At 42.7% G+C, this 143,115-nt stretch overlaps 3 protein-coding genes and 1 non-coding gene across 8 annotated transcripts; 2 read left to right on the forward strand and 2 right to left on the reverse strand.

Moving 5' to 3' along the window:
* The first annotated feature begins 9,902 nt into the window (after positions 1-9,902).
* Positions 9,903-24,855, forward strand: MIOS (meiosis regulator for oocyte development). Of its 5 annotated transcripts, XM_009903761.2 has the most exons (11): positions 9,903-9,936; positions 10,953-12,319; positions 12,530-12,628; positions 14,338-14,595; positions 15,959-16,128; positions 17,350-17,415; positions 18,033-18,191; positions 19,436-19,588; positions 21,229-21,433; positions 22,958-23,087; positions 23,550-24,855. In XM_009903761.2, the coding sequence occupies exons 2-11, from the start codon at positions 11,023-11,025 to the stop codon at positions 23,644-23,646; spliced, it is 2,634 nt and encodes an 877-aa protein (XP_009902063.1). In that variant the 5' UTR covers positions 9,903-9,936; positions 10,953-11,022; the 3' UTR covers positions 23,647-24,855. The 5 variants fall into 5 exon arrangements, with proteins under 5 accessions (XP_009902063.1, XP_054017090.1, XP_054017088.1 ...); XM_054161115.1 differs by lacking the exons at positions 22,958-23,087; positions 23,550-24,855 and having other exon boundaries at positions 9,903-9,940; positions 21,229-21,979; XM_054161113.1 differs by lacking the exons at positions 22,958-23,087; positions 23,550-24,855 and having other exon boundaries at positions 21,229-21,979.
* A 2,523-nt stretch (positions 24,856-27,378) lies between these two features.
* Positions 27,379-30,877, reverse strand: RPA3 (replication protein A3). Its single transcript, XM_009903760.2, has 4 exons — positions 30,672-30,877; positions 30,071-30,145; positions 28,246-28,354; positions 27,379-27,767 (listed from the first exon to the last, which is right to left on the reverse strand). Exons 1-4 carry the CDS (start codon positions 30,768-30,770, stop codon positions 27,685-27,687), a joined length of 366 nt encoding a protein of 121 aa, XP_009902062.1. The 5' UTR covers positions 30,771-30,877; the 3' UTR covers positions 27,379-27,684.
* An 8,518-nt stretch (positions 30,878-39,395) lies between these two features.
* Positions 39,396-115,946, forward strand: UMAD1 (UBAP1-MVB12-associated (UMA) domain containing 1). Its single transcript, XM_054161388.1, has 3 exons — positions 39,396-39,506; positions 96,601-96,686; positions 114,500-115,946. Exons 1-3 carry the CDS (start codon positions 39,425-39,427, stop codon positions 114,755-114,757), a joined length of 426 nt encoding a protein of 141 aa, XP_054017363.1. The 5' UTR covers positions 39,396-39,424; the 3' UTR covers positions 114,758-115,946.
* An 8,461-nt stretch (positions 115,947-124,407) lies between these two features.
* TRNAK-CUU (transfer RNA lysine (anticodon CUU)) lies at positions 124,408-124,480 on the reverse strand. Its single transcript has one exon. It is a non-coding gene; the product is annotated as a tRNA-Lys (tRNA).
* Positions 124,481-143,115: the final 18,635 nt, after the last annotated feature.

Consider the following 143,115-nt stretch of genomic DNA (forward strand, 5'->3'; position numbering starts at 1 on the left):
ATGCATATATATATGAAGAATAATACTTGGAGTGACATTGATAGTTCAAAGACAGGAGTACAGTTTTAGCTTACAGCTTTAAGTTATAGCTTTAAGCTGCTGAAGAGTGGCCAAAAAGAATGAAGCTTGACGTGGCTGTGAGGTGGTAGAAGTAGCAGATAAAAACTCAACAAGCAGCAGTGTATGGAGCAAACAGGTACTACAGGAGCAAGACAGTTGCCAAAGTTGCTCAGAAAGGAGTTGTTCCTAAGAATTGTATAAAACATACTCACCATTTGAAAAAAGCAGTTGTTAAGGTAAGAAAATGTAAATGGCAAGACTGTACCACCTCGTGGAATGCAGTAGAAACAGCACCAGCTGAGTCTGAACCACCACATCATTCGAGTTTGGATTCCAGATCCAAAGACAAAGACCTTCCACAGCCAGATGTTATATTCCTGTATCCCTAAATTCCACATCCTTAGATTACAGACAGGCCTTTGTGCAGCAGTGTGTGTCAGTCATGTTCTGCCACTATGAAACTTCTATGATACCTTAGTTCTCTGTACTTCTAAAATGTGCTACAGATGTTTATCATAGCAGTGCCAACATAGCATCCAAAACTCTAGGTACCTGTATAGGGATTGATCATAGAATTATAGAATCATTGAAGTTGGAAAAGACCTTTAAGGTCATTGAGCCCAACTGTAACCCAACTAACAGGACCACTAAACCGTATCCTGAAGCACCACATCTACAGCTTCTTGAGCACCTTCAGAGGTGCTCCACCGCCTCCCTGGGCAGCCTGTTCCAATGCCTGACCACTCTTTCAGTAAAGATTTTTTTCCTAATGTTGACCCTAAACCTCCCCTGGCACTACTTAAGCCCATTTCCTCTTGTCCTATTGGTAGTTACTTGGGAGAAGTAACCGGCCTCACTCCAACCTCCTTTCTGGGAGTTGTAGAGAGCAATAAAACCTCCCCTCAGCCTTCTCTGCTGCAGACTAAACAATGCCAGCTCCCTCAGCTGCTCCTCCTATGATGCTCTTCAAATCCTTCACCAGCCTTGTTGCTCTTCTCTGGACACACTCCAGGACCACTGGCAGCTCATATTGTTTGTCATCAACTGACACCCCCAAGTTCATCTCCTGCAGACTGCTCTCAAGCCACTCCTTGCCCAACCTATGTTGATCTCTTAAGGAAATGAGGCTTAAGTGATGCTCCCATCTGTTTTTCTGCTTTTCTACATTCCTTTTCTTCATTCCCCAGTATATTTTAAACTCATCAGTTGATTCAACCAGATTAATCAGAAAGACCTTGAGCATATTAATTTTTGACAGTTTTGGTGGTAATTGGAGGCTGTGTGAAGGAGATGATAGATTCAATTTATGCTTTTAGTGGAGAAACAAAACCAGAAGGTATCATCCATTAACCAGCAGGCAGAAGAAAGCAGCTGGGTGGCCGAGTGGAATGCACGTAATGCTGAGCCCAGTGCTGCAGGAAAGCCCAGTGAAGGACGTGGGGGTCAGGGGACATTACTGGTAAGGGGAAGGCATGGGGACATAAGAGTCAGTTTTGTTTTCCTCAGTCTGTAATTGTACAAATGATGGAGCAGTTTCAAAGCAAACCAAAAAGAAATATGTAAGTGATAAGTTAGAGATGCAGAAAATTCTGAGTCAGGTTCACCACGTCCCTACACCTGTGTCTGTGCAGGCAAGTACGGAAGAAATCTTCTGATAAGAACATAATTGGACTAGATGATATTCAGGGGTTCCTTCCAACCCCTCCCATTTCATGACTGATCACCCAATCTATTAATAGCAGAGCCAACTGTGACATAGCAAAGCTGTGCCTGCAGAGGGAGCATTCTAACTAGGAGAGAGGTGTGGGTGTGACACACAAATCACAGAATTGTCAGGGCTGGAAGGGACCTCAAGGATCATCTAGTTCCAATCGCCCTGCCATGGGCAGGGACACTTTCCACTTGATCAGGTTGCCCAGAGCCACATCTAGTCTGGCCTTAAAAACCTTCAGGGATGGGGCTTCTACCACCAATTTGGGCAACCCATTCCAGTGTCTCACCACCCTCATGGTGAAGAACTTCTTCCTAATGTTGAATCTAAATTTCCCCTCCTCTAGCTTGGATCCATTCCCCCTAATCCCATCACTACCTGACACACTAAAAAGTCCCTCCCCAGCTTTCTTGTAGACCCACTTCAGATACTGGAAGGCCACAATTAGGTCTTCTTGGAGCCTTCTCTTCTCCAGACTGAACAACCCCAACTCTCTCAGTCTGTCTCCATAGGAGAGATGCTCCAGCCCTCTGATCATCCTTGTGGCCCTTCTCTGGACACATTCCAGCACGTCCATATCTTTCTTGTAATAAAGACTCCACAGCTGAACACAGTACACCAGGTGGGGTCTCACAAGAATGGCGTGGAATTGACATTTGAGTTGTGAAAGGGGTGAAAAGAAACGGCACAGCAAACTCATTCAAAAGGAAGGAGACCAAAGTACTGAATTTTGTACTGCCTTCCTTTACTTTCCAGGAGGAATGTGTGCAGTCATTCCAATGACTCTTGTCAGGTGAAAGGCAACCTGGTCTAGTGGGAGGTGTCCCTGCCCATGGCAGGGGGATTGGAACTGGATGATCATTCAGGTCCCTTCCAACCCAAACCATTCTGTAATAACACAACCTTCATCTATTTGTAGAACTTTTCATGAGCAGAAGTTGTGCAGAGCAGTCAAAACTTTCCCTGCCCAAACCTCCCTTTGAACCCTGCCAGAGGTGCCAGGGTGGATACACAGGTAAGGCTTTGCATTATAAGTTTATTTTAGGACCCCCTGGGCAGCTGTGGCCTGTGGAACAGCCTGTAAGCCACTGTGATGAAAGCTAATGGGAGGTAACCAAACAAGTAAATGATTCCTTATGGTCCAGTATCCACATACCTACAACCTGCTCTTAGAGCAGCCCTGACCAAAAAGAGGGTAAGGTTGACTTGAAGTCATCTGCCTCTTCCTCCCATGGGTCACACATTCTTACACGGGGTCGTTGCAGGTGAAGGATTGAATTTTAGCCCCACATGCTTAGTTAATACCAGATGTCTCCCTGAAAAACTCTTTTGTAGAGCTCTCTACTAATCCTCAAAGTTTCTGTATTTCTTGGCTTAGAGAAAAAGGCTTTTTTGTTTTATTTGGTGAGTTGGGAAGTGAAGCAATTTTTTTTCCCCCAAGATGTGACACTAAACTGTCCTCCAGGGGATTCATTTCAAGAAGGATTAGTAGTGTTCTTTGATGAGGTCTAATTTATTTCCTGTTATTGTGCTTGTAGACAAGCTTGTCACCGTCAGCAAAACAGTGAACTAGAAAAACTCCACTGAAGCAAAAACTAGAGTTGAGTCAAGACATGGTAATGTATGAGATTCCAGTGTCTAGTCATAGAATCCTACAATTGTTTTGCCTGGAAAAGACCTCTAAGATCATCAAGTCCAACTGTCAACCTAAGACCACCATGGCCATTGAGCCGTGTCCTGAAGTGCCATGTCCATACATTTTTGAAGACATCCAGGGATGGTGACTCCACCACCTCCCAGGGCAGCCTGTTCCAATGCCTGACCACTCCTGCAGCAAAGAATTTTTTCCTGATACCCAAGCTGGACCTACTCTGGCACAATTTCAGGCCATTTCTTCTCATTCTATCACCTGAGACCAACTCCTACCTCACTCCAGCCTCCTTTCAGGGAGTTGTAGAGAGCCAGAAGTTCTCCCCTCAGCCTCCTTTTCTCCAGACTAAACAACCCCAGTTCCCTCAACTGCTCCTCACCAGCCCTGTTCTCCAGACCCTTCACCAGCTTTGTGGACCTTCTCTGGACCTGCTCCAGCACCTCAATGCCTTTTTTGTAGTGGGGGGCCCAAAACTGAACACAGTATTCGAGGTGCAGCCTCACCAGTGCTGAGTACAGGGGCACAATCACTTCTGTCCTCCTGCTAGTCACACTATTGCTGATCCAGGCCAGGATACTCTTGGACTTCTTGGCCACCTGAGCACATCGCTGGCTCATGTCCAGCCAATTGTCAAACAGCACCCCTAGGTTCTTTTCTTCTGGACAGCTTTCCAGTTACTCTCCCCCAGGCTGGTGGCATTGCTTGGGGTTGTTGTGACTCAAGTGCAGGACCCAGCCTTTGGTTTTGTTAAATCTCATACAACTGACCTCAGCCTCGAGGGTCCTAGTGGATAGAAGGATGACCATGAGCCAGCATGTCCTCTTGTGACCAAGAAGTTCAATGCCATTCTGGGATGGATTAGAAGGGCTGTGGTTAGTAGATGGAGAGAGGTTCTCCTCCCCCTCTATTCTGCCCTGGTGAGGCCACATCTGGTCCAGTTCTGGACCCCTCAGTTCAAGAAGGACCTCAGGAAACTGCTTGAAAGGGTCTAGTGCAGAGCCACAAAAATGATTGAGGGAGTAGAACATCTTCCTTACGAGAAGGGACTGAGGGAGCTGGGGGGTTTCCCTGTGAGGGTGACAGAACACTGGAACAGGCTGCCCAGGGGGGTTGTGGAGTCTCCCTCTCTGGAGATATTCAAAACCTGCCTGGATGTGTTCCTGTGTGATCTGGTATAGGTGATCCTGCTCTGGCAAGGGGGTTGGACTAGATCTCTCAAGGTCTCTTCCAACCCCTAACATTCTGTGATCTATGCAGCACGTCAGATCCCTTTGCAGAGCATTGCAACCCTCAAACAGATCAACAGTGCCCCCCAATTTAGTGTCATTCCATAGCATTTGTTCAAGAAGTCATTAAATGACCAGAAGGCTATGTGCAAAATGAATCTTGGCTTCCAAGTACAAGCATGTTTATTTGATACTGAAACACACAGCAGACACTGCCAGGATTCTCTACTGAGAGCTAGTGGATATGAGGATCTTTGTAAGAAGGATATATTAGAAAGAAGACATTGCATCTCTGCTTTCCACATTTTAGCTCAAACAGGCAGGCCCCAGGCTGCAGAGGTTATTTATATTGCAACTGGATCCAGCCCAAATGCACATGCACAAGGGACTGTGCTGGGGTTTTAATAAGCCTTCTGCTATCCAGTTACTGGGAATGGAGCTTGCTTACTTTCTAGTGCTGGGCTCTGGCTGTCTGTAAATCTACCTCCTAGTTAGCCACAGCGCTTGTAAATTTCTACTTTTGTAAAGAATTCTATTCTGACATGATGTGCTTCTGTTTTAATGCTACAGAAAACAGGGTGCTGCCAGGACTGAATGCATCCCACATGTTCCAGGTTTTGTTTTCACGTGAGTTTGACCTCTGGTACATAAAATTCCTGTCTAGCAGTGTGCACATATGTGAGCCATTTCTGAAAGTGCTGAAAGTGAACAGAGCTCTGATTCAGCTGAGTGGAACATTCCTCTGTAATGATACTCAAAGGAATTTCAAATTAACCACTGTGTATATTTATGAGTCTCTTTTATCATATAAATGTTCTCTTATATATATATATGCAAAGACTGTTGCTGCTGTTCTTACATTACTGTATCTTTTTTTCACATGAAAAGGATGAGAAGTAGCCATTGCACTTCATTTTATTAAAAAACAAACCAAAACCCAAACCCAACCAAACAAAAAAACCCCAAACACCAAAACACAAAACGAAACAGAAGATTGTCCATTTCACTAAATATGTTTTGGGGTGTTCCTGCAATTCAAATGAATTCTTTTTGCTTGTGACACCTTTGTGTCCAGAAAGTTATCATAGTATCACAGTATCAGTCAGGGTTGGAAGGGACCACAAGGATCATCTAGTTCCAACCCCCCTGCCATGGGCAGGGACACCCCACGCTAGATCAGGCTGGACAGAGACTCATCCAACCTGGGCTTAAACACCTCCAGGGATGGCACCCCAACCACCTCCCTGGACAACCCATTCCAGGGCTTCACCACTCTCATGGTCATTGTGCCCTTGTACTCTGCATTGGTTAGGCCACACCTTGAGTACTGTGTCCAGTTCTGGGCCCCTCAGTTTAAGAAGGACATCGAGACACTTGAGCGTGTCCAGAGAAGGGCAACAAGGCTGGGGAGAGGCCTTGAGCACAAGCCCTATGAGGAGAGGCTGAGGGAGCTGGGATTGTTTAGCCTGGAGAAGAGAAGGACCAGAGGTGACCTCATTGCCCTCTACAACTACCTGAAAGGTGGTTGTAGACAGGAGGGGGTTGGTCTCTTCTCCCAGGCAACCAGCACCAGAACAAGAGGACACAGTCTCAAGCTGTGCCAGGGGAGGTTTAGACTCGAGGTGAGGAAAAAGTTCTTCACTGAGCGAGTCATTCGTCATTGGAATGGGCTGCCCAGGGAGGTGGTGGAGTCACCGTCCCTGGAGGTGTTCAAGGGGAGATTGGACGTGGCACTTGGTGCCATGGTCTAGTTGTGAGGTCTGTTAGAACAGGTTGGACTTGATGATCCTTGGGGTCTCTTCCAACCTTAGTTATACTGTGATACTGTGATGGTGAAGAACTTCCTCCTCACCTCCAGCCTGAATCTCCCCACCTCCAACTTCATTCCATTCCCCCTAGTCCTATCACTACCTGAGATCCTGAGAAGTCCCTCCCCAGCCTTCTGGTAGGTCCCCTTCAGATACTGGAAGGCCACAATTATGAAGTGTCAAATATTCTAAACTCTGTGTAAGCAGAAAGGTGCAAAAAAAAAAAAAAATCAGGGCAGGAGAGGAGATGTATCTGATTGATTTCTCTTTTTGTGCCAGTGTGCTCTGCACCATGCCTAGTGTGGATGCACAGAACCAAATCAAAGATGTGACTCGACTCAGATAATGCTCAGCTCCAGCTGAGCTACACCATTTAGAGAAGCAATGAACATTATTCCCCCCACAGGATTAATGCACCGATCGAGGTGCATCATAACAAACAACAACAAAAGGAACTAACCAACTGTAAAGTGAACAAAAAAAATACAAACCACATCTTTATCAGATCATTTTGATTTTTAATTTGCTGACAGAGACTGTTAGGTAAGCACTGTGAGCAGCCACATTTGATGGGCAACATCCACACTGCCATACAATCAAACCTGTGGACCCATGCAAACTGTTGGATACAGCCTTTGATGTGAGCATGATTTGCCCTGATTTTGTCGTGTTAATTGCAAAGACAGCTGCTCTGCAGGGTTCTTTGTAATACAGCTCCTGAAAGGAGATGCCTCTTCTCAGTAAGCCATCGACATGGTGCATTCTGAATTACCCCACCACTGGGCTAGCTCTGCTTGATGGGCAGCTTCTAACTCCATGTAGCCATTAACAAACAGTGCCACAGGCTCACTAGCAGTGAATATGCCATGTGAGGAGACCTGCTGGGTCTTCTCCTGTGGACTGACCGCTTGCTGAGGGCAGAAATACATTTAAGAGCCCTTCCACATTAGATAATATAGTTCAGCTTCATCTGAAGGACATCAGTTTCTTGAGTTTGGGACCACTCCACCCTCTTTCTCATCCAGAAGACCTGCTGGGTCTTCTCCTGCAGGCTGACCACTTGCTGAGGGCAGAAATACATTAAGAGCAGTTCCACATTAGATGATTTAGTTCAGTTTCACCTGAAGAAAATCAATTTATTGAGTTTGAGATTGCTGCAACCTCTCTCTGGTCCAGAACCCAAAGCACAGTAAATGAGTCCACTGAGAGACTCACTTCAACAGCACATTTCAAATCCAGCCTAAACCACCCATGCACATCACCCAAGAAGACTGAGTTTGTCCGTGTGGCTGCCTGAACTAGACTGCACATGCTGAGGTCTTGCTCCTCAGACTGTATCACACCCAGCTCCCAAGACCAGGGCAGGCTTTGCTTTATTAACCTGACAACACAGCTTCCTTTGCATCTGTTTTTCAACAATTTGGTTGATCAAAGTCAAGCTGCCTAATTTTGGCAATTTTTGTGACAATGGAGATGGCTCGATGGAAATGGGGAAGGCACTTCTAGCTTACATGACAGCCCTGACTGTTGACAGTGCCAAAGTCGTCATCAAAAGTGTGACATTTAAATGTTCCCAGGCCATCTCTCAGGCTTTGTGTCTGAAGAAGAAATTAGTACTTAGAATTTCTTATATTTCAGACAACTTTAAAGAGAGTTAATAATGGAGAAAAAAGTGCACATCTCCAGGGCTTGCAGAAAAGCAGATTCTGAAATTCGAATCAGAAAGGGCCAAGAATTTTTTTTCCTCCTAGGTAAATCATAGACTCATGGAGTGGCTTAGGTTGGAAGATACCATCTACTCCAGCCTCCCCGCCATGAGAAGGGTCACTTCTCAACTTGACTCAGCTGCTCAAGGCCTCATCCAACCTGGTCTTGAACACCTTCAGGGAGCAGGCATCCACAACCTCCCTGGGCAACCCATTCCAGAGTCTCACCATCCTCATACTGAAGAACTTCTTCCTAAGATCCAGTCTAAAGCTATTCTTCAGCTTCAAACCATTCCCCCTTGTCCTGTATCTAGATGCCCTTATGAAAATCCCCCTCTGCAGCCTTCCTGTAAGATCCCTTCGGGTATTGGAAGGCAGCTTTAAAGCCCACCCCCCCCCCCGAGTCTTCTCTTCTTCTGGCTGAACAACCCCAGCTCCCTCAGCCTGTCCTCATAGCAGAGGTGTTCCAGCCCTTGGATCATCTTTGTGGCTCTCCTCTGGACTTGCTCCAGCAGCCCTGTGTCCTTCCTATGCTGGGGACACCAGAACTGGATGCAGTATTTGAGGTGGGGTCTAACAAGACCAGAATGTAAAGGGGCAGAATCATCTCTCTTGCCCTGCTGGCCATGCTTCTCATGATGCAGCCCAAAATATGATTTGCCTTCTGGGCTGCATGAGCACAGTGCAGGCTCATGGTGACCTCCTCAATCAATGCACCAAGTCTCTTTCTTCAGGGCCACTGTCAACCCACTCTGCTCCCAGCCTGTTACTTCGAGAGTGATCAAATTCTGGAGCAGGTTTGCCCAGAGGATGTGGAGTCTCCATTTCTGGAGACAGTGAAAAAACCCAGGTGGGCAAGATCTTGAGCAACCTGCTCTAGCTTGGCCCTGCCAGGGGGGTGATCTCCAGAGGAACCTTCCAACCTCAGACGTTCTGTGATTCTATTGACACCAGGGATACTATGATCTCTGCGCCTACTGCAGAAATTTCACTCCAAAAAAAGAAGGTACATTTGCAAGTGTACCTTCCTCTCACTGCAGGTCCTCAGCAACTCTGTGTGTTGGGTACCAGACTTACTAATGCATTCGTCTGACCTCTCAAAGATGGTGGAAAATTCGTTTCTTACCCTTCCAGCCAATGAGACAGCAGGTCTGACAACCAACCACACGAAAACACAGCACTACACTTGGAGCACTGGAAGTCACGAGTTTAATAATGAAAAAAGCAAAGCAAACTTCACTTTGACAAAACCGATGACCCATAGAGGTTTGGAAAGAAATCCACCCAATAAAGCCACCCAAACCCAACCCGAGGGTTTGTTACACTTCCCAGCCTGCGGGCACTCCGCATCCCGCGAAGCCGGCGGAGGAATCGCGGCTGAAGGGCCGCAGGCTGCGGGGCGCTCTCCGCACAGCTCCCGCCAGCGGCGCCCATGGGACGGCGGCTGAAGAGCGGCAAGCTGCGAGCACGGCTGCCCCGCGGAGCACCGACAGACGCCCTGCCCGAGACCGGAAGTGAGCGCGGACTCTACCCGGCGGAGGTCGCCCCGCGCGCGCTGATGCTGCGCAACGACGCGCCGGAAGTGCGCCTGCTCTTTGGGCCCAGCGCGCCGGAAGCGTCACCGGTTTTCCTTCCCCCCCCGCAACCGGAAGCCGTCCTGTGCTTCCCGTTCTTCCTCTTTGGGCGGCGCGGGTACCAGGTGGCGGGTCGCCGTCCCTTCCCCTTCTGACAGCGGCTGCGGCGGTGGTCGTCATCCTGTCGGAGGGTCCGCGGGGTGGGTGAGCAGCTGCCGCGCCCGGGAAGGTAGCAGTTGTCCGTGCTCCTGATTGTCCTCGCCGTTGTGGTGTCCCCTCGGGCCTCAGCGGCCTCCTCTTTCTGCAGTTCCTGCATCGCGTTACCCCTGAGTGTGGGGCGGCGAGGCGGGCCGGGATACGGCCAAGGGCCTCGGGTCCCGCAGAGCACGTAGGAGCCGGGCTGGGGGTAACCATCAGAGACACGAAGGAGGCTCGGGAGATGTAAATAACGCAGCCTTTTCTTGTAACCTAGCCTAGCGTGGTGCTTTCTCCAATTACAGAAAAGATTTGTAGAATCTGTGATGCCTTTTATATTTCAGCACATGTAATGATTACAGACATGCAGCTACTGAAAAGGTAAATGTAATTCAGGAGTAGTGGTTTTTCATGAGTGCTGCTAAGCCGAATATGAGCAAAGAAAAGGTAACACTGGGGCAGAAGGCAGGATTAGGAGCAGTAGAATAAGAGTAGAGAGTTGTGTTTTTGTAGAAATCCACAAAGAGAGAAAACCTTTCTAGGTATGGTACAGACTTCAGACAAAACAGAGTCTAATTTTGGTCAATTAGTGTGCTTCAATTAGAGAAATTCTCTTCTACGTGTTTTAGGGAGTGGCTCTGTACCAGCAGCACACCCACATGTCATGTCACATCACATCATGGTTAATCCCTTCCATATTACTGCCCTTAATACTCCTTAAAACTGTGGAGCTTGTAAACACAGTAAATGCTGTTGACAGTTTGTAGGTGGTTGTCTCAGTAGGTTGGTTCTGTCTCAGCAGGTTGGTTCTGCCTCGGTAGGTATGCACCAGCAAAACCAAAGTGTGCTGCAGGGAAAGTGAGGTAATGCAGAGAATGTTTTAAGTTTTTGACCTGAAATGTCTGTGTGTTAAACCCTAAGTTTAACATGTGGGATAAAAGTTATTTTTGTTTGAACATGATGTCAGACTACAAAGGAATTTGGATTTTGACAACATGCCTACCAATTATTTTCTCAACAGTTTCCATATGCATGGATATCACCTGAACCTTCTTACAAGAGCTTAAATTGTGTCTCAATTTACCCCAAACATGAGTGGCTCCAAACCTGACATTCTGTGGGCCCCACACCACGTCGACAGGTTTGTTGTGTGCGATTCGGAATTGAGCCTGTACCACATTGACTCTGCTGTGAGCTCAGAGCTGAAGGCGGGGTCCTTGCGCTTGTCGGAGGAAACGACAGCAACCCTCCTGTCGATCAATTCAGACACGCCCTATATGAAATGCGTGGCTTGGTATCCCAAGTACGACCCCGAGTGCCTCCTTGCTGTTGGACAGGCCAATGGTCGAGTGGTTCTTACCAGCCTGGGTCAGGATCACAACTCAAAATGTAAAGATTTGATAGGCAAAGAGTTCGTTCCCAAACACGCGCGGCAATGCAACACCCTGGCGTGGAACCCACTCGACAGCAACTGGCTGGCTGCTGGCTTAGACAAGCATCGAGCTGACTTTTCGGTGTTGATCTGGGATATCAGCAGCAAATACGCTCCAGAGACTGCAGTTGCTGCAGAGAAAGTAAGACTTTCATCGGGAGATCCGGAAGCAGGCCTGGTGGTAACGAAGCCACTCTATGAACTGGGGCAGAACGACGCTTGCCTCTCTCTGTGTTGGCTGCCACGTGACCAGAAGCTGCTGTTAGCTGGAATGCATCGGAATTTGGCTATTTTTGATCTGAGGAACACAAGCCAAAAGATCTTTGTCAACACCAAGGCTGTCCAAGGGGTGACTGTCGATCCCTATTTCCACGATCGCGTAGCTTCCTTCTATGAAGGGCAGGTTGCCATCTGGGATTTAAGGAAGTTTGAGAAGCCTGTTTTGACCTTGACAGAGCAACCAAAACCCTTAACTAAAGTCGCGTGGTGCCCAACGAGAACTGGGCTGTTGGCTACTTTGACGAGGGACAGCAATATCATTAGGCTGTATGACATGCAGCACACTCCCACCCCTATTGGAGATGAAACTGAGCCAACAATAATCGAGAGGAGCGTCCAGCCCTGTGAGAATTACATTGCTTCGTTTGCCTGGCATCCCACAAGTCAAAACCGAATGGTAGTGGTGACTCCCAACAGAACTATGTCTGACTTCACCGTTTTTGAAAGGATTTCCCTTGCATGGAGCCCAGTCACCTCCTTAATGTGGGCTTGTGGAAGACATTTATATGAGTGTACAGAAGAAGGGAAGGCTAATTCCTTGGAAAAAGACATAGCAACCAAAATGCGGCTCAGAGCTCTGTCGAGGTATGGTCTTGATACTGAACAAGTCTGGAGAAATCACCTCCTGGCTGGAAATGAAGATCCTCAGCTGAAATCACTTTGGTACACCCTGCATTATATCCTTTGTTTTACTGCAATTTATATCCTAAAGTAGTAATACCCCTTTATATGTAAACCAGTTCTGTGAGATGCATGAAAGTCTGTACCTATAATGCAATGTCCTGTAAATTATTTGCAGATACAGGATGTGACAGTAAACTTAAAAAAAACCAACAGTTCTTTTCAAACACTTGGGGTAAACTCAAGCTTCCTATACGTGAAAATACTTATGAAGCAGTATACTGAAGACATGGATCAAAAACTAACAGGAAACAAAGGTCCCTTAGTTTATGCTGGCATTAAATCAATCGTGAAGTCATCTCTGGGTAAGAATATTCCAACTTTGCTAAGTTCTCTTGTAGTCTGTTTACAGAATGATGCACTCAGGGGTCTGTCTTTTAAAAATGTTGACTATTTAAATGGAAATACATATCACAGGATGTTAGGGTTTTGAAGGGACTTCTGGAGATCATTGAGTCCAACCCCCCTTCCAGAACAGGACCATATAATCTAGTGTAGGTTGCACAGGAATGCATCCAGATAGGTCTTGAAAGCCTCCAGAGAAGGAAACTCCACAACCTCTCTGGGGAGCCTGTTCCAGTGCTCTGTGACCCTCATGTTGAGGAGGAACTTCCTGCACTGTAGTTTACATCTGTTGTCCCTTGTCTTATCACAGGGCACAGGTGGGAAGAGGTTTGGTAAACTAAACAGAAACACTTTAAAAGTTTATCTTGCAGTAATTTCCAGAATTGTCAGTGTTCCTGGAAAGTTGGTAATCAGAAAAACAAAGAGCTTCAGCTGAACTATTTCAAACATTTGAGTTGTGACTGTGGTGCTGAAAATTCTTACTCCCCACCCACCTGAAAGAAGGTTGTAGTGAGGTGGGTGTGGGTCTCTTCTTCCTAGTAGCAAGTGATAGGATGAGAGGAAATGGCCTTAAGTTGTATTAGAGGAGGTTTAGTTTAGACATTAAAACAAACTTCTTGACTGCAAGGGTTCTCAAACCCTGGAATAGCCTCCCTAAGGAGGTGGTTGAATTTCCATCCCTGGAGGTGTTTCAAAGAGGCAGAGATGTGGTGCCGAGTGACATGGTTTAGCACCAGACTAGGTAGAGTTAGAGAATGGTTGGATTTGGTGATCTTAAAGGTCTTTTCCAACCAAACCAATTCTGAGATTCTGTGGTTCCATAACTTACAGTTTTTGAAGCTCCACTCAGGGGTGTGGTTCTTTACTGTAGTCACTGCTAGTGTACTAACCACACTAACTTTTGGATGTTAGGAAAAAATGCTTTCCTACAAGAGCAGTCAGGCGTTGGAACAGGCTGACCAGGGAGGTGGTGCAGTCACCAACCCTGGAGGTCATCAAAACTGTGTAGACATGGCACTTCAGGAGATGGTTTAATGGCCATGGTGTTGTTGGGTTGATGGTCTTGATCTTGGAGGTCTTTTCCAACTGAAACCATTCTATGACTCTGTGTTCGTGTAACTATAAATAAGATGACTTGTCCTTAAGTGGCAATCACCCCCGGTGTATCACATTGTGCCTTTTATGCTCAGTGTGATTTTTATTAGTAGAGTCTATTATTTGAGTATTTCTGTCTCTGTTCATTTTTTTGGTCTTATTATTTATGCTCCTTGGTGCAACAAAATCTCCCATCTTCAGTGCTGGGAAAGATGGTAGCACCTCAGTGCTTGCTGAGAAGAAGAGAGCTGGTAGAGCAAAGGCTTGGCTCTGTGTTATGTATTTTCAAGTTGCACATACTGATAACTCTTGTCAACTGTACCCAGAACCTCCAAGATCTTAGGAGGTAGAGGAAAGAAGCAAGACTTGGTTGGGAATTTGTGTCAAGTTTAGATGGATCATTTGTATCAGATCTAAATAATTTTGTGTGTGCTGCTCCTTACCGTGGAGTTTTTAAGTACTAAAATGCGATACTCAGCTTTTGTGTTCTGCTTTCTGGTGGAAATCAAAGCATTGGGGTAGCAAGGTAACTTGTGCAAATTTGAGCATGATTTAACTTACTTCCCATTTCTAGGAACAACAGAGAACCTCAGGCACAGCAGGAGCGGATCTGATAGACAGGCAGACATTATTCAGTATCTGAGTGAGGAGAGATCCTTGGCTTTGCAGCTCTGCGGGTGGATCAAGAAGGGAACAGACTTGGATGTGGAACCCTTTTTAAGTTCCCTGGAGCAGGAAGGAGACTGGGAGCGAGCTGCTGCTGTAGCCCTTTTCAACTTGGACATCCGGCGAGCGATACAAATCCTGAATAAAGGAGCTTCCTCGGGAAAAGGTGCGGGCTGTGTTTAGTGGCTTTGCTTTTGGCTCTGCAGCACCCTGCTAGATTTCTTTCTGTGAAGAGCATTGTGGAAGCTAGTGTGGAAAAAATGCCTGCTGTCTATAAAATAGTCACTGGAAATGGTTCTGTTGGAGCTTGAGACTCTTGACAGATCTGATCTTTCACCCCTCAGGCTATCAGATGTCTTAGCATCTATCACAGTATCACAGTATAACCAAGGTTGGAAGAGACCCCAAGGATCATCAAGTCCAACCTGTCCCAGCAGACCCCACAACTAGACCATGGCACCAAGTGCCATGTCCAGTCTCCCCTTGAACACCTCCAGGGATGGTGACTCCACCACCTCCCTGGGCAGCCCATTCCAGTGATGAATGACTCGCTCGGTGAAGAACTTTTTCCTCACCTCGAGTCTAAACCTCCCCTGGCACAGCTTGAGACTGTGTCCCCTTGTTCTGGTGCTGGTTGCCTAGTTAAAATAGATGGTGGAGTCCAGAATGCCCTCTTGATGTGCACTCAGAACTAGATTCTTTTGTTTTAATGGTTGCATGTCATGTGAATCTGCTTCTGTTGGGCTGTCTGCAGCTTCCCACCAGTGCAAGGGCTGTGGAATAACTGAAATGTAATGTTCAGTGTCTGCAGAAGGCATTTGTTCTACAGTAATATTTGTAGGAGTTGCCATGTGTGAGGGGACACATGACAGTGGAGCCAGGAGATGGAGGTATTTTTGTTCTGTGTTCTTGCCAGTATTCCTCCTACAACTCCAATTTGCATCTGTGCTCTGTTATTAACTTTAAAAGACCTTGCCACTGAAGTGGGTAGGTAAGACACAAAGGGAGCTGTTTGGAATCTTTTACTTTTCATATTGCCCCTTTTTGGAGTCATTCTGGCAGGAATAACATTAGAATAACATGTAGATGGGATAGATTGAATGGGTTAAATGAAGCTGATAGATGCAGTTGTCATCCTCTAGGCTTGCTTAGTGATGGCTATATTTGCAACAGTCTTTATCCTTCTTGTAGATGTGAATTATGGTAAGGACAATCTTTTATCATAGTGCTTTGAAGACATTTTGCAGTTCAAAACCATTTCAAAATCACAGAACCAGTGTAATGTTGCTTAAAGTATAAGTCAGGCTGTCATGGGTGTTGACTTGGGACTTTTAGAGCTGTTACCAGAGGCATTTAAAGCAGAAACTAATAAATGCTGGTGTGTGCACATTTCATTTACCTAGTGTTAATTCTGCCGCATTTTGCCCTGCATCCTGACAAAATGTCCTGTTTCAAGCTGGTGCTTTCCAGCACAGTTAAACTCAGATTATTTTTAAGTGCTTAACTTGATATTGTTTTTAATAAATCAGGTGATCTGAACCTTAATGTAGTAGCAATGGCTCTGTCAGGCTACACAGATGAGAAGAACTCACTTTGGAGAGAAATGTGCAGTACTCTAAGACTGCAGTTGAACAACCCCTACTTGTGTGCTATGTTTGCTTTCCTGACGAGCGAGTCTGGTTCATATGATGGTGTTTTGGTGAGTAAATTCCTGTTAAAATTCTTTTAAGTAATAAGTCCATATATGTATGTATACACATGTAGGTAGGGGAAGTGCTGTATACTGCAGGAATTAATCACAGAACCATAGAATGGCTTAGGTTGGAAGGGACTTTACAGATCATCTACTCCAACCTCCCCACCATGGGCAGGGATGTTTCTCAACTAGATTTAGCTACTCAAGGCCTCATCCAACCTGGCCTTGAACACCTGCAGGGTGGAAGCATCCACAAGCTCCCTGGGCAACCTATTCCAGAGTCTCCCCACCCTTATGCTGGAGAACTTTTTCCTAAGATCCAGTCTTAACCCTGGTCTCCCTCAGCTTCAAACCATTCCCCCTTGTCCTGTCTCTAGGCACCCTTATGAAAAGTCCCTCTCCAGCCTTCCTGTAGGATCCCTTCAGGTATTTGAAGGCAGCTCTAAGGTCCCCCCAGAGTCTTCTCCAGGGTGAACAATCCCAGCTCCCTCAGCCTATCCTCATAGCAGAGGTGTTCCAGTGCTTGGATCATCTTTGTGATCCTCCTCTGGACTCACTCCAACCATTCTGTGTTGTTATTATGATTAGTAGTTGTACAAATGACTAACAAGACACAAATGCTGCTTTTGTAGTGATGGATTTAAAGCAGTGTCACATCTAGTAAAAGGATTAAAAAGCAAAGAGTAAATATTACTGCATTGCTGCACCTGGAGTGCCAATATATTTGTGAGAAGTCCCTGTTCTGGGTTTTTAGTGTTGGGTTTTGTTTGGTTGGTTTGTTTATTAACTTTGAGTTGTGATTTTAGGGAGGAATTGAGTCATCAGGCCAGTTGTTTTGTAAACATGCTGGATGAAGGTTTCTTTGGTTTTCTTCCTGCCTGTGACCTGGTGACTCTTTGCTATCTGTATGTGCTAGAAGCACTAAGCCCAGATCTACAATGGCTTGCAAAATTTCTTCTAGAGTTCCCCAGAGGATGTCTTGTACCAGGCTGTGCTGCCATAGGAGTGTTCCAGTAGCCACAGTGTTGCTCTGATGCCCCTATCTGAGTGTAAACAATCTGATGTTTAGTGTTGGCTTTGTTCAGATGTGATATTTTCTTGGTACATGATCAATTTCACAGTATTAGTTACACAATAGTGCAAATGTTCTGACTGTGCCAAACAACCTGTTGAGAAAGTGGAAGCTTGCTTGTGGTGCTAATATTGCCATTTTTCTCTCCCAAGTATGAAAACAATGTAGCAGTACGAGACAGAGTGGCATTTGCTTGCAAGTTCCTCAACGATGCTCAGGTGAGTTTGGGGTTGCACATCTAAGCAAACTGTTAATCTGGGCTTTATTTAGAGGCAGAAGAAACTCGGGGGTAGGGGGGTGAACAGTAGAAGCAAGGAGTGACTTGCCTTTTCTCATCAGAGTAGGATAAAAGGTCTGGTCCCAATATAATCTGATCTTCAGTTTGTACCTTCAGCTTCATTTGTGTTTGTTTCCACCTTACTTGTTTGTGACTTCTATTAGTATTCATGAGATGGGAGTCGGTTGAATGCATCACCTGTATGCCTGTTTTATTGGAGATTATTGGTATTCATTATTTACTTCCAGATATTTGCATTCCCTTGAATGAAGGCTTGGGTTTACAGCAGGAAGGTTTTCCTTTTAAATTCACTGAAGTATTTAAAGAATACACAACCTCCCTCTTTGCACTTCCTAACAGGAGGTGGAGAGTTTGTTGATTAAATCCTTGAATTCTTGCACTACAGTAACAACCAGCAAGAAACATATCCTGTCAGCAGCAGAGACTTAATGAAAGCTGTTCAGATGGTGAAAAGTTTTGTCATGCTAACAGAAATGAGTCAGGAAAGGGATTAACAGCCACTAAAAATTAAATAATGTCTTGTTTTGTTTTTAATAGTTGAACAGATTCATTGAGAAGCTGACAAATGAAATGAAAGATGCTGGGAATTTGGAGGGAATACTATTAACAGGGCTGACAAAAGATGGAGTTGACTTGATGGAAAGTTATGTTGACAGAACTGGAGATGTCCAGACAGCAAGCTATTGCATGCTACAGGTTAGTGTTCCACTGGAGAAGAAATGCTTACAGAGGAGAACTAACCATGGCTGCTTTAGCAGTGTGATACTTAAACTTACAGATTCATAGAATGGTTTGGGTCTGAAGGGTCCTTAAAGATCACCCAGTTCCAACCCCCCTGCCATGGCTAGGGACACCTCCTACTGGACCAGCTTGCTCAAGGCCCCCTCCAACCTGACTTTCAACACTTGGAGGCCTGGCACCTCCACCACCTCTCTGGGCAACCAATTCCAGTGCCTCACCACCTTCATGGGGAAGAATTGCTTCATGATGCCTAATCTCAACTGAGTTGCTTCCAGTTTGAAGCCCTTGTCCTATCACCGTATGTCTTTGTAAAAGGTCTCTCTCCAGCTCTTCTGTAGCCCCCTTGAAAATCCTGGAAGGCTGCTAGATGGTCTCCCCTCAGCTTTCTCTTCTCCAGGATGAACAATCCCAAATCCCTCAGCCTGCCCCCATAGGAGAGATGCTTCAGCCCTTGAACCATCTTTGTGGCCTCCTCTGGACCCACCTCAACAATCCCTTGCCCTTCTTGTGTTGAGGGCTTCAGAGGTGGAGCCAGCACTGCAGGTGTGGCAGAGACAATGTATATCATGCCTGTTTTGTGGAATCTTCTCAAACACTCAGTGATAACTGTGAAGATGTATCTTCACTCTCTCTGCCTGAAGACAGCTTGAGGAGGAAGAGGGGAAAGAGACCAAAAGAAGACATAGTCCTTTGCACTAAATGTAGTGGGAGTAACTACTCCCCTGCTTATTGCTGCTTTGTTTCCTGACAGATTTATTTTCCTTTCTTTCTTCAAGGATTTTGGTAGAGAACCCATGGGAAGATTTTTGTTTGTCTATAGGCATTTGTTTTGTTTTGTTTTATGAGGGACCTGTCTTGGCCCTCACACAGTGCTAACTATAGCTGCAACTGTGTTTAACTGCGTGTGCAATGCTGACAATGGTACAGACCATATGGGAGAATATTAGAATCCTTCATCTGACAGGCAGCAATTTTAGGAGGATATGGCAGCACAAGTGTTTTCAACAAGGGGGAAGAGACCAAGGAAGACTTTTATCAAACTCCCATTATAGTTGAAGAAAAGATTATTCTTTTTTTCTGGACAAATTGTACTGTATTATTTGTCCTGTCTTGTAGAACACTTTGTAAAGCCTTTTGAAACAGTGAATAATATGCATTGTGTTTCTTCAGTGTGTCTGACCTTTTTTCCTGCCTCTAAGGGTTCTCCATCAGATGTACTTAAGGATGAGAGGGTTCAATACTGGATTGAGAACTACAGGAATCTTTTAGATGCTTGGAGATTTTGGCATAAACGTGCAGAATTTGATATCCACAGGAGTAAGCTGGATCCCAGTTCAAAACCTTTAGCCCAGGTAAATGTTAATTCTTCTCTGAAGTATGACCAGTCCAGAAAGGAAGGTGGCGTGGTGCTTCTGCAGACAAAAAGTTGCTGACTGTACCTTTGCTTTCATGAGGACTTGTGTGCAAAAAAAGATTTCAGCTAAGGCTGCCCTAAAAATGTAGCTGTGTTTTTTTCTAAATGCTGGTTGTAGAAAGGACTTGATAACTGCTGTGATAGAAAGTACAGAAATGTGGTAAACAAACCTGCAGTTCTGGCCTCTCCTGTTTTATTTGTGTTCTTTAAGCTGTTTCTTTCAAACAACAGATTGTCTTGCAGGAACTGTAACTTTTCAACTTTCCCCCATGTTGAAAAACAAAATCAAGAGATGTGTCATCCAGCTGAATTCAGCATCAGGGTGAGGATGATGTTAAAACTAGGGAACTGATTCAAGAACTAGATCAAATTAGCTCTGTTTTATTTGAAGCAAACCTCAAGGCTATTTTGAAGCCCTTGAACCTTCAACTGGAAGTTGAAGCAGCAGAAGCTTGCATTATCAGTTCTGAACATATGCTGGATGGAAAAGTAACACCCTGTCCAAATATTATCTACTTAACATCTGGTGGCATTTTTAGCCAACATGGTTTTACCACAGCACTTTCCACTCTCTCCTGTCTGCTAAGTATGTGTGTTACAAGCCCTAGGCCCCCAGGGATTCTAAGGAAGGCTATTTCTGAATTCATGTAGCCATCACAGCTGTTTCAGGATAACTGCATCCATGCTGCTCCAGCTAGGAGAAAGTTGAGTTTACTGCTCCTTCCTGATGTGAGCCACATAAACAGCCCTTAAAGAGTTTAAACTGTGTGCTCCTTGGTATCAAGCCACAACTTGTTGCATAAGGTGTCCAGATAAAGATTATCAGGAAAATCCTCATGTTGAGGACTCTGAAGTGAGTCACCTGGCAGTAAGTTGGGAGAGATCAGATTTAATTATACAGCAAGATGTGTAAAGTTGATTTCTTCTGTACTATAGATACAGCTTTTTATTATTTTCATAGAATGGTTTGGGTTGGAAGGGACCTTATAGATCATTTAGTTCCAACCCCCTGCCATGGGCAGGAAGACCTCCTACTAGACCAAGTTGCTCAAGGCCCTGTCCAATCTGGCTTTGAACTGCCAGGCTTGCAGTCTCCACAGCTGCTCTGGGCAACCTGTTCCAGTGCCTCACTGCCCTCAAGGGGAAGAAATTTTTCCTAATGCTTAATCTCAGTCGAGCATCTTCCAGTTTGAAACCATTACCCCTTGTCCTGTTACTTCATGCCATTGTTTAAAGCCCCTCTCCAGCTCTCCTGTAGCCCCCTTCAAATCCTGGAAGTCTTCTCTAAGGTCTCCCCAGAACTTTCCCTTCTCCACCCTGATCTGAAATATTACAAGCTTTAGTTACTGTGCATATTTTGGAGGTAAGTGAGCATTATTAAAGCTTGCTTCTCAGGACTGTGTGCCACATTTATAAGCCAAGGTGTTAGGAACTCCTTCATAAGTAGCCTTGGCTTTCCAAGGCACTCTCTGGAACATCTGCTAAAGAAGCGTTTGCTAGCTTGTAAATGAATTCATTCAGGTGTAGCAAAAGTGGAACCAGACCAGAAAAAAATTAACAGGCTTTTATTCTCTCTAGGTGTTTGTGAGTTGCAATTTCTGTGGAAAATCAATCTCTTACAGCTGTTCAGCTATTCCTCATCAGGGACGAGGTTTTAGCCAGTATGGAGTTAGCGGTTCACCAACCAAGTCGAAAGTCACAAGCTGCCCTGGGTGCCGTAAGCCCCTTCCTCGTTGTGCTCTCTGCTTGATCAACATGGGAACACCAGTTTCCAGCTGTCCAGGTATGACTCAGTGGGGATTAGTTACTCAGCTAGAGCTCTGGTTAAAGAAGGCCAATGGTATGTCTGTCGGATTGAGGGAGGTTCTCCTCCCCCTCTACTCTGCCCTGGTGAGGCCCCACCTGGAATATTGCATGCAGTTCTGGGCTTCCCAGTTCAGGAGGGACAGGGCTCTACTTGAGAGAGTCCAATGGAGGGCTACCAGGATGGTTAAGGGACTGGAGCACTGCCTTGTGAGGAAAGGCTGAGACACCTGGGGCTGTTCAGTCTGGAGAGGAGAAGACTGAGAGGGGATCTAATAAATATCTACAAATATCTGAGGGCTGGGTGTCAGGAAGGAAGGGACAGCCTCTGCTCACTTGTGTCTTGTGATAGGACAAGGGGCAGTGGATGTAAACTGCAGCAGAGGAAGTTGCTCCTCAACACGGGGATCACAGAGCACTGGAACAGGCTCCTCAGGGAGGTTGTGGAGTCTCTTTTTCTGGAGACTTTCAAGACCTGACTGGGTGCATTCCTGTGCAAGCTGTGCTAGATTCTATGGCCCTGCTCTGGCAGTGGGGTTGGACTCTAAGATCTCCAGAGGTTCCTTCCAACCTCTAACATCCTGCCTAGGTAGCAGTAGCTGTGGGAAGATCTTCCCTTGCACCTTTTCCTATTTGTATTCATGCTTGTCATTTGGAAGGAAGACCATAGCTGAAAGCTTGTCCATGTCCCATCTTATTTTATGGTGAAACCTCTGCCTCAGTTCTTTGGTATCATAGTTACATGGTTCTGACAGTTTTCCCAGTGAGATTGTCAGTGAAATTCCATGCTTAGACAGATGAAAAGATTCAAGTATTGTGGTGAATAGATTAAAGTATTGTGGTGGTCAGTACTGTGAGCTTTAAAAAATACAAAATGGGAAGTTTTCCTGAGATGCAGGGATGCTGCAAAAGTCTTGGAATGTAAATGAATTAATCTTCAGCTGGAAGAGGAAGAATAAATTCAGAGTGGTACACTTTGTGTCACTAAGTATGAAAAAATGTGTGGGTCATGCTGTCATAGCTAAGAAATAGCATGACTAGAATCTTTTGGTTCTAAATGTCTCAGTCTCAGAATTATACAATTTCCAAATGACTGATTTTTCTGTATTTTTAGGTGATTTCTCATTTTTTCCCTGATCTGTTATGACTTCTATGTTGTGATTGTTCCAGTTCATCACTTAGATTTTGTTGGTTTTTTTTCAAAAGCAGATTTTGTGTGCAGTGAAACAGGCCCCACTGAAACAGAAATGACTGTTCAAAGGGATTCTGTCTGTATCACTTAACAGGCAAGTTTAGCACGTCTGTAAGATGTGAAACAACAGCTCAGCAAGATTGTGCTTGTTTGGGCATTCCACCAGTTCTTAAAATTGCTTTGTAAGTGTTAAAATCAGGGCACTTCTTCATATGATGTTCTTACTTTCAGACTTTGCTAGTGTTACTGAAACACAAATGAAGCGTAACAACTTACAAACATCTTTGTGGGGGTGGGTTTGCCTCTGCACAGGAGGATCCAAGTCAGATGAAAAAGTGGACCTTAGCAAAGACAAGAAGTTAGCCCAGTTCAACAACTGGTTTACTTGGTGTCACAACTGTAGGCACGGTGGACATGCTGGACACATGCTTAGCTGGTTCAGGTAAGCTGGTGTTAAAATCTTTCTTACTTCCAACTGCAGTGAGTAGGACATCCTTCCTTTGCTTCATCTAGACTGGAGAGTAGAAAGAAATTCTTTATAGTGAGGAGGGTGAGACACTGGAACAGGTTGCACAGAGAGGCTGTGAGCATCCCCACCCTTGAGGTGTTCATGGCCAGGTTGGATGAGGCCTTGAGCAACTTGGTATAGTGGAAGATGTCCCTGCCTATGGTGGGGGGACTGGAACTAGATGATCTTCAAGGTCCCTTCCAACCCAAACCATTCTATATGATCTATCAGTAGAATGTTTTGCTAGTTTAGAACACCTGCAAAACTTACCTATTATGCCATGATTTTTCTGAGATACATTGTCCCTGCACATACTTTAAATGTGTAGATTACCAAGTTCTTGTTAACCTTTTGTTTTTAACGTGTTTTTCCTTTTTTCCTGCTGTTGCTGTCTAGGGACCATACAGAGTGCCCAGTTTCTGCCTGCTCTTGTAAGTGTATGCAGCTGGATACAACAGGGAATCTCATTCCAGCAGAGACTGTCCAGGCATAAATATTGGTTGAGAAGGAATGGATGTTCATCATAGTCCAAGCATGTATTTGAGATAAAGGTCATTTATGACTTACTGTGAAAAAATAAATTGCTGCCAGATTAGTAAAATGCTGTGTGTATGACTGTGCTTGGTAGGAACAAGCCTCTGGGTGTAGAATGTGGTCCTTGTCCAGAAGATGGAAGCAGTTGAGTTCAAAACCCCTGGAACTGTGGACTCTGGATTTGCCAAAATCCAAAGAACTTCGTTAAAAGTTTTCAAGGTGATGCTGATCAGCCCTTTGATTTGTTTCCTAAATGAAGCAGTGTTTACATGGTGTGAATGAAAGCAGACTCCTGAGAAGTGTTCTTCAGGAGATCACAAAGCTGTGCTGTGGATTCCTCTGTTCACTGTCTGATCACACTTTCATGTATGCAAACCATCATTTCCTTCTGAGTTCATTCAAAGTGCCACTGACAATTTGTATTCTGAAGACTTTTATTTTCAAGAAAAATCTTGTTTCCTTCTGTTCCCAAGTTTTGTTAGTAGTGAAACAGTATCTTTACAGTTCAAGGTTTTACTTAATTTACCTACAGACCTAGCTGATGGGAGTTGTAATGCTAAAGAACTTGGAGATTTTGTCTCCTAGGGATGCCTGCACCTTAGAGAAGAGTTCCCCGAGAAGTCCTGTGTCTGTTTCAGTGCGCAGTGCAGGTGAACTATAGCAGGTTTCATTTGACTGATTCATTTTCAAGGTAGTACTGTGAAGATCTGAAATCTCAAGGATTGGAGATCTGTAAATACTTCCAAGTTTTAAACTACATGCTGAGTTTTGATTGAAGGCTCTTGGATAATCTGCATTTCCCAGTACTCCTTAAATAGACTTGGAAGTGTGAAATCAACCTGTATCAATCCTGCTTCTGGTCACTAGCAGACACCAGTCTGCTCTCAAAAAGCTGCAGAATTGGAGGTCATTGACCAGAAGGAGTTCCAGATCCGTTATCAGCTGGAATTAAGATCATTTATTAACTTGAGAGAGAGTCAGTGATATTTTGCTAACACTGTGCTAGGAGCTAATTGGTGGTGTTGTCCTTGGTTTTGTAGGCAACAAAATTCACACAAATTAGGGGGAAAAAAACAACCAACCAACCAACAAACCAAACCTGTTTTAAGGTAATGTGATAATAACATCAGTTTATTTGGTGTGTGTTTATTTACTAGTAGAACCAGTATATGAGCTATGTGCTATGAAATACTAAGTGGAATGCTAGCAATAAACTGGTACCATACCACCAGGACTGTGAAAATCAGTGTTTTAAGGGAGAACACAGTTGTAATATACCACTGGTTCTAAGTGTTTGATTGGAATTGCAACAAGATAAAGCATGGAAACTTTTTTTTCTGTAGATGCATTCATCACATGATAATTATATTCAGGACTTTGGGGTTTATTTTGGTTTAGCATTAATATTGGTTTATATCTGCTGCATTTATTCTGATGGAAATTTTTTTGCCTAATGGTCTTTTTAAAGAAAAAAAAAAATCAAAGTGGTACTTTTTATTTGTAGGCATGGGAGAATAGTTAATTCTTCTCTTTTTTTTTTTCCCTCCTCTTGTTAGGGTATTTATTTCTCTTTCCAGTGTTTTTTGCACACTTCATGTTGCTGTTGAAGAGCTCTTCAAAATGCTCTCCATTTGTAAATGTAAACTGGGGTTTAATGTGTGATGCCCTATTTATATAAATACAGGCAATAAAATCTGCTTCATGGAAACAAAGATTTGGATGTGTCAAGGGTATGTTTTTCATGATGAATTCTACCTCCACATGAACACAACTACTAATTTGCAATGCCTCATTCTCTTCTGTAAAGAGAACTCGGTGATGATGTTTCTGACTTTACCTGTTTGTGTCAAATTCTGTCACTTAATGAGACGCTTGCTGTGATCCTCAGCATGTCTTTGACGTGTTGTGGATTACAGATGCATGCATAATTCTGGCACGGTACAACTCTCAGCTCTGGCTGTTGTATTTGGTGATCAGGCTTTCAGGCCAGTAATTACACTATTTGCAAAACTGACGAATTAAGACTGAGTGGCTGCTTTTGAATGATCAGATTTTCCCTTTGCTTTGATGTTAATTCATAAAGGTGTAATTTGGGGGGTGATTTGTTTGTCTTCTCACCAAAAAACGTATAGCATTTTGGTAGCTGCAGTTACTTTAACATTTAACGTTTTCAGGTACCTGCTCAACTCTGGTAGGGTTAACTAGATGAAGGGAGGCTTTGCACATTAAAGCATTGGGACCTTAAGGTTCATGCTGATCACATTTCTTTAATGTCATGTCATGATGTGCTTTGGCCTGGCCTACCTTCCCTGAGGAAGCACGAGCACTTTCTCACTGTATAGACAGGCTGCTTGCACAACATGATTGTTCCTGTGTCCACAGCCAAGCAATGACAGCAGAGCAAGTCTGGTGACCAGGATCAGTCAAGATTACAGTGACTGCCAGACAAGTTTGCATTGCTGTCTTGTCAGTGTAGACATTTAAGCCAGAGTAGCCCTTCATTCACAGATTCTGTCGGGAGAGGAGCAAATGAATGAATAGCACATAGTAGCCATTTCTAGTTGTACAATGCTCACCTAGCCACAGACCGCCACTGCAGGGCTGGATGGACAAGAGGAGTCTTGACTGACAGAGGTAATCCAGCATCTCCCATTCAGCTGTGTTCAAACCATCCAAGCCAGTCTCTGTAGAGGTTAAAGTGCTATGGCCATCTAGTGGCAGCCTGGATACTCTTGGTAACAAACGCTGCACAAAGTTTCTAGCCTAGAGTGTAGGTCCATGCACAAAACACCAATTTTCTGAAATAGAATAGTACAGAAGTCTTCTAAATGCTGGATTTCATGCATTGCAGTTATTGGCATTCTACTGAGCACTAAAATGTAGCAGTGAAAGAACTACAGGGCATCACATGCCACATCTACTGATGTGCTGGATGAGACCTGATTCCTACTTAAAGTCCCCTTCCTTCCCAGTGGCAGTAACTCTGTCACTGTCTTCAAACTGATCATTCACTCGGTTTGTAGTAACTCTGGTAACTCAGTTTTAAAACGATCAGTTCCTTCCCCAAAACCAGAGATGCCTCTAAAAATACACAGAGCTCACAAAGCTAAATCTAGCCTACACCTGAAATGTGTTTGTATGAAAAGTTGATGAACATGGGTAAGGTTTACTTAAAATGCTTTTGAAATATTTAATTTATTAATTCATAGAATGGTTTGAGTTGGAAGGAACCTTACAGACCATCTAGTTCCAACCCTGCTGTCAAGGGCAGGGACATCTTCCACTAGACCTGCTTGCTCAAGGCCTCATTTCACAGAGTGTATTTCCAAAATTGTATTTTACTTTCATTGTGTTACCTTAAGAGATGTAAGAGTTCTGCTCCCCGCTGTAAGTAGCCTGGATAGTAAAACTTGAAACTGGGTAGAAGTTTAGGTGGTTAAAATCACCATGACAACCTGACTGAATCTGGTAGTTCTGCTTTGACTCCCACCAAGAATAAAGGTTGTGATGGGAACTCAACAGTGCTGAAAATCCCCAAGCCTGACCAGACATCTTCTAAAGGTTTTAACATCAGTGTAAAGGGCAGCTTGTACTGCACTCTGTTAAAACTGTGTCAGCAAATGTGAACAAGGGTTAACGTACCTCTGCAAACAGCACTCTGGTGTGTAACACTGACATGAACAATTAAACGTAGCCAGATGGTTTTTATTTGAGACCATTGTCAAAATGCAAAATACCCCTCCATGTTCAGTAAGTTTTTATCAAGACAAACTGAAAAAGTTAAATATATACAGACAGTGAGATACCCACAGAAATGTTCTCCTCCTTGCTGACTACGTTTCCAAAGAGAACAACCTTCACTGGCAATCCACAGCACACCTAACAGCAGCTTCTCACTGTATTTGGTGGAAATAAACGCAACTGTTTTCATGTTGCCAGCCAAGAAAGTTACAGTGCTGTTGTCACCCCTGAAGCTCTAAATGCCTAATAAGAAAAATCAATTGTTCTTCTCAGTGCCAAATGGGAAATAGTCGTGGAATTCATGAATAATTTTTATTGCTTCATTGTAGAGTTCCAGATCTGAAACAGGGCAAAGAAAATGGTTATGATGCACAGGCTAAATTCTCCACAGGCAAATGTCAGTACTAAAACACTTCTTATTTTACAGCAGTATAGCTGAGCACTCCCAGTCCTGCTCATCCTCTCCAGTTTCCCACTCTCATTGCTGGCTTTCTGAAGGGTTATTTTTAGGCCTGCTAGGGGCAGAGTCACACAAGGTTCAGTGGAAGGTCCAAATGAAGTGGTCAGGAGTGGGAGAATCATCAAACCATGATCTAGACTGGCTCCAGCTGTGAGTCAGCCCCTTGACAGTACACCAGTATATTTTGTACAGAATGTTACCCCTGACACTCTCCTTTTCTACATTCTACTCCACACCTGGCAGCTTGAAGAAAGACCTTGTCTGTAAGAAAACATTCAGTCAGGCTCTCAATTATTACTTATTGAAGGGGAGTTCAGAACACAACATGAAAGTGTCATAATGTATATTCTTACTTACCAAATGGGCTCTTGTCTTCCCTGAACTGGACATACGACATGCACATGATGGTTGCCTGATTTGTTACTCTTCCTACTACTTCAATAACTCCTGAGATCTCTTCATCTAGCTAGAAAACATATCAAATATGAAATTAGTATCACTAAATTAGGAGCTGTCTCAACTGCACAGCACTTCAGCTAGAACTCTCCACAACTAGCAGTCTGTTCATGACAAGAGATTCTGTTCCATGTCAAAGACAACAGTGCTGCTGAACACCTCTATCTCTCCCCCCCCCAAAAAAAACCCCCAAACCACAAAAGCCTTGAGCCACTAAACATTTACAGGTTTTGTAACAACCAAATTAGTACCAACACAAGAAAAAAAACCAAAGCAGCAACAGCAGAGGGAAGGTAACAGTTTGTAAGTATATAAAACTCTGTCATGTAATCCCTGAGTAGAGACTAATCTTGGACACAGCCAGCAGTAGAATCCAGATTTTAATGCACTGCATTCAAACCTAAGTAAATTACAGAACTCTCTAAGAGCTGAGGAGGAGGAGCTGGCAGAGAGCAGCTCCAAGATTCCAGATCCAGGAGGTATGATTGGAAATGATTTCTTAAATAATCTTGTCAGTTAAGTGTTCAGAACAGAAAGACACTGCCAATAACAAGCTTTTAGTTGAATAAAAGAAAACAATGAAGGCTAAAAAAAATTATCTTACTCCAAAAGTATAAAGCTTGAATATGTTTGTTTTTTTTTTTCTTTTTTAAGATACTAATTTTAGGAGTACAGCACAATTTTAGCAACATTCTTTCAATATCTAACTCTTTCTAGCAAGTTTCCTGGAACACAGAAATAGATTCCCTCCCTGTTAAGTTTGGGGCTCTCTGTTGAAAGGAGGAACTACACCCATGCAAACAAAGAAGGTAAAAAGTTAGAGAGCATTTAAATTAGCAAATCAAAAAGTCCTTCGATTTATGTCAGGCAAACCAGTGAGATGAACCTGACATGGTGTTTTTTTCTGCACACACCTGTTTCTTCTCCCTTGCACACCAACACAGGCTGTAAAGTGCCTGGCACTGTAGCAATGCATTTATGAAATTCAGCCATTTACTCAGTTATGGGAAGTTGTGGAACCCTTGGTCAGATGCTGATGTTCTAAGATTTAACCAACCAAGACAGGAAACCTTATCAGCAGCTCAAGAAAGAAAGAGCTAAGGTACAGGCAGAACTTGTGGGAAAGACATTTTCTTGCAGTTTGCAGATGAAGTCAGCAAGCTCTACATTTACAGGTATGTAAACACTGTAAACAATGTAAAGAACAGAGTAAAGACAAAGCAGCCAAACAGGGGTGTGTCTGACAAGGAATGAGTTCTGTCTCTTAGCATCAGATGAAAACCAAGGCAGCCCATGAATATGAAGACTGCAAGTTAGCTGAAAGATACAAGAAGCAGAGGCAATGAAACATAGGTGGGAAAGGATGACTATTTTTTTCTTCCCTGACTAAAACCACAGCCTTCAGAAGGGGCAAAACAGATGCACATTTTCCCGCACAAACATAAGGAAAAAATTCTTCCCTTTGAGGGTAGCGGAGCACTGGCACCAGCTACCCAGAGAGGTTGTGGAGTCTCCATCACTGCAGGCATTCAAACCCACCTGGATGTGTTCCTGGGTGATTTACTCCGAGTGACGATGCTCTAGCAGGGTGATTGGACTGACTATCTCCAGACATCTTTTCTAATCCCCACCAAAACTCAATGCATGCAGAGCTTTCAGCAGGGATAAAACCTCTGGTACCCACAAGAGGCAACCTAAAATACTTCCAAAACATTCCTTAACTTACAGGTTCGCTCAGCTCCACAGTCGTATGTTTCCCTTCTCCATCCGAAAGCACGAAAAGCTTCCCACTCGGATGAATCTACAAAAGACACCAGGACGCCTGTGAGCTCAGAAGGCAGCTCTTAATGTTTACCCACCTCAACCAGAACCGCTCTTCAGGCCTTTCTCTGAAAGATCCAACCCTTACAGCCACCTCCCACCCTTACAGCCACCTCCCGACCTCCTGCCGGAGCCACCGGACTCTCCCAGGGCAGGGCAAGCTGCAGGTCCAACCCAACCCCTACAGCCACCTCAGAATCAGTCAATATCAATATGGTTGGAAAAGACCCCAAAGATCATCAAGTCCAACCTGTCACTCAAAACCTCATGACTACTAGACCACGGCACCAGGTTGGAATCAAGCAGGCTGGAAAAGACCTCAGAGCCACCGGGCTGTCCCAGGCCAGGGCAAGCTGCACGACCAACCCTTCCAGACGCCTCCCGCCGGACTCTCTCAGGCCCGGACAAACGGCAGCAGGCAACAGCACCCCGGGACAAGACCTTCCCCGCCCTGAAGCTCCGCGGCTCAGCCCCCAAAGGCAACCCAACCGAAGCCGCTCACGAACCTTCTCAACGCGGCCCACGAAGCAGACAGGCTGCCCGATGTTCTCTGCTAGGTGAGCGGTGGCGATACGTTTCCGCGGCCCCTCATGGACGTCTCCCATGGCGGCGAGACTTTTTTTCCCGCCTATTCGCTGAGGCGGCACCGGGAAAGGGGAGGGAGGGAAGCAAGCGAGCAAAGCGGGGAGGAATTGGGGTAGGACTTCCCCGTTCGCTCTGACGCGACCCGGAAGCGGAGGCGGCGGGCTGGTGAGTGGCGGCGGCGGCAGAGCTGGGCGGGCCGGCGGGTGATGGCGGGGCGGGTGGCGCAGCTTGCCGCGGCGGGGAGGCCGGCGAAGGGAGGCGAAGCCCTGGGAAGCTGGGTTGCCCTGCTTCCCGGGGCTTCGCCTCCCCTCGCCGGCCTCCCCGCCGCGGCCTGTGCCCAGGCGGACGAGAGCAGCCTGGCCCGTGTCAGAAACGCTGTGACCAACGGGACCAGGGAGGTGGTTGTCTCCCTCTGTACTCTGCACTGGTGAGGTTACACCTTGAGTAGTGTGGGGGCCCCTGACTGCCAAGGAGGACGTTGAGGTGCTGGGGCAGGTCCGGAGAAGGTCCGCGAAGCTAGTGGTGGGTCTAGAGAACAGGGCCGGTGAGGAGTGGCTGAAGGTTGTTTAGCTTGGAGAAAAGGAGGCTGAGGGGAGAGCTCGTTGCTCTCCACAGCTCCCTGAAAGGAGGTTGGAGTGAGGTGGGGGTTGGTCTCTTCTCCAGAGTAACTAGCACTAAGGCAAGAGAAAAAGGCCTGAAATTGCACCAGGGGAGATTTAGGTTGTATATTAGGAAAATTTTCTTTCCTGTGAGAGTGGTCAGGTGTTGGAACAGGCTACCCAGGGAGGTGGTGGAGTCACCATCCCTGGAGGTGTTGAAAAACCGTGTGGACGTGGCACTTCAGGACATGGTTTAGTGCGCATAGTGGTGCTGGGTTGATGGTTGGACTTGATGATCTTGGAGGTCTTTTCCAACCTTAATGATTCTGTAATACTGTAAAAGGGGAAATGAGATCCTGGGGTGCATCAAATACAGCATAAAGAGCTGCTGTCTTCAGGTGTGGCCTCAACCATGAGTACTATGCAGGTTTGTGTGCTGAAATTACATCCAGAGGAGGGCATCAATGTAGGAGAAGGATTGTTTTTTGATAGCTTTAGAAGGCTATAGGGAAGATGTGCCTTTGCTCAAATTAGAGAAAGCTGTGCTTTGTCTTTGAGAGTAATGTAAACACTTTGGAACTGAAGGAGAGAAACTAGGCAGAATTTGGTTGGATGTGTTAAAATATTGTTTTGTTATTTTGACCTATTGTATGCCTTAATTACATGTATGCCAGTAGAAAATGACCAATTGAGATATGACACATGTGCCTTCTGATAGACTATATAACTTAATAAAGGTCTTTGCCTGCTTACATCTGGTCCACAAAGCATTGCTCTAGGTGCATAAAACATCTATACAACAACAAATGGTGACCCCAACCATGCAGCTGGGTCATGGCATGTCAAGTGAGAAGTGGATAAGGACTCTGGGTTTGTCTGGTTTGGAGAAAAAAGAGTCTGAGGGTCAGTCTCATGGCTCTCTACAGCTTCCTGGGGAGAGGAAGTGGAGAATAAGGTGCTGAGCTCTTCTCCCTGCTATCAGTGCAAGGAAGTGGTCCACAGTTGTGCCAGGGGAGGTCCAGATTAGCAAGCATTTCTTTATAGAGAGTGGTCAAACACTGCAGCAGGCTTCCTTGAGAAGTGGTTGAAGCCTGTCAATGTTTAAAATCCTTTTGACAGTACCATTAATAACATGCTGTAACATTTGGTCAGCCCTGAAGTGGTCAGGAGGTTGGACTCGATGATCATTGTGGGTTTTTTCCAATGGAACTGTTCTGTTCTGTGAATTTAATACAAGTTCATTTCACCATTAGAGAGCTTATGCTTGATCCCCAGAGTCAGAGCCACTGATGGATGTGGCACTCTCATCACGCATCTTAAAAATCACAGAATTGTTTTGGTTGGAAAAGTCTTGTAAGATCATTGAATCCAACCATTCTCTAACTACCAAGTATGGTGCTAAACTCACTGACTGTCTCTTGTGTGGAGAGGTTCCTCCCAGTCGCTCTTGCAGCAAAGGTTGCTAATGGTATCCTGGGCTGCATTAGATTTAGTGTTGCCAGTAATCTTTCCCCTCTGGTCAGCTCTGGTGAGGCCAGAGAGAGGTGTGAACATGCTGGAGAGAGTCCAGCAAAAGGCCACAACAGTGATTAAGGGACTGGTGTATGTTACGTAGAGGAAAGGCTGACAGAGCTGGGACTGTTCAGCCTAGGGAGTAGAAAGCTCAGGGGGATCTTAATGCATATAAATGCTTGAAAGGAGGGTGCAAATGGGACACAACCAGGCTTCTTCCAGTGTTGTCCAGTGACAGGACCAGAGGCAATGGGCACAAACTGAAGTGCAGGAGGTTCCCTCTGAGGAAACATTTGTGAGCCTGAGCGAGCACTGGCAGTGGTTGCCCAGGGGGATTGTGGAGTCACGTTCCTTGGAGATGCTCAAAAGCCATCTGGAACTGGTCCTGGGCAACCAGCTGTAGTGGTCCCTGCTGAAGTAGGGGGTTGGACAAGGTGACTCCAGAGGTCATTTCCAACTGCAGGTGTTCTGTGGTTCTGTGATTTCCTGTTTCCAGAAGCTTTGTTTCAGGGTAAAATTGAGAAAATCTAATTCTGCTGTGGCTTAAAAGGCTGATCTTGATGCTGCCTGTGTGCTGGCTGGCTGTTCTGACCTGTTATGGGTTAGTTCATCTTCCTAATCAGCACAGAGTGTTCTCTGTTGGTTGGCTAGGTTAGCGTGGTGATAGCTCGACAAGCTGAACCAGCCTGCCAAGGAAGTAAGCTACTGCCAGAAGCTGTGCAGAATCGGCATGTGACTGCAAAGGGGAATGCTGGGGGGGTTGTATCTCTGATGGGGTGTAACTGGCTGTCATCTCCTTAGTGTCACTATGCCATTCATCTTTTCAGTAGCTTACTTGCAAGAGAATAAACCTATCTCCTTAGCATATCTTCAGAGACTTTAAAGGAGAGATCTTGTAACTGTAAAGGAGGAAGATGTAGCAGGCAGCTACAGAGTTGCTTTTACAGGGCTATTTGCCACATTTGAAGGGTAGACAACCAGGTAGAAATTGTTAGAAAGAAGAAGTTGTCAGAAAAGCAGGTAGAAGTTCTTACAAATGCTTGTCTGTATCACGCCTCGCAGCTGTTGAAGGTTGGTTGTGAGAAGAACTGTTTGCAGGCAAAGAAGTAAGGTTCAGTCTATTGGCTATTGCATCGTATCTAACTTGGTTTCTGTTTTAGCATTCTCTATCTTCTTGAGGGTTTTGAATAGCAGAATCATAGAATTGTTTTAGTTGGAAAAGACCTCTAAGATCATGAAGTCCAACCACTAAATGTTGACACTGGTTTGAGTACTGTTATTTCACTCCTATCTTTGCTTTTATCATCTCTGCATTTAGTAGCTGACTTGATTGTGGTTGAGTTCTCACGATTCAGCATCTTGGAGTGTTTTTTATGCTTGGTTAATTTGGGTTGCATAGTTCTTGGTATTTCTGCATCCCTTGAACTTTATGAAAACTTTAAATATTCACATTTTGTGTGAACAAGAATGTCTTTGTTAGTGTTTTGCATGTATCCACTTTTTGTATTCTTATTTCTCTTGACACTTACTTTCCTGACTCTTCTGTTTCCAAGAAGTGAAAACTAAAGGAATATGCCTAATGTTCATGCCAGATAAAAGAAACCTGGTCTGGTGGGAGGTGTCCCTGCCCATGACAGGGGTGTTGGAACTAGATGGTCTTTAAGGTCCCTTCCAACTCAAACCATTCGATAATTCTATGAAATATTTGTTTTGGTGTTGTTGGGGTTTGTTTGTTTGTTTTCTTGTTCTTCTTTGTTTAGTAACTTACCAAAAGCTTTTAAACTTCTGTTTTGGTGTCACAGATACCTTTTTGGCTCTTAAAGTGGTTGTTCTTATGTCATAAGCAGAGCTTTACAGGACTGTAGACATCTTGCTCCTTTTCTGAATGCTTCAGCAGATGCTGATCTGGAAGAGAGAATTGCTCTGATGCTCTGTTATCTCCTTCCATAGATAATATAGCTTAAAGAGCTAGGTGTAAAATTATTCTGGTGCATTCCTATAGTCAGTTTTGTTTCTTGTTCTGACCTCATGTCATCATTTATGTCATTTCCCGCAGTGCCACTGCAATTCTGTTTTGTTATATTCGTGGGCATCCTGTCTTCATCTAAGTCTGTATCATTGATGGGTTTAATATTAAATTGCCTTTCTCATCCTGTCACTTGTAAACATGCAGTGAAAAGCTGAAAAGTAAAGCTAAATATGCTGGGATCTTCATTGTATAGAAATTTTCTATTGGATTTAACATATTAGTTTGGCTCAAAGGTCACCCATACTTCTTGTCAAAGGAGACTGACAAAATGCAGGAGGATTAAATTAACTCCTTTGTGCAGCTCTGTAACCCATCTTTGTCCAATCCTACCTATGCTCTGTGAGCCTCGGGAAAGACAAACTATTTTTTGCAGCCGCTCAGAACTGCTGTAGTTCACAGTTGATTACTTGCTAATGACTGAAGCGCTGCCAAAAGCCTTATTCTTAACTATCAGCGACTGAGAGTGGAGAAAGAAAAAATTGTGCTCACTTTTTGGTGAGGAGGAAACATGAGGAGAAGGGAATTGTATATCCCTACCAAGGGAGATTTTTATCTTTAGGCAGTGAATTCAATTTCAGGTCTCCTATAGAAATAAAATCAATCCCATCTGGAAGGGGAAAGTGCTGTGCTATATAAGAGAAATTCCTGCAGGAACCTGGTGCTGTGTCTGAATGGAGGGTGTATTTTCAGTGATTTTGTGCTGACAGCTTTTGGGGAAGAAAAAAAACCAAACCCACAACTAAGTTGGTTTGTTGGTTTTTTTTTTTTCTTCCTTTATTTATTTTTTTTCCTCTAGTCTGTGTAGCCATGCATCAGGGTCCACAAACTTCAAATGTAATTTTTACTCTGAAATAAAACTTGTGTGGAAACTGGTTGTTCTCAGCTTTCATTTACTGAAACCTCATCTTATCTGCAAGTAGTAAAACTCCAGCCTGATTCTGCAAGTGCTTAAACTGTGTTGTTATCTTCAAGAGCACGAGTGTTTCCATTCAGCTCTGTGTTTCTTTGTTGGACAGGGGCTTTGTTCTGTTTTTAACATGTAACTCAAGAAATGTAGGGGTTGCATTTCCTGTTACTGGAGAGATTTATGATTACTTTTGAAGTAACACACTTGATAAAATTCTTCAGAGAGCAAATATCACAAATATCCCAGCGTTGCCTGTCTGCAGCTTTTCCTTTACCTGGCTGTACTGCATAGAGCTCTAATTTTTCTTTCTGTGCTCCTCTGTTTTCTTAGTCATTCTTTATCATTTAATGAAAATTTAATATTCCCTTCAGCAAAGGTACAGAAATACTCCATCCCCAATATGAGCTATGCAGACCTGAGATCTACAACCAGAAGTTTTGTTTCTAAGTGGTGAATACCCAGAGGAGGAAACAGCCTCATTGAGCACCTTAGTCTTTTCAATATGTGATTTCTTACCACTTCCCCCTAACATTCCCAGTCACAAAACACAACGTATGTTATTTTCTTACTGCTGGAGCAGTGATTTTAACTGCATAAGAACTTTCAGGTCTGAGCTTAGGGGATATTTTTATTAGTTTCTTTAAGCAAAGGATGTGTGGTTTTGTTTTGTTTTCTGTTTGAGAAATACTGCTAGCAGCTACAAGATAAAAATTAATGTACATGAATAGGATTAATAATGTGGGGTTTAGAAAAAAATTGGGATACCAGGCTGCCTTCTGTTAATTAAAGGGAAAAAAATCTAGTATGAGAAAGTGCTTGTAACATTAATTTGGCTAGTGATTCTTAATTTCCTCTGAATGGAAATGTCGGCAGTGAAGTTTAGGTGTGTTAAATATGCAGGATTTAAATGCATGGTTCCCTATACAACTCTACTGTGCCATGTATATACTGATTAAGATGCTTTTCTTTGTGCAAGAAAGAAGGGCAATGGAACACTATGTGGTAGAGCTGAAAATTGTACAGCAGTGCAGATCTCAAGGAGTAAAAAAGTGTAACTGGAGCAACTGCAGCTCTGGCACCTGAAGTGGCTGACTGGAACCTGAGCCTTTACCAAAGCTGTCTGTAAGATTTGACACATCACGTTGATTTTGCTTCTTGTTGTTGCACACTTAGGATGAAGGTAAAATTGCATTTTAAACTGTTCCACAACTGCCTCTCCTTCATACATCATTGGAGCAGAAACCTGACTCTTGAGCATTACAGCACAGGTTTTTACCACTTGAGCTATGGGACTGACAACTCTAATTGGTAGCAGGAGAAGACTTATTCCCTGAGGGCTGAAAAAGGAATATGCTGCTGGCGCCATGTGTTGAGCCTGGGTGTGGGGGAAGGTAAGGAATAAATGAGATAATTAGGAGTTTCTACTGTGTAATCTCCACGGAACTGGAAATACCAGTATTTCACATAGTAAAGTAGGAAAACAAGCAGAAAAAGGAATAAAGTGCAGACAAGTAACATTTATTTTTTAATTGCTGCATACCTGACATTGGATCACTAGTCATCCTCTTGTGAGCATTAGTGTAGTTTCTTTGGTTGCTGGAAATTGCACTGTGTCAGCGAAAGCAAGCAGTAGCTGGGCAGCCTGCTGGATATTCAGTCTTCAAGTCTCAGGTGTCAGACCAGAGTTTAAATCTTTGCTGCCTTTGCCATGTTCTATTTATGTTCTGTTCCTGAAAGCCAGTGCTTACACTTCACATGAAACTGTGATCTGGAGTAGGGAAGGGTTTGCAATCACTTGTAAGAGCAGAGTGTGAGGCACTTTATATCTGGTGAATAGTCAGTGCTGATTATGCAGTCAGTTGATACAGGTCCCTGTCTAGGGCAAAAAAAGTCTTGGTTATGGTATCATGAACACTTGGATGGGAAGTAAGAAGTTCTGGCAGACAATTAATCCAGGATTGTTATCTTTCCTTTCTTTATATATATATATGTATATATTCTTCTTTATTTATTTTGTAATCCAAACACTGCATGATAAGACTCTTCTCTTTTTCCCACCATCTAATGCTTCTTTGTTAAATTTGTTGCTCTTGGTTTGTCTGTCCCTTCTCCTTTAAATGTTGGTGCCTGCGAAGTAAACCAGGATTCTGCTTCTCAAACTCTACATTATTCCACTTTTCCCAGTTTTATATTGATAATTTAGCAGAGAAGATCATCACATACCTTTCTTTAAACCATCCTCTCTGCATTTGGCACACAGCCTGTTTCAGTCACAGACTACTCCATAAACTGGTGTCCATTGGTCCCAAGTTCAGCCCTCAAGGGCTGGAAGTGACGGCATCTTCAAAGGGTGACTGCTGCTGCGGTGTCTCTTTCCCTTTCTTACCATCCCATTGCTAGGGATGGAGCTGCTGTTGTGGGAAGAGGCTGAGGAGACCCTAAGTTACTGCATTCAGTAGTGGTGTTAGGTTGGTAGTCCTCTCAGTGAGCTGAGCCTGTGAAGATGTGCTTTGTATAGCTTTGTTGGCTGTTCTTCATAAGAGTGCCACTTCCTTATAGAGCTTTTCTTGGAATAAGAGAAACTTCCTTGAGTCTTAAAGTTCAGAAAAATTAGAGAATTTGCTTCAAAGAATGTTTCATGGTGTATCCATGTTTATGGAGTGGCTCCTAGGACTCAGTTTTGTAAAAGCTGGCCCAACTGCCTGTGTTCTGGCTTAATGAATGCTCATGGGGTTTTAAATATGAATTTGTCCCTTTAAAGCTATTCAGAATTGCTTCTGTGTAATCTGCCAGTCTTGAGATAGATACTGAGCATAGATTTTTGCAGCTGATGATTTTATCCCCCTGGTTTCCTTGTTTTATACTAGCTGTGGTAAACTGGTGAATTCTTAGTTACTTCGGAAGATTCTTTTAATGAATTACAGCTAGGGAAAAATGGCAGCATAGGATTTTCTTGCAGTTTCTTTTAAGGGAATCAGTGGCAACTGTTAATGAAATACACCCAAGTATCTCAGAAACTATGCTAAGATTGTTGGGGTGGGTGTGTTGCTCTTTTCAATTGACGCACAGACACTGAAGACTGAAAGTCTCTGATGAAATTTGCTTCATTGAAGTATTCATGTGTTACAGAGCTGCATTTTCTACAGGATCATGTTTTAGACTTCAAGATTTAGATGCTTTACAACTAACTGTGTTGAGAAAGTTTGTCTAACAACAATCTAAAGAAACAGAAAAATAAGGAAATGTGCTGGGTAAATGCTGAAGAGAGTTTCCTTTTTTCAATTCTATTTAGAAAGGTTGAAGTTTGGGGTGTTTTTTGGTTATTTGTTGTTGTGTTTTTTTTGTTTGTTTGTCTGTTTTTTTTTAATGGTTCCATTAATAATTTTTACAGAAGAGGCTTTTATACTTCACTTTCTTCTGTCCTGTTGATGTTGTTACTATTTCAACTTACTGGTGATCTATCTGACATCAAATGCTTGGTGTTTCAAACCTAGTAATAAAGAGTAAGATGCAATGTTATGGTTGTGGCTTTAGCATGGTGTTAAATTCTTACAGTAAATACAATTATTTAACATGTTTTGTCATTATTTTAGGTAACAGCTTAGAAGAAGCAGAAAAAAAGAGGCTATGTTCAGCTTCTTCCGAAAAAGTCAAGAGTCAAAGAAGGTTACAGTGCCGGAGAGAGAAGCAGATGGATTTGTTATTGTGGGTAAGTGGTGCTTCTGTATAAAATTATTCTTATCATCTTTGAAATGCAAAAAGTTCTTTGAGGTACTTACAAAATGAAAAGTTAAGAGAAGCCATGATAAAAACGGTTCAGAATTCTTACTTTTCCTGAAGGATATTCCTGCTCTCATAATTTGTTCTAAATGGCTGAAATTTTATTTAGGTAGGTATGAACGTTCAAGAGCATTGAAAAACTTAGATTTCTTGTTTTCCTCTCATATTCTGAGCAAGGAGAAGTTTCCTCCTTACAAAACAAGAAAGCTTAAAGCTGAGGCTTCTAGATTTATGACTAGAGTTGTGAGAAGAGAATATCTTACTGTAGCTGTTACAGGACTGGGGGTTGTTTCAGAATCCTTCCTTTTACTATTACCCTCAAAGTCATTTTTATATTAGAAGCCAAGAAGTATCTGTGTATTTCTAGTCATGCTTAGTTTCATGAAAATTATGGAGTGTAGGATGGTCAAAGTCTTTTTGCTACTCAAAAACTAATCCAAAGTTTACTCATCTCTGAACTGGTTAAATTTGCAACTCTACCCAAGCTCTTTCACAGTCTTGTCAGATGGCTCAAGTGTGCAGAAGATAAAAATTCATTGCTGTCATGCTGTAACTGATCCTTTCCTTTTTCCTCTTCTGGAAATTTGTGTTTTCCTCCTTGTAAATCTGTCATCATTAATACCAGCTTCTGCTGCTGTGATTTTTTTCACTTGGTTTTAGGAGGACTCTTACAGTGTTTGTCCATGTAAGTTTTATTTCTTGAGCAGTTTCAAGTCACAAAAGCCTCTAGACTATTAAGATCTAACAATATGAGACTAGTGACAATCTTTCTGAGGAGAATGTGTATTCTTTGTAATACTGCTTCATTAAAACAATTCTGATTTCACATCTGTGACTCTGGTGATGTTTAATGGTTGTTTTCCACTAGAGCTTGTTCATCTGCGCTGGTTTTGATGGCTACTTCAAATCGCTTCAGCTCTTGCATCATGAAAGGGTCAGAGGAGACATACTGTCATCCTAAAAGAGGCTGGAGACCATTTAGAGTTTCCAATTCTGTAACTGGCACAGAGTTCTGCACCCAAGTGTTGCTTGTATCCCACAATTGCTGTTTCTGGGTTTGGATTCAATTTGACTTTATTCTTTTTTCCTGAAGTTCTATCAAGGACTATTTAAACTTGCTTCATAAAAACTCATATCAAATTCATCTGTTAAATACAAACTTAACAACTATCAGGTTTACTTGAATCTTCCTTATTTCTTATTCATTTTTGCTCAGACCAGTTAATTTATCAAACTGTAATGAAATGGACTGTGATTTCATCTTCACCGACTTCTACTGGGCAGAAGAATTGCCATCAACCTTGGCTGTGAAGCATATCAGCTGTCTTGCTAGATGGATGTAGTTGCAGAATTGTAGGTCAGGATGTAGTTGCAGAATTTTAGGTCAGAACTGTAGTTTGAAGAATTGTAGGTCAGCACTTAAGGGCATACTTATCTAGAGGTTTTTTTATCAAGGAATGGAGGCAGTCCAACAAAGCATACAAACCCTAACACTTAGCTATTCTGCTAGTCGCCTTTGTATTACACAGATTGTGGGGGGGGTGTTTCTGAAACCTTTTTAAAATGTAGGTGTAAAATATTCTAGAATACCAGCACTAAATGACTTCAACAAATCTCTGTAGGATTATAGGACCATTAGTGTGAATACTGCTGTGGGCAATGAACAGTCTTGAAGAATTTAATTTCTCATGTTTTAAGTTGGTTCCTAAGCCCAGTGTTTCAGTCAAAGCATGAAAGAACAAAAAGCCTAGTTCACTCATAATCTGTGGATGTGGGCAGGAGTGATTTCCTTTTATTTCTTGGAGAAAGAAGAGGGAAAAATATGTCCTCAGGGGATTAGGCCTCCACAATTTCTCTAGGCAACACGCTTCAGTGTCTCACCACCCTCATAGTAAAGAACTTCCTCCTGACGTCCAGTCTAAATCCACCCTGCTCTAGTTGAAAACCATTGCTCCTTGCCCTATCACCACATGCCCCTTATAAATAGTCCCTCCAGCTTCCCTGTAGGCTCCCTTCAGGTACTGAAAGTACCTCAGGTACTCTTGCTCTGTAAACCCCCCTTTTCCCTCCTGTGCTTTCCTAGATTCTTGGAGGCCATCTAGAATTAGTAATCAAATTTTGTTATGCTTCTCACTGTTGGAGCAAGCCTGATTTTTGCCTGTTGGAGAACAGAAGTAGTCATATATGTAAGAAATTAAGTGCTTTGAAATCTCTTCCCAATAAGAACTTGTGGCATTTAAGTCAGTCTTGGATCTGTGAAGTTAACCAACATGTACCTTCTGTTTCAGTGGTGATACCTGAAGAGAAGGAGCTATACAGAGCAAATGTGGCCAGGCTTGCACCAGCATTAAAAACCACACAGAAAAGGAGGTGGAAACAATCATATTTCATCCTGTGAGGTGGAATACAGCATGAGGCTAATATTTCCTTCTTAATCAGAAAGTAGGAGAGAACTGGTGTTAGGTGGAAAGTTCAGGAATTTTTTGTTTGATAAGCAAGGTGTTGTAGAACATCACTACCACATGCTGTGACAAAGCCAGGAACATAACAGGATGCAAAAAGAGTACATCATTAATTTGTTAAGTTGTGGTGAATGATAGCAGAATTTTGATGGTCAAGTGTGATTTACTCTTTTAATCTCTGCAAGACATCCAAACTTTGTCTCCTAAATGAGGGACCTGAACCTTCTTCTGAGGTATTCAGTATTTATATAACTTGGTTAATTCACTATTGTAATTCCTTTATGCAGAATCATCCTCATCTGTAGGCTGGAGCATCCTCACTCAGGACTCAGGGACTGTGGAGAATATGATTTACAGCCAGATGGATGTTTCCCTTTATTAACTGTGGTTACATTGCAAAAGGGCATCCTTAAATCAGAAAGTATTCTGTATTGAAGTTGTAGAAAAGTAAATGAATCAACCTAAGTCAGTCTTTAGTTCTGGATATCTTGACTGTTCCTGCAGACCAATTTTATCTATATTGTGCCTCTCCAACTCCCCATTTCTGTTTTGCCATGAATTTATTCTGCATGCAGATTTATGGGGTACTTTTTGTTGTGGAAGGAAGAACGGGATAAATTGCATGCTACAATAAGGTAGTAGTATTTTCATACTGATCTTAGTAATGGAGATCTCTGCATAGCTATTAAAGAGCTTCTTAGGTGTTTGTTTCTGAGAGGAATGCGTATTTTGAAATCTTTAGGAGTGAGTCTATTATGAAAAGGAAATGTAATATAGTAATCCTCCCAAATTGTACTAGTTTATTACTACAACTCAAATATTTTTTTGGTTCCCCCCCCTTTGTGTACACACCTCAAAGTTGAAAGCATCCAAAGCTTTGTAAAATCTTAGAGTTCCTGCTGCTGTTTGTTTTCAAGGAGTCAGTAGTAATGTGTAGTAGATTCCTCTGAATCTCTACACTGTTTTGTCATTAATTTTTAAAGAGCTTTTAGCGGTGCTCGTAAGGAAGGCTGGGCTGCTGCAGTGTTTTAAAATATACTATTACTTTAAAGAAATGCAGAAGGCTTTGTGCCAGTTGGAAGCAGGCAGTGTCTCAATGTCCTTTACCTTTTTGCATCAATGGCTTTGTGTTACCTTTTTTTTTAATATAACACTCAGTGCCTGTGTAGCTATTTCTAGCCTTGCAGTTTTTGTAATAATCAAGCTATTATTTCATTATGTCATTTCAGATTAAAAGCATTTCATGCAAGCTGAGATTTGGAGAACTCTTTTCATATTTGTATTTAAAGAATAGTTTATACATGTCAGCCTGTAAGTGAGTACTTGTGATGCAAACCCAGAAGTTACTGTATGAAGTGTTTTGTTTTTCAAGGTGCTGCTTTATGGGATTTATGCGCAGTTAGGTGTTGAATTTTAGAGAGTTGACTGAAAAGGGAGGAGGAGGAATTCAGAAGAAACAGTCCTCTCCTGTTCCTGTTCTTTAGTTGCATAAGGAGGTAATGGCTACCCTTCATTCAGTAATGAAGTCAAACTAATCCTCTTGGGTACTAATTTTGCACAAAAACAAACTGTGTTTTTCAGTAGTACCACTAGATGGGGATTTTTCTTGTGTTCAAGAGTTGTGGGGCTTTTCTTTCTCTTTCATGCACATACACACAGAGTAGTAGTAATTATCAGTACACCATTTTATTAGACTGTAGGTTTTCACCAGATTTATAAAAAGCTTTTTAAAGCCTAATATCAAATCTAGAATGGCATTCCAACCTAATAAAAATAATGAAGCTTGAAATGTTGACAGCATGTATCAAGATGTTGGCTTGTAATTCCTTCCAAACAGATCTGTTGAGGCCCATGTGGGACCTAAATAACACAAAGAAGTAAATTTGCATATTTTACAGCAGGGGGAAAAAACAGAATGCAAAAACATGAATAATTAGGAGCACAAGCTTCATGCTATATTAATACTGTTGAAAAGCATGTGTTGATTGTATTCTGAAAGCCAGTAGTGATTTGGTTGAGTGAACTCAGCATCTCTTATGCAGATTAAAGGAACTGGGTTACAGAACAACTGAAATTCATTGTTTTCCTGTATAAGGAGGTATATTTCTTAAAGGATTTTTTTTTGCTTGGGTTCTGTATTGCACAGGGAATCTTTCTTTTTCATGCCTCGTCAAAGCCAGCTTCTGTTGACAAAGAACTGTGCAATCCTTCATTTTGGTTGTACACCTCTAGATTTTAAAAGCAGTTATCTCACTGCCACAAATCAGATGTTAGTATTTTCAGCACTTCAGTGTACATGACCTACTTTTCTTTTTGTAGCATTTATTTTTGGGTGGTTAGTTTTTTTTTGCTTTCTAAGATGTGAGCCCCTGAAACGCATTTGTGATGCTTCCACACTCCAAATTTGCTGACTTTTGAATTTACAGAAATGCCCTTCTTTGAGTGTTAGCAGATAAATAATATGAAACATTGTGTTGGCCTCTGATGGCAATTGCAGGATGTGTAACATACTTTTTAGGAAGAAAAAAACCCCACAACAACTTTAAAGTGGTAAATAGTATTAAAAGTTGTTTACTGATTACTTTATCTTACCCCCTTAACTCACAGCTATCTCAAAAATTACCTGGTTTTGAACACTGTCTCAAGGGAAGGAAAAAACCAGAATATGGAGGCTTCTTATTTAACTTGTACAGCAGTTTTAATTCTGGAGAGACAGAAGAATTATGTGCTGCTGTATTAGAGGGCTTTATTTTAGGGCTTTAGGACAGACAAAAATACACACAACCAAACAGTTTTAATCTGGCTTTTAAGCACATCTTCCTAATTTGCATCACCAAAGGAGGAAAATGGTAAGATGTCCCAGCCTTTTTAGAAGTTGATGTAATTGTAAGAGGTTAAAGAGGCATCTGGCAAAAGGTTGTTTTGAGGTCACACATGCATCTGACAGTTTGCTGCCAGCCCTCTAAGAAAATACTGGTTGGAGTTGTGTTCCTGTTTTTCCTATTAACTGTCTTCTAACTTGATGTAGAGTAATCGCTTTCTATGTGTCCAGGTCTCCAAACTGCTGCAAGCTTCAGTTCTACTGATTGTAACTCTTGCAAATAATGACGGAAATAGAATATACTGAAGTAAGAAAATAAGAAAATCCCTTCCTCTTTTTTTTTTTTCCCCCCAACCCCCAAGAAATTTATTCTCAGAAAAGATGAAGACATTTCTTGGATATTACTATTCTGCAATGATGTATTTACCTAGTTGACATAGTATTCTTTAACCTTTGCTTATAGTGAGGTGTTGGCTTTTGACACCTGGATTCTTAACAATTTCACTAGTCAACAGCCTTTGTCTGTTGCTCCATAGCATTCTTAAAGCAATTTACAGTTGGAATATAGGAAAGAAAAATACTGATTGCTTATTTTGAAACAGAGTGAAAAACAGCAAAATGGAGTGTAAAAGTAGGTATTTTCAGGTGCTAGTTGTGTTATTTCCCAGAATATAAGCTGATTGTTAAATGTGTTTTAGAATTAAAAGCTTCTTTGCTTTGTAATGCAAAGAAAATAGTCCTTGATGTGATAATATATTTTTGGCCCAAGTCTGAGTTTCCCACGTAAGGTGAACCTTACACCTAGGGCTAGCTGAAAAAGAGGAGGTCAAAAATGTGTTGCAGGAGTGCAAGTTGCTTACTCTGGCAAGTGATAAATTCAGGTTGAAGTCCCTCTTACAGCAATTTACAGCATGGCTAGGGCAAAGAGAGCCCAGGTCATTAGCCCATGCAATCACTGCCTGTCTGGCTGGAGTCATTCAGACTTCCACAGATGTTAATCAGTGTTGATTTTCTGTGAAGGAAATGTTACAGTGAGCTGATTTTACACACACACCTCTCTCTCTCTGGCAAATAAATGTTTTTCTATATCTTTTCAGTGGAAGAAGAAAAATTACTTTGCCAAAGGGGCATTGTTTGTTTATTTTAAATTAGTATAAAGGAACTCCAGAAGCTTCTGTTGTGTTTCACAAGTGTTTCAAGTCATGTCATAGTAACATACATATATATATATATATAAGGCTTTTCTTTATAAATTGAAAGATGGCTTGTCACCTTGTGCATGAAGGTGTTATTTTTAATTTAGCTGCCCTTTCTTGATCTGCTAGATTAAGTACCTTTCAGTAAGGGCCAAAGAAATTAAAGGATGTAGGTGATTAATCCAGTCAGTTGTTTTGCACTTTGGTGCTATCTCATCTGCTTCTGCCGTGACACATCTTTAGTGGCTGCCAAAAATATAATGTGCTTTCTGATCTCTGCTCACACAGCTAAATGATCTTCAGCTTTTTCCTGCTGCTTTTCTCCCACAAGTAAGGGCTGTGTGGAGTCAGTTCTGATATTGTTCTCTTTTCCTTCAGTCAAAAATAAGCTCACGGAATTGACCACAGCTTGCTGGGGAAATTATACAGTAATCAGTTTTTGGTGACCATGATCACTTCACTGATTTTATACCTTTTGATAAATTCTTCTTGTGCTATTTCTTTTGTTAAATTATTCTAGTGCTATTTCTGCTGTCATGGGGATGTCCTTCTATGTCATAGTGAAAAATAAAGAGGAATGCAGTGACCCCTTAGAAATAGTGGGCTGTTTTGCTTGTGCAGTTTGTCTCTTTAGCAGTGAGCACACACTTTGCTGTTACTTCATTTAACCATGTACAGCACAGGATGTAATCACATTCTTAATTCTGTATATTGAATCATCTGTGAATGTTTATTTGCTACAAAAACTCTATATGGGGCAGGAATTATAATGGACAGAAAATCATTGAAAAGCATAAGTGAGTTTAACTCAGGAATATTGATACAGTGTGAATGCTTCTCTCTTTTCCCTTTCCAGCAGCTGAGATAAATGTGGAACTTCAAATACACTCAGCAGATGTTTACAGTCTCTTCATCTCCCTCTTGTTTTTGTCAGGGTGTCTGAGGGAAGTTAGGGGAATATGGAGTAGGTGAATGTGGATTTTGTATTTTATCAACCAGAATACAAATACAAACTGTAGAGAGAGCTTTCACAATTGCTAGTTTTCAGTTGTGAGTGGTGAGGTTCATTTCTTTTTGAGATTGTGTTTGGTTTTTTCTCCACCCTCTTTTAATTACCTTCAGATTAATGATGAGGTCTTAGAGCATGTGACAGCCATTCAACATGTACAATATGCCCTTTTTTTCAGTTAAAATGCACATGTTTCCTTAAAATGATCCAAAGTCCCAGACCTCTCCTGGAACTAAGGAAAATAAAATATTTTTGCTGTTAGACCATATAATCCTAATATCTCTTTCCACTGAGATCTGTCTGCTCCAGCAATATTCTGCAGCTGGTCAGGAGTTTAAGCTCCTAGCTTTCCTGTTCTGGGTTGAATAAGAGAGAAACTATTTAAAAGCCACAAGATTTAACTTCTAGCCTTCTTTCAGTTTGCATGAAACTTCAGTTTGTTGGGAGGGAGGGAATGGGACTTTGTGGCTCTCTCTTTGCCATTTTGTTTTTTTCAGTGGGAACTTGTCTATATAATTTTTCCCGAATGATTTCATTCTTCCGTCTTGCACGAGGGGAAGGCTGCCACTAAGGAAGATTTGATTTACAAAAGCATTAACAAAGCTGTTACAGATGAAAGCAGCCAATATTATCTTTAAAACATGGGTATTAAACACACATAGCAATGCACCCTTTATTAGGAAGAGAATTAGGAGGGAGTTTTTATTTTGCTAGAACTGTTTTACTAACCCACAAGTTATGTCAACACTGTTATAGAGATGCACAAAGAGCTTTCCTTAGATGTAAACAAAATTTAATGTGCTGACTCCAGATGAATATAAGCTTCATTTGAATATACCAACTCTCAGGAGAATTTACTCCCACTTTACCACTGAGTGAACCAGAGGTGAGATCCAGGAAAGACCTAGTAGTAGTTTCCAACTTGTGCATTGAGATTTTAAAAAAGTAGGAAAGAAGCAGAATGAAATGATCTCTGAAGTTTGGGTTACAAAATGTGATTTGAGCTTGTTTACCTAAAATGACCCACTGGCAAATGCTTGCAGACAGGCAGGAGGCTTCAACTCTTGGTATTCTCTAGGCTGAAGTGTCTGAATCAAGGTGGTGTACATCAAGCATATCTGTCCACTTGATTCAAAACTAAAAGCTGAAGTTAGTGCAAGTTCTTCTTGAGATATGTTTGGTGTATAATATGCTTGTTCAAGCATTCATCCAAGAAGCAGGAGACCTCTAACCTATTTCCACCTGGGCATTGCACGTTTAGATGCACATCTTCTAGCACTGAAGTCTAAAATAGTCCAGTTGGGAGGACCTCCACTGTTTTTATTGGCTGCACATTGGTTCTACTTCAATAATGCAAGCTGTAGGAGCTTCTCTGATACTGCATTAATCATTGAACTTCAGTGACCTGGGAGTAAGGAGACTGGAATGCTGGTCTCTACTCCCTAGCCCATCTGTGTTAAGGGGTTGTGCTTTTTTTTCCTTAAACTGAAATGACTAAAGGTTAAAAAAACCTGGAAACACAAACCTCGAAACGACAGCGTGAAGAGACAAGAGTTTATTCCCAGCTCTTGGGCATTAGGTTGACTCTGATTTGTTTCACCCTTCTGTTCCAGGCAACCTTTCCCTTCTGGATCAGCCAGGTTTAGTTCAAAAGGAAGGGGAGAAAGGTGCCCCAAGCAAATTAAGTGTGGCTGACCTGGAGGGCTCCCTGTGGGAGGCAGGAGCTTGAATACCTTCAGGCTGCAGGGACCAGATCTGAGATCCATTGCTTCTTGAGTGAGCCAGTCAGGGGGTGAGGGGGGAAAAGCAGCATCATCTCTTGTTTGCCCCGTCTTAATTTCCAGGCAAAAGGTGCTTGTTATGCCTGGAACATGCTGTGGGGGAGGCAGGAGTTAAAGCTACTTCCCAATCAGATCCTGGCCGCTTGTGTTTATGTGCAGAAGTGACGGCTAATGAATTTCAATCCTGAATACATTTTGTGGCTTCTGAGACAGCTGCTTTTTTAGATTATTGTTTCAAGGGTACTTTTCCAGGCAGCATTCCCCTTCTGATCTTGTACATGGAGAACGACCCTTACTGTGGGAAGACGACGAGTCGTGGTTTGTTACAGTCTGCTTTTCATTTTAAGTAGCATTAAAAACCAGACAAATTCTATACTCGCAAGTCTTTGCTCTCAGACTAAATTACCTTTTCAGGAATATTAAGAAAGTATTAAAAGAAAGAAGGGGGAGAACTGTAAGAAAAATAATTGAGGATCATACTTTTGAGTGCTCTACAACTTGTCACAGCCACAAATGCATTCATTATTGCTTGAAAGTTGATGAAAAGAGGCTCCACATTGTTGCTGGGAGGTGCGTTGCTGGAGCAGCTGTTGAGTGGAAGAGGGTGCATGCATTTTGTTTGTGCCTTCAGCCCGCCTGGGGGGCAGGGGCTGACAATGCCAGCTGGTAAAAGAATGGCATCTTCTCCTCTTAAAAATAATAGTAAGAGCTAACCAGCACTTTCTCACTCCAGGTGTGAGCATAAGAAGTTTTTGAGGACTTCAGATTAGAAAATGTGCTGGAAATTTTAGTTGCCTGCATATTGCCTTTTTTTTTAAACCCAAAGCACGCAGTGCTGCTGTACAAGTTGGTTTAAAGCTGATTAGGGCCATAGATGTGGTGTTCAGATCCGTAGATGTGGTGCTAAGGGCCACAGTTTGGCACCAGACTTGGCAGAATTTGGTAGTGCTTGCACTCAATGATCTTAAAGGTCTTTTCCAGCTGAAACAAGTCTGTGATTCTGTAATGCAATAGTGTTGTTCCACTCTTTATGCTTATGCTTCTGAGCTAATTTATCTTGAATGTTTGGGGCATTTTTGTAGTCTTCTGTTTTAAAACAAAAGGGAAAGGCATCTTTATATTATTTTGGCTTTTTAAGACATCCCACCCCAATTTCTTGTGCTGTGTTGTGCTGGTTAAGCAATACGGGCTCATACCTGCTTCATGTCAGCAAGTATCTTTCAGTTGCACATCACACACCGAGCTCTAGCTACTCTTTTCTAACCTCCCTTCTCTAGCTTTATTTTCTAGCTTGTATTTGATGACTCAGATGTAAAGCCAAGGATGTCTGTGTTGCTCTTTTGTGTTCTTATTTTAGAAGGTGTGATATGTGTAGGTGATTTTTGTCTATTACTTCCCTTCTCCTCCTTCTTTTTCTGCCCTCTCTCTTGGGTTCAGAGAAATTTCTGAATCCTCTGGATTTATATTTCTTGAAATCTTCAGCACATTCCTGGCAGCATAAGCCATCTGTTTGCTTACATTCTGTAGCTAAAGTCAATGAACTTCTTGTGTAGAGAATGAATTATGAAGTTAAGACATTTCTGGTGAGAACATGTCTAGGCACTTTTGATCTTGACTCTGGAGATCAGGCTTAATGCAGGGTGCAAATGAACACACTCTCAGAGGCATTAAAACTTCTATTTCCATTCTGCTAGTGATGAATTCCCTTGTGTGTACCCTCTGTTACCTTTGCCAACTGTGGAGCAACCAACAGTTAATTTTTTGTCTGTCTGTGTGACTTAGGTAGCATAAGTGCTCTGATGTGTTACCTGGAACGTTAAGGACCAGTCTCTTGATGAAGTGTTCCAGGATTCCATTGTAGCCTGCCCCTTTTGAGAGGACTGAACCATGTGCCTTGCTGATCTGCTGCCTCCATCTGAAAGTCTGAACATGATGTAACATGCTTCTTGTCCTTCTTGCTATCCTCCAAAACACCAGCTTCTAACTGGGAACTCATATTTTCAGTTGTAAGTTGAATGATTTTTCTGAAACTGAGTTGTGGAGTGCAGTGTACAGGTAATAGGGTAAGAAATGTGACCATCACTGCTTTAGAAACACACTGAAATGCTAACCAAGCTGGGGCAGAAATATCCTGAAGTGCATTTACTCCTGCTTGTTGTAAAAATTCTATCTACTTTTAGATTTTCCTGGCATGTATATTAACAAAAAACAGAAGGCTCCTGGCTTGTACACTTGATGAACAAAAAGATAAGAGCTTTCTGTATTCTTACAGTTCCCACAATCTAGTGTGGCACTGATACAAAATAATTTTCCTTCTTGAGTGGAAACATCTTATCTGTACATATTATTATACACCCTGAAGTGGTGGACTTCATGATGGATTCCTTCTAGGAGATAGGGTGAGGAAGCTCAGGAATAGTTTGCAGATTCCCTTGAAACTTTAGAGATGTGGTTTTTTAGGCCTTCCTACTTACTCAAGATGGATTTCTGTACAGTTGTTATTTTTGTAGGTAAAACTGAGGTTTACTTGCCAGTGAACATCATTCATGCTGTAGTCATGGTGGAAGTATCTTTGTAGATAGTCAAATAAATACATTTTGAATAGACAGCACTGTGGATCAGGAGGGCTTTGTTCTAGTCAGTTCATTGTAAACTGGGTATCTGGTTACTTTTTTCCACCCCTCCCTTAAGTTCTGTCCCTATTTTCCCTTGCTTACATGGTGTAGTGGAAATATTAGGCTATGGAATTACTCCATATGGAACACTACTAAAACTTTACCTCATGTGCTCCCCCTGCTTCTGTACATGCTCTTAGCCAGCCACATGTCTGTGGTTTTCTATTGCCAGTGACTTATTTTCTGAATAGTGAATTGAAGGAATAGCCTCAATTAAAGAAGAGTGTGCACTGGAGATAAATTTGATAGAGTATTCAAAGCTAAATATGAAGCCAATCAAGTCCAGCAGAGCTCCACAGTTCTTGGATTTTTCCTGTGAGGTCTTCTAGCTACATCCTTCACACAGTGAAATAACAGGCAGAGTAGCAAAGGGCTGAAAAAATACTGATTGTGTCCAGTCTCATGACACCAGTTCATTCTTGCGTGCTAGTATTGTTCTTCAGTGGGAGTGATACAGTCAGGTGTGTTAGTGTTTTCCATGATCATGCCCTCTTCACAAAGGCAAGTTTCAGGGACATTAAGCATTGTGTATGATGGAACTACTGCAACTCAATCCTCTGTTAATGCCTTAGAACATGAGAAGAAATGGGAGAGGGAACAAATATGTCTTTAATTTACCTTTGCACTAACTGATTTCAGGTGGCCTGTCTAGTAGGTTCATTTGTCCATGTAAATTAGAGTGCCCTTTTGACCCCAAAGCTAACAGATTTTAAACCGGAGAGATAGAAAGAAAGAAGCAGAACTTCCCAGAGACATGATACAAACTATTAACTATCCCAGTTCAGAACTCAGCTCCTGCTGTTCAGAAGACTTATACCTTACAGAAACCTCTAGCTTTTGGCCAGTTTCCAGACACTTGGGGGAAAAGTTTAGGTTATAATTATGCTTTACAGCTTCTTTTATTTAACCGTCTTCATATTGCCCACAACTTACCCATGCCTGAATTAATTGATTAAAATAAGCACTATGCCAATATGAAAATTATAATTCTTTAAAAAGTGAACCTAATCTTTAGGTGATTGTGAGAGAGATATGATTATCTATATAAATTATTTGGTTCAAGATCTGACCACAGTAAAGTTTTCTTTCCCTCTGCGAACTGAAAGCAATTTTAGACTCCTAAGAAGTATATTTACCTGTTACTTATTCCACTGGATGTAAGTTGAAAGCTGGTGACATCTATTTTGTATGCAGCTGTCTGTGCATTTTCAATATAGGAGGAAATACAATCAGTTCAGCATGACTGGATTACTATAAATAGTTCTAGAAAATACCTTCATTTCCTTTCCACATTTATTTTTGTCATCTGCCTTACTGACTCTTTACAGGATCTGTATGATGTAATCAATGTTGAGTTTTAGATTCCTGTTCTGAAAATTCAAAGCTGTGACACAGAGTGGTACCTGTACTTGAGGGGGGAAAAAAAAAAAAAGCAATAAAATAGAGCTCATCTCATCCAAAACTTTTGAGCATGTTTTGCTCATTGTTTTGTAGGGAGGGAAAGAATTTAATTACTGTAGGTAACAGTTCCATGCATTTAGCAGAAAAATGTATTGCATTCCTGCTTTCATCACTAACTGCTACTTTGCTGCATTAGGAGAAAATGCAGATTTCAGTCCCTTTTCTTTCCTCCTTCTAGCAGAAACTCATTAGAGAGAAATTGTTCTGCAGTTTTTCTGACTTAATTTATGGATCAAAAAGTTTCAATTTTAAATAGTATAGTGGTGCTTTTTAAATGTATCATCACTGCCAAACTAGTGTGACTTGCCTGCTTCTTGCTAGGTCTGGAGCATGGAAATCATGCATTTTGTGGTTTGGGTCAGAGGGGATCTGACAAATCATCTCATTCCAAGCCCCTTGCCATGGGCAGGATGCCTCCTGCTAGCCCAGCTTGCTCAAGGTTCCATCCAACCTGCCTTGAATGCTTCAAGGCTTGAAGCTTCTACAACTTCTCTGAGCAATCTGTTCCAGTGCTTCACCACCCTCTTGGGGAAGAATTTCTTCCTAATGTCTAATCTCAGTTGAGCTGCTTCCAGTTCGCAGCTATTGCCCTCATCCTGTCACTCCATGCTTTGTCAAAAGTCCCTTTCCAGCTCTCTTGGAGGCTCCCTTAAAATCCTCTTCAGGCTGAACAATCCTAGCCCTCTCAGCCTATCTTCACAGCAGAGGAGTTCCAGCCCTCTGATATCTTTGTGGCCCTCCTCTGGTCTTCCTCTAAGATTTCCATGTCCTTCTTGTGTTGGGGTGCTCCAGGTGAGGTCCCATGACTGTGCAGTAGAGGGGGAGAATCCACTCCTTCAACCTGCTGCCCATGCTTCTTTGGACGGGCTGGCTTTCTAGGCTTCGAGTACATGTTGCTGGCCCATGTTGAGTTTCTCATCACCCAGCACCCCAAGTCCTTCTCCTCAGCTCTGCTCTCTATTCATTTCCACCCAGCCTGTATTTTTGCTTGGGATCGCTTCAACTCAGGTGCAGGGCCTTGCACTTTGACCTTCATTAGGCTGGCATTGGCCTGCCTCTTCAGCCTTTCAAGCCTTAGATCTTCATGCTGACATGCTGTTATTTTTGCTTTCAGAAGGGAGTAGTTCAGCAGTGTGCTGTTTTATTGGTCTAGTAGCATGGTTTATATGTACAAGGCTTGATAGATGAGCTTGACATTTACAAAAACTCAAGTAGCTGTAGCTTTGTTCCACAAACACAACTGAAGTGTTGTGATAGGGGATTGATACTAATTCTTTTGGTTTGCTTTTTGAATGTATACTATTTTTATCCTTTGTTTGGAATTATTTTATTTAGCTGCCTAAACTCTGGTGTGTTTTACTGCAAGCTTTAGTTTGTTGGGGTTTTGTTTGTGGGTTGTTTTTTTTTTTAGAAAAAGAATAAAAGGTAGTCAAGTCTACACTTGACTTTACCTTACTGAGAAAGTAGCTTTCAGGAGAGTTGCAAGAAGGTCATATGTTTGAGTTGATAAAAACATTAGCACTGATTGTTCCCTGGGACTTGTTTCTCACTGTTCTACATGGCAAGTAAATTTTCCATTAATTGTGCCCATGCCAGGGGAAGATGACAAGCCATCTAGTCATACAAAAGCTGGATGTTAAGGGGTGTGCCTTCCTGTTACGAAACTTGCTGCAATCCCCAAATTCAAAGGAGATGAGAATGTGTGCAAGACATGAAGAGCAGTGGAACAAGGGAGTGTGCAATGAAATCAATTTGCTGGAATGTAGATTGATCAGGCTTCCAATGCAGAAATAAAGCTGTGATCTTCAGCTGTTCCTAAAGGCATCATAGTTTTATAGATTCATAGAATGGGTTAGGTTGGAGGGATGTTGAAGACTATCTAGTTCCAACCCCCCTGCCATGGGCAGGGATACCTTCCACTAGCACAGGTTGCTCAAGCCCTCATCCAGCCTGGCCTTGAACACCTCCAGGGAGGGAGCATCCATGGCCTCCTGGTGCAACCTGTTCCAGTGTCTCACCATCCTCACTGTAAAGAATTTCTTCTTAATATAAAGTCTAAATCTCTCCTCCTAAAGGTTCAATCCATTCCCTCATATTCTATTGCTACAAGCCCACCATATTAGGTGAGTTCAAAGCCTGTCAGTGGGGGGGTTCAAAGCCTGTTACTGGTGAGCTTGTTGGAGTAGAAGCAACTATAGGCAACCTGAGAGCAGTCATATGCCAGAAGCTGACTTTTAAGAGTACAATGAGCCAATGATGTTCTACAAATGCATCTTTCCATGAAAGAAAGTTGCTGGCTTCTGCAAATCTCTACGCTGACTCGATGCCTGGATGACTTCATATTTCAATTTGAGGCCTTTAAAAGGGAGGAAAGGCATGGATACAAGAGAAGCATTTTTTAAAAAGCATGAATTTTTAGGAATCTCATGAACTGAGAGCAGATTGCCCTTGCTTTGTCCCTGGGAGCACAAGCTGCCACCTGGAACTGTGATGTTTACTTGTTCTATGGACACATGCATGGTTTCCAGAGCAAGTGTTAATCATTTTTGCCTGGAAAATGATTGGTTTAAAAGAGTATTGAGATAAGGTGGTTCTTTAGGTTCAACAGCTCAATAGAACTTAACTCCTCCCCTTATTTTGTGACTGGTGGCTGCTACAGAGTTTGTACTGTAACTTCACAGTATCAGTTTAGTCCAGTGTAACAGGGAGGCTATATTTGAACTAAAAGTCAGATGTCTCACGATCTTTTGGGCATGTTCAAGGAAAGGAAGTCTACTAAATGCCTTTTTTTGGGCATCAGTCCTGTTCCAAACCTGTGAGTTCACTTAAATCTCTTGTTAAGTGGTATCATTTTCCCAGAAGTGATTATTTTCAGCCAAGCATTTTAACTGAAATTAGGAGTCTTTCCTTAAAGTTTTAGTAGGTACCTTAAACAATGATAACAGTTAGTCATATGTTACAGTAAACTTTATTCTTTCAGCTGTGACACCCATCTTCAGAAACTGAAAGCAGAGTTGTGCTTTTTTAAGGTTATTTTTGGATTGTGTTGCATCTTATCATTGACTGAGTGATCAGAGTCAGATAATTTGATTTTTAGCACGTACCATTTCTTTTCCTAAGCATTAACAAACAAGAGGGAATGGAGAACAATGTTTACATGTAGATTATACTCCATTTTAGATGTCTGGTTCTATTGACATATCCAACACATTATTCAGGCACACTGTTGTGTCTTCCATGGCAGTCTCTATGTATTTTCCTCTTCTTCGTATTTGCTTACCTGAAATCTCCTGGTTTTATAGTAAAAATCTCAACAGTTCTAGCCCACCCCTGCTCTTCAGAAACATGGGTTTTCTGGAATGGAATGGAAATGAACATCTGAGGACTTTCAGACTTTACCAGTAAAATGAATTGTTGACTTCTCAAGGATATGGTTAGCACTTAAAAGAAAAAAAAGTCACAGAATGCCAGGTTGAAAGGGACCCCAAAGATCATCTGGTCTAACCTTTCTAGGTAATAGCATAATTGAAATGAGATGGTCCAGCAGGTTTTATAGCTGCATATGCTGGATATCAGAGAAGTGGAAAGAACTGGGCTTCTTCTGCTGGTGTGATTCTGATACCAGGGGCACAGCTGTGCTCTGACTTGTCTATGGTCTTCAAAATACACTCTGATTGGGGATACCTAGGTATGTTTAGCCATAGGTGCTGTCTTGTTCTTTAAAGATTCACTTTTAACACTGTTAACATTTAGGACTACAGTAATTTCTGCTTTCCCTTGGTCTAAAAGTGTTTTATATTAGTTGCTAACAAATAAAATTGTTGGAGGGAGGACAGTGCTTTCTCCACCCATGGTGTTTAACAGAACACAGCAAAATTAGCCAGCGTGGCAGGGCTTGATGTAGAAGTCTTACGAGAAGTTTTCCATTCACTGGAAAGTCCTGTAGGTGTCAACTTTAAAGGTAAAATAGCTCGAGCTGTATACAGCATCTCATGACTAGTTGTCAGATATATTTACATTTGATTTTTACCATAGGATATCTGGACAGCTGCTGATTTTAGAGAGCCACTAAAACTGCAGATGTGGAATATTTTGAAAGACTCTGGTTTGGTTTTGGTTTTGGTGTTTTTTTGGGGGTCTTTGTTTGCTCAGGAGATTTTTCTTTGACAAATAGCACAGGTTGGACTGGATGATCTTGGCGGTCTCTTCCAGCCAGACACGTTCTGTCATTCTATGAATGGTCCAACAGTTAATCTGTAATAGTTCAGTCTGTGTTTGCTAAAGATCTTGTCTGATGCTTTACTGCTTGCTTGCTATTAAGAGCTGCATTCATCAGCTTGGAAGGTTTGGGGGAACCCAGGTCCTTACCATTTGTTCCCTCTTAGACTTTTATCTTGATTAGTAAGTTTTATGTTTTGGCTTTTTTATTGTAATTTTATATGGTTAACCATCTTAGTTTTCCACTACCTCCTGTGATAAGCGTGTTCAGCTAGCAAAGCGCCTCATCCTTGATCTTTTATTTCACTTTTGTGCTCAGCTGAATAACATACTAAAAATAAACTAACTTTTGCTGAGATCTCTTGTTGACATTTGTGCTGGGTGAGTCATTGTAGTGTGTTGCTATATGATTAAGAGCTATTTTGGCTTTTAATCATACATCCATGTGGTGTACTCTTGAAAACAAGTAATTGAATGTGGAAAAATCTGATTTTTGCCTTACCAATTAATTGAAGTCTAAATCTCTGTATAATATTAGACTCAGTAGTTGTCTGTTTTCTGAATGCATTAGAACTCTGCTACAGTGCTCTTTTTTTTTTGGCAGTAAATGCTCAAAACTTACATCAGCAATGACTTGGATAGTTTCAGTCACCCAGTACAGGAATGTTTATTGAAATGTACCAACTGGGGACACTGCTGGTGCTTTGCGAGAAGAGGACCTGTAGAATCTAGACTCCAGATCATTAATGTCAGGCTGAGAAAATGAGGGACCCGTAGGCTTTTAAAAATAAGAATTTTGTGCCTGCAGTGTTCTGCTTTCTGCGAAAGGATTGTAGATAAAGAGAGAGGTTGATACAGAGCATATGTAAAGAAACTCAGGTTCCACCTATGACAACTGATATAAATTTATATATAGCATTTACTGTCATCCGTGGCATTTGCTATCTTGCATACTGTCAGCATAAACTGGCAGATAGTTTTTGTTAGTCCATGGTTCCATGTGTTTTTCTTCTCAAGCCTGTGTATGTATCCCCTGAAAGGTGGCAGCCATGTACATTCTGTGTGCCAACACTGCCGGAGTGCCTGGATCAGAGAACTGATCAACTGATCATCAAGTACTTCTTGAGAATCTGGCCTGAGGGTGGTGATGCTGGGATAGGGATGCAGGTGGGGAGAGAGGAGATGACAGCACAGCTGATTTCAGCTACAGCTTGCACTTAACTGGTTGTGAAACCAGCCTTCAAGGTAAACCTATAGAGCATATGTGTACTTGCTACGTTTTTGTACATAAACATGCAATGAGGAGAGTCTAGATCTTCTTATAAAATGATTATTACAGTTGTCTGGATTTTTATAGTAAATGCTGCTCTTTTTTTTCACAAGTATGAATCAGAAAATGTGTGTGGGCAGTGCAGGGGAGGCTTGTTTTTAGTAGCAGTTCTTTCTCTGAAAACTGGTCATTTCTGAAACTCGAGACAGGAAAAAGTAATTAGAAGTGTATCTCAGAATGAAGTGAACAATCTCTTTAACATAAATGAAAAATCTGTTTAAGTTAGGGTGTCATGATTGTATTGATGCCACTAAGATAGTTACTCAGTAGTTAGCTCTCTTAATGCTTGCTGCTGTTACTGAGTGTCCTTGGTTTTTAATTACCCAGCTTGATTCATAGAATGGTTTGGGTTGGAAGAGATTTTTAAGATCACCTAATTCCAACCCCTGCCCCCCGTCAGGGGCAGGAACACCTTCCACTAACCCATCTTGCTCAAGGCTTCATCCAGTCTGGCCTTCAACACCTCCAGGGAGGGGGCATCCATGACCTCCCTGTGCAACCTATTCCAGCATCTCACCACCCTCTCTGTAAAGAATTTCTGCCGAATTTCCAGTCTAAATCTCCCCTCCATCAGTTGGATCCATCAGGTTAACTCAGTGAGAAGGTAGAGACCATGATACCTCTGTATGCACATCTCCAAGGGGTTTAAGTCTGTTAGAGGCTTCATCAGTATTTTCTGTTAGGTACAAAATTATGTCCTGGCACAGTTTAAAGCAAATCTGAATCTTGCTTTCTTAGTAGGGAATATGTTTTGAGCAGCTGCAAAATTCTTGGTATGGAAATAATTTTTTTTTCCCTCATAAAAAAATCATATCAGCTGAAAAGTCCAGAGTCATTGTGGAGCCTTCAAGCCTGGAAGTGTTGAAAGGCAGCTTGGATGGACCCTTGAGCAAGCTAGTCTAGTAGGAGGTGTCCCTGCCCATAACAGCAGGTTGGAACCAGATGATCTTTAAGGTGCCTTCCAACCCAAACCATTCTGTGATTATTTTATGATTCAGATTGCCAACTTACGTATGACTAAGTAACTGTGGATTTTGTGACTATCTTCTCATGGCTTTTTCTTCTTGTTTTATTCTTGCAGTTGACTATCACCAAATGGGGTGAAGTACTTTTAGAACTAACTAGTACCTTCAGAACCCTTTTTTCCTAAGCTGGTTTACTGTCAAGGTTTCCAGAGGCTACACTTAACACTTTAGAACCAGAATGCACTGCTTCATAGAACGCCTTGCAAAATTAGGGAGCTCTTTGTAGGAAAGCACTAGTAAAATACCTGCTTCTTTATGCTGTGCTTCAGTGCTGTGCAGTTTCAAGGTAACTATAGTGCAGATGTAAGATTTGTGTGTGTATGTGGAGGGTCCTCCTCCTCTCAACTATAGAAGAGCTGCTGCTCTCTTGTAGTAGTGGAGTTATTCGTCATTTTATATTTATATATATATATTTTAATACTATTAAATATTATATATTATTATATATTATTAAATATCTATTTTTTATTATATGTATTTATAACATTATCATTTATCATCATTTGCCATGGGTTAGTTGTTTGGGTGGTGTTGGATTGGTTGATGGGTTGGACGCGATGATCTTGAAGGTCTCTTCCAACCTGGTCTATTCTATGTATTCTATGTATTTTAATTTTCTGCATATAAAACTCCGTGCACAGAATCAGCTTTGTGCATGGCTCCTCAGAACAGTTTTTAATGGTGTATTTGTATTTTGCAGTTTTGCTTTATATCACAGAAATGAAGCAGGTAGCTAAATGTCAGCAAGGGTCTGTGTAGCCCTACATATACCATAAGCATGGCATTATGTCTCTGCTTGCAGTGACAATAGAGATGCTTCAAAGCATAAAAAAAAAAAATCAATGTTTTGGGATGTTTTAAACAGAAAAAGATTGCTGATTTTTCTAGTTTGTTGATTGCAAGTTCCTGTTAAATGACAGCTTGCTTCAAAGTCTTTTTTTTTTTTTTTTGCACCAGAAAATACTCTTAAACACAGAGCACAAATGATTTATTCCTTGCAACTGAAAAAGTAGATTTAATTTTTGGTTTTCAATATCTACTTGAGGCATATGGAACGTGCAGTTTTAATTGACTTTGTTCTAGTCTTATGTATTAATTTCCAGCACTCACAAAGCTCTGGGCACAGAGCATGGGACTAGGTGCATGGTAGATAGAATTTTTCTTCTGTTGTCACTGCTCACTAACAAAAGAAACCGTGCAGATACTGACACCACAGTTTTCGTCATGATCACACATGCTTTAATAGACTGGTTTAATCAAGACTGAAATCTCACTTTGAGAAACACATGTACACTATAAACCTGTAACCAGATTGACTTTTCAACCAGTGTGCAAATAGCACACGAAGAAAACTAGAGAATGAAAGAAAAATCACCTCCACTTTGCAGTATAAACAGTGTTCTCAGAGAGCATTGCTCAAGTCATCAATCTTCATATTTACCAAACTTGCATGGAATAGAAGTAGATGTCCAGCTGATAAAGAGTTTGTTTTTTATAGCTTCATTTATGACCCTGTTACTGTCCACAGAACTCAGAATGTTATAAATGACTCCCAGAAGTAGATCAACTAAATTCTAGTTTAGTGCAACAATGCTGGGTGTAGTAGGGGAGTGATTACACTGTGCCTGAACATTCCTGCTGGCTAGTCATTAGAGGAAGGGGCGTTGGATCATTTCTGAGCATCTAGCCCTTGCTTAAGCAAAACACTGTTGTGTATGTGTGAAGATTTTATTGTGTTAGTACAGGGACTGTAGCTTTGAAAGAAACAGTCCATTAGAGGGAAGAACAAGGTAATAAACTAGCTAAATTTCTCCTTTGGACATGAATATATTTAAGGCCAAAGGAAGACATTTTTCACTTGAGGGATGGAATAAAAAACGCTGCCCGTAGCTTTCAGAACATGGCAGCTGCAGTTACTGATTCTCTTTTTCATCCCATGCCTTTAGTCTCTATAATAAAAGCTCTATTTCTGCTCTGATATAAACAAAAACATTGCAGAGCAGCAATTCCTGTTGGGTAATAACTTTGTCTTGTCTTGTAGCCAACTTTATGATGCAGTGTTAAGAGTCCCTGTCCTCAAGAATTTGCCATCTGAAAGGTAGATGAGAGTTGCACAAATCAAGGGAAAACTGTGGAGGTTTTTTTATCCCTTTAAAAAATAAAGTTAGGGTGGTTGTGGCTAAATGGTGACCTGGTGAACATGATCTAGGGAACAAAATTTTGGGAGTTGTCTGGAAAACTTAAAAATTTTGTTGTGTAATTTTTCCCACACATGGTTGATGGCATCTGGGAATTCATCAGAGAACACAGCTGATGTCTTCATGAGTACACTGGAAAAGAAAAATAGCAGCAGTACAAGTGGTGAAGGCTTGTTCTGAGTAAGGAGCTAATGTGGCAGTGAGGTGAAGCCAGAAAAAGTGCTCAGAATGATTTTGGCATCAGCAGTAATTGGGGAATTGAATTATCTGGCACAAATCTTCATCAAATTTTCATGCTTGAGCTAAAATGGTGCTCATAACATGCATAAGGACAACCTGTAGAGACTGGTGGAGACTAGAGTTTTGTGCATTATGTAGAGATTTTTACTGACAGAGTTACTTTATTAATGGATGTGGCAAGTTGCTAGCTGTCACTGATTTAAAACAAATTTTGTCAACCTGACTGTCATCTCTGCAGAAGGTTTGAGACCTGTCTGGTGCATGAGCTTTAGTTTATCATGCCCCACACTAGCTTGTGCTTGAGCTTTCACAGAATCACAGAATGGTGGGGGTTGGAAGGGACCTCTGGGTATCATCAAGTCCAACCCCCCTGCCACAGCAGGATCACCTAAAGCACATCACATAGGAACACGTCTAGGTGGGCTTTGAAAGTCTCCAGAGAAGGAGACTCCACCACCTCTCTGGGCAGCCTGTTCCAGTGCTCTGCCCCCCTCAAAGTGAGTAAGTTCCTCCTTGTGTTTAGATAGAACTTCCTATGTTCAAGTTTATGCCCATTACCTCTTGCCCTGTTTGAATGAAACCTGTGAATGTTTTTTCTAATCAGCCATTTTATTGAGGCCATTACTACCTTTTAAGTAGGGGAAACTCAGTTAGTTACACTAATTGTTATAAGTTTTTCTCCAAGTCCTAGTCAAAGTATTTTCCAGGGTGAATAGGCCTAGTGTTTTGCTTTGAAAAGAGATGAAGAACCATGAGAATTGTCTGTTCTGCTGAACAGCAGAACAGGATTGGTGACCAGCAGCTGTGGGGATGGGAACTGCTTGAGCTGCTCCAACTGGTGTCACATATCCCCTGTGTGAAGCTGTATTTGAGGGTTTGGCCAGATGGTGTCAGTTATGGAACTGAGAACCAAACTCAGGAAATGCAGAAGTTAAGGCTTGATTGCACAGTGTTAACTGTTTGTCCACACACATCATCTTAACGGCCCTGATTAATGACAACAGGCTATTTGAAAAGCAAAATGTTGAAGATGTGACTGTGCTTTGCTTTCTGTGCTTCAGAATGATCTTTGCCTTCTGCTATGGATTCTTTGCTTTAGTAGCTTTGAACTTAAAAATGGCAGAAATTTAATTGAATTTGCCTTGTGCTTCAAAAGCAGATTGGGCTTTGAATTTGTAGTTCAGATTTTTCTCTCCCTGAATCACAGTATATGAGGATATAATTACAAGTTCTATTGAAAGCTTCTGTATTTCTCCCCTTCTCAAAGGAAATGCTGCACAGCTTCACTGAGGTAACCTGAGCTCAGTCACTGGTAGAGAGTTTGTCTTTCAGAATTATCGTTTGATTCATTTAAGTTTTCTTTTACATACTTTGTATGTTTGGTTGGTAAAATGCCTCTGGGCAGGACAGATTTTCTAGGCAGAGTCAATCTCTCTCCTGTTTGTCTACCAACACTCGTAGTTAACTAGACTAGCTTTATGGAGGCACCAGCCCTTCTTTAGCTGTGAAAATGAAAACTGCTGCTGCTCCTCAGCCAGATAGCATCTGAGACAGGCACTCAGAATGTAGGTAAATTAAACCATCCTGGAAAGAAAAGAGAGTTGGTGCTTTTGAATGAGGAGGAAGAGCTGGCAGAGTGGGAATAAATGGGACAGGCACCCAGATCTTTGTGTGAGGGAAGGGTTAGTAGGGGATGGGGGGTTTAGAATTGCTGTAAAACAAAATTCTTTGTTGAGGCTGTAATTTTTAATGTCCATCAGAGAAAATACCAATTACAAACCATGTGCAAACCTGTAGTTACATCCTGACAGTCATTCTGCACTCATATTCCATTTTCAAAGCTTAATTGCTTCTGGATGTAGGCTCAAAGGCCTTCTGTGACCCAAAGCCTAATATTTCTGTTTAACTGATCTAGTAACATAATTACCTTTACTTACAGTCTTTTCTCCTACCTGAGTCCTTAGAACTTTCCAACTGCAAACCACCACTACAGTTATTTTTTAAAGTCACTTGTTATTTTTCAGTACTCAGATTTATTTTATTCCAGTAGTCATCTGAGACTATGTTTGGGAATATTGAGAAGTTATTTTGGACATTTCCTTATTCATGCTTCCTAAACCAGTGTTTTACCTTTAACACAACCTACTCTGAATTCTCCAGCAGGTTGGGCTTGTTTTTCAGTGAGGTAAGTAGACATAATTGGATAGGTCCATTTTATGGTTACTGGGCCCAAAGCAAAGCATACCCTTCAAGTGACAAGTTGAGCTTATTTAAAGTGCCATCCCAGTTTAACTTTTCTAGCATTCCCAGTAACTGCAGCACTTGGAGTTGTGCCTTGTTTCCAAGCCAATTATTTGCATACGTTTAAAAAGCAATCAGATGTGGTCTGTTAGGTCAAGATAATATGAACATAAATGCACATTCTTACAAATAAGCTGCTCTAAAATATAAAGTAGAGAAACAAATGTAGTGTGAAATGCTATGTAAAACGCAGGCATGGCATAATTAGGGCAGGACAGTAGCAGTGCTGTTTGTTAGGACTTGGACAGCAACAGTCAATTAATTTCTCACAACGGGAAACAGCAAAGCATTTAACAAAGAACCATCATCGCTTTCTGCAGCAGGAAGACTCTACAAAGAATCACAAAACAGAGACAATTAATAGGTCATAAATCATGAATTAAAAAACCAGAAGGGACTGACTTTGTAGTGCTTTGGAAAGAAATCTCTCCTTGTACATTTTAATCACTGATAGATGTATTATTTGTTTTAAACAGTGTATGAATGATGCTCATTCCCATAAAGCAAGCACAGCCAGGTTTGTATGTTGTGCTAAATAACATGTACAATGTAATTGTATGCTTGATAACCTAGGCATAGCCATCATTACTCAAACTAACTGTAAGAAACTCAGATTATCAGTTCAAAGTTACTCAGTAAGGATATGATTAATGTTTTTTTTCCTTCCTTTTCCTCAGTACCAGAATAATGGAAGTGATCTAAGTTGGATAAACAGAGAGGCAGAGCAGCATTGTGTTAGATGCAGAGAGAAGGCAGTTATAAACAAATCAAGAGCTCAAGCTATTGTAATAAAGTCAAATCTTTTGATAGAATGTCTAACTTAATATTTTGAATTGGCCCCAGGAAGGCTCAGTGCCCATGTAACTCCCATTTAGGTGCCTTCATTGAATTCCTTGTGTGGCATCGTGAGGGTATCTTTTGAGTAGCTTATATTCAGTAGCCAGTAGAACCTTGCTCCTCTGTGGTAGTAGGCTTATCTTGCCTCACTGAAGTGAATTACTTCTCACAGGACCAGGATCAAACCCCATGGGAGGATACAAGGATATGTTAAGGGTAACACAATTAAGGGAAGAAATAACATTATCTGGAAGTGTTATCTGGAATTTCTCTCTTACTTTTCCAAACATCACATGCCAAGGCCTGTTGGAAAGGTACAATTTTCCATTTAGTGCCCCAGAACATGTGGGCATCTGCTTAGAAATTTTTTGAATTGGGGTTATGTTGGGAGAGGCTGATGCCAAAAAGATACTCAGTAGATTTTTAATAGCTGTGTTAAGCTGAGTAGTGATACCTTGGGTTTTGATGGTGCTGTTTTTCATTCTTGATTGCTTAGTATTTTGAAAGCGTACATGACTTGGTATTAATTCTGTAGTTATGTGGGGAAAAACCCCTGTCCTTCCTTCTAATCTTTCTCTACCCAACAACAACAACAAAATACAAAAATATTGACCTCATTTAAAATAGAGAGATGAAGGCTAATGTAAATTGATTCCAGAAACAGTGGATGAAGAGGGAACAGGGAGAGGAAGGAAAACAACTTAGCTCTGTGTCTCAGACTCTTTTACCCACAGAGGAATGCTGCCAACAGGAATATGGACTAGCTGGAAACAAAGTAAAGTGATCCTTCTCAGAGCACAAGAAGAGTAAAATGTCTGAGTTGCTGGGGGTGGTGTGTTGAAGGTTTTTATATCTGCTTCTGGGCCAGTGCAGCAACGCAGAATTCCTTGGTCACCACAAGCTAGTCCAGCAGTCATACAGAGATATTAATGAGCTTGGTCTAGTGGTTCTGCAGTCAGATATGTGCATACAAATGTTGTCCACCAGTTAATGTTTAACTTTGCTGGTTTGCTTTGTTTGCAGTTGGGTTTTTTTGTTCTCCTTTTGCAATGTTTTAAGACTTTTCTCCACAGTATAAGTACTTTAAATATAACATGGAGGAGCAGTAGCAGCGTGTTGGAAGTGAAGTTGTCCCAACCCCCTTGGTAGTAATAGGAGGTTGAAAATATACCAAAATCTTGAGGACTTATGGGGTCTAATGCAAATGAAGCTTAGGGGTACAGACAAAGTGACATTTTGTACTTAATCCCAGGCTGCAATTTAAAAAAGTAAATTGGATTCTATTGGACATGCATAAAGTGTTTTTCTTTTAAGTTCCCCTATTTCATACTCAGCTGAGCTCTGATGGCATGTTGTTGATGTTTTGTGGGTGTTTTTTTCTCCATGGGGATACTCCTCTGCCATTGCAACTTTAAAATGCCAGTAGCTTCTGCTGCAAAGAATTTAAAGGAAACATTTTACTTAGCAATGCTTTCAAAGCAAGAGGAAGGATTTGCAAATAGTCCTGGAGAAAGATACTCATCACAAATGCTTAACAAAAAATGGCTGCCTTGAAGTGCCAAAGACATGATGCTTTTTGATTGCTATATTTGCTATATTAAAACTTCATGCAAAAAACAGTGTTGCTTTATGTGTGATAAGTGATGAAACTTCAGAACTCAGTGAATTGCTGATTCTTAGCTGGTCTGCAATAAATGTCCCTCAGTGTTCACACACCCCCCTGTTCTGAGGCACAGCCTAGTGCTAGCTTCAAGTGCCTCTTTCTGTTAAAAAAAAAAAGGAGAAATTATTTATGAATAATGGGAGAATAATCTCATGGGGCTGTACCCAAGAGGCTTCCATTTATGGTGCAGATAGGACTGATGAGTTCATTTAGCAGATCTGTGCCACCGAGAGGGCCTGACTGCTCCCCTGCACCTGAGTCAGTCTAGCCATTTGATTTCTTGGGTGATTTGATTTGTTTCACTAAGCTAGTGAAAAACAAGTCACCCACACATGCATGCACACATGCTTTGAGGTTTCCTGCCTGCTTAATAAACTGAACTCTCTTGCTGAAGCATCAGAATAACAGCAGAGACAGTTTGAAGGACTAGCTCCTTTAGCAAGTTTATACCTTGCCTTAGCTGTTTTAAAACTACAGGCTAGGAGTGACTTACAAGATGAAGAATCATGTTACTTCAGGTAAATACTCTAAAATCAGCTTGAGGTCCCATTCACATGTTTGGCGTTGCAGTAAAAATGCAAAGATATTCTGGTACTGTTGAACAGCTGTTTGAGCAAAGATGGGAAGCAGGAAGGCGAGCGTAGAAATGAAGTGGCCTAACTGGGAGATAAAAAGGCATAGAAGTGCTTAATTAAGAACAAAAGAAGACAGAAGGGGTGGCTTTTTTGTTCTGGTAACAATAACCTGCAAAGACAAATATTGCCATCAAGATAAGCTGATTAAAGCTGTGTCTGATAGTCCAAAGGAACATGCCCTTCCCAAATGTTGATTCCCATTTGCTTTAGATTTTCCATGAACCCAGGCAGCATTATCATCCATTTTACTGCTGTACCATTAATATATCTATATTAAAAACAAATAAAAATTATCCCTTTTAAATCTAGTAGCTATGTGCTTGCATTGCTTCATTAGTCTGAAGAGACTTAAAACATGATCACTTAAAAAGTGTTTCATTAGTTTAATTGGAGCTTGCAAGCAGCATTTTGCTGATTCTGTGTACTATTACTTCTCTATTCTCTAAAACGTGTGTGAGATAAAATCAGCCCTCACCTGTTTTCTGAACCACTACAAATTTAGTGAGAAGAATGAACAAAAGTATGCAGAAGCCGCTTGGCCACCAATCTAATGCTGGAGGAAGGTCACTCTGCAAACTGGGTGATGAGTGTCTTTGAAATTTGAAAGTGATAACTTGTCCAGGGTGGCAACTTGCATAACATAGACTGAAGTCTTCACCCACAAACTGTATGACAAGTCATTGTGCTTTTGCTTTCCTCTACTGCCCTATATAGCAGCGAGTACAACCTCTTAGTCTTGTCTTTCAGCCACTCCACAGTGCCTATCTCTAGTCTTACCTTTCCAGACCAAAGTTGTTTCAGTAAATGCTGTGCAGTAAAAACCTCGAGTTTACCCCCTTACTATTATCAATAAAAAATATAAGCCAGAAAATATGTCTTACCTTTTTACACAGCCCTTGTTCTAAGTTATTTCCCATGTCCTGAATGTTGCAGTCCCTGGTAGGAGATCAATAGTGAGGAAAGGAGTGGATAAACTCCATGTAATATGGGAAATGTTGCATTGCAGTAAGAAGAAACTGGGGTTGCTTTACTATATAAATCCATTTATTGATAGTGCTACTGTGGTAGTACTGAAGCTAATGTGTTGCCACCTGAAAGTTTTCTTTCAGTTGTTCATACTGAAAAATACTTCTATAATTATTTTTTTTTTTTAGGTGTGGGGTTTTTTGTTTGTTTGTTTTGTTTTGCTTTTTAGTGGAAAACATCTTGTAGCTTTTGAATCTGGTGCTGTTACATTCTTTCAAATGTCAGTGTCAGCTCTCCAGTTTCAGGTTAATGGAAGTGCAGATGATTGAGAACAAAGGGTTCATGTGATTTAAATGGGTTTAATCCTGGATTATTTCAGTCAGAACTCAACTTTAAAATACAGTAACACTAAGTGAGAGGGCAAGCTTGAATTTTTTGCTGCTTTTCATAGTAAATGAATGTGTATCAAGATTGACTTACTGACAAAAGGTTGTGACACATTTATGGATTCATGGAATGGTTTAGGTTGGAAGGGACTGTGAAGATCATCTAGTTCCAACTCTTGTGCCATGGGCAGGGACACCTTCTACCTGACCAGCTTGCTCAAGACCTTACCCAGCCTGGCCTTGAAGGACATCAGTGTGAGAGCATCCTCAACCTCGCCAGGCAGCCTGTTCCAGTGTCTCACCACCCTCAATGTAAAGAATTTCTTCTTAATATCCAGTCTAAACCTGTCCTTCTCAAGCCTCAATCCATTCCCTCTCATCCTTTCACAACAAGCCCTTGTAAAAAGTCCCTCAGCTTTCCTTTAGGTCCCCTTCAGGTACTGGAAGGTCACTCTAAGATCTCCCAAGAGCCTTCTTTTCTCAAGGCAGAACAGCCCTAACTCTTGCAGCCTGTCCCCATAGGCACCCCATAGTATCCAGCTGATTCCATTGCTCCCAAGGTATTTTATCAAAGCGGGAATTGAGTCCAAACACTGCTTCTTAGCCCTTGACATACTGCTGGGTCTGCTTGTTTCTGATTCTGATCTTATTTTTGATCTAGAGGTTGTGCCTCACTCTTTGCCCCAAAATCCAAGTCAATCTTACATGGTTGGGATTTCAGGAAAAGGTACTTTTTAGCCTTGTGACACCCAGTCCACACCTCTAGGCCTGATAAAGGACAAGCACAATGACTACTGTAGATGCCTAGTACATTTTGGTGCTTGTGAACATGAATTGATTGTGGCTAGTTTTTATTTTGCACAACTGTCTAACTCAAGCTTTCCTTTTGAAGCAGCTATGTATGAAGAATATATATTTGAAAATGTGCTTCAATCAAATTTTGAGGTCTTACATTTTTGACCATAGTTTACATGCTCCTTACCAGCTTTTTGTTTTGAGTGCTGTTGTGCTTTTAGCTGGGGTAGAGTTAATTTTCTTCCTTTGTAGCTGGTACAGTGCTGTGCATTGGACTGAGTACGAGAATCCTGTTGATAACACACTAATGTTTTGAGTTGCTGCTAAGTAGTGCTTATACTAAGTCAAGGACTTTTCAACTCATGCTCTGCCAGTGAGAAGGGTGAAGGGGGCGAAACCAGGACAGCTGACCCAAACTGACCAAAGGACTATTCCATACCACATGACATCATGCCCAGTATATAAACTGGGGGGAAAGGTGGCCAGGGGTCCACTGCTCAGAAATTGGCTGGGCTTTGGTGAGCAATTGCATTCTGCACCACTTGTTTTGTGTATTATATTGTAATTATACTATTATTGTTGTTGTTATTTTTGCTATTAGCCCTTCCTTTTTTTGTCCTATGAAGCTGTCTTTGTCTCAAGCCATCAGTTTTACTTTGTCCCCAGTTCTCTCCCCATCCCACTGCAGGGGCAGTGAGCAAGCAGCTGCATGGCGCTTAGTTGCTGGCTGGGGTTAAACCACACCAAGCCCTTAAGGAATGTCACCTGATTTATCTTACTAACATTGCTGGAGTAGCAGGTCTTCCATCTGAGTGAATTGGAAAGTATTAGCAAAAGTAACAGCTACAAAATGAGTTTCAGAATGCTCTGTTATGGTTAGAACAACTTTCTTTTATTTGCATAATTTGCATCCTGAAGCTGATTCTTTGTTTCTTCAGAACCTCCAGACTTGATAATGTTCTTGATGAAGCAAATTATTTAAGATTCAGTTTCTCATTCTCCTCACCTAGAAAAACTCAGTTGCTGTGAGAAAGTGGTGACATGTGATGATGTGCACACATAATAGACAGCAAATGGGGTTTTCATTAAAAACTTGTAATGGTTTTCTTCCCTGGGGAATTCAAGTGAGATGTCGGGTTTATTGACTTGGATTCAGCAGGTGCCATAACAAATGGAAGTATTTTCCATGGCACTTTATGTGGCCTCCAGATAGCCTGCACCTTCCTGTCTTCTAGAGTAACAGAGTCGAGTATGAAAAGTAGGGCAGGATTCTTCCTTTGGGTGCATGTGAATACTTGAGTAAAAATCAAATGTAGATTCTTGAGTAAAAGGATGTAGATACTTGAGTAAAAATCAAAAATAGATTCAAGCTGTTACCTTTTGCTCCCAGAAGTATAAATTTTCAGTACATGCTATTTCCCCAAAGGGTACTAAGGAGTAACTGTCTAAAATGAAACTAGTAGTTTTGCTTCAGGAAGTTCAGAAGTGTTGCTGAATTGAACTGCCTCAAAGATATTTTAAAAACAAACAAGCAAACAACAAAATCCAGCCTGGAAATGGCACAAGAACTTTGTGACAGGAGCTGCAGGAAGACCATTATAAATCCTTATTTTTCTTAAGGTCACAACTTAGCTGTAGAAAAACAAAGCCAACCAACCAAACCAAAACAAAAAGCTAAAGAAATCAGTTCTGTACTATGAAATACAAGGGTTTCAAAGCAGCATTTCCAATGACACTGGAAATTATAATTTCCAGATAAATATTGACTTTTCTCTTATCTTTCACAGTGTCTGTTGTTGTCTTTAAAGTTAATTTTAGCCAGTTCTGTAAACAACAACAGTTAATAATTCTGTTCATTTTCATATGGAGTCTGTTGACCTAGGATACCAAATCCACCAGTTAGTTCATGGAGGACTGATATTTTTTTTTAAAGAAATATTCAGAAGATACTCAGTGCTGTTAGTTTCTTGTCTTACCACTTTCAGACTACCTGAAAAAAAAGCAACAAATATGTAAAGTTAGCTTTTAATGATGCTAAGCCACTGAAGTGATACATGTAGCCTAAACCCAGTCGTCATTAACTGGCAATATAAAATCAAACCTTTTCCATCTCCTAAATGTAGAATGAAAAGGTAGACCAAGTTTGGAGGGTTTCCTGATTTTTCATGTTGAAAATTGTAGTATTTTGAAGCCTTGTGTAACCTGGCATTTCTAATCTAGTTCAACAGGGAAAAAGGCAAGAAAGAAATGAAATCACAGAATGTTAGGGGTTGGAAGGGACCTCCAAACCCCCTGCCAAAGCAGGATCACCTAGGGCAGGCCACACAGGAATGAAACTATAGACAGTTTTTTAAAGAAAAATCCTTGATACAGCCAAGGTTTTTCCTTCCTCCCCCCCCCCCCCCCCCCCCCCCCTTTTTATTATTATAATTTATTTTTTAATTACTGGGAAATGAGTGAACTTAAACACCTTGAAGGAGCTGGTTCTCATTTTTTGCACCAGTCAAAAATAGCTTGGGGAAAACTCCTGAATATTTTCATTTGAATAAAATGGGAAGTGGTTTCAGCTACATTCAGTTCATTTCTGGCTAAGACATCAAATGAATTTCGTGTAGCCAAATAACTAAAAAAAGAAAACCCAAATCTGTCTAACCACTCAGTCTTTTTGAAGTATGAAAGTTAACTTACACGAACTAGCCTGACCACCAAGAGAGTGTTGCTAGAACATTGGAGCAAACCTATGTAATCGTTTTGCATCTGGTGTGTTCATGGCATGAGTTTCAGCAAAGGGGGGAAAAAAAATTTCTTTCTCAGCATTTTTGTGGGGTACATTTTGGGTGTCTTTATGGGGTTTTGTTATTCTGCAGACATATTTTGGTGTGGTTACCTTAAAAAAAAAAAAAAGCAACAAATGCAGAAGTTGTGCACAGTACATTGTACTAAACATGACTTGTATCCAAATGATGTATTATGGCCTTCGCTAGAATGAGATTGTTTTATTTCTTATGTTGGAGAGAAATTGATTTTCTTGGAGAGCGAGGGCTGAGGATTTGATTGATATTTTGTCTTGCTGAAGGAAATGACATTTCTTTTAGAATTGTGTTAATTTATATCAATAATAAAAATAGTAAGTATTTTTTGTGAGTCATTCTGTCACAGAATATGAGATTTAAGAGCTCCACTAGTGCCCAGCTGAGTAGCAGCATCTTGATTTGTTGTGTTTTAAGCACTGCAGTTCCTTTTTCATACACCTACAAGTCTGCTGTGGATGGTCATTAAAATATCTACAGGAACCCATGTGGTGTGTGCGTGCTTGGGGGAGGGGTTGGGTTTGGTTTTGTGTTTTGGTGTGGGGTTTTTTTTATATTCATAGAGGAATACTGATGTAGAAATCAAAAGCTTGGAGTAAAAAGAAAACTCTTGTTTCCAGAATAGTGAAGACTTTTTTTTTTTTTCCCCCCAAGTCTTTGAAAATTTGGAAGTAGTGTGGTTTGTTTTTATTGTGAAAACTCTCAGGAAGAACAATTCCGAGTCGGTGCCATTCTTCCCAGCTGAATGGTGCTTGGTTTGTGAAATGGAGCAGCTGCAGTAGTTTTAGCTTGGCTCACAAAACCATTTGCTTTTTAATCAAGAACTTCAGATTCTGGGGTGGTTGTTCGTGATGGAGATGGCCAGCCATGCCCTGTGAGACAGCTGTAGTATAATTGAGACAGACTGTGTGAAGCAAATGGAAATGCTGGATGGATGTCTTAAAAGCAGAATATTCACTAAACTGTAAGTGAAGGTTTTAAAAGCATGAGAAGCCTTTGTACAGACAAGAATTTACTGCACAATGAAACATTTTATGTAGTGATGTTCTTACACAGATTGCATAAAACAGGCTTTAAGTCTTCAGCATTAGCATTCAAGTTCTACAGCGATATAATCCAGGTTTTGGTGAAGTATATGTGTAAATGCATAATGAGGAGTGCCACTGGTCCAAAAACAAGGTCTCTTCCTTAAATTGTCTGAGATGTGTTGTTTTAATGAATGGTATATGCATCACACACTCACACATAGGCTTCTTTTAGGGAATAAAGATGCTTGTGTTTTATCAGATGGAATAGAAGGCACCAAGAGGAGTCCTTCATCTTTGGTAGCAGTTAGACATTTAGGCAAACTTTTTAAAGCAGATAAGTTTGGGGCAATAAATGCCTGATCTTGTCAAACCACAGACTAACTGTTTGGTTTAGAAGGGGTTTTTCAAAACAGCAGTTTGATTAAACCAAACCCGTCATTTCACATCACAAATCAATAAGTGCTGCCCATATGTTAGAAGAAAAAAAAGGAACCCCTTGAATTTTAATGTTTTCTAGTAATTTTATAATCCCAGTCAATAACTATTGTGAACTTGGGAGGAGCTAGTTGTGTGTTTCGTGCTGACATGCATTCTTCATATATGTGACAAGTTTCTTATGGATTAATTGTACAGATCAGAATGTTTTCCTCTCTCCAGATAGGCTGGCTCATTCTCTTGCTTCCTTTTGCATCAAGTCTAGCTTAACATGTAAAAAAAGAAATACTATTCCCAGGTAATATGAAGATAACGGTCCTTGGGGCAGAAAATGATGTTGTTCCTAGATGTCCTCCTTTGTTTTCAAACACTTTGTCCCATTTTATGTTTCCAGAGAGTGCAGTCTCAAACCTCTGATGCTAACTAATTGGGGGGGGAGGTGGGAAGACAATGTAAAAGGGTTAATCCGTTACACTGGTATTAATGAGTCAGCTGGATCCCCGCCATTCTCTGCTTTCTGGTTCACTTAGCACCAATTAGCACAAATGACACTTAGTTTTGTGGGAAGCAAGCTAGGGTGATGGTAGGTAATGCAGGCATGAGATGAGAACAGCCTGGTCTCAGGTTAATACAGGTAAATAAAGCCATACCATGTGGGTCGAGATAAGAAAATAATCCTGTTTTCCTGCTGGACCCCTGGGAACACTGAGAGTGTCGGTAGGGCTGGGATAATTTAAGCTGACACGTGACAGATCAAAAGGTGGTCAGGTTGTTTTCTGAACGCCATTCTCTGATATGCTGCTTGGGACTCAAGGACTGCTCACCTGACAAGCACACATTAGAAGTAAGATGGTGAAAGAAAGTCATTATTTGTGTGTCTGTGCCACTGAGAGCCCCTTTCTGAAATCTGAGACCTCTTGTGATGAAGTTTTGGAAGGGTTTCATTTGGTGTTAATGCAGCAATAATGCTTCTGTGGTCTGTCCTGAGCTTTTGAGTTGAGATTCTAGACAGTAATGGAGACACTCATTCTAAGATGAATTTTCATTACTTTTGATTGCAACTATAGCTGTAAATTGATCACAGAAGCAGATGTGGAGAAGGAAATCATGCTTCAGAACACCCTTGTTGTCCAGTTACTTTTTACATTGTTTTTTAATTAATTTGGAAACAAATTCAAGGAAGGCAAACTCAGAATCCATCTCTTGCACCTTCATTCAACATAAATATTGAAGTCCCTGAGAAGCTTTTAATCCTGTTGCTTTGTGCTTCTGATTTTGATTTTCTTGTTACTAAAGCAGCAAACCCTGTTCTCACCTTCTTTCACTGCAGGCATAATTTCACCTGATGCCTAAAAGGAAAGGCATGCAGGGTGTCTGTAATATGGGGTAGACATCAGGCAAGCAGAGTAGGGTTGGAGTGTTTCCTGTGCCAGGGCATTTCCTTCCTCCCCAGATCTCTTTGGTTGCTGGGATGCTCACATCCTGTATCTGAAACTCTTCTTCTGCAGCAGAGCTTTTCTTCTGATCATAGAATCATAGGATGGAAGTGACATCTAAAGGTTATCTTGTCCAACCCTCCTCCAGTGAGCAGGGCCATCTTTAATTGGATCAGGTTGTCCAATCTGACCTTGAGTGTTTCCAGGGATGGGGCATCTACCACGTCTCTGGGCTACCTGTTCCAATATTTTACCACCCTCATCATAAAAAAATGTCTCCTTTCTATCTAGTCTAAGTCTCTCCTTTTTTGGTTCCATTACCCCTAGTCCTCTTGCAAAGGGCCTTGCTAAAAGGATTGTCCCTATCTTTTTTTTTATGGGCCCCCTTTAAGTACTGGAAGGTCACAATAAGGTCTCCTCAGAGCCTTCTTTCTCCAGGCTGAACAACTCCAAATCTCTCAGCCTGTCTTTATAGGAGAGGAGTTCCATCCCCCTGATCATGTCTGTAGCCTTTTCTGGACCTGCTGCAACAAGTCCATGTTCTTGTGTGGAGGCTCCAGAGCTGGACACTCCAGGTGGAGTCCCACCTTTTCCCAGTAAATTACCCCCTACATCTTGACAAAGTCCTGACAGGCATGGTCTTCTGACCTCCAGGTTGGTTAGATACTTTGAGAGTGGTTGGTTTTGAGGCCTTATTATTCCTTTTCTTATTAATCCCACATTCCTAATTTCTGCCCCAAAGGGATTACAGGAAAACAAAGACTTTTTTCTAACCAGAAAAGCTTTGAAGGTAAGTAGAGTGGGATATCTCAAAGGCAAATCCTGTATGCTCTTTTCTCCCATGTCTGATCTTGGATCTCTCTTTGGAGAATATATCTTATGAGGAGCAGCTGAGGGAGATGGGATTCTTCAGTCTGGAGAAGAGAAGGCTGAGGGGAGACCTCCCCTCACTGCTCTGTAAAAGAACCTGGAAGGAGGTTTGAGCCCAGATGGGTGTTGGCCCTTTCTCCCTAGTATCAGGTGATAGAATGAGAGGAAATGGCCTCAAATTGTGCCAGGAGAGATTTAGGTTGTATGCTAGAAAAGAATTTCTTTCCTGCAAGAGTGGGCAGGTGTTAGAACAGGCTGCCCAGGGAGGTGGTGGAGTCACCATCCCTGGAGGTGTCCAAAAACTGTAAACATTGCACTTTGGGACATACTTAAGTGGTCATGGTAGTGTTGGTTTGATGGTTAGACTTGATCTCTTGATGAGATCTTTTCCAACCTTAATGATTCTATTTTATGACTCTCTGATCTTACTCACTTAAGAGTTGTTTGGCTGTTGTTTTGTGAGTCAGGAGAATACAATTTTATCACTTTGCTGCCACCTAAAAAGCAAAGGTGCTATTTTCCTCCACTTTGGTGAACCTTACTTTGCTGCAGCTCTGGTGTTTGCTGGACTTGGTCAGTTAGCTCAATTCCCAGAAAAGGGTGAGTTAATAAGTGGAACGTCTGATGTTTGTCAGAGTCAGTGCCAGGGCAGGACCTTCAAGTGAGTGGAACAGGTAATCCCCTCCTTCGTGGTGGTGAGTAATTAGATCAGCTCGTGTGGTCTCCCACAACATCACCTTTATCCAGGCAACAATGAAAGGTGACTGATCATATTGCATGCAGGAGTTGCTCTGCTGAGAAAAATCACTCCATCTTAGGCTCTCCTATGGAGGAGAACCAGTTCCTTCAGCCCTCTTCAGCCTCTGTGTTCCTGCCATTTAATTTTTCTGCAGTTTTGTGGACTTCCTTCTGGGTTAGTGTTGTGCTCTTCTAGTAAGGTGAATATTGGTTTGAAGGGCTTAAGTGATGGAGCCAGTTAGTTTAAGAGGGAAGACAGATATGGAGGTTAGGAATGCAGGTGCATCCTTGGACATCAGTGAGCTGCTCTATTGTTCTTAATGTCTCATCACTCAGTACTATTCAGATACCTGATAGAGAGCCAAATCTGCTTGCTGAGGTTAGAGCAAATTCAGCCAGCAGAAACAGTTCTTCTGGATCAGAGAGCTGAGTGGACATCCTGAGGAACCAGACTAGCCTCAGAGGGCAGAAGGGGAATGGGAGGAGCAGACAGCTTAAAACAGAGAGTAGAGGCTGATCTACACATTTTGGCAGCATTGAGTTGGTCTGAGGGCTGTGGACAGTGTCTGTCCTGCTGCCATGCTTGTGTAAACCTCAAGGCACCAAGTTTGTCATACTCATCTCTTGGTTGGAAGAGACCTTTGAGATCATCGAGTCCTGCTGCTTTCTAGAGTTTGCAGTCCCACCAGTACTGCTCAGCTGCTTCTGCTAAACAACATCCCACAGTACCACATCCATGCATCTTTTAAATAACCTCCTGGAATGGTGACTCCACCACCTCCCTGGGCAACCTGTTCCAATGCCTGAGAATCCTTTCTGTGAAGAATTTTTTTCTGTATGCAACCTGGACCTCCCTAGGCACAACTTGAGGCCATTTCCTTTTGTCCTGCCACTTGCTGAATGTGAGAAGAGACTGACACCCACCTTGTTCCATCCTCCTCTTCAGGAAGTTGCAGAGGGTTATGAGGTCTTCCCTCAGCCTCCTCTTCTGAAGACTAACCAGCCCCAGTTCCCTCAGTCATTCCTCATAAGACTTGTGTTCAGGGCTCTACACTGGCTTGGTTACTCTTCTTTGGACACACTTCAGCACCCCAATGTCCTTCTTGTAGTGAGGGGCCCAAAACTGAACTGGTACAAAATCAGTTGCCTTCCAGACAGAGATTGTGTCTTTGGAGGGCAAAAAACCAGCTTGTGTGCATGGATCTGGATTTTTTCACCTTCTGGTTTGTATGCACCTCAGGCTGCATAACAGCTGTGGGCAGATCATGGTGTGAGGATTTCAGGTTCTCCAGAGCACGTGTTCAAGAAGGGTGCACGTGAAGCAGTAACTGCATCATGGAAACTGGATTCTCTCTTGTTCTGTGAAGATCATTAATCTGCTGCAGCCGCTGCCTATCAGATACAGGAGTCCAGGTCATTGTGACCTAGAATTTTCTGCTGCCAATTTTCAACCACTTGAAAATAGGTATCTGGTAACACAGGCCTTTGTGCTTGGGATTTGTTGGTTCCTTAGCTTGTTTTCTAGGGAGACAGTGGGGTGACATTGTCGGTCTGTGCTCTTCTCCAAGTACTGAGTACAAAATGGAGGTGGGAAGGAGGATGGCTAGAAATGGGAAGAAAAAACCAATATGACTGCTCTGGGTCTCATATGTGTTTGGGACCAAGGCACTAGTTCTGTTTGGTTTCCATTGGAGAAAACCAATTGCCAGCTTTTCTGCTCCCTGAACCATGGAGGGATGGCTTTGTTTATTTTCAGCTCCGTCCAGGAAATGAGGCTGTTAGGTTTCTAACTGAAGCTAGCAGGCCAGACCAGTTTGTTTTTTTAACTAGGTGTATGGATGTGGTTACTAAATTTGCTGTGGTTTTCCAAAGGGTTGATCCTTAGAGCAAGTCTGTTCTCGTTAATTACCTGATGCCCCAGTGTGTCTTTGGCTGAAATCTGCCAGGTTGAATTCAGACCTGCCATGATGAGCAAAGACCTTACACAGGCAGCAGCCTTCAGTTAGCTCTGGTAAAAGAGAAATCCTAAGAGCTGTGTAGAAATGTGTCTCTATTTCTATGAGTCTCTGTGTAGCACGGTGAGATGCTGAAACAGGTTGCACGGGGAGATTGTGGATAGCCCCTTCCTGGAGGTGTTCAAGGCCAGGTTAGACAAGGCCTTAAGCAGTCTTGGTCTAGTGAAGGGTGTCCCTGCCAGTGCCAGAAGGGTTGGAACTAGATGATCTTCAAGGTCCTTTCCAACCCAAACCTTTCTATGGATCTTTGAATCTCTAGTTTCCCACAGCCCACTGATGCTAACAAAAAGAGTAATTTCCCAATATAAGAAGTGTTTGAGTATTTTGGTGTGTTGAAGAATTCCACCATGGGTTTAATCCCTGAGTGCTAGCACACCTTTAAAATTTTCCATGTTGATTTGTGTCATGCCTAGAGTGGAGGCTGCATTTAGATCCACAATGCTGCCTTCTGTTTCTCTCACGACGAAAAGCAAGCCTGGTGCTGTAGGGTGTTTGCACAGACAGCTGAGCCACTTACCTGTCTGAGGAATGGCTCATCCTGCTTCTTGCTCCTGGAAGCAGGATTACTTTCCATCGCCCCTGTGCCAGCTCTGCCAGCTCATTTGATGTCTCCGATTTAGCTCACTAACCTGGCAGCAACCTAACCAGCAAGCAACGGAGTATGCATTTACCTTTTTTAACCAGTTCAGTGAGCTCAGGTGGCTTGCAAGAGCTCAGGAGACTTTGGGAGCCACCACAATGAAAACAACAGAAGCACAGAGGCCGGAGGGAGAGGCAGGACCGCTCCTTTTGGCAGCACTGAGCTGTTAGCCTGACTCAGCCTTGTTGTGAAAACTTACCCTTGGGTAATAATGTTCACACTGCAGGTTGACTGACAGTTCTTCAAATAGTAGCCAGAAGGGAGTTACCAGATGTGTGCAGCTTTTGTAGGGTGACCTTGTCTGTGGTGTGTTGTGTTTTGAAACAGATACTTACTCTGTTCTGATCGTGTTATTGCATGAAAGTGTTCTGCAGAAAAATGACGTGTGCAGGGCAGACCTGTCTGGAAACTTGACATTGAGCAAGTGGGTAAGGAGCCACAGAACCTGGAAAAAATTGTACTTCAGCCTCTGGGACAATCTGCCTGTTGGATTTTGGGGAATTCAGAAACCTTTGCATTTGTGGTCTGCTCAACGTTGCAAGCTCCAAAGCCTGAGACAGAGTGGTTCTTCATCTTTGAGCATCAGGAAGTTTTTCTTAGATCTGACAGCCGCTGTTAATGTAGCTGCCACGTGAGCACTGCTCTGCAGTACCCATAAGCCTGGGGTTCCCTTGAAACCCTGGCTGCAGGGTTACAAACCAACCACAGCTCACCCTAGTGGCTCCCCAAAGCCTCTGGGGAAGTGGGTGTTGCCATCACAGGAAACAGGAAATGCTCTTTTTTGGAAACTGCTTGTCTGCTTTGTGCTCTTTAAGCCGCTGTGATCCTCCTGCGTGGGTGTTTTGTTGTTGCTTTTTTGACAAATAGAAATGGTTTGGTTTCAGCTGGAAGATGCCATTTCTGTGCAAGAGTTTAGGGAAGGGCATAAGTGACCCTGCAGATGGTTCCACACCCTTAACAGCTGATGAGAAAAGTTCTGGGTGGCTATGACTTTCCTTCATTTTCTCCAAGTATGTGAAGAATATGGTACAAAATACCTGCCACATGAGGAAAGGCTGAGAGAACTGGGTTTGTTCAGCCTTGAAAAGAGAAGGCTTGGGGGAGACCTTATTACCATGGACCAGTGCATCAAGGGTGTTTTCCAGGAGGATGGAGACTTCCTTTTTACAAGGAGTCCCGTGGAAAAGAACAAGGGGTAATGAGTCCAAGTTACTCCTGGGGAGATTGGAATCCAGGATAAACTATTTCCCTGTGAGTACAGTTGGACATCGGAATCATCTTCTAGGGGAAGCAGTGAACAGTTTTAAGACTCAGCTTAACAGGCTGCTGGGCCACCTCATTTCAACTATATGATTACCTAGAAAAGTTTGGTCAGATACTCCTTGGGGGTCCCTTTCAACCTGGCATTCTGTGATCTCTGTGAAAATCCTGGCAGACTTTTAAAATGAATTAGAATAGAATAGAATTAAGCAGGTTGGAAGAGACTTTTGAGATCATCAAGTCCAACCTATCATCCAACACTATCTAATCAACTAAACCATGGCACCAAGTACCCCATCAAGTCTCTTCTTAAACACCTTCAGTGATGGCAACTGCACCACCTCCCTAGGCAGCCCATTCCAATGGCCAATCACTCTTTCTATGAAGAGCTTCTTCCTAACATCCAGCCTAAACCTCCCCTGGCACAGCTTGAGATTGTGTCCTCTTGTTCTGGTGCTGGTTGCCCGGGAGAAGAGACCAACCCCCACCTGGCTACAACCTCCCTTCAGGTAGTTGTAGAAAGCAATAAGGTCTCCCCTGAGCCTCCTCTTCTCCAGGCTACGCAACCCCAGCTCCCTCAGCCTCTCCTCATAGGGCTTGTGCTCCAAATTAAAGTTCTGCACAGTTGCATTGTTTTCCTCTTTGCTTCGTGGGCAGTGTCAGTGTCACTTCTTACTGTACAAACACTTTGATATTTCATTGAAAGATGCAGCCAAAAACTTGTCAGCTGGACTTTTGCATCTGTTGCCCCTTGTTTCTTTTTAAATGGCCTGTTTTAACATGGTGGCTCTTTGTTTAGACTTTGTAAATTAAATTTCTCTGCTCAGACATTCTCACTCCTAACTTCTGCCCTCCTCTTCAGACACTTCTAAGGAATTCTGCTGGTGCTTGTTTGTGCTGATGCTTTTTTTTTTTTTTTTTTTTTTTCATCTGACAGATCTTTGCTGTAACATGAAACTGCAATTGAAGATCCTAAAAATGGTTAGAAAGGTTTTACTGGACTGAAGCCAGAAATGCTAAAAATCCATGAATGTTTAATGCCATTTACCTCATTGTCTTTAAAGTCAAGCTGATTTTACTGATAGTATGTTGAAATGAACATTACCATGGTGTTTACACACAAGTCAAAAGTAACCAAGAAGTCCCATAGTGTGGTTTCTTCTACAAAGCTGGCTTGAAAATGAAGTTCCTAGAAATACTAAACCAGCTTAAAGCGCACAAGTAGGTGGAAAATAACACTTTAATCCTAGTTAATCCACATTATTGACCTGTGTGCTCTCAAAAATTAAATAACTAACAAAAATTGTGTAGTCCTTTAATCATCTCCGTGGAGCTGGCTGTTCATGAGAGAGGTCTGCTCCAAAGATTAGCTGCTGTACCAGTTTGTGCCACTTCTGAGGACAGGTTAAATGGGCTTATGTTTTATTTTGTGGGGAGGCTGCCAGTTTCTTAACCTGGTTGGTTCATTTGGTTGTTTTTGGACCCCTTTCCTGAATCGGCGGTAGATCAGAAGGTGGTGGCGATACAATGGAATTAGTAGCGTAAATCAAAATGAGTATTTGAAGGAGTTATGGAAGCTGAGATGTTGTGTTTGTTTTGTTGAATCACTTATTGAGATTCCTTTCAGATGTAGGTCTTCTCTTTTTTTAACATTTAGAACCTTCGTGTAACAATTTGGGGGTTGTTTATAAACTTGTTACCACACAAAATCTAAACAGAGAGTTTAGACTTCTTTGTAGAGGAAAACAAAATCTGCTGTGTTCAGAAATACTCTGCAAGCATGTGTCAGAAAAGCAAAAGCAGCAGTGGATGTACCATAAGGTTTTCTGCTCAGAATTGACATCATATAGTCACAGTGACATGAGATTGCCAGGCTGCCATGTAGAAAAATGTGGAGGGGGAAGCTCTTTGAGCAACAGGATTTGTAAACCTTCTGGTGGAAGCTTAGATACTGTGATTGAACTTACTGCATTAGGGGGATTGGTTCCACACAGAAGCTGTATTTCAGTGTATCTATATAAACTTGGTGTGTGGTGGTTTATGTTTTAAATTAGTTCTGCTTAACTTTGTTTCAGAATTGAGTGAGGGCTCCCATGCTTGCACCAAGAATAGTGTGGCCAGCAGGAGCAGGGAAGTCATCGTGCCCCTGTACTCAGCACTGGTTAGGCCACACCTTGAGTACTGTGTCCAGTTCTGGGCCCCTCAATTTAAGAAGGACATTGAGACTCCTGAACTTGTCCAGAGAAGGGCAACAAGGCTGGGAAGAGGCCTTGAGCACAAGCCCTATGAGGAGAGGCCGAGGGAGCTGGGGTTGCTTAGCCTGGAGAAGAGGAGGCTCAGGGGAGACCTTATTGCTGTCTACAGTTACCTGAAGGGTGATTGTAGTCAGGAGGGGGTTGGTCTCTTCTCCCAGGCAACCAGCACCAGAACAAGAGGACACAGCCTCAAGCTGTGCCAGGGTAAGTTTAGGCTGGAGGTGAGGAGAAAGTTCTTCACTGAGCGAGTTGTTCGTCATTGGAATGGGCTGCCCAGGGAGGTGGTGGAGTCACCGTCCCTGGAGGTGTTCAAGAGGGGATTGGATGTGGTCTAGTAGTCATGAGGTCTTGGGTGACAGGTTGGACTTGATGATCTTTGAGGTCTTTTCCAACCTTTTTAATTCTATGCCTCTGAGAGGATGGTGACACTTTAAGTATAAAAAAAGTTTATTGCTGTGGAGAAGATTTCTTATTTTATTTCTATAAAAGTTACCTTAAGTGAGTGTTCTGTCCCATACATTAGTTCGTGGAATCATGGAATGGTTTGTGTTGGAGGGGACCTTAAAGACCACCTAGTTCCAGTCCACTGCCATGGGCAGGAACACCTCCTGATAGCCCAGCTTGCTCAAGGCTTTGTACAACCTGCCTTTGAACACTTCAAGGCTTGCAGCCTCCACAGCTTCTCTGGGTAACTTGTTCCAGTGCCTCATCACCCTCATGGGGAAGAATTTCTTCCTAATATCTAATCTCAGTCCAGCTTCTTCCAGTTTGAAGCCATTATCCTTTGTTCTGTCATGCTGTGTCTTTGTAAAAAGTCCCTCTCCAGCGCTTCTGGAGGCACCCTTCAAATCCTGGAAGGCTGCTTTAAGGTCTCCCTGGAACTTTCCCTTCTCCAGCCTGAACAGCCTGAACTCAGCCTGTCTTCACAGGAGAGGTGCTCCAGTCTGTAGTCATCTTTGTGCCCGTCTCTAGAACCCCTCTAACAGTTCCATGTCCTCCTTGTGTTTGGGACTCCAGAGCTGGACACAGTACTCTAGGTGGGGTCTCAGCAGAGCAGAGGAGAGCAGGAGAATCACCTCCCTCAACTTGCTAGACATGATTCTTCTCCCACAAAGTATTAGCTTTGCTTTTTGGTACTTTCAGAACTTCTAGAAGATGTGACAAAACCAGTTCTTAGTAACTCCCATGAATGCTGCAGGCAGCTGCTGACATAAGAAGGCTGGTTGTTGGGAATGAGGTTGTGTGTGTTCATTTGCTTATCATGGTGCATCCCACAGCAGCTAGTAGGACAGAGATGGAAGTGGCCCTAATACACAGAATCACAGAATCACCAAGGTTGGAAGAGACCTCAAAGATCATCAAGCCCAACCTGTCACCACAGACCTCATGACTAAACCATGGCACCAAGTGCCATGTCCAATCCTCCCTTGAACACCTCCAGATTGAGTGACTGATAGAATCTGATGTCTTCTCTCTGGGATTTCCCCCTCTTGTTCATTATGTAAAAAAATATTTCATATTTAAACATAACTGAAATGGTCTCAAGAGAATAAAAATACTCCCTGGAATAGGAGAAATGATGAAGTTCAGTTTCACAAAGACTTCCTTGAAGATCTCCCAATCCTTTTGTCTCTCTACAGTAGCCCTGACTATTTTGCTGTGTTGTTATAGTGACCTCCCTTTGTTCCCAGTGACTATCCCTCAGCAGTATTTGCCAGCTGACCTTCTAGCAGGCCCAGAAGAACTGAGAGCAATGGGTTTTTCTGTCAGCAGGGGCATTACTCCGGTTCTCTCCTTACCTCCCATCCACAGATGATTGTATTCTGTAAAAATCACCAACTCCTCTGTCTCTGTGCCAGTTTCAACTATATTGGATGATGTTTATTCTGCATTATCAGGGACAGAAGATTGGTCATGTAAATCTCATTCCTTAGGAGACCAAAACCAGCTTGCATTTGCATTTATTGTTTTTTTGATAACGCAATTTGTGTTGATGTAGCAAGCTTGTATGCAAATCCTAGGTTATCAGCACCTCAGTTTTTGATAGGCAAATAATTGTAATGGGTGCTGGACCTACTGATACGTGAGTTAGAGTGTAACTGAGAGCTGAGAAGCAGACCTCCTTGCAGGCAAACCTCTGTCCTCATCAAAGTGGCCTTCAGTGTGCTAGTTTCATTCTGGACATGATTGCCTTTAGTATTACCTCACAAATCAAGCAGGGGCAGGGGACTCCTCATGTAGTTGAATGAGGCTAATGAAATAATCTTAATATCGTAGGGAAGAGTTGACTGTTACAATAAATCTCTACCTGTTGAACACCACCTGTAATCTGAGGTGGGTTTTAGAGGTTGGTTTAACTAGCCACAAGAAAATGCTACAGCTAAAATGTGTTTCAGGGGAGGTTCCTTGCCAGCAGGACTCTGTGTGAGCTGTGCTATTGTCTTCAGCTGAGTTTGTTGTTGTTACTAATGTTTCCCAAAGCCTTTTACCGCTCATCAGTAAGAGGTAAAGACTTTTATTGTTTTGAGATTAAGCTTTTTATCAGCCTTCCAAGCAAAATATGAAAAAAGCAGGAAGTATTGTGGAGGTCATGACTGTCATTTTCTCATCAAAGGTAAAGAAGACAAAGTTAGGCAAGAGAAGCAGGCAAATAATACAATAATATTGTCCTAGCATGCAAACTGCTGCTTCTTTTGCACTTGCTACGTACCAGTCCATCCATATAGCTAAATGTAGACAGCTGTTGCTACCCAGGAAACAGATCTGAGCATGAACTGGAAAGAGATTATATAAATTAAAACTAAACTTCTCCAAACATCTAAAAAGTTAAGGGACTTCGTGTTTTATTCTTAACCTTAAAACAATATACTTAATCTGGGGGGGGGGACTGAAGTGATGTAGATGACCCTGACAATAAGCTAACACTCAGTGATTATGTAAATAATACATTTTTGAACAAAGAGATAATCATCTTAGGAAACTTTGCTGTTTAAAAAAAAAAAATAGATTAAATGGTTTACTTCCCAAGAAAAGTGATTCACTTGGGCTTGGGAAGGTGCATTTGTTTTGATGTGAAGACAGAAGGGCTTAACTGACGGGAACATTAAAAGTTCTCTAGGAATGTCAAAAACTGAGACCTAATGCATGTGGAGACTGGCCTGTGACATCTAATCTGTGCCTTCCAGGCAGTTTTGGAGACTCTTTTTGTTAAGAACAATGTTCATGATAAATGCTAACATATAATAGATGTCCCCAGAACAGTATCAGTCAAAGAAAGGAAGAGCAGTGAATAGTTCTGAGGTTCTCCCTGGGGCATGGGCACACATGCCCAGATAAGTATGGTTGTTGGGTCAGAAGACTTAGAGGACATGCACCTCTTTGTGTAGCTTTTGTTTTCAATTCTTTCTTATGAAATGATGGAACATCAGGAGCCCTTGACACAGGACATGGACCTGATGGATCAGGTCCAGAGGAGGGTCACAAAAATGACCAGGGCGTTGGAGTACCTCTGCTATGAGGGCAGGCTGAGGGAGCTGGGGTTGTTCAGCCTGGAGAAGTCTCCAGGGAGACCTAATAGTGGCCTTCCTGAAGGGGGCCTTTGAGAAGGCTGGAGAGGGACTGTTTGCAAAGGCCTGCAGTGATAGGACGAGGGGCAATGGCTTGAAATTAGAGAAGAGCAGATTTAGATTGGATGTTAGGAACAAGTTCTGCACCATGAGGGTGGTGGAACACTGCAGCAGGTTGCCCAGGGAGGTTGAGGCCCCATGCCTGGAGCTGCTCAAAGTGAGGCACAACAGGGCTCTGAGCAGCCTGATCTAGTGGAGGATGTGCCTACTCGCTGCAGAAGGGGTTGGACTAACTGACCTTTGGAGGTTCCTTCCAAGCCAGGCCATTCTATGATCCCATAAAACCTTGCTTGGACCTGCGTATCACTGGTTGTTTCAGTACTAAGGATGCATTGAGTAGCTGTTAAGTCTGCTGCCTGCTCCTTCTGATAGCAACTAGGTAAGAAAAGTGCAGCAGCATCTAGGGTAATGAACTCTAGAATGAGATTTCTGAAGAGCAAGATGGAAAATTGAGATCTACTGAAAGATAATGCTGTGGTGAAGGGGTTGAGTGTTTTTGTGGGCTGCTTAGGCTGGTTTGCACATACAATGGAGGAGAAAGTACTTAGATGGATGCATCACAGCAGTAAATCAGAATGAGATTGATCGTTAGCATTTCTTGGTGCTTGACATGAAAGTATCATGAGTTAAAACCAAAGTTAAAAAGCATTTATTCACAGGGGATTTTGGCTCATGGTTGAATGGATTCTACAGCTTTCTTTGAGCATGACTGTGGACCTGGAAGTAACAAATAGCAGAGGCACAAAAAAAAACCACCCAACAACTGAGAGACAGGAGAGGCTGTGAAATCATCTTTGGAAACTCAAAATTCAGCTGGACGAGCACCCTAGGAACATAGTTTCACTTTGAAGTTAGCTCTGCGCTGAACTGAAGGTTGGATTAGTGGGGCCTCCAGGGATTCCTTCCAACCAGAATTTTGCTCTGAAACTTTGGCTTTTGATTTATCAGCTTTCTAAAAGAGTTGGGCACCTCTTATAAGGCGGCCATAGGAAGGGGGGGGTCAGGAGAGCTGGAATGACTTAGCCTCAGTGAAGTGCCTAGAGATGGATTTGGATTTAAACTCTATGGGTCCCTTGTTTTAGGATCTAGGAAGGCTTTGAAAGAAGTAAAACTTTTAAGAAATTGGAAATAAACCCACAGCAATAAAGAGCTTTTTGCAAAAGTATGCAGATCTGAGATACCAAACCAAAACTCTACAGGAGCCTCTCTCCCTTTCTTTCTATGTTGTCATCTGCCTGAAAGTTTTCCGTTGGCTTAAAAAAGAGAGCAAACGTGTCTGTAGGGGAGTTTTTAATCTGTGGTTTTGCTGTGATCTTGATAGAGGGATGCAAGTAGAAAAGGCTGGCAGAATTGTTCAGGAAAATGAAAATTCTGCATTAAGATCACCTGCAGAAGGCTGGGACACCAAAACGAAGCTTGGTGGCAATTTGGAGTGCCACTCCCATAATCTTTAGTGGCATGTTCATAGCTGGATTTGCTGTTCCTCTTCATTGGGAAAGGACTGAACCTTGTTGCTTCATGCCTGTAAATGCAAGAACATTCAGGATAACATTTACCTTCTGACAGTTTCCCCCTCCCTTTTGCAACTTTGAAGAAATCAGTCTTTCAGGCTTTTTGTGCTGCAGGGTTTATGTAGATTTTTCTCATCCTTCATCGGGATTGTTAGAGAAGGTACTGGTGAATTCTAGTCCCATTCAAAGATTCATTTGTAGGACTCCTTACTAGCCAGCTATAAAACCACTGTTGAAACTCACTATAAGGCTGCCAGAGACTTACCATGTATGTGCTTAGGCTAACACAGCCCTCTGTCTTAGCATGGGCTTGGACAGACTTCCTTCTCATTCACCCTTATGCAGCTTAAACTCTTAAACTCTTGTTTTGCTGAGAGTTGCAGCTGTAGAGAATCTTTTTTTGCTGATATGTTGGATTTTTAGGGTGTATTATTAGCTTGTTGAAATGAAACTGCTGTTGATATGAATAACCAGGATGAGGTGACCTGAAACTAGGATGACTTCATTGTTTTGCCATCTATACATATTCTTATAAGGCTATTATGTTTTGGCCATGTGCACATGGAATCTAATGAGGATTAATATGTAGCTTTCATAGCACTAATGCTGGCCAGAAAGGTAGTTCCACTTCTAAGAAGAGAAAAGCCACCTATCCATCCATGTCCCGTCTCTCCCTGTGAAGAGGACAGCAACTGCCCAGTGTCTTATCTGATTCAGATGGCTCATTGAGTGGTGTGTTAATCACTGGTGGGAACTGCCAAATTGCATAGTTTATTATATTTAGCTATAATTGTGTACAGTCCATTCAAGAGGGCTGAACTTGGTGATCAGGACAAGGGGCAGTGGACACACACCAGAACACAGGAGGTTCCACATAAACATAAGGAAAAAAACTTGTTCCCTTTGAGGTTGGCAGAGCACTGGACCAGGCTGCCTGGGGAGGTTGTGGAGCCTCCATCTCTGGAAGCATTCAAAACCCACATGGATGTGTTCCTGTGTGATTTACTCAGAGTGATCCTTCTCTAGCAGGAGGGTTGGACTACATGATCTTCAGAGGTCCCTTCCAACCCCTACCATTCTCTGATTCTCTTACCATTAAAGATACTTTCCAACCCAAACCATTTTATCATTCTATGCATGTTAGCCAAGATTTCTAAAGTTCTTCCCTCTGTCTTCTGTTAGTTGTCTTGATCTCATGAAACCAGCAAAATTTTGTGTACCAGGACCTGCCAGCAGTATTGCCTGGTACCGCCCCACTGCAGTCCCCAGCTCACTCGTTGGGTAGGAATTGGCTGGTGAATGTATTTGACTCCTATTATGGATTGCCACCTTGGCACTCTTCTTTGTTACTAAATGAAACTATGGATTCTTCTGGAAATAAACAAGGGCAACTAATAAGAGGCTTGAGAATGGAAAAGGCAGTGAGAACAGCAGCTACTTGACATCTGTTGCTGATTGTCCATCTGCTGTATGGGGAAAGAAAGGAGAAGAAGTTTTTACTAATAAGGTTGCAGTGGTGTTGGAAGGAAATGGAAGATGTGAGACCTTGGCAATGGGTACTGGAGAAACGAGCAAGGCAAGGAAGAGACTGAGCAGAAACATTCCATCTGTGCTGAAAGAGCTAGAGGCTGTTTAAAGAGTCTGTGAGAAGTGAAGGACTCAGAAAAGTGATACTATCAAACCCCTTTGCAGATAATTGCTGTTGCAGGCACTCCTGAGATTCAGACCTTTGCAGGGGAGGGGAAATTCCATTGCTGCTTCAGTACCTCCCAAGACCAAAAGCACTACTACTATTGAAGGACTGAAGCCTTAAGTTCAGTTTATTCTGGAGCAGGGGGCCTTAAAATTGGTATGTCTGGCCTGTCTTCCTCACCTCAGGGAGAGACGGGAGGATTAGCAAGAAAGACGGGCAAGAAACTGCAGTAAAACTTTGATGCTCCCACAGAGTCAGCCTCCCCTGTTTTCAGATCCTCCTAATCCTCTCTTAGTACTTTTTGTCTTTTTGCTTCCAAGTAGAAGCCAGAATCCTCTGTCCTTGCCATTTCTGTGCAAGGTAAAGAAGATAATGACAGACAACAAAGAGTTAAGTGTAATGGAAATAGCCTGTCTTTCTTTCCAAGCTGAAGGTGACATTTGAAAATCCATGCATTTGGTAGGTGGTTACTGCTTGCTGGTGTGCACGGGCTTCAGTCTCACAGGAGTCTTGCACAGCCCAGGACAAATTACAATCTGAGTTACTGAAGACTCTCAAATATATTTACACTTGGTTTGAATTTTGTAAACTGAGGGTGGGCTGGACTTTTAAATGCTGTCTGTTGATCATGACTACACAGCTTGAGGATAACAAAATGCTGGAAGAGGAAAGAGTATAAATAGCAGTGCCACTTCCTTGTTGAGTAGAAGCCAGACTTGTGGTCGAACCTTTTTAGATCAGAGTTTGCTGAGGTCCAGATAGGCAGATGAAGGCAGACTTCTGAAGAAATCAAAAATTCTGAGGTCTAAAGAAGGTGGTGCTGAAGCCTGGACTTGGGATTTCTTTTCCTGTGCAACACCTGGCTGCAGTTCTTGGAAAAAGATGCCAGTGGAACTTGGAGAATTTTGGTGTAAATCCAGCACCAGCTCAGAGGAAGGAGGAACATATATCTGACCAAGCTTTGAGTGCAGTGCTATTTATTTGAGCCTGGAAAAGGCTTAATGTAACTTAAAAACAGTCTCCAAGACTGAGGATTTGAAATAAGGGCTTATCTGGACAGTAGGATAAATATGTCAACTGCTTTCTTTTCAAACTTGAAAATATTTTCCCATTGATAAATAATAATTCACAACAAGAAGCATGATTTTTTTTTTCCTGATAGATTTTTTTTTCCCAGTGATGTCCTGCTTAAACCTTATTGCACTGCATTGTAACTGAATGCATCCTCAGCAGATTTGCAGATGGTACCGAACTGACTGGTGCAGCTCATAGGTCTGAAGGACAGGATGCCATCCACAGGGACCTGGACAGGTTGCAGAATTGGGTTGAGGAGAATCTGATGAGGTTCAATAAGGAAAAGCATTAGGTCCTGAACCTAGGTTGGGGCAATCCTAGGTATCAACACAGGCTGGGGAATGATGAAATTGAGAGCAGCCCTGCAGAAAAGGACTTTGGGGTGCTGGTAGATGAGAAGCTGGACACGAGCCAACAGTGTGTGCCTGCAGCCCAGAAGGCCAGTGGCAGCCTGTGCTGCATCAAAAGAAGTGTGGTCAGCAGATGGAGAGCCACTCTGCTCTGCTCTGGTGAGACCTCACCTGGAGTACTTTATCCATCCCTGGAGCCTTCAACACAGGAAGGATGGAGCTGATGGAGTGGGTCCAGAGGAGGGCCACAAAAATAATCAGGGGGCTGGAGTACCTCTGCTATGGGGACGGGCTGAGGGAGCTGTGGCTGTTCAGCCTGGAGAACAGAAGGCTTCAGGGAGATCTAATAGAGGCCTTCTGGTAGAGGCTGAAGAGGGAGTGTTTCCAAAAGCCTGCAGTGATAGGACCAGGGGCAATGGTTTGAAATGAGAGAAGAGGAAATTTAGATTGGATGTTAGGAACAGGCTCTTTAATGTGAGGGTGCTGGAACGCTGGAACAGGTTGCCCAGGGAGGTAGTTGAGGCTCCATTCCTGGAGATATTCAGGGTCAGGCTTGACAAGATTCTGAGCTCTAGTGGAGGATATCCCTGGTGACTGCAGGGTGGTTGGACTAGCTCACCTTTGGAAGTTCCTTCCAACCAAACCATGCTGTGATCTGATGCATAAACCATGTTTGCACTGCATGGGATGCTCTTTGTTTCTAATTTTTAAACTTTTAAATGTATGACTTAGATTATTAATTTTTTAGAGGAGTTTTATGACTAAAACTTTGCATAGTGGCTTTGAAACCAAGGGATATATAAGCCAGAATCTAATTGTTTTGTAAAAATGAATCATTTTGTCTGTTATCTCTTAATTAAAATAGAGCTTTAAACTTGCTCTAGTTCAAACAAATCAATTCAAGAACTGTCATGGCCTATATTTATACAGGAGGTTAGGCTAGATGGTTACAGTGGTCCTTCTGGCTTATCTATGAACATATTTGCAGTTCAGTTCTGATGAAAGGCTTTTGGGGAGTGCTGGTGGGTATTTGGTAGTCGCTCCCACTAAGGTTTTGTATCTGCTTTGTTTTCAGAGCCAGATTACAGTTCTTTGGTTTTGCAAAAGTGTAATTAAATAGCTGTTTGCATCAGGGTTGTGTAAGGAAATTGGGGTTTGGGGTTCTTTTCTTCCAGGGTGTTTTGGTGGGAGGGATGGTTTGGTTGGGGTTTTTTTCATGGTGTTCTGAGGGGAGGGATGTTTTATTGTTTGGGGGGTTCCATCCCCAATGAAAAGCTGTTAACCAAAATGTGTGAAGTGCTCAAAAGAATCCACATCAGTTCCTGCTGCCAAAGGTCTGTGATCTCCTGGGATGTCTTTCTATGGGATGTTTACCTTCATCCACCTTCCTAACAGGTGGAGAGACAAAGGAGATTGCAGAGTTGCAGTGTAGAAGAGAAAATACCAGGTCAGGGAAAGGAGACTGGCTTCCAGTTAAGGACAGAGATTAGAATTTAGGTCGATGAAGAAAGCAAGGCAAACAGAACAAAACAAAAATAATTAGAGAAAAAATTAAGAGTAGCTGAACAAGATGGGTCCAGCTATGGCAAGCTTGACAAGGTTGGGAACTGGTGGAGCTGGGAGGTGTGTGAGGGTTTACTTATTATTTGGGCTGGTAGAAAGAAGGATGACAAATCTGTTTGGATATTTGAGATAGGTACGAGAAAGAAATACACCCAAAATCCTGATTTCTCTGGGAGAATGCTGTAACCTGGGGGCCCTGATGGACAGAGCCAGCAAGAAGGCCAATGACATCCTGGAGTGTATTAGAAGGTTCTCCTCCCCTCTACTCTGCCCTGGTGAGGCCACATCTGGAATATTGTGTCCTTTTCTGGGTCCCTAAGTTAAAGAAGGACCTCAGAGAACTGCTCAAAAGGGTCCAGCACAGAGCCACAAAGGTGCTGAAGGCAGTGGAACATCTACCTGCTAAAGAAAGGCTGAGGGAGCTGAGGTCTCCTTAGCTTGGAGAAGAGGAGCCTGAGGAGCACCCTCGTTCATGTTGATAAAGATGTGCAGGGCAGTGTCAGGAGGATGGAACCAGGCTCTGCTCAGGGATGTCCAATGATAGATCAAGGGGCAAAGGGTGCAAGCTGGAGCATAAGGAAACATTTTTACACTGTGGGGGTGACAGAGGCCTGGAAGAAGAGGCCCAGAGAGGTTGTGGAGTCTCCTTCTCTGGAGACATTGAAAACCTGCCTGGACACATTACTGTGTGACCTACTCTGGGTGATCCTGCTCTGGCAGGGATGTTGGACTGGATGATCTTTCAAGGTCCCTTCCAACCCCTAACACTGTGTTTCTGTGATCCTAATGGACATCACAGGCAGCTTGGTCTGCCTATAACAGTTTTAAATCCATTAACTCAAATGATAGAAGTCTATACCAAGGTTCATGGCTTATGCTTGCAGGACTGTATGCCTGAAAAATTGCCAAGATGTTGGGGTTTTCACATGTGCTTCATTTTACTGTATTTTATTTTAAGCAAGAAGAGCTCTGCATTAAAGTTCAATTTCCAAACGCAATTTGAGTTGTGAAACATTATAGATACCCCTACATTTTGGTCTCCTCAAGAACTTCTGACCTCTGGGAGTTGGATGTCAAAGTTCTAAGTCGAAAAAATGTCATTTCTCTCCAAATGAGCTGTTCTTAAACTTGCTTTCCTGTGAACGTTTTTACATTGTTGACCTTTTGGTCCTGATTTCAAACCAAGATTTCTTTTTATCCTAAAGAAAACTAATCACAGGGGGAAAAAAATTATATTCTGGATAGCATTAACAAACATGGATTTGGTCTTTTGGTCCTGAGTTCTTAGGAATGTTCTGTAAAGGCAAGGAGTAAAAAGTGTGTTTCTGTCTTTGTTAAACCTTTGGGGTAACTCTTTCACTTACGCTTGCACCCGACTTTACCCCATGTGAGCCATCTCACTGTCTTCAATCAGCTGTCCTCTTGCAGCTGACTGGCTACAGCTCTTCCCTTCCACACTTGATGCATCTTTGTCCAGCTCACTTCAGATGGCTTGCATCTTCACAAGTCTCCATGCTGCCAGCACTAAGTTCCCTTGACAAATCCTGATTTTAGGGAGGAGTATCCTGCGGAGTCTTTCCTGCTGCATCCTTTATGGAATGTGGGACTAGAAGGGAACACAAAAGGTCATTCATCTTCCTTGTCAGATGGCAGATGTTTCTTCAACCAACCTCTGAAATCTTCTGGAGGTGGACCGCTGCTTAGAGAGACCATTTCCTTAGGTTGTTTCAAGTGTTTTAAGTAGCCTTACTTCTGAAGGAACTGCTGTAGCCTAAGTTTGGTACAATTGAAATGTATTTGCATCCTCACCCACAGCAAAGGTACCAAAAATACATCTTAGTGTCCTCTTCATATATCTGTTAACCATTTTCACACCTCCCAGAGCTTTGCAGTTTTTCGTTGCAGCGTTTGTTTACAAGACCTCTGATAAATTTTCCATGCAGGCCTCTTTATTTTATTACAAATATACACTAATGATTTGACATGATTTATCTTCTTGGCTGCTACTTAACTCATTCTCATACAGAGCTTACAGAGTTTGGTTTTCATACTGTTGGGGAGGGGGAATTGAAGATTAATTGACTCCCCATCTCCTTTAGTCTCCACCCCCTCATTTTTGCTTTAGAGATGGTATGAATACAAGTGCTTTGGGTTATTTTATGTAGAGAATTCCTGGTTTTTTTTCAGGAAAGATCTTAAGTGTAGATCTTAATGGAATTAATAGGCATTAATGACATATAAGAAATACAGTTTATTGGTAATTCTTCAAAGACACTATTAGAAATAATGCTTGGGTATTAAAAGCATGCCCAGTGACTAAGTATTGATGCTGGTTGTCATAAGATTCTTTATCAAATCTTGCATTGTACCCAGGGCCCTGACTGTACCCAGTCCATGGGGGACGATGACATCGTGGAGCAGGCATGCACAGACCTGGGTGTCATTAGCTTCCAGGCTAACTGGGCACAGGCAGAAGCTGGCTGCTGTTCCCCACAGCTCCTGCCAGGTGTGCCTGTTCTAACTAAAGCTCTGGAGAAAATGGAACAGGACAGCCAAAACCACAGGCTTAGCAGAGGAGTTAAACTACAGTAACTTGAACCCTTTCATTTAGAATGGCTGCTGCAGGACTCTTTAAGGATACAGACTTTCAAAAGACTCCTTTGCAGAAAGCAGTCAGTTCAAATAAAAATAAAACTGGAATTATGTGACTAAATCCTTCACTTCTCTGCACTGGCTCCTCTTACATACCATTTACGGAGTAACACCAAGAGCAGAAGGCGACAATCCACAAAATCTTTACAACTTCTTAGACTCTCTCCCTCCAACAGAGAAGATTGGAGAAACTAAGCTAGGTGGATGTTTGTTGTACAACATCTGAGAAACAATGCTGAGGTTTGTGTTTTGCTGCCTCTGCCTTTTAATAAAGTTAATGATGTAGCTTCTCCCTTTGCAATCAATTGAAACATTCTTATCTCTAGTTTATTGCTGTGATCTGCTTGTCTTAGAGTGGCACCAGCTGCAGCTTTTGGGATAAACCAAATCACATCTCCCCAGTAAAATCCTGGGAAGAGTTAGCCACATCTCTGCGGTGGAGGAGGTCAGTGCTCAGCTTGCTCAGTACTCATTGTCCTGGCACAAAGTCAGACCCTTTCTCTCAGTAAGCTGCATTTCTCTTGCAGAACTCTGCACAGATATGCTCTTTGTGGAGAGGAGGTTACAAATGGGGATAGAGTAACAGTGCACGTGTCCTCCCAGCCTGATGTGGGACTGGGATGTGATGGATGTGTGCACCTGGTATCACCCTTGCACCAGATATTCACTCCTACTGCTATGTTTCCTTTGTTTGACAGTTTGCCATATTAGGGCTTAGTAGCTCTAAAGTGTGCAAAACTAGGGGCCTATTTTTTTTCCTCTCTCTCTTTTTGTCCCCTCATTTTTTTTTCTCCTTTTACTGATTGATACAGATTTGTTCCTGGGTTTTGCAGACCACTTCTCAATGTTGCTCTGCTTTGTTTTGTTGAGTTTTCGTTTGGTTGGGTTTTTTCCCTTCTCTTTCCTGGTGTTCAAAATAGTAAAATGCAAAAGGGGCAATGGAGTTCCTCCTTTCCAAGGACATTGTGTAATTTGATTTTAGGAAGACTCAAGTCTTGAGTTTTTCTTATTCTATATAAAATGTGAAGGCTTTCAGTGATTTTAATATGTAATTTTTCACTTTGCTAGGTGACACCATTGATGATCATAATAGAGAATCAAAGGATAAAACTTCATTTCCAGAGACCAGACCAATGTACAACCAACCTCCACAGGTAAGAGACTGTTTTCTTGTACACACATGATGAGACTCCCATAGCAGCCCGTTCTAGAAGTATGAATGTCCTGCAGGAGAAGATTCATCATGCTCACACTTTCCTTGTGATCTATCATACAGGAAGCATTGCTAATTAGATGGTGATATTATCAAGGTCACCAATATTGATTTGAAAAAGAAACAGTCAGAAGGCTGCTTGTGTGATACTGCTGAGTATCTTATTTTTATACTTAGGATGTGCAAGCATGAAATTGTAGCTAGAATGTTAATGAATTGCATAGAGTAATTAGCATGGTGAGTAGTGATGGAAAATGCAAACATTTACATAAGTCATTTATTGCCACAGCTACCATTATAAGTTGCATGTTATAAATGTGTGAGTATAATAGACTGTCTTTGTGTGTTTGCTTTCTGTTTCTCTGCTGTGTGCCTGTAAGTGTGGATATCTTGTTGTTCATCTGGTCTGTGTAAATATTTAATCCATGTGTACCAAAGAGGGCTTTTCAGAATGTTTCTCCAGAAGTAGTACACTTATTTTAGAATCATAATACTGTCAGGGTTGGAAGGGACCTCAAAGATCATCTAGTTTCAACCCCACCTGCCGTGGGCACTTTCCACTGGATCAGGTTGCCCAGAGCCACATCCAGCCTGACCGTAAAAACATCCAGAGATGGGGCTTACAACACCTCTCTGGGTAACCTGTTCCAGTGTCTCACTACCCTCATGGTGAAGAACTTCTTCCTAAGGTCTGACCTAAGTCTCTCCTCCTCTAGCTTGGGTCCATTCCCCCTAGTCCTATCACCCCCTGATGCTGAACCCTCAGCCCTGTGTCAGAGTTTGTTGTGCAGAACTCAGTATCAGACAGAACTGTTCTTTTCTGCTGTCTGTGCTCACCATGAGTAGAGGAACCATGAGCTGCTTATGCGCCTGAAATACCAGGAGGTTTCCAGCTTCAAAAGGAGAGCAGTCCTGTGGAGGAGGACCTAGGAGTCCTGGTGGACAAGAAGTTATCCAGGGGACAGCAATGTGCCCTTGTGGCCAAGAAGGCCAATGGGATCCTGGGGTGCATTAAGAAGAGTGTGTCCAGCAGATCAAGGGAGGTTCTCCTCTCCCTCTACTCTGCCCTAGTGAGGCCCCACCTGGAATATTGCACCCAGTTCTAGGCTGCCCAGTTCAAGAGGGACAGGGATCTACTTGAGAGAGTCCAACAGAGGGCTACAAGGATAATGGACTGGAGCACTGCCTTATGAGGAAAGACTGAGAGACACCTGGGGTTGTTTAGTCTGGAGAGAGGACTGAGAGGGGATGTAATGAATGTCTATAAATATCTATGGGCTGGGTGTGAGGAAGGAAGGGACAGCCTCTGATCACTTGTGCCCTGTGATAGGACAAGGGGCAATGGATGTAAACTGCAGCACAGGAAGTTCCACCTCAACATGAGGAAGAACTTCTTTACTGTAGGGGTCACAGAGCACTGGAACAGGCTCCCCAGAGATGCTGTGGAGTCTCCTTCTCTGGTGACTTTCAAGCCCTGCCTGGATATGTACCTGTATGACCTGTGCTAGATTCTATGCTCCTGCTCTGGCATGGAGTTTGCACTTGATGATCTCCAGAGGTCCCTTCAAACCCTAACATCCTGTGATCTGCAAACCAAAGCCCCAAGGCACAATGGTCCTTGGAAATGGATCTCCAAATAACCCATTAGTGGAGTACTAGGTAGATTGGAGTTTCCCATCTTTGGGTGCTTGGATGGCTGCTGTGCCCTGATGATGATAGGTTGGATTTGATGATCTCAATGGTCTCTTCCAACCTGGTTAATTCTGTTCTGTTCTATTCTGTTCTATTCTGTTAACATCTTACAGTGACAGGTTTTCTCTGAGAACAGTCTAGTGGAGTCTTCCACCAGACTGAATCAGCTCTGCTAAGATTTCTCTACCAGTTATAGCCTGGGACACACAAAGCTCCAGCCCTCTCCCTGGAGGTGTTCAAGGCCAGGCTGGATAAGGCCTTAAGCAAGCTGGTGTAGAGGAAGGTATCCCTGCACAGGGGTTGGAACTTGATGATCTTCAAGGTCCTTTCCAGCCCAAACCATTGAATGAATCTTTCAGTTGCTGGAAACTTGCTTTCATTTGAAAATATGGTTTACAAGATACTAAATCTAGACTGTGGGACATAGCAGTGCTTTTAGAAGTGTGATTTAAAGCAGAATGAAGTAATACTTTGTCCATGGGTCACTTCCTTATTCAAAAGGGAAATGAGGTTGAGTCTGATATTGGAAGCAAGTGTCTTCTGGAGTGTTTTTTGGTAACTGTCACTATCTTTGGAATTTCCCATTTGCTTAGGAACTGTTGAATTTGTTTGTGCAGTTACTGAATGTGTTTTTATATAATCTGGCATAGATTATTTAACTACATGCAAAAATGAAAGGTTACACTGAGGCCATCTTGCTGCAACTAGCAACATGTAACAGAAGCTCCTGTTTTGATAGTGCATGTGTGTTAGGGAAACTGCAGGTTCTAGAAACTTGCTAGAGGAGGGATCTTCTCAAAGGCCAACTTTAGTCCAAACAGAATCACAGAATTGCTTAGACTGCAAAAGATCTTTAAAATCATCAAGTTCAATCAACACTTGACAAGTCCTTCATTAACCCATATCCCTAAACACTACATCTACGTGATTCTTAAACACCTCCAGACATGGGGACTCCACCACCTCCTTGGGCAAGCCTGTTCCAATGCCTGAGAACCCTCTCAATGAACAAATTCTTCCTAATGTCCAACCTGAACCTCCTTTGGTGGAATTTGAGGCCCTTCTTGTTCTGTCATTTGTTATTTGTTTGAACAGACCAACCCTCACCTCTCTAAAACCTCCTTTCATGGAGTTATAAAGAGCAATGAGGTCTCTCCTCAGCCTCCTCTTCTCCAGACTAAACAACCCCAGTTCCCCAGCTGCTCCTCACCAGCCCTGTTCTCCAGACCCTTCAGCAGCTTTGCTGCCCTTTTCTGGACCTGCTGCAGCACCTCAATGTCCATCTTATACTGAGAGGCTCAAAACTGAGCATGGTATTTGAGATGCAGCCTCAGCAGTGCTGAGCACAGGGGCATAATCACATCCCTGGTCCTGCTGGTCACACTATTCTTATCCAGGCCAGGATGCCCTCTTGGCCACCTGGGCACACACTGACCTACGTTCAGAGGGCTGTCAACCAGTACCCCCAGGTTCCACTCTGCCCCAAGCCTGGAGCTCTGGCAGGGGCTGTTGTGGCTAAAGTGCAGAGCATATCATCATCCGCTACAGAGAGTGGGAACAGAGGCACCTGCTTTGCACAGTCCCATGTGGAGCACCCTCTCCATCTCTGTAAGTATGGGTGGAGCTTTGGGAGGGTCATCTCCTGACACACAGGCAGTCCTAGGGAGATGCATTGTCCAGTAGAGTAATGAGTTCTCTAGGCCTAATCAAGCATGTATGATCCCACTGAAGTTGCTTCAGGCTCATGAACTAAAAGTCATAGGCACATTTAAGTGCTCTTCTGGATTAGGGCCAAAATGCTTAACGCTCTGCAGGGCTGAGAACTTAAATTAGTCTCTTTGTGACTGTGAAATACAACAAAGCTTCTCATTTTAACTGCAACACCATCGTAACAGAAAGAGAGATTGGGGGTTTATTTTGTCAAGCTTGAGAATTTTCCCTTATTACAGTACAATTTCCAGATAATTCAACCTCTCTTTGCTTTCACTGGGAATTTAAGGCTATAGACAATAACAGAATGGAAAGGCTGGGGTTTGGTATAGGAAGAGTGCTGGAAACCCCAGTAATGTGGTGGGGTTATTTTTGCTAATGAGCTGCTCCATTGGTAAAGCACATTAGTGCAACCATGTGTTTCTGTCCTACTGTGAGAGCAATTATGTAGCATATCTATTAGGAGACATCACAAAATATTTTTGACAGATGGTATGGCTGTGAATTAGGATTTATCAAGATTATTGTAGGACTGGTGGCCAGAGCACCTGGGATTATTAAATTGATGTAAGCAACAACATCGACAAAGAAAGAACATTTCTGGTAATAGCTGCCGTGGTTTGTTTCTACTTTAAGAATCAGCTCTTGCTTATTTGATATTGCAACTTCCTGAGAATCTGACATGTGCTCTTTAGCCAACAGACAGCAGCAGATTTAATGGGTGAAATCTCTACCAGGATTAAAACAAACTGCCAAAAAGAGACCTCTGTAGATTGCAAATTTAAGATTTTTCTCTTGCTGTGTGTGGTTTTTTTTCTTTTCTTTTCTTCTTTATAGTCCTATTACTCCCTCAAATACTTAATAGCTGCTGCCTTCTATCTAAGGAGCTTGTTATACGTTTTCTAGGGCAAGAGAGAATCCCCAGAGGGATTGCTTAATCCATAATTATCTAATTTATATGTTGTTGTTATGGCCACTCTTAATTATATACCTTGCTGTGATACTTATCATCATAGGACATCATTTTCTTTATGAACCACAATCATTCTGCTGTGATCCCTGTGCCCTTGCTTTTCACAATTTACTACTAACAACTGAGAACACAGCAAATAGAAAATCCTCACTTCCTGAAGGAGATGGGAAATTATCTGTGGTTTTCTGCATATAGATACTGGTGTGCAGCATTTGGGGCAAGTATTGAGAAGCAGATATTTTTTATATCTGAATTAGGAGGTCATATGCTTGTTAAATTGATCTGCTATGAAACGATTCTGGAGGGATGTAAATAAGTTTCTCAGGCATCTGGTTAGGAGTCATATGAATCAATTGGCAAGATAGAAATACAACATGTCAAGGAAGAGGTAATGGGAGCTGTGAGTGCACAGAGGAGGGGGAAATTGAAATTTAATTTTATTCTTACTCTTCTAGAGAAATTAGGAAGTATTGCTGAAGTTGACTGACTTCTAAGATACCCTAAGATACAATTCTAGGTCGTGAATAATGTTAATGTGACCTTGTTTTCCTTAAAAAAATATATATTCTATTAAAATCAGTTGGTTTTTTCCAGACTTCATATTGCCCATTTTTTACTAAAACTTGGCTGAATTATTTTCATACATTTTTTGAAAAGGAGCTATTAGAGATCATGTCTCTTATCAGTCACCCAGCTCTTAGAGTATTGTTTGGAGGGTCCCATACTTAAAATCCCAAGAAGGCTGCTCTGGGCTACATTCACTGCATCACTTGAAACTTGCTACACTTGCTTTAGAGAAAGTGGGTTAGGTTTCAAAATAACTGGCCAATATTTGTGATTGGGTTTCTCCTTTTTGGACAAAATATTGTGTCTATAGAAAATGTTGCTGCTTAGACTGGCTTTCATTTTAAGCTCTCATAAGCTAGAATTCTAGAATTCAAGTCATTAAGCATGGTCTTTTCTCTGAGCACTGGAGCCATCAGAAGAAAGATTTGATGCTTTACTCAGCTGTTGTGTATGATCCTGATCTGTAGGAAGGGAAGTTTTAACATTATCTTTAAAGGAGGGTGACTGATTTTCAGTGTCCCTGGCTCTAATGGACATCATCTGTCTTAGCTCCCTCCGTCCTTAGCTTGTAGAGTAAATCTCTGGCCGTTCTTCGAGGGGCCCATGTGCACTCACAGATTGAAAGGGCTGACATCTGAGAAGAAAGGCACAGTGTAAGGTTGTGAGCTTACTGAGAACAAAGTTAATAGCCCAGTCAGCTAGAAAAAAATCAACTCTGTTACTATGCAGTAGCATATATACTTTATAAAGCTTCATTGTATTGTAATATCCATATTGCTATCTGTTTGAAATATTGAAGAGGTATTTTCATGCTAGGAAGACTTCCAGAATGTAGGGACCAGTGGAATTCTGTCTGTCCTCAGCAGCTGGGCAGCTTAGCAGGGAAGGAGGGTAAATGTAGATATTATATATATGAGTAGAATCACAGAATTGTTTCCGTTGGAAATGATCTCCAAGATCATCAAGTCCAGCCATTGACCCAACACCACCATGGCCCACTAAACCATGTACCCACGTGCCATGCCATAGAATGGCTTAGGTTGGAAGGGACCTTAGAGATCATCTACTCCAACCTCTGCATTACTTGAACCTCTCCAGAGATGGTGATTCCACCACCTATTCCAATGCCTGACTGTTTTGCAGGCTGGCCAGCATGAACCCAAACCTGACTCCAGTTACTCCCAGTACCAGATCTGGGTGGTACCAAGTCCAAGTCCAGCATGATCATCCCTACAAAAGTCTGTTTCTGCCTGTCAGATTGCAATGGTCTCACAAGCAACATTTTATAAACTCTGATTTGTGTGTCTGTTGATCCAGGGTCAACCAGTGAGACCTGGAGGTATCCTGTAGGGTTTTTCTCCACTCTAAAATGGAGACTTCTTGTGTGTGCAACAGGATACCCATCTGGGGTTATCTCAGATTCTTGGTGATCATGGTCACATCAGGAATGTTACGTCCATTGTATCCTTCTTAAAGGGAAGCATTATATTATTAGATACAGAGAACGGGAGTGGAAATTGAGCGATGTGAATTAACATGATTGTCACCAACTTCTTCTCTGAACTCGGGTCTAACAGTTCATTCTCAAGAACACCGATTAGGCACTTCCCTGTAGCACTTTGCAAGTGTAAAATGCTGTTGGATGCTTTGTTTAACTTCAGTTGAGCTTTCATGGCCACAAGAACTGAGGAAGCCTTCCTTACGGTCTTTCCGGATAGGATTTGAATGTTCTATGTTAGAGGACACAGTCTCAGGCTGCGCCAGGGGAGGTTTAGGTTGGATGTTAGGAAGAAGTTCTATACAGAGAGAGTGATTGCCCATTGGAATGGGCTGCCCAAGGAGGTGGTGGAGTTGCCATCATTGAAGGTGTTCAGGAGGAGACTTGATGGGGTGCTTGGTGCCATGGTTTAGTTGATTAGGTGGGTTGGATTGGTTGATGGGTTGGACGCGATGATCTTGAAGGTCTCTTCCAACCTGGTTTATTCTATGTATTCTATCTGTCCAGCCAATACATGGAAACACAGCAAATGGGTTGGAGCATCCCTCCCTCCCACAGCCCTGCCTGTGAAGTCCAGAGTCAGTGCTGTGGTCAGTTTGGTAAGATCTGAGCAACAGAAGGACAAAATCACCTCCTGTGGGCAAAGAATGACATGCAAACATGATCTGTTTTCATTATTTAGTACCTATAAATGGCAGTGTAAAATGTTCATTAAACAGAGATATTGGCCTGATTGGCAGCCTCTTTGTTTTGCAAACCAGGCTTTTGCAAAGGAGCATGCACTCCAAATAGTGACCAAGGCACATGGATCCAGAAGCACAATTTGCATACCTCCCTATTTAGTTTAGGCAGAGACTCACTATATGCTTGACTTAATTGCAAGCTTATTCAGTTACATTGGATGTTTTTTTTTAGCAGGAGATGCTCAAATTGGGTGCCCAGATGTTCCCATCACATTTTTTTCAGCCCTCCTGTAATTTTGGGATTTTCTGACTAGCTTAATCCCCAGATAAAACTCCTGATTATCCCGTGTCTCTTGCCCAAACACATGTGCTTGGACTAAAAGCCAGTAATGATGGTTCACTTTGCTGCTGTCAACAAATTGATTGGTCAGTCACCCTGCCTCTGGGAGAGCAACCCTTCTGGGCTTTCCAAATATTAAAATTGATCTAAAATGCAATGTAGATCATACATCACTTGATGAGACTGTGTGCTAATAAAGCCTGATGGTACTGTGATAGTTACAACATGATGCATTAGCAAGAAATGGTAGCTGAAAGACTGTAGTAAAGGGCAGCTTATTAGTGATTCTAACCACCAAGTAGGGAAAATAACAATGGTTTTAGGTTAGTTTCAGTCCTACTTCCTGGGGGGAGAAAAAACCCAAATGTCAGTAAGCAATCCAATGGAAAGGAAATATGAAGTGAAAACAGCTTCATTTCAGTCCAAAATGCTAATATTGGTAAAAGAGAAATATGTGTTTCTGTACTTCCTATCAGTGTGGTTGGAGCCTTTCACCACAATGTGTAACTGCTGTCATTTCTGCCTTGAAAGACAGTTGTGAAAGACTGTGTAGAGGATTGCAGATTTTCTTATCTGAAGCACAAAAATGCAAATTATTTACTTGCAAATTTAATTAATTAATTAAATTTTATTTTCTTCCCCAGTGTAACCAATGCCAAGAATACTCCCCTACTGTGGAAATGCAATTAGTAGTCCTTGATAAAATCAAATATCTTTTAAAAGCAAGAAAAGCACTTTTCTTCCTTTTCATTACAGTCAAATTATCTTCCTTCCATAGAGAACCAGGAGGCTGAAAGAGGCCGCCTTACTTGAAAGAGATCATGCTATCATGGAATTGTTTGGTTGGAAAAGACCTCTGAGATCACCAAGTCAAACCATCAACCTATGATTACCATGGCCATTAAACCACATCCCAAAGTGCCATGTCCACACGTGACTCCACCACCTCCCTGGGCAACCTAATAATAAGATGACCAAAACTGGTTTCCTTTTCTTTGCTGCTTTACTGCTTTGATTCCTGCATCTAAAAAGCCTTAGCAGTAGGTGCTGAAGGTAACTGTCTTGTTACTCTTTATAGATTGGAACTTTACAAACTCTGGCTCCTGGCAAGCTGTTTGCTGAAGGTGCTGTTGAGTAGTGCTCCAGACTGTGTATGGAGGAACTGGGAGTCACATATCCATCCTTCCTTTCTCTTACTGCCTTGATTGGCTATGGAGAGAGCAGGTGGAAATTTGTGTTAGGAGATACTTGCCTAATATTTTAAACAGGACACATTGAGAATCTTGCTTCATGTGTGGATTTTAAGCAGCACAATGAAAACCTCAGAACAAAGCACTTAGTGCAGCAGTTTTCATTCATGCATCATGGATGCACTCTCCCTGGAGGTGTTCAAGGCCAGGTTGGATGAGGCTTTGAGCAGCTTGGTCTAGTGGAAGGTGTCCCTGGCCATGGTGGGGAGGTTGAAACTAGATGATCCTTAGGGACCCTTCCAACACAAACCATTCCATGAATCTGCCTGAGAATCCATTTATGTTCCAGACTGAAGAGAGAGACTGTTAGGAAGATGCAGGGGTTTTGTTACGTCACAAAACTTCTGAAAGCATGGTTGAAGATGTTGTTTGCAGGTACTGCTGAAGGAAGCTTCACTTAGGTTCAGACTAGTAATTCTGTTTTGTGCACTCTAATTGACTTTTTCCTGAAAATGAAATCCAAGATAATTTGCTTTTCCTTCCCTCTTATTGTGGATGGAAATTGTTATCGCTCTTGTTGCTTTTCCTCTTGTTGCTACCAATGTTCTGGGGAGACACTTCACGGATGTTACTGACTACGTCAATTATTCAAGGAGTACTGCTTCCAGATCTGGAGCCTTCCACACAGGAAGGACACGGTGCAGAGCAGGAGCAGGTCCAGAGGAGGGCCACGAAAATGATCAGAGGGCTGGAGCACCTCTGCTGTGAGGACAGGCTGAAGGAGCTGGGGTTATTCAGCCTGGAGAAGAGAAGGTTCTGGGGAGACCTAATAGCAGCCTGCCGGTACCTGAAAGGGGCCTATGAGAAGACTGCAGAGGGACTGTTTGCAAAGGCCTGCAGTGATAGGACCAGGAGCAGTGGTTTGAAGTTAGAGTAGATTTAGATTGGATGTTAGGAACAAGTTCTGCACCATGAGGGTGGCGTAACACTGGAAGAGGGTTCTCAGGGAGGTAGTTGAAGTCCCATCCCTGGAGACATTTCAAGGTCAGGCTTGGTAAGGCTCTGAGCAACCTGATCTAGTGGAGGATGTCCCTGCTTACTGCAGGGTGGTTGGACTGGATGTCCTTTGGAGGTCCCTTCCAACCCGTGCTCTTCTGATTCTGTACTGAAAAGTTACCTAACGTTTGTATTGCATCAGGAATTAAGATAACAGCAAAATACATGTGAGTAGTTTGTGCTCATGGACGACATGAAGTTAGAGGACAAATCCATTATCAGCATCTATCAAACTTCTCTCTTCATTTGCAATATACTGACTTGTCCTTCACTTGTGATTTGTGGCTGTGGAATGCACTGCTGGCTATCTAGAGCTGCCTGCATTTTCAATTACAGTTCTTCTGGCTTGCAGTTTACTGACTAGAGTCATTTTCATGAACTTTTTAATCTTTCAGCATACATCTTACAGAAAAATAAAGAGAAAAAACAACACATCTGGCCTTGTTAGGAACATTCCTTGGCACTGGCAGAAGCACAATGTGCTGAACACTCTTCATGTTGCTTATTATGCTGTGTGAGATCTTTGCTATGAATAGCTTCCTTAGTGCTTTGAAGGAACAGAGGAACCAGATAAACTGTTCCTTACTAAACCAACTCCTCTCTTTCTTCTAAGATAATTCTTATCACACTGTTCATGTTGCAGAGTCCAAAATTCACCTGTTAGGACAGTGCCCTAAGCTCAGGGGCCTCCAGAGGGGCCGCAAAAAAGATCAAGAGAGGTTCTCCTCTCCTTCTGCTCTGCCCTGGTGGGGCCGCATCTAGCATGTTGTGTCCAGTTCTGGGACCCTCACTTCAACAAGGGCCACAGGGAGCTGCTTTGAAGAGTCCAGCGCAGAGCTACAAAGATGCTGAAGGCAGTGGAATGTCTGCCTTGTGAGGAAAGGCTGAGGAGCTGGGGCTTTTTAGCTTGGAGAAGAGGAGACTGTGGGGTGACCTCATTCATGTTTATTAAGATGTGCAGGACAGTGTTGGAGGATGGAGCCAGGCTCTGCTCAGTGATGCCCAGTGATAGGACAAGGTGCGGCAATGAGTGCAAGCTGGAGCATAGGAGGTTCCACATGAACATAAGGAAAAGCTTTTTCACTGTGAGGGTGGCCAGAGCCCTGGAACAAGCTGCCCAGAAAGGTTGTGGAGTCTCCTCTGGAGACATTCAAGACCCTCCTGGTTGTGTTCCTGTGTGATCTGGTGTAGGTGATCCTGCTCTAGCAGTGGGGTTGGACTAGATAATCTTTCAAGGTCCCTTCCAACCCCTAACATTCTGTGATTCTGTGAACCCTGCTGCTGGGAGGGCATAAATACTGATACAGCTCTTCAAATATCACATTCCAAAGTGCTAAAATTGGTTGGGATAGGAGGAAAGATAGGAGTGTAATTATTTTAATTATGGTGGGAAATGAAGGTGCAGCATTTTTAATGAAGGTTTAGAATTCTGTTCTACTTTCTCTTAGTTCTCCATATCTGTCTTCATGTTGGACCTTATCCCTGTCTTTTCAGTTTTATGGTTTGCCATGGCAGATGCCCACCTTTGAGATGTTCTGGTTCTCTCTCTTTAAACAGTTACTGAATGGAACAATTAAATGCTAGAAGTTAGGAGTAAGGGAATGAAAGGACTAATTAGGAATAGAGATACCATTATAGAATTGTGGTTCTATTAAGTTCAGTATATTTTCTAACTTCATTATCAAACCCTCTCCAGGTATTTCTTGTGCCCAGTTGTTGTAATAGCAAAACCAGAACCTTAATCCTGTTCTGATTTGTGAAATTGTTAAAAAACAACCTACTGTGTTCTTCCAGATTGAGCAAAAGAGGTAGCTGGTTTAGATGCTAGATCTGCAGTCTTTTGTGGTACTGAAGAATACTTTTAGGGTAGAATTACATTTGTGTTTCATAAATAAAACTGACAGGCACATCTAGTATCTGCTAGGGTAGTAAAACTAACACATTTTAACTGTGGAACATTTGGAGTATGCAGAGTTCAAATGGCAGCCTCGCAGTTCTTCCCCTCTGCAGAGAGTAACAGGGTTAGGTTTAGCTCTTGGAGAGGGCAAGGAGCTTGTACCAATCACAGAAAGTCCATCCTGCATTTGAAATACCAAACTGTTAGAGAAGGAGCTAGTTCTAAACAATTACACTTTTCTAATTGCTTTGATGCCAGTAAGGATGTGCAAATGTCTATGTTATTGACACTCAGAGTGTGGTGTAGCAGACATTCCCCTGCTGTTCTCTTCAGGACAGGATAACTCTGTAGGGAGCTTTGCTGCAACAGAGCAGAACTGTAGATTGTTAGAGGTACTTTTCACTCTTTCTTTAGAATGTTTTTCTTTACTATTTCAGCAACATTACCCTCACATTGACTCTCTTCTAGTCCAAGGAGCAGCTGAAAAGCATGCTTTAAAGAAGAAAATGAAAAGGAAATTGTGAAAAGGAAAATTAAGAAGAAAAATCCCCCAAATATATGTCACAAATCAGGAAAACTGTTCTTAAATGCTTATTTTTCAGTCTGGCTCTGTTTTACCCTGAGCAGCATTATTGATAAATGGGGGAAACCATGCTACCTATTAATCACATAACATTTGTACAAGGAGCAGGATCTCTTTAAGAGAGACAAATCACTGCTGTATTACAGAATGAGAAGCATAAGAAGCTGGGAAACAAGAGCCCAAAGCAAATGGAAAAGCTGATTTTCACTGACATCCATTCTTGCTCCTAAAAGCCTCTCCAAGGACTTGCTCTTAGCCCGAAGCTTTCAGTGTGGAAGTCTGCCCTGCTGCAACCACTGACTCCACCAGTCTTAGGCTAGTGTTACAATCCCTGGCTGTCTGCTAAGAAAGCAAGCCACCAGAAGCCATTTGGATGTGGCAACAAGCTACTGCAAGGTCTCCAGCACTACTTCTTCCATTTACTTTTGTTCTCCCAGATAGGAATAACTTTTTTCTCTCGTGTTCCTGGAGAGGATGCTGGCTAAACTTTTGAGTGCACCTTAGAAGAAAGGCAGCTCTTAGGAGTCACATGAAGTTTTCTAAACCACCTCAGGGGCATATGTATTGTGCTTATCTGGGTGGGTTTCTTCCCTTCTTACACTGAATCACAGACTCTTAGGGGTCAGAAGAGACCTCTAGAGATCATCAAGTCCAACCCCACTGCCAAAGCAGGATCACCTAGGGCAGGCCATGTAGGAATGCATCCAAGTCTCCAGAGAAGGAGTCTCCACAACCTCTCTCGGCAGCATGCTCCAGGGCTCCAGCACCCTCACAGTAAAGAAGTTTGTCCTCATATTGAGGTGGAACTTCATGTGTTCCAGCTTATTCCTTGTTGTGTTACTGAGCACTATGGAAAAGAGCCTGGCACCTTCATCTTCCCACCCAGCCCTCAGATATTTATAGACATAAATAAGATCCCTTCTCTTCTTAAGATTGAACAGCCCCAGGTCTCTGTCTTTCTTCATAGGAGAGATGTTCAAGTCCCTTCAACATCCTCATAGTTTCTGTTAGACTCTCTCCAGTAGACTGCTGTCTCAGGAAGGTGGTGCATACTTATTGTAGTGTTGGGTATGGAGGTGTTTTGGTGTTGATGTTTTGGGTTGTTTTTTTTGGTGACATTTAAAAACTATCCTGTCATGTACCATTCCCCACCCCCCAAGCAAGGTTTTGCTGATCCTTTTCTCCCAGTTTAAAGATTTGCATACAAAGTGCTAACCATTCGGAGCACCTTGTGAATAGTTTTTCTTCTTCCCTCTGTTCCTCTTTGCCATTGCTGTTTGTATTTTGCAAAGTGAGTCATTGTCCTCAATGGAGATGCTCACTCTGGAATTTCTACAAATTTTCTAAAAAGGCCCTAAATACCACCAGCTGAAACACAGTTGGAAGAGCAATCCCCTAAGACAAGTTCTGTTTCTAGATACAGCACAAATAACTGCAAAATGCTCCATAAATCCTGAGTTACATTGTGCTGCACTATTGCTGCAATACCACAAAATGGCCTCAAATTGTATTGCTATATAGAATCATAGAATGGTCTGGGTTGGAAGGGACCTCAAATGGTCATCTAGTCCAACCCCCTCTGCAGTCAGCAGGGACACCTTCCACTAGATCAGGTTGCTCAGAGTCTTGTCCAGCCTGACCTTGAATATCTCCAGGCATGGGGCCTCAATCATCTCCTTGGGCAACCTGTTCCAGTGTTCCACTACCCTCATGGTGAAAAAACCTCTGAATCTGCACTTCTCTGATCTCAAACTATTGCCCCTCATCCTATCACTGCAGGCCTTTGGAAACAGTCTCTCTGCAGCCTTCTTGTTGCCCTCTTCAGGTACTGCAAAGCTGCTATTAGGTCTCCCTGGAGCCTTCTCTTTTCCAGGCTGAACAACACCAGCTCCCTCAGCCTGTCCTCATAGCAGAGGTGCTCCAGCCCCCTGTTCATCTTCATGGACCTCTTCTGGACCCACTCTGTCAGGTCTATGTCTTGTGTATTGTCATTCAGACCTTTGACCATGGAGGAATCATCATAGAATGGATTGGGTTGGAAGAGATGTTAAAGACCATCTAGTTCCAGCCTCCCTGCCATGGACAGGGACACGTCCCACTAGACCAAGTTGCTTAAATATATATCTTTAGGTATTGTTTCTTCCATCCCTGTTCATTTGGATGGCAAACCAAGAACGAAGAGAGAACACATTCCATATTTGAATTAAATTTTATTACCATACCTTCTGTAATTTTAACCAAGTTTTTTGGTTGTTTGGGTTTTGGTTTTTATTCCCTGGTGTTTGGCAGAATGTAAATTGTTTGGCAATCCTCTAAGTGCATCCAATTAATATTTCTCATAGCAGGATTGTGTGTCATAGCATTTGGCCATGCTTTGTTTAGCTAATGTCCAGAGAATATGCTGTGAATAGATTGTGTTCTGGATAAATAAGTTAGGCATTTAAGTCAAAAGCAGTGTGACTAATGTGGGAATATCAAATTCTCTAAGACTTGCAGTTCTATAAATGCTTGAAGAATGCATGCAGGAAAACATAAGCCATTTCCTAACCTCGACTTTGATTGCACCACAGAGCCTAATGCTGGTGTTTGCACTGCAACCAGCTTGGGCAGTCTCCACACTGATGGAGGACTGATGTTCACCACTAGTGTTCAGTTCTTCATTACCACAGTCACTATAAAAGCCTGCTGCTCAGGTTGGCTTCATCAAGATCCACTGATGTGGATTCTCCGGTCTGTGAGTGAAATATGTCTTAGCCTATTTAAAGGATTTGGAAGCACAAAAATATGTCCAGCTTGGTAAGATCTTGCACATTAGGCCAATAGGGCCCTGCTTACTGTAGAGGGGGTTGTACTAGATGACCTTTGGAGGTCCCTTCCAACCTAGACCATTCTGTGATTCTGTGATCTGAATATCACTGCAGTAGTTCTCAGGAGCAGTTCTACAATAGCAAAGTATGGTGATTGACTGCAAGGAGTGTGCTAGGCACGGCTGAAAATCTCCTGTTTGAAACCAGAATTGGTCCATAGACACCTAATAGATTCTAAGATGAGCCACTAAGGTGATGAGGGGACTGGGACTTAGAAGGAAAGGCTAAGAGAGCTGGATCTGCTCAGCTTGGAGAAGAGGAGACTGAGCAGAGATCTCATTAATACTTATGAAAATTTAAAGAAGGAGTGTCAGGAGGATGGAACCAGACTCTTCTCAGTAGTGTCCAGTGACAGGACAAGGGGCAGTGGATAAAACTGGAGCACAGGAGATTCTACCTAAACATAAAGAAAATATTCATCCTTTTGAGGGTGGCAGAGCACTGGAGCCGGACTGCCCAGAGAGGCTGTGGAGTTTCCAGCTCTAGAGGCACTAAAAACCTTCCTGGATGTCTTCCTGTGGGATTTACTTTGGGTGACCCTGCTCTAGCGAGGGAGTTGGACTTGATGATCTTCAGAGGCTTGCTCTGATTTATTTCTTTTTCCCTCTTTCAAGTGAGTTTTGCCACAAGCTAGTCTAATTTGCATTGTAAATTGAGTTCATCCAGCTTGTGGGACAAATAAGATCTAAACAGGTGCTCATAAAAGTATGATTTGCCAGACAAAATAAACAGTAGATTCTAGGGATTACTGCTTATCATCTGAATAGGACAGTGACTGAGGGATCATTTTTCCCTGGAATGTGGGAGTGGGAGGAGGCCAGAAGGGTCTTTGAAGACCCGAATTTAATTGATTCTTAGCTGTAACCTTTTCCAGTTTTTCATTTGGGGCTTTCTGGCTCCACTCTCCTCTTCAGAATATGGACAGATGAAACACAAACAAATCACCATCACCTCAAAAAAATGCCCCACAACTTATTTCTTTAACGAGGGTGTGGAACAAATTATGCAGAGTGGAAATTAAAGGAAGTTTTAAAGTTTATAGCAGCTACAAATTTCACTACTTACTTGAAGTATTGGGGTGGGGGGAGTTAAATATGAATATCCTTACCATAAAGTACTGTTCTGTGTGTTCTGAAGTGTTCTTAGTAAGAGAATATGTCTGTAGCAGACGATATTTATTCATTTTGTTATGATATTTACCTTGAGCCTACTTGGCCATGATGAGAAGGAAGATCATAGAATCATAGAACGCTCTGGGATGGAAGGGACCTCCAAAGGTCATCCTCAACTAGATCAGGTTGCTCAGAGCCTTGTTGAACCTCGCCTTGAATATCTCCAGGAACGGGGCCTCAACTACCTCCCTGAGCAACCTGTTCCAGTCTTCCACCACCCTCATGGTACAGAACTTGTTCCTAACATCCAATCTAAATCTTCTCTAATCTCAAACCATCGCACCTCATCCTATCACTGCAGGCCTTTGCAAACAGTCCCTCTGAAGCTTTCTTGTAGGTCCTTCAGATACCAGAAGGCTGCTGTTAGGTCTCCCTGGAGCATTCTCTTCCCCACACTGTACAACCGTGGCTCTCTCAGCCTGTCCTCGTAGCAGAGGTGCTCCAGCCCCCTGATCATCTTCATAGCCCTCCTCTGGACCTACACCATCAGATCCATGTCCTTTCTGTGTTGAGGGCTCCAGAGCTGGCTGTTGGCTGTAGTTCAGAGGTTTTGGTTAAGTTTTATTAACTGTGGTTTTCTGTAAAGCACTTTCTCAGCAGTGTATGTATGGGCATGTATATAACAGACCTTACCAGCCCCTCATGGAGGCCCATTTCCAATTGGAAAGCAACATCATTAGTGTTTTGAAATAACCAGGGTGGGGGAGTGGGTTTTAACCATCAAAATCATGCCTTTGTTGGACAACATGTGAAAAGGCACAGAAGGAACAAAGGATGGAGCTTCTTTAGTTTATGGAAGGAATTATGTGAAGTAATTTGATAACATAAACTGGGTTTGTTGAGCCTTGAGAACAGAAGGCTTAGGGGAGACCTCATTACCATGGAACAGTACATAAAGGGTGGCTACCAGGAGGATGGAGACTCCTTTTTCACATGAGTCTCATGGGAAAGATTTGTCCCATGGGGAGATTCTCATTTGTCCCAGGGGAGATTCTCATTAGAATCCAGGAGAAAATTTTTCCCCATCAGAAAAGTCAGACAACAGAATCACCTCCCAGGAGAAGCAGTGGGTTCCCCTCTGTTGAACAATTTTAAGACTCAGCTTGAGAGGCTGCTGGGCCACCTGATTCCAACTGTACTGTTACCTAGAGAGGTTGGACCAGATGATCCTTGGTGTCCCTTCTAACCTGGCATTCTGTGTGATTTCCCCTAAAGAAGACAGGACATAATAACGAAAAGCCTCAGCAGCTCTAGGGGTTTCATAAATGCAGAGTGGCATTAGGTGGAGAAATCTCATTAATAATTGAAAAAAAAAAAATGTTGGTTTAGCCTTAATGCAAGTCAGCCTGAGCTGGAGAACTCTATCAATGTGTGGTTTTTATCTACCTGAAGCACACTCTGAAACTGAACTGATGTGTTTGTATTTATTTTGGTTTAATTTGTTAGTAGGTTAAGATGGTTCTAAGCACAAAGCCTTAGCTGCCCCATGTGTGGCGCCTAAATTTCTTTTCTTCTGTTCTCTTTAGCTAAACACAGGGCACAGATCACAGCTGACTACATCAAGTACAGAGGTGGGAAATGAAAGGAGTCAAAATTTGGAAAGCAGCTCTTTGATGTCAGATCTTCTGAGTGATGTCCCCTTTGCCCTGGCACCACATGTGTTAGCAGTGCAGAGCACCCGTAATGACGTTCCTGACCAGCTGCTCACCTGTAACGTCAGTGAGAATTTATCAAGGTTTTGGTATGACTTTACACTTGAAAATTCAGTGCTTTGTGACCCATAATGCTTGCTTGATTTTTTTTTTTTTCTTTTTTCCTTGTCTGTTGTCAAGGAACAAGTCTTAAGGTGAAGATAAAGACTGATTTAATCAAATTAATATTTTGGGGGCCTGCTACTGGCATTGCATCAAAAGGATTGTTATACACAACTGTGTTATGCTTCTTAGCTTTAAGTGAGCTATAACTTAACCATGCTAAATATATCTGTTTATTGCCAAAGAAATGGTGCAAAACTGTGTCAACCTGAGCAGGAGACTGGCTGTTGGTGTCTACTTACAGTAGGTAGGCTGCAGATACAAACATTTCATAGCTTCAAGATGAAGTCTACTCGTGTCTGCACTGTTGTGTTGTTTCACTCAGATCATTTTACCTGTGTTAAGATCATTTTCTACTGCTAGAAACCAGTATTAACACTGAAGCAATGCTGCTTTGCACAACTGGGCAGACAGCTTTTAAGGTTAAACCAAGTTTTAAGGCTTCAGAATTAATTATGAGCAACTAAATAATAATGAAGACTTACCAGAATTGGTAAAACTTACCCAATTCAAAGTGCACATCGGTTGCTCTGCTCCTTTCCCAGTAGAGGGTATTTTTGTCCATCACATTTTGTGCCTGGAGAAGTCCTCCCTGCCTGCCTGTTGACTGCTGTTTGTTCTCAGCACCACATGTGTTCCTGATTTATACACAGATCAGCTTTTCCACTTTAACCTCTTTGCCCCCTGAAGAAGGAAATCTCAGGACACACAATTTTAATGGTCACACCCTTCTTTTTTTAATTTGTGTGCCAGAGATACAGATGGCAATGTTTAACAACAGGAAAACATTACATTGTTTCTTATCCAGCTAAATTAAATGGCTAAGTACCTAAACATGCCTTCTGACAGACCACTGTGTCCCCTGCTCACAAGCTTGGAGCCTGGTTTTCCCCAACTAAAACCAGAGCTGCTGTTGCATGACCAACAGTTCTCTGATGTGCCATCATCATTTGTGATGAATAATGATCTGTGTCACACAAAAGACTGCACTTGTTTTCTCTCCAGGGTAGAATATTTATATCCTACCAAATGTGAGTAGCTATTTTCATCTATTCTCTGTGTTTAAAATACAGACTTGCATCTTCTTGCAGTGTTTGAGATAAATGCTGTAAATGATGGAGAAATGAACATTGTGAATATGTCTTGGGGTGTTTTCATGAATTTATATATATTTTTTTGTTAATGTATGTGTTTAATATTTTTGAAGTGATTGTTTCAAGGAAAATACCTGTGGTGCACTGCAAAAAATAATTGCTAAATAAAAGTGAGTTATTTGTCACTTGTTAAGAGTCAATACTCAGCTTCACCTGTATTGGTTACTGTAGCTGTGACCATTCAGACTTCAGGGGAGCTTGAAGCTGGGAATTGAGTTTGGAAATCTTTTCAGTGTCGTTTAAAAATGGGAGCCCTTCTAATCTAATCCATCCCACTTGCAGCTGATCTACTCTCTGTGCTGTGTTGGTGACGTGCCGTGGTTTAGGCGGCATCCGTGACACTGCTCTGAGGACAGTGTGGCTGTGAACTGGGAAGTATCATACAATCAGGTTGCTCCAGGCCTCATCCAACCTGGCCTTGAACAGGGAGGGGGCATCCACAACCTCCCCAGGCAACCTGTTCCAGTGCCTCTCCACCTTCACTGTAAAGAATTTCTTCCTAATCTCCAGTCTAAATCTCCCCTCTTCCAGCTTCAATCCATTCCCCCTTGTCCTATCACTACAAGCCCTTGTAAAATAGTCCCTCTTCAGCTTCCTCATAGGTCCCCTTCAGGTACTGGTCTTGTGGAAGGTGTCCCTGCTGATGGCAAAGGGGTTGGAACTAGAATCCAAACCATTCTATGAACCTTGACCTTGAACAGAGCTGTTTGCTTTGTGTTACCTGTATATATATATGTAAATTGTAGTGACAGGACTGAAAGCAATGTCATCCCTTATGTTATTAATGTTGAGATTAAGACACGTGACCAACCCCAGAACTAACAATGAAAGCCTGAGATTTGATCATGGTCCAGTGAAGTGCTATAAATGGGAGCTTTGTCACAGCAGTTTATTTAAAGTTACTTTAGTTCAGGGCAGATTTTGAGTTTCATTTGCAGTCCTCCCCATTTTCCCCTCTGCCTGGTCTGACAGCTTCCTTATGAAACTTTTTAATAAATCAAACATAACAAGACACTTCTTATTTCCTCTGGAAAAGTTTTCAGTACAGGCTCTGGAAAAATCTAATTTTAAATGTGGAAAAAAAAAAGGGGATTGAGACCCACATGTTCAAAGGTAAATCAACGAATAATTGCATCCAGAGCAGCCTGACAGAAAGCTGACTGGAAGCTGGTCCCTCCAGACAATTCCCTGGTGACAAAGCCAGAAGTGGAACCAGACAAGGCCATGTCCAGCAGGTCAGTCAAGGGAGTGGTTACAGATCCAGTTTCTGATGTTTTCTGTAAAGTATGATCCAAATGTACTGCAGCTGACAAATAGACACTTGTGTGGTCACAGAGGAGAGGTTCTGACCTGGAGCAAACGAAGGCAAAATGCAGAGAGCACGCTGACCATGGTAATTGCAGCATCTCAAAATAACACACAGGTCATTGCATTTTTAGCTGGAGAACCTGTTGTGTTCACAACAGCACAAAAGCAACCTCCTGGCCAGTGGGTTGTGAACAATAGCATAAAACCTGTGCCTGAGAAACTGCTCTGCTCTCCTCCCTCCAACCACCCTTGGTATGACGTGACAATTCATCCTGCTTTGGGTTCTCTCTCCTTAGACTAGTGAGTAAGGAGGGGAACCAGAAGTGCAGATCCTAGGGGTAAGCTCTTCCCTTCTTGGGTAACTGCAACACTTCTATTGATGATGGGGCAATTCCAAATTAACCAGATTTCCTTTCAAAGCCAGAGAGTATCTGTTACAGCAACCAAAAGGCAAAAGGTCCTCCTCAAATTCCAAAGGTAGGCTCCCATTTGGTGCTGTAGAAAGGAGAAGGAAGCCCATCTGCTGTACTGCAGCTCTTCATTAGCACTGGCATTCTGTAATGAGCTCACAAAGTTAGAAAGCTGTGTTAGGCCTGGATAAGTTCCTTTCCAGCCCAAACCATTCTGTGATTCTGCAATTATGCTCCTTAGTCCTTTCTTGTGTACGTGTAGTGGATAGCACAGTGGTCCCTAATGCCCCTGTACATTAACATAAACAATGCAGCCTGTATCAATGTTTCTAGGCTGTGTTTTACTCCAAGAAGTCAGTGAATGTTTGCTGGAAGTTTCTGTTCTGATGAGGTATCAATCAGAGTAGCTCAATGAGTTTTGCTGTATTGCAGCTCAGTGCTTCATTGAAAAATCCGCTCTACAGAAGCAAGCCAGGCTGAGCATGCTGTATGGTTTGTGTAATGCTGGAAAGCTTTCAGCCTTGTACTGCAGCTTATGAGGAGATAGATGCTGGAGAAGCCTTTTTGTTATTTCTGTAGCAAAAGAGAATATCTAGCAGTGGAAGTTAGGATGACCCCAGAAAGATGCAGCAGCTGTAGAACAGAGACAAGAAAAGGCTTAGTTCTTCCAGCCAATTCAATTCAGTTTTCCTTGCTGCAAAGATAAAATAAACTCTTGAGATCAAAGATCTCATTTACAGGGCTGTCCTCTTAAGTCAGTCAACACATGTACTTCAATAAGAGAACACAAAAGAAACTGCTTACAAGCAAACAAAGGAAAAAGACGAGCCTCAGTTACAAACATCCTTCACTCACCTGTTGGTGAGCATCAGCGTTATGGTTAGGGTAACTGCGCATGGCCAAAGCTTCATGGAACTCTTCTGGCAGGTCAGTTTTGGGCATCCACCTAAATCTCACTTGGAAAGAAATCTGAAGGAGACAGGCTCAGAAAACAAAGACTCAGGTGCAATGGACCTTCACAGTGAGAAGGGAAGTCTTTATTTATAGCAACTGATACTTGTTAGCACTGAAAAAAGACCTTCGGCCTTTAGCCTGGCCACTGTGTCACCCTTTTTATGAAGAGATCTGCTGTTTGTCTCCTTTCCTTGAGAAAATTAAGGAGTGTGTGGTGTTATGGAAACTGTAATTTATTTTTCTTTCCTCAGCTGTTTTTAGAAACTCCTGGTGCATCTGCTTGGCTTATTCTGCTCTTAAAGACATTTTTAGATTCCCATAACTCAGATTTTGTCTTTTTACATGTTTAGATAGGACTTTTGTTAAAGGCTTTATATTTATCTTGCCAATTGATTCAAAGGCTTTTTATTTTGTTGCTGTTATTGGACTTTAATGTCCTTTGTAGTTTGGTTAGTTCTTCAGTTGTTTCCCAAATAAATAATAATAATAATAAATTAAAAATACTGAGATTCTACCTTGCAGAAGTGGTTTTGAGAGCACAGTAACTTAGCAACACTTGGCTTACTCTGTTTACCTTCCCTCTGTATATATTGATCTTCAACTGCTCTTGTATAGTGATTATTACATTATTAAGGTGATGCAATTTGGGATAAACAGAGAAGAAAGGTGATTCCTACCTGAGCATTTCCTCCCTCAAACCTTTTGTCCCAGATAGATCCAAAGTGGACTTGTAGGTACCTTTCATTAAGTGCCTGATGGTGTGTTAGCTCAGGCCAGGCCAGAAGGTCCAAGTAGGGAGTTTCTCAAATACAAATCTCTCTTCTGGGCTTCCTTCACGCTGACGTGCTTAATTACAATCCCAGTCAGCCTAGTTTCCATCCACTAGCTCTTTGGCCAGTCTTAAGATGAGACTCACCCTCTGGCTTGTCCTCCCTTCCTCTGGCCACCTACGTAGGGAACCAAGCTTGAGCGCTACTGCCAGAGGTGGCTCCAGCAAAGTCCCTGGAAACAGGATGAATTTATCGATCTCGGCCTGTTCGTCCTGCTCTTCTTCTGATGAATTATTTCTGTAGAGATCAGACCTGTTGTTACCAAATGGGAATTCATTTACTTTTCAATAAGTATTTTGATTTGTTCAAAGTGGTTTAAGTCCTGACAGTGTGGTCTGGGCTTTCTTTGCTCCCAATGTAATGAAAGAGCTGGTCTGTTGCCAGCCATGAAGGGAGGAGGAGGAGGAAATTAGAATATGAAGCATTTAAGGCAAAAGCCAGACAAAAATAAAACTTCATTCTGTAGATAAAGTTTTAGTTACGAAGTCAACAGCAGTTCAAAGTAGAGAGCTGTAGAGGAAGCTCATTTATAATGACCACTTCCCAAAATGGACCAGGGTGGAAATTCAGACTCTACTGTCCAGCTGTAGCCAGCAGCCAGTGGTTTTCTATCTGCTGTGTGCTGCAGCTCTGCGACAAAACAGCCTTGGGAATGGCCTTGCATGAAGCGTAGTTGCCAGCAGATGATGCCTACATTTGTCTTCAGCATAGAGATATTTTATGCACTCACAAAAAAAAAAAAGAAAAAAGCAATTCTGAAAGGAAAAAGAGATTCTTGCACAAATGTGGATTTCAGCAAAGTTATTGTAACGTACAGCTTCATAACTGAGAACAGGATTTGTCCTCAAGGTTATAGCAAATTAAAGTTTATGAATACCTATAAAGTGGAGGTCACGAGGATGGGGCTGGGCTCTTGCCGTGGTGCTTGGTGATAGCACTAGGGGCAGTGGGTACAAATTAAAATACAGGAGGTTTCACTTGAACTTGAGGAGAAACTTCTTTCCTGTGAGGGTGGCAGAGCACTGGACCAGGCTGCCCAGTGAGGTTGTGGAGCCTCCATGGAGTCTCCTATGGAGATCTTCAAAACCCATCTTGCTGTATTCCTGTGCAACCTGATCTAGGTTGGCCCTGCTTTAAGCAGGAGGGTTTAACTAGATGGTCTCCAGTGGTCCTTCCAACCTCCACCATTCTGTGATTCTATGTAAAAGTTGGGGCAACAGAAACATGTAAAACCAGGTACATCCACAGGGAATGTATGTTTGTATGGATGCAGAGAGTGAGGGGGGGTGAGAAAGGGGGTGGAACAGAAAGAGAGAGAGACACAGATACATACATAGATACGTAGAGATAGGGGGAGAGAGAGAGATTCATAGAATCATAGAATGGTCTGAGCTGGAGGGCACCTTCAAAGATCATCTAGTCCAACCCCTTCTGCAGTAAGCAGGGGCATCCTCCACTAGAGCAGGTTGCTCAGAGCCCTGTCAAGCCTTACCTTGAATATCTCCAGGGATGTGGCCTCAACTACCTCCCTGGGCAACCTGTTCAAGTGTTCCACTACCCTTGTGCAAAGAACTTGTTCCTAACATCCAATCTTAATCTACTTTTCCCTAGTTTGAAGCCATTGCTCCTCATCCTATCACTGCAGGCCTTTATAAACCGTCTTTCTCCATCCTTGTAGCCCCCTTCAGGTACTGAAGGCCTCTATTAGGTATCCCCAGAGCCTACTCTTCTCCAGGCTGAACAACCCCAGTGCCTTCAGCCTGTCCTCACAGATAGATAGATAGATAGATAGATAGATAGATAGATGTGCAAGTTGATTATTCACAAAGAGCTATCTCATGTAAGGTCAGTCTTCAATTTCTCCAGAAGGATTTTCTTACGTCCTTTGGGTATCAGATGCTTCATACAACTACTGGCTGGACACCTGTGTTGTTTTGCCCTATCTGCTGTTAATGATGCACTTACCTGTGAGTCCACATGGAGAATGCCCTTGAACTTTTCCCAGTTGTGTGACTTGTGTGAAGGAACAAAGTGGCTATGTACATAGAGTCACAGAATAATAGAGTGATTTGGGTTGGAAGGGGCCTTAAAGATCATCTAGTTCCAATGTCCCTGCCCATAGGGACACCTCCTACTAGACCAGCTTGCTCAAGGCTCCAAGCCTCTGAACACTTCCAGGCTTAGAGCCTCCCCAACTTCCCTGGGCAACCTGTTCCAGTGCCTCACCACCCTCATGGGGAAGAATTTCTTCCCAATGTCTAATCTCGATCCAGCTTCATCCAGTTTGAAACCATTATCCCTGGTCCTGTCACTCCATGCCTTTGTCAAAAGTTCCTCCCCAACTTTCAAGTCCCTCCCCAGCTCTCATCCATAGATGAAGATGCACTTTCTAGACCTGGATCTTTGCTGCTTTCATGTGAAGTGTGTGCCTTTAAGAACCACTCTCCACCCTCATAATTCCTTATTATAGGAAATTGCAGTTGGCAGCAATCAGGTTTAAGTATTTAAACATTTTACATTTAATTGAGGGGATTAAATTCACATTGCCATTTTAAAATGTTTTCCCATCTTAACTACAAACCATGCTTGGATGTTCTCAAGCTTTTTTAAGGTGTTGATATTGGCTTGGTGCGAAAATACTCCACTTCATAAACACAAACCCAAACACATCATTATCTTGTCATTTAAAGAAGGACACATTCCCTAGCAGGCACCAAATTGTTTATTACTTTCATTACTGCCTTCCCTTCACTCCCCTTCTCCATCCCTCTCCCACTGATCAATTTTAAATGTCACATGTGGAAAAAAATCCTCATAATGAAAGAACTGGCACAATCTGGTCAAGAACAGTGATCCCTCTTGGTAGGGAATCACATCCAGCTCATTTTTTGCATTTTCTTTTAATCTGAATGACTTAAATATTTCCAAGAATGAGGCTCAGGGACAAGGGATTGTGGGTGACCTCTCCTTTGAAGTGAAATATAAAAAATGACAGGGAGAAAGTCTAGGAAAATGTGGCTGCCTTCCATGCTTTTTAGAAACATGCTTTGTTACTACTCAGAGTAGCAAAATGCTTTTCATTAACCATGGACATACTACAGTACAGCTCAAGAGGAGAAACCTGGTCTAGTGGAAGGTGTCCATGCACATGGCAGGGGGGGTTGGAACTAGATGATCTTTAAGGTCCCTTCCAACCTAAACCATTCTGTGAATCTATGAATCTGCACCCCACATGTTTAACTTGACTTGACTGCAGGAGCTCAGCAGGCACAGGCTGAAGCTGAAGAGATGCTGAATGTTCTGGAGCAGGCAGCAACCAGGGATTTGTTATGGCAATTATATAATTATTATGTAATTGCTGCAAAAGTGGGATTTGTCACCAAAAAATCAGTCATCCTCTTATCTTCCCCATGCAGATCAGATAACACTATTTTTAATCAGGAATGTAATCCAGTTTCCTACATCCTCTCACCCTCTGGATACACTGAAGCACCATGATAAAACTGTTCTGAAAAGGATCTTAGTTCTCCATGCTTTGCCTTTTAGACTTGTCAAGTGTTGGGGAGACAAATTTTATACATCTCTGGAAGATCTTTAAGAATTATTAACTGAAATTGAAAGCAAACAAACATCAAAAAGTTCAAACCTGAGTTTGCAGTACTTAAAACTGTAAAATAATATATAAAAATATTTTCCACTTCTAATAGAATCATAGAATAGTTTTGTTTGGAAAAGGTCTTTAAGATCGTGGAATGGTTTGGGTTGGAAGGGACATACAAAGGTCAACTAGGCCAAACCCCCTGCAGTCAGTGGGATATCCTCCACTCGATCAGGCTGCACAGAGCCTTGTTGAGCCTCACCTTGACTATCTCCAGGGATGGGGCCTCAGCTGCTTCCAGGAGAACCCTGTTCCAGTGTTCCATCACCCTCATGGTGCAGAACTTGTTCCTAACACCCAATCTAAATCTTCTCTAATTTCAAACCATTGCCCCTGGTCCTGTCACTGCAGGCCTTTGGAAGCAGTCCCTCTGCAGCCTTCAGGTACTGGCAGGCCACTAATAGGTCTCCCCACAACCTTCTCTTCTCCAGGCTGAACAACCCCCGCTCCCTCAGCCTGTCCTTGTAGCAGAGGTGTTCTAGCCCCCTGTTAATTTTTGTGGTGCTCCTTCATCAGGTCCATGTCCTTCCTGTGCTGAGGGCTCCAGTGCCAGATGCAGTACTCCAGGTGAGCTCTTACAAGAGCAAAGTGACAGAATCACCTCTCTCTGTCTGCTGGCCACCATTATCTAGCATTCTCTAACTCTGTCAAGGTTGATGATAAACCATGTCCCTCGACACCACATCTCTGTGTCTTAATATTCATTTTGTGGCAGAATAAATGGGAATAAAACATTGAAATAGATCTTAATGGAAAATTCTTCTTTTCCTTCCAAGCCAAAAGCTGAAAGAATTACTGTTCTAAAAAACAGCTGGGTTCCTTTGAAGTGAAACTAAACCAGAAGATGGTGGAGAGCAGGTCTTCTGAGTAACAGCTGAGGGAACTGGGGGTGTTTACCCTGGAGAAGGGGAGGCGTAGGGGAGACCTCATTGCTCTCTACAACTCCTTGAACAGAGGTTGGAGCCAGGTGGGGCTGTTCTGTTCTCAGCAGTCTCAAGTGATAGGAGAGGAAATGGCTTCAAGTTGCACCAGGAGAGCTTTAGGTTGGATATTGAAAAAAAACCACTGGAGCATGTGGAGAGTTTAAACTTTGATGGGTATTGACTTTCCAGTGGAGAATGGTAAAAGTATCAGTATCACTAAGGTTGGAAGAGACCTCAAAGATCATCGAGTCCAACCTGTCACCACAGACCTCATGACTAGAGTAGGGAGGACACTAGTGCCCACTGCAGGCTTGAACTCACAACCTTCCCCATTAAAGGTCTTATGTGCTACCAACTGAGCCACACCACTCCCCGAAACTAATCGCCCAACGTGGGGCTCGAACCCACGACCCTGAGATTAAGAGTCTCATGCTCTACCGACTGAGCTAGCCGTGATTAGTTGCTTCTTTAAAAGTAAGGAGGAAGACAAGCAATGCTTTAATCTCTGCTACCCAAATGGAAAGGCAACCATAAGATTTGGAAACCTCTGCTGGGTTCATCATCGGTATCTGAGGCAGCCTTCAAACTATGGTTGTCACCATTAGTGAGCTCTGTGGTGAGGATCTTTTAATTGGAAAACAGAATTAGGACTGGGAAGTGTGTTTTGTGTATGGTGCTCACACAGGCTCACAGAATGCATTGCATTGGAAAGGAACCTCAAAGGTCATCTTGTCCAGCCTCCCTGCAGTGGGCAGGGACACCTCCAGCTAGGTCAGGCTACCCAGAGCCACTCTGAGTCTGATACTGAATGTCTCCAGGGATGGGGCCTCAACCACATCCCTGGGCAGCCTGTCCCAGTATTTCACCACTCTCATTGTAAAGAGCTTCTTACTCATGTCCAAACTAAATCTCCCCTACTCCAGTTTCAAACCATTGCCCCTCATCCTATCACTACAAGCCTTTCTAAGCAGTCCCTCCCCAAACTTTTATAATGTTTTCCTCATCATGCTATGAGATGTAACACAGCTTGGTAGCATCTGCTAAGGGTTTTGGTCAAAACAAGAAGCACTTTTCAGTATCCAGCCTCTAGATTTTATTTTATCTGACTCCTCTGTTGATATCTGTAGCTTCTTATGACTCCTGTATTTATCTGACTCCTTTACCTGACTCCTCTATTGAATAGCTTTCTGTTTCTCCTCCAAATACAGTCATCTCCCCTAATCCATACTGTATTGAGCAATTGGTAAGCAACATTATTAATGGGAAGGCAGCCACCCCCAGAAAGCATCATCACATTGGATTTCAGAAGATAAGGATAAATTGAGCACTCTGCCTGGACCTCCCTTGCCTCTTTGCCTCACACAGAAGAATATATGGTCTATGGATAATTTATAAACAAATAGTATTATGTTATTGATTGCCAATCTCCATGGTTACTGGGCTCCTCCAATTTCATCTTGGCTTCTGTGTAATTAAACCTTGTGGCACACATGGATTAGGCTGGAAGGGCAGGAATTGTTACAAAGGACAAAGGAGGAAATATCCTTTAGTTTGCATCATGGTCTAAGTGGCCAAGCTCTTTTGTTTCTGTGTATGGAGTTGGTAAGGGAAAAAAAGCACTGTGCTCAAATACCTGAAACAGTTCTTTGAGTAATGGAGCACGGATGTGGTGGTGGGGTTTATAGAATCACAGAATGGTCTGGGTTGGAAGGGACCTTCAAAGGTCATCTAGTCCAACCCCCTCTGCAGGGGCATCCTCAACTAGATCAGGTTGCCCAGAGCCCTGTCAAGCCTTACCTTGAATACCTCCAAGGTTGGAGCCTCAACCATCTCCCTGGGCAACCTGTTCCAGTGTTCTGCTACCCTCATGCTAAAGAACTTTTTCCTAACATCTAATCTAAATTTACTCTTCTCTATTTCAAAGCCATTGCCCCTTGTCCTATCACTGCAGGCCTTTTGAAACAGTCCCTCTCCAGCCTTCTTGTAGGCCCCCTTCAGGTACTGCAGGCCGCTATTTGGTCCTAGTCTTTATCTGTAGCATTGTTACACACCATCTGGGTACATTCTGCCTGTTATTGTACTAGGAGCTGTAAGAATCACAGAATGCATCAGACTGAAAGGGACCCTCAAAGGTCATCTTGTCCAACCCCCCTGCAGTCAGCAAGGACATCTAGAACTAGATCAGGCTGCCCAGAGCCACATCAAGTTTGACCTTGAATGTCTCCAAGGATTGGTCTTCAAACACATCTCTGGGCAGCCCTTTCCAGCATTTCACCACTCTCATTTGAAGAACTTTTTTCTTATACCTACCCTAAATCTCCCCTTGTCCTATACACTATAAGCCCTTCTAAACAATCCCTCCCCACCCTTCCTGCAGGTCCCCCTCAGATACTGAAAAGTAGCTATAAGGTCTTCTCTTCTTTAGGCTGAGCAAACCCAACTCTCTCAACCTGTCCTCATAGGAGAGGTGCTGCAGGCCTCTGATCATCTTCATGGCCCCACTCTGGACCCACTCCAGCAGGTCCATGTCCTTCTTGTGTTGGACACAATAATGCAGGTGAGATCTCACCAGAGCAGAGCAGAGGGGCAGAATCACCTCTCAATCTGCTGGCCTTGCTGCTTTTGATGCAGCCCAGGATGTGAACACCCCCAGCTTTAGAGCTGCTATGTTCTAATGTAACTTCAATGTAGCAGATAATTTTTTTTAATGTTCTTTTTCTTCCTTCCTGCTGTAGGAAAGACCCAGACAATCAATGGGAGCATTGTTAATGGTAAAAAAATGATAACAGCAATAGGAAAACACCCCCCCACACACAATATTAAGTGCCATCAAACTGTGCTTTCTACCTCCTCCCTCTATTCTGCAGTTATAATAATCTCAGACAGCTCTTGGAACAGCAGTATGGGAAAGTTTAAAGTAAACTTCAGTGAAGTTGACTTTTCTACCAAGCATGTTTTGAATACTTGTCTACGTCACCTTTGAACTGACCCAAAGCAGGTTAGTCCTCTTCTGGATACCTCAAATCCAAGCTATCAAACTACTTTCAAATGCAAATAGGAAACAGTGGAGAAAGCTTTTGCATCCTGAAATAACTAAAAAAAAAAGTAAACCTTTAACCTTCATGTCCTGATTATTCTTTCATTTTTCCTTATCAGGCTGTTTTACATTTAATTTTAGTTTTCCTCTTTCTGGATTCAGTTTCCCCAAGCTTCATCTTTGTGGCATATTCATCCTGCTGCAAGCTATTCCCTGAGCTTGTGGATATCTGCTTTCCAATCTGACTGCAGCGGTAACAGCTCTGAAGGGCATGGTCACCTTTACCATGGGCTCACTGACTGCTCCTTTTCCTTGCCATTTCTGCACAGTTTTGAACAATAAGGTACTGCCTTGTCAAGATTTTCATTCTCTCCTCCTTTTCTCTTTCTTAAAGGCCAAAGATTCCTTCCCAAATAAAGCACGTTGATGAGATTATTTTTTTTCCCTTCTTGTTGGTTCACTCCAAATATGGAACTTTTGGCATCTGCCATCTCTGGAGGCTCCCAGTGGAGTGGGTACTCGCAACAAGTAGCAGATATTTAAATAAGTAAAAACAAAAATAGGATTTACAAAGAGTCACAGAATTATAGAATCATGCAATAGTAGGGTTTGGAAGGGACCTCCAGAGATGATCGAGTGCAACCTCTCTGACAAAAGCAGGATCACCTAAGGCAGGTCACACAGGAACACATCCAGGCAGGTCTTGGAAGTCTCCAGAGAAGGAGACTCCACAACCTCTCTGGGGAGCCTGTTCCAGTGCTCTGTTACCCTTACAGTAAAGAAGTTTTTCCTCATGTTGAGGTGGAACTTTCTGTGTTCCAGTTTGTATCCATTGCCTCTTGTCCTACCACGGGGCATCACTGGAAGGAGCCTTGCTCCTTCTTCTTGACACCCACCCTTCAGATACTTATGAAGAAGTTTTACAGAATGTTCTTTCACATAACCCACTGCAGAAATGAAAGGGTTTAAATACATAAAAGCTATAAGGTCATTAAACCAAGATGCTTAGGTCCTACTGTAGTCACAGAAGAACCAGAAGCAACAAAGAAACCCACTTTGAAAACACAAAGTGTCTGCAAGACTATAGAAAACAAAACATGTCTGCAAAGAGGATTTCTGGATGGTTTTGGCTAGATTAAATCCCAGAAATTGATGGTAGAAGCTGTTCCAGAACTTCATTCAGATGATTCTTCCATAAGAACCAGTGAAGTAACAAAATGATTCTATGTCTCTGCAGAATTCCATCATTTCCTCCCTAAATGTCTAATTCCCTGAAACTTCTCTGCCTTCCAAAGAAAAACACTGGCCAAGAAGTGAGCCCAACTGAGCCTACTAGTGAGGACTGAAAATAGGGATTTGCAAAGTGGGCTCTGTGGAAAATTATCTTGAGATGTGTATCACAGAATCACTATGACTGGATAAGACCTTTAAGATCCTCAAATCTAACCATTATCCAACTCTTACAGGGCTACCACTACACCATATCCTTGGGCACCACATCTATAGACAGCTTTCAAATGCATCCAAGGATGGGGATTCAGCCACTTCCCCAGGCAGCCTGTTCCAGTCTTTGAGAATCCTTTCATATAGAAGTTTTTTTCTACTGCCTAACCTAAACCTCCCCTGGCATAACTTGGTGCCATTTCCTCTTGTCCTGTTGTGACTTGTGACAAGAAACCAACCCTCATCTCACTCCAGCGTCCTTTCAAGGAGTTGTGGGGAGCAAGAAGGTCTCTCCTCAGCCTCTTTTTCTCCTGACTAAACAGCCCCAATTCCCTCAGCTGCCCCTCATAGGACCTGTTCTCCTGACCCTTCACCAGCTTTGTTGCCCTTCTCAAATGAGCAATCTTAAATGGTGAAAAGTGTCTTCAGGAATCAAAGAGGTTGTTTGGTCTTCACTTCTTTCCACACAAGAACAATAAACTGCCAAATATGCAAAGCTGGATCTGATTGGAGAATTCTCATAAAGTGTATATTGGATCATTGGACATGAAACTTCAGAGTATAGGTTTCCAATTTCTACTTCATGAATTTGTGCCAGCACAGCTTCCTGTGGTCAGATGACATGTCCTGTCACTTTCAGGCTTCTTTTTCGCCAAAATGCTGAACTGAATTTCGCTGTCATGCAGAAACTTGCACAGGGCTGTTTGGTTGACAGGCAGGGCTAGAGGCCCCTCTGATTTCCCCCTCCTGATTGTACCTTTGTGATCACAGAGTCATCGAATGGTTTGGGTTGGAAAAGACCTCTAAGACCATCGAGTCCAACCATCAGCCTAAGAGCACCATGGCTATTAAACCGTGTCCCAAAGTGCCATGTCCACATGTTTCTTGAACACCTCCGGGGGTGGTGACTCCACCACCTCCCTCAGCAACCCACTCCACTCACTGTATTACTTACTATATTTCTCACTGTATTAATCCTTGTAAGCACTTCTAATTTTCTTACTGAAGACATATTAATTAAATATGTGAGGAGTCGTGGAACAATTAAAGTGGGTCTTCATCCTGAAGAAGTGGTCTGCAGGGAAGAGAAGTTGTACCATAAGTGTGCTGTCTGCCAGCCCTTTATTGACAGAGGCCACGCTGGGAAAACCCAAGATCACATCAATAACCTTTTGCCTAAAGAAGAAACCATCATGCCTCATAGATTGAGACACTAAAGTCTTCTTCTCTATTGTTCTTAATACACAGCCCCTGTCATGGAGCTTAATCAGAATTCACGAAACTGCTAAAGCTGAGAAAGATTATTGATTTTATTAAAGAAGAGAAGAGGATGAGGCTGGCAGAGGAAAGAGAAGATGGGGTCTCCAGGGGAAGTCTTAGCAGCTATACTTCACTCCATGTTAGCTGGCAGGTTCACTGCTGTGAGAAACCAGAGGCATTTTTCTTCCACAGAAAACCTGAGCACAACTGCCCCATGCTGAGCACCTAAATACCATAGAATCATAAAATTGTTTCAGTTGGAAAAGGCCTCTAATATCATCAAATCCTGCCATCAGCCTAACACCACCATGGCCACTAAGCCATGACCCTAAGTGTCATGGCTACATGTTTTTTGAACACCTCCAGGGATGGTGACTCCACCACTTCCCTGGGCAGCCTGTTCCAATGCCTCACCACTCTTGCAGCAAAGAAATATGTCCTGATATCCAACCTAAACATTCCCTGGTGGAACTTGAGTCCTTTTCCCCTCTTCCTACCACTTGTTACTTGGAAGAAGAGAGCATCCTCCAACCCTCAGTACAACCTCCTTTCAGGTAGACAGTTGGGTGTTCAGCATGCTGACCAGCTGCATGGTCATGGTGTTTCTCTGGAGGAATCCTCCAGCCTTGGGTGACAGGGTATTTGGAGCGGAATCTCCTTCTGTCTCTCCTGCTGCAACTCTTCCATCCTACTTTTATATATAATGTAATAAATATTAGGTCAGTTGGAGCCCATCCCTGCAAGACACAAGCTCTTTGCTCCCAGCCCTCACATTTTTTCACTCTGCCAAAGGAGCAAAGAGATGGAAAGAAAGATAGCAGAGAAGGAAAGGCAATGACTCTTGCCTGCCTTCCAAGGATGACAGAAGGGCCTGCAGCCTGACACCCTTACAGTGATGATCTGGAGCTCCTCCTACCTTCCCCCTGCCCTGCTCCTAGAGGTGCTGCTCCACTCTGGATATTTAATTACACACACAAAATCCCTATCAGCAGCAAGGACTGAGGACCCCCATCCAGGACAAGCTAATAACATGATAATCTGAGGGCTAATTTAGGTAGGAAATTAAAAATCTGAATTAAAATAATCTCATGAAGAGGAAGGTCTCAGCTATACAGCTTCTATCTTCTGCATCATTCCAGTGCCAGGTGTTGCAGCAAAGGAGGCATGAGCTTTTCCTTTTCCTCTTCCAGCTTTATTCATCTAGGGAAATCTGATCCAGATTACATTTGGGGATGGGGAAAAACTAAACTCACTGCTTCTGATAATCACTGCAGCTATCTAGAACACTCCCCCAGCTGCACTCCACCATGGATGTCAGCAGCACACCTGTGCAGGCAGGGTCCTCTAGCTAAACTGGAACTCAGTTTAGCTGAGTTTATCTCTCCACAAGCAGGAGTAGCACAAGTCTCCTGGCCAGCAACCATTTTCTTGACAACAGGAGACATGCAGCTGCTCTTACCAAAGTAAAAGCTGCTGACAGTAGAGGTAGGAAAGCATTTTTGAGTTCCTCCCCATTGCAAAAGGTGGCAGGCTGGTGTTGGGTTGGCTGGGTGAACCACGATGCTGGGTGGAATCCTCTCAGGCTCCCTACTCTTTCCAGAAATGGCCCTTCCCTACATGCCAGTCCAGACAGTTCCTTGGCTGGTGGTGGGGGGACTGCATCCAGTGGGAAGAGAGGGGGACCTAAGCACTTCTCCCTTTGTTTGTGACTGGAATTGAGTAGTGAGCTGCAGCATGGCGCTGTGTGTGTGTGCTTACAGGATGCTGGGGGGATTGGAGCAGCTCTCTGATGAGGAGAGTCTGTGAGACCTGGCCTCTTTAGCCAGCAGAAGAGCAGCCTGAGAGGGAATCTTAACAGTGCTGATCAATAGCTAAAGGGTGGAGGTCAAGAGTGTGGGGCTGGGCTCTCTGCGGTTGTGGACAGTGATAGGACAAGAGCAATGGATACAAACTAGAACACAGGAGGTTTCACTTCAGCTTGAGAAGGTTTTTGTGCATCATGCAATCCTTCAAAGTACTAAACATGAGCATAACTACAAGTGGTTTTTATTTTTGAGACTGGAAAGCCATTCCAGGACAGGAAGTGAGGCCAGCAGGGTGGACCTCTGAAGGATGTTTTCCTAAGCAAGAAAGGGACTGTGATAAAGCTCTCTCTGATCTTCTGGATGAGTGTGGCCGTTTGACGCTGTGGGAAAAGGTCAATGAAGAGAGAGGTGACTTACTCCAAGGTGCAGCAGACACTGTGTTTCCACTGATAATCTCTACACTGTGTGTAAAGGAGTGGGTGGGAGTTCAGAGATTACTGTGTGAGACTGTCGCACACAAGAAACGATAAATGATTTCTGGATTCTGGAAGGTTTCTCTGGAAACACAAGAAGGATGTGGATCTGATGGACAGGGTCCAGAGGAGGGCCACAAAGATGATCAGAGGGCTGCTGTGCCTCTCCTACGAGGACAGAGTGAATGAGTTGGATCTTTTCAGCCTGAAGAAGAGAAGGCTCCAGTGAGACCTTATAACAGCCTTCCAGAACCTGATAAGGGCCTCCAGGAGAGCTGCAGAGGAACTGTTTGTAAGGGCCTGTGGTGACAGGACAAGGAGAAATGTGTTTAAACTACATCAGGATAGATTTAAATTGGACATTAGGAAGAAATTCTTTACTGTGAGGGTGGTGAGACACTGGAACAGAGAACACCTCATCCCTGGAGCATGTCCAGAGAAGGGCCACAAGGATGATTAGAGTGCTGGAGCACCTCTCCTATGAGGACAGACTGAGGGAGTTGGGGCTGTTCAGTCTGGAGAAGAGAAGGCTCCAAGGAGACCTAATTGTGGCCTTGGCCTACAAGAAATCTGATGAGGGACTTTCTAGGGTGTCAGGTAGTGATGGGATTAGGAGGAATGGAAAAAAATAGAAATGGGTAGATTCAGATTGGATGTTAGGAAGAAGTTCTTCCCCATGAGGGTGGTGAGATACTGGAACAGGTTGCCCAGGGAGGTGGTGGAGGCCCCATCCCTGGAGGTTTTTAAGGCCAGGCTGGATGTGACTCTGAGCAACCTGATCTAGTGTGAGGTGTCCCTGCCCATGGCAGGGAGCTTGGAACTAGATGATCCTTGAGGTCCCTTCCAACCCTGACAATTCTATGATTCTAAGTGTTTAAGATCAGGCTGGCTGAGGCTTTGAGCAACCTGCTGTAGTGGGAGATGTCCCTGAGCATGGCACAGGGTTTGGAATTGATGACCTCTAAGGTCCCTTCCAACTCAAGCCATTGGTGGTGAATGGTGCCACATCCAGCTGGCAGCCAGTCACCAGTGGTGTGCCCCAGGGATCAGTGCTGGGCCCCATGCTCTTTAACATCTTTATTGATGATCTGGATGAGGGCATCGAGTCCATCATCAGTAAATTTGCTGATGACACCAAGCTGGGGGCAGGAGTTGATCTGCTGGAGGGTAGAGAGGCTCTGCAGAGGGACCTCGACAGGCTGGACAGATGGGCAGAGTCCAACGGCATGAGATTTAACACATCCAAGTGCCGGGTTCTGCACATTGGCCACAGCAACCCCATGCAGAGCTACAGGCTGGGGTCAGAGTGGCTGGAGAGCAGTCAGGCTGAGAGGGACCTGGGGGTGCTAGTCGATGGTAGACTGAACATGAGCCTGCAGTGTGCCCAGGCAGCTAAGAGGGCCAATGGCATCCTGGCCTGCATCAGGAACAGTGTGGCCAGCAGGAGCAGGGAGGTCATTCTGCCCCTGTACACTGCACTGGTTAGGCCGCACCTCGAGTACTGTGTCCAGTTCTGGGCCCCTCAGTTTAGGAAGGATGTTGACTTGCTGGAACGAGTCCAGAGAAGAGCAACAAAGTTGGTGAGGGGTTTGGAACATAAGCCCTATGAGGAGAGGCTGAGGGAGCTGGGGTTGCTTAGCCTGCAGAAGAGGAGACTCAGGGGTGACCTTATTACTCTCTACAACTACCTGAAGGGAGGTTGTAGACAGACAGATGTTGGTCTCTTCTCCCAGGCAAGCAGTACCAGAACAAGAGGACACAGTCTCAGGCTGTGCCAGGGGAGGTTCAGGCTGGATGTTAGAAAAAAGTTCTATACAGAAAGAGTGATTGCCCATTGGAATGGGCTGCCTGGGGAGGTGGTGGGGTCGCCATCACTGGAGGTTTTTAGGAGAAGACTTGATGGGGTGCTTGGTGCTGTGGGTTAGTTGTTTGGGCGGTGTTGGATTGGTTGATGGGTTGGACGCGATGATCTTGAAGGTCTCTTCCAACCTGGTTTATTCTATGTATTCTATATGTATTCTATGTATTCTATGATTCTATGATCTCAGTGTAGACTGAGAGACAGAAAATATCCATTGATTAAAAAAAAAGGTAAGAGGACAACTGCATGGTCCCAGCAACAAGGACACTCACAAATGCACACTTCAAAGGTGCAGCACAACCTCAGGGAGGAGTTCTTTGCTTTCCCAGAGTAAATGGGCATGTTCTAAGAAATCCCATCTAATTAGAACCATTTAGGATTGATTTGGTAAAGCATGAAAAAGCAGCTCATAGGAAATCGATTGACAGGTTTTATTGGTGCAAACAGCTGCACATTTCCTCTGTGTATCTGGTATGCTCCCTGTCTACAGGAGTTAAATAAAATAGGTGGAACTGATTATTCTGGCTCTCATCATCCAATTAATTTCTTGTAGAAGTTTCTTCCTTTAAATAAGCCATGGAATATATCAGATCACATTTCTGATCTTGTTATTCTATTGATGTGCCATTGTTATTTAGAGGTAAGGATAATAGTAGATTAAGATCAAGGTTTCTCTTTCCAAACTGCTGATACAACACAGAATTTGGCACACCAACTAACTTAATAACAATAAACACTTCCTTTCCTTTCTTGAATCCACACAAATTCCTAACAGTCTGCTTTCAAAAATCAATGTTTTGCTCCTAAAGATTCATGTTTCCTTGTTCTGCAGAACGCTTTTAATTAAAGCATGCCCATAAAAATCTGGAATGCTGGAGGATGAGGTTTTCTTGGAGCTGCTGCTGTGTGCTTGAGAGTATGCTGCACATCTTGAAAGAAAAAAAATGATGCTTTCAAGACAACTCTTAATGTCTGAAAACAGCTTGTGCTGTACTTTTCATTTAGGCTGCTTTTGGAAGATGTCAAATTTTAGTTTGTACGTAGGCTCAGCCCAGCACTTTTGTACCAAGTGTGTAACGCTGAGGTGGGGAGTAAAGGACTTACAAGCTATAATTTAGGGGCAGGTAGGAACTTCAGAAGTTACTGCTGAACTGCTATTATTACCTGGATTCTCTAGTTTGGGCTTCCTTCTGCACTGGGGTAGAAAGGTGGTGGGAGGGAAGCAAAGATATTTTTTGTCTCTGTGGCTGTGGAGATGTTATCGCTGCCAGGGGCTCCAGGAGCCCACGTGAGCTGAGGGATATGTCTGGGCTACCAAGATCTCTTTACTCTGCTCTTGTGAGACCCCACCTCTAATACTAGGGTCTCTACAGTGTCCCCATCACAAGAAGGACATAGAACTGTTGCGGTGAGTACAGAGGAGGGCCACAAAGATCATCAAAGGCTGGAACACCTCTGCTATGAGGATAGGCTGGGGTTGTTCAGGCTGGAGAAGAGAAGACTCAGGGTGGGGACCTTGGTGCTGCCTTCCAATATCTGAAGGCAAGCTGGAGAAGGACATTTTGTAAGGGTGTCTAGCAATAGGCCAAGGGGTAATGGTCTGAAGCTGAGGGAAAGTAGGGTTAGACTGGATCTTAGGAAGATGTTCTTCAGTACAAGGGTGGTGAGACTCTGGAATAGGTTGCCTAGAGTGGTTGTGGATGCCCCCTCCTCAGAGGTGTTTTAGGCCAGGTTGGATGAGGCTGTGAGAAGCTGAGTCTAGTTGAAAGGCATATCTGCCCACAGCAGTGAGGTTGGAGTAGATGATCTCTGAGGTCCTAAGCCATTCTGTGATTCCATGATTCTATAACTGTGCTAGTGGGTGCAGAGAAGGGCAACAAAGCTGGTGAGGGGCCTGGAGAATTGGTCTGGTGAGGAGCAGCTGAGGGACCTGGGCTTGTTTAGCCTGGAGAAGAGGAGGCTGAGGGGAGAGCTCATTGCTCTCTACAACTCCCTGAAAGGAGGCTGTAAAGAGGTGAGTTTTGGTCTCTTCTCCCAGGTAACTAGCAGTAGAATGAGAGGAAGTGGCCTCAAGGTGAACCAGGGGAGGCTTAGATTGGATATCAGGAAAACTTTCTTTCCTGAAAGAGTGGTCAGAGATTGGAACAGGCTGCCCAAGGAAATGGTGGAGTCACCATCCCTGGAGGTGTTCAAAAAAGCATGTGGATATGGCCAGGGTTTAGCAGGCATGGTAATGTTGGGTTGACAGTTGGACTCTTTGATCTTAGAAGTCTTTTCCAACCTTGATGATTCTGTGGTTCTCTCCCCAGAGAGAATCATGCTGGACTGCAGACACAGTAACCAAAGCTGATACACAAACACAAAAGCCTACTGTACAGACTTACAGGGGGTGTGTGTGTATGTGTGTTAACGTGGGGCTCAGATGTCACAGCAATGTCCACTTGATGCATCCCAATGGCTGGATCAAAGGAGCAGAGTGCTCACACCAGTGGATGCACCGCAGCTTCCAAATACGTTGTGCAATGCTGTGTTTTAAGCAATCTAAAGCAATGGGACCTTTGTTCTCCTAAACTTTATAGTTGTTCTTCACACAGTGGCTCGTCTGGAACACTTGTGCAGCTATTCAAGTTCTTGAGTGTTTCTAGGAAACCACTGCCAATTAAAATTCTTTGCTTGCATAGAATAACGTGGGCTATTTTTAGTGTTATTTAGCACAGCTAGCTTGTAATATATGGAAAACAGCAGTAAAATACTGAAAATGTCATCTTGTTTTCATCTGCACAGACACATTTTGCTCGAGTGGCAGAAGACCAAAATGGGCTCTCTGACAGCTGCTTGCAAAAAACACCCAACAACCACCCAAATTCCCACACAAATTCCTGATAATGTTTTAGCTTTCCATAATGCTCTGAGGATCTGGCTCTTATTTATGCTTCTAGACATGAGATTGGAGAGTTATTTTTACTTTTTACCTTTTGCTCACTTTGGGTCAAAGTGATGACTTCTCCGTGTTTATAACCAAAAATAGAGCTGCTTGGTAAAATGCAAATATTTAATTTAAACTATGCTCTCCTGAAATCAACTTCACACACCTTGGCCATCTGCTTACCCATCTTAGCAGTTCTTTCTTATTCAAGAGAAGATTTAATCAACAGATGCACATTCTTTCTCTTTTCATCCACTCTCCCACTTTTTCAGCTCCCTCTCCCAGTCCCCTGTTCTGGCAATTCACAGAATGGCTTATGTTTGAAAGGACCTCAGAGATCATCTACTCCAACCTCCCCATCATGGGCAGGGAGACCTCTCAACTAGACTTGGTTGTTCAAGACCTCATCCATCCTGGCCTTGAACACCCCCAGGGAGGAGGCATCCATAACCTCCCTGGGCAACCTTTTCCAGAGTCTCACCACACTTGTACTGAAGAACTTCTTCCTAAGATCCAGTCTAACCCTACTCTCCCTCGGCTTCAAACTATTCCCCCCTTGTCCTATTGCTGGACACCCTTATAAAAAGTCCTTCTGCAGCCTTCCTGTAGGATCCCTTCAGGTATTGGCAGCTTTCAGTTGACCCCTCCTCCTTTACCAATAATTTTGTAATTTTCTATTTGTTGGAGTTTTTTTTCCCCCCTTGTTCTTTGTTTTTCTTAACTCTTTGTGAACCTAGGAGTCCTGGTGGACAAGTTATCCATGGGACAGCAATGTGCTCTTGTGGCCAAGAAGGCAAATGGTATCCTGGGATGCGTCCTACAGGAACAGGGTATCCAATAGATCGAGGGAGGTTCTCCGCCCCCTCTACTCTGCCCTGGTGAGGCCCCACCTGGAATATTGCATCCACTTCTGGGCTCCCCAGTTCAAGAGGGACTGGGATCTACTTGAGAGAGTCCAACAGAGGGCTATCAGGATGATTAAGGGACTGGAGTGTTGCCTTATGAGGAAGTCCCTTTCCTCACTGCAGGCTGCATACAGGCAGGGTCAGAGGCAGCTGGAACCACCTCAGCTTCACAAATGGGGCTTCCAGTAGTCAATCCTGCAAGAAAGCACCTGGCCAGCCTTAACCAGAGGTGTTTTCCAGAATCTTCCCAAAGCTCTGCTCACAGGAGAGATCTGCCTTATAAGGGAGAACATAAGGAGGCAGTTCTTAAACACCACATGGTGTAACTAAAAAAAGAGAAGCTTTTTCTTAAGGGCAGAATTAATGCTCTATCATACAGATCTACTCTAGATTCTGTTTATACAATTATAAAGCATTATGGTTAATTAGTTGTGGTGCAGACTCTTGGAGCAGAATCTGGTTAGAGAATCATAGAATCATAGAATCAATAAGGTTGGAAAAGACCTCAAAGATCAGCAAGTCCAACCTGTCACCCAAGACCTCATGACTACTGAACCATGGCACCAAGTGCCACGTCCAATCCCCTCTTGAACAGCTCCAGGGACGGTGATTCCACCACCTCCCTGGGCAGCACATTCCAATGGCTAACAACTCTCTCTGTGAAGAACTTTCTCCTCATCTCGAGCTTAAACTTCCCCTGGCACAGCTTGAGACTGTGTCCTCTTGTTCTGGTGCTGGTTGCCTGGGAGAATAAACAAAGCTCTCAGGCTCTCAGCCACGATGGTTACCAACTTGCACTTTCCTGTCCCCTTTCACACTCTCTGGAAGTGATTTATAAGTTATGCATTCCAGTGGGCTTCAGGTTTATATTTTTGGGGGGGTTGTGTGTGTGTGTTTGTTTTAGAATGTTACAAATTAGAAAATGTTGATCTGAAATATCCTGAGATTCTCACACCTTTATGAAATTGCATTCTGAGCTCCTCAGTTGAAGAAAGACAGGGAACTGCTTGAGAGGGTACATCAAAGGGCTGCAAAGATGGTTAGGGGACTGGAACACCTCTCTTGTGAAGAAAGGCTCAGGGACTTGGGGCTTTTCAGCCTGGAGAGGATTAAGGGGAGATCTTATCAATGCTTGTCAATACTTCAAGGGTGGGTGTCAGAAAGGTGGGGCAAATCTTTTTCTTCAGTGGTGCCCAGTGACAGGACAAGAGACAACAGGCACAACTTTGACCATAGGAAGTTACATGAGGAGAAACTTAAGAGTGGAAGAGGCTGCCCAGAGAGGAGGTGGAATCTCTTCATCTGGAGTCATTCAAATCCCACCTGGACATGTTCCTGTGTGATTTGTTCTGCTCTATCAGAGGGGTTGGACTAGATGATTTCCAGAGGTCCCTGCAAATCCCCCCAAACAGGGATGAGATCCTGCTTGCAAAAGGATTTTGATTAGACCACAGTGTGCAATTCTGCACAGGTTTGGTTTTCCAGCTACATTTTTACATTCTTTTTAAGTGATGAAATGGACACAGTGTTAGTCCCTCAAACCACCTGACGTCTTTGGCTTTAATTACTTCTTTTGCCATCATGTTATTTAGTGCCAAGTCATATTGCTGTGTCTGTGCTGCTACAGGTGTCTGGGGAGAGGTCAGTGGTTTTGGAAATCTCATCAGTATCATGTGAGCAGAGCTACAAATAATGATGAATTGGTATTATTTGCTGTGTCATGGGATATGGTACTGGTTGCTGTGCACACCCCAAAAGGCAGTGCTTAAAGCAAGAGAACTTGGAATATCTAGAATCATAGAATTGTTTTAGTTGGAGAAGATATCTAAGATCATCAAGTACAACGTTCAACCTAAGACCACCATGGCCATTAAACCATTTCCCCAAATGCTACGGCCATGCATTTCTTGAACACCTTCAGGGATGGTGACTCCACCACTTCCCTGGGCAGCCTGTTCCAATGCTTGATCCCTCTGCCAGGAAATCAATTTGTCCAAATATCCAACCTAAACCTCCTCAGGCACAATTTCAGGCCATTTCCTCTCATTCTATCACCTGGTACTATGGAGAAGAACCACCCCCCACCTCACTCCAACCTCCTTCCAAGGAGTTGTAGAGAGCAATGAGGTCTCCCTTCAGCCTCCTCTTCTCCAGACTGAACAACCCCAGTTCCCTCAGCTGCTCCTCACCAGACCTGTTCTTCAGACCTTTCACCAGCTTTGTTGCCTTTCTGGGCCCAAAACTGAACCCAGAGGTGCAGCCTCACCAGTGCTGTATCCAGGAAGACAGTCACTTTATAAGTGAAATTGAAGTAAAAAGGAAGAAGGGAGGAAGAGTGAATTTAGAGCATATATTTAGGGTAGACTAGATATCTACACTGCAAAATGTAGTACTCAATATATTTACAAATCTAGAAAACAAGTAAAAAGAGCAGTCCCCACTGAAAATGTCACAGACTGAGGCAAACTCTCAGTTTCCTGAGTGCATCATGAAAATAGTGGGATTTCAGATAACTTTGAAGGAGGGCTGTGTAGGTTTCTCTTTACAGTCTATTTTGGGGATAGTTCTTTAGAAGAAAGCCAGAGAGACATGCATGAAAGAGCTTCTGAGAGAAGGAGATGTATGGGCAACTGGAAAATGGCATATTCAGCTTGGAACAACAGCACAGAAAGATCACAGGATGTTAGGGATTGGGGGGCAGGGATTGAGGAGGAATCTCTCTGTGCTCCCAGGATGGGGAAGCTTCTTGGGTTCCCTGGGAGTTGCTTCTTTTCCTCTGTAGCACTGAGCACAGCCTCTTGTCAGGCCTTCTCTGGATCCCTTTGGCTTGGTTCTTGCTGCTGCTCTCACACCTCCAAGGCACCACTCATGGCCTGGCTCACTCAGGCTCTCTTGTACAGCCCAGGCTTGCAGCAGGAACAAGCTCTGCTCTTGCCTTGCCTAGGCACTGTGTTAATGATTATAGGACCACTGGCTCTGAAACAGGTTTGAAAAATAACATAAAATAGCATAAAATAAAATCATGTTTGCACTTACATCCTTTGTATTTCGTGTCCTTTCAAGTGTTTTTGAGTTAGAAACCTCCTGGCATTTCAGGTGCATAAGAGGCTCATGGTTCCTCTACTCATGGTGAGCACAGCCAGCAGAAAAGAGCAGTTCTGTCTGATGCCGAGTTCTGCACAACAAGCTCTGACACAGGACTGAGGACTCCATCCAGGAGAGCAGCTCTCTGCTTTGGAGATCTTAAATGCAGATGATAAAAGAAGTTAATATGAAGATAGGTTGTTTGATGAATGAAATGAAGTAAAAGGAAATAAAGAGAAGAAAGGGTGAACAAAGAGCGAAGCCTACTTGATCTAGCCACCACTTGGCTGAAGAGGAGGCACAGGCTCACGTTACACTCCTCTGGAATGATAATCACACCCTTCCCCAAGCCTGACACACCACTGGGAGGATTATCCTCGCATGGAAGCCTAGATCCTTCTCACTGATAAAGCTTGCTGATCTGGGAAGTATTTGGCAGAACTGTCGCCATATACACAAACGGAGGAGCTGACTCTCCTAACTCAGAGGCTTGGTATGGGGAGGAGTCTCTATCAGTGCTTGTGCCCTCCAGATCAACTCCACAGATTACCTATGTAACTTGTAGAACAAAGCCCATGCTTTCTTTAGGGAGCTTTGAGGTGTTTTTATTCCTTGGTTTCCAAACCTTTTGGGGTAACATTTTTAAGGTAACAGGCTGTTCTTCCATTGCTTCCCCACCCACACCCATTTCTGAATTCAGAGCTGTCTTCAGATGCCTCAGATTCATAGAATCATAGAATAGCAGGGGTTGCAAGGGCCCTCTGCAGATCATGCAGTCCAACCCATGTGAGCTAAGAAGCCAAAAAATTCCTTTCCTTTCCCCTTCTTTCCAAATGGAATGGGTTGCTGAGAGAAGTTGTGGATGCTTCATTCCTAGAAGTGTTTAAGACCAGGCTGGGTGAACAACTGGGTCTAGTGGAAGATGTCCCTGGCCATGGCAGGGCAGTTTGGTCTTGATGATCTTTAAGGTCCCTTCCAATTTAAGGTATTTTATGATTCTATGATCAGCTGGACTTTGTACTCCCTTTTTCTATATTTCTTATCATGAGTTATCTCACCTACCATCCTTTTTCCAGCTCCCTTTTCTGTTTAACGTTCCCTCATAGAGCAGACTTTCTGCTGGAAGAGCCAAAGCCATAACTCAGTACTACAGGAGATCTTTCACTTGAGCCATTTCATCCTGGCCTTTCAAAAACTGAACAGTTGCATCAAAGAGTTCAATTTCTGCATGGTGATACTGATTTCAGCTGTTTATCTGGATGTAGTAGTCCTGTCTCAAGCATCAGGAAAATCATGTGTCCCTACATCTGAGCTACGTGGCTGGCCAGTCCACATTTGCACGTGACAAGCTTGGAAAGCACTTCTTCAAGTAAAGTGTAGGCTTTTTGTCGTTTAAGACTATGAGGAATCTGAAGAAATGATCCAAAAGATGTTCTTCAGTGGAACTCCTCTGATCTTTCAGAGAAAGAACTCTCTTTGTGGGCAACTAACACATATAGATAGATTTTCCCATTAAGATTTTTCTTTCCAAGGACCCATAAATCTCAGATTCCTCTGGAGAGTAAGAAATGTTGCAGTGCTGTTCTTGATTACAGGTAAGACTGTAACAGCTCTGACTGGTAGTGATTCCATAATTATATTTGATTATAGACATGATCCTACTGTACCAATGCAAAAGATTATTTGTTGCCTTCTATCAGTCTCCTGGATTCCACTGAAGACCAAGAACACGCCATGCCAGCACATACAGCTTACTCAGCTGCCCTCCTCAGAGCTTTGTCACTAAAGTGTGACATTTAATAGTAGGACCTGGGTGTGCAAAATCTTTTATAGAACTGTAATTAAACCACTATGTAGCTGCGTTGGTGATGGTGACTTTATACAGGGATCCTGAATTTCAGCAGCTCTTAAAGGCTTGATCTTGCTGAAAAAATAGCTTCCCTCCACAGTACAAGGGTAAAATTATTCATGCTTTGACTGCCTTACAGTTACAGCAAGAACCAAAATGCCAGTAAGAAATAAATAAAAATGATATCTGTAACATTCTCCATGTTTCCTACTGCTACTGAACTTAACACAGAAAAGACTCAACTGAGTCAAGCAGCCCTCCCTCTGTCAATGAACAGCAACAACAAAACCAATCATGCCTTACAATTCATTCTCCAATGCCACATTTATTTGATATTAAATGACTCCTAGAAAAAGGTTTCCACCTCTCCCTCTGGGGGATTATCCCAGCTGCTGAGACCTGTCAGCAGTTCCCTTTCCTTTGTCTTTCTTTTAATGGTGCCTAAGTT

The sequence above is a fragment of the Dryobates pubescens genome, chromosome 4 (assembly GCF_014839835.1).
Source record: "Dryobates pubescens isolate bDryPub1 chromosome 4, bDryPub1.pri, whole genome shotgun sequence".
Classification (NCBI taxonomy): Eukaryota; Metazoa; Chordata; class Aves; order Piciformes; family Picidae; genus Dryobates; species Dryobates pubescens.

What these genes read in the sequence shown, in the direction of transcription:
- MIOS (XM_054161115.1), top strand. Translation starts at nt 11,023, where the DNA reads ATGAGTGGCTCCAAACCTGACATTCTGTGGGCCCCACACCACGTCGAC. An exon ending in ACTTTGGTACACCCTGCATT is followed by an intron (nt 12,320 to 12,529) that starts ATATCCTTTGTT and finishes ACGTGAAAATAC; the next exon opens with TTATGAAGCAGTATACTGAA. An exon ending in AATCGTGAAGTCATCTCTGG is followed by an intron (nt 12,629 to 14,337) that starts GTAAGAATATTC and finishes TCCCATTTCTAG; the next exon opens with GAACAACAGAGAACCTCAGG.
- RPA3 (XM_009903760.2), bottom strand. Translation starts at nt 30,770, where the DNA reads ATGGGAGACGTCCATGAGGGGCCGCGGAAACGTATCGCCACCGCTCAC. An exon ending in TCGTGGGCCGCGTTGAGAAG is followed by an intron (nt 30,146 to 30,671) that starts GTTCGTGAGCGG and finishes TGTCTTTTGTAG; the next exon opens with ATTCATCCGAGTGGGAAGCT. An exon ending in CTGTGGAGCTGAGCGAACCT is followed by an intron (nt 28,355 to 30,070) that starts GTAAGTTAAGGA and finishes TATGTTTTCTAG; the next exon opens with CTAGATGAAGAGATCTCAGG.
- UMAD1 (XM_054161388.1), top strand. Translation starts at nt 39,425, where the DNA reads ATGTTCAGCTTCTTCCGAAAAAGTCAAGAGTCAAAGAAGGTTACAGTG. An exon ending in AGATGGATTTGTTATTGTGG is followed by an intron (nt 39,507 to 96,600) that starts GTAAGTGGTGCT and finishes TCACTTTGCTAG; the next exon opens with GTGACACCATTGATGATCAT. An exon ending in TGTACAACCAACCTCCACAG is followed by an intron (nt 96,687 to 114,499) that starts GTAAGAGACTGT and finishes TGTTCTCTTTAG; the next exon opens with CTAAACACAGGGCACAGATC.